The sequence below is a fragment of the Furipterus horrens genome, unplaced genomic scaffold (assembly GCF_987537825.1).
Source record: "Furipterus horrens unplaced genomic scaffold, mFurHor1.1.pri manual_scaffold_7, whole genome shotgun sequence".
NCBI classification, from domain to species: domain Eukaryota; kingdom Metazoa; phylum Chordata; class Mammalia; order Chiroptera; family Furipteridae; genus Furipterus; species Furipterus horrens.
Window position 1 is genome coordinate 141,800,655 of NW_028327177.1, and position 123,207 is coordinate 141,923,861.

Here is a 123,207-nt window from a genome sequence, read left to right on the forward strand (position 1 = left end):
AGGACATGGTTTCTGAGCTGAGTGCTCTATCCAGAGAAGGCGTTCGCTAAATGATATGTTATCACCCTGACACCCCAGATCCTAATGGTTCCTGTGGAAATTCCTCCGCCCCACTGGGAGGCCTCCCAGGAGAGGAGACAGCCAGACCCCCCCAGTTCTCTCCAGCAGGTGATCTGCATCTGGTCTCCTGGAAACGCAAACCGAATTTTGTCCCCACCCACCGTGGGAACCAGACCGCCTCAGTGCGGTGAAGTCTCTTTGCTCCGCAGTCAGAACAGCTAACCAGCCCACGTTTTAGACCACTGAGGCAGGGGTCCACTGGGACACCCCCCCCCCCCGCCTCTCTAGCTGGTCCCTTTCAAGCCCCCTTCCCTAGGTTTAAGATGACAAGGAGGCCCCCACACCCCCCGCCCTCCGTGGGTGGGGAGTGACTTAGCTCATGGACAGCCTTCTGCAAACATGATCTTTTTCTTTAACTTCCCTGCCGGGGCCCTTTCCTACCCTCAGTGGGGTGAGAGCGTCAGCACGTCCAAGTCTCCGCTTTGCAAGTCCTGCCGGTGACCCAGCTGACATGCGTCGTCTATGATTTGGCGCTTCAGCCAAAAGTAGAACAAATTGGTTTCACTGTAACCATTCATCTGATCCTGTCGTCATGAGCCAGACTGAGGCCCTCGGAAGGCAGAGATTGTCTTACTCGGCTTGGCATCCAGCGCCTGGCTCCGGGCTGACACCTGGCAGGAGCATCCGTAAGTGTTTCCCAAACGGTGGAGGGCGGCCAGGCTCCTGTCCGCACTGCCTTCGGGTCCTCCCTCTCTGGCAGCGGGTCAGTGGGTTTTATTAAAACCCCTAAAGCAGCCGTGGATGACTGAATAGAGAGGCAGGGCAGCGGGTGAGGTGGGTGAGCCTCTGCCCGGCTGCGGAAATGACAGCAGGTGGGCCGCTGGTGGCGGCTGCAGGTCCTGAGCTCCAGCTGGTGGCCGCGGGGACGCACTGCATGGGCTGGTCCTCCCGGGGTGGGAACCGCAGTCTGAAGCGCCGTGGGATCGTGCAGGGATGCGCGGGGGGGTTTTCAAGCAGCCAAGTTCAGAGGCGACCTGGAAGCTCCCAGGATGGACGTGTCGGTCCAGAATACCCCTGGTGAGGACCAGGCGGAGGCAGGTGGCCTCCTCTGCCACGGCAGCTGCGTCGTGATTCGGGGCATGCGAAGAAAACCGTCCTGAAGATGCATTCTGGGGCCAAAAATGTCCTACGCAACAGAGGCGCTTGAAGAGACCTTTCCGATTTAAAAAAAAGAGTTCATTATTATTTTACTGGTTGCTAGTGGGAGAAGATAAATGCATCTGGGAAAACAAATACACGCCGCTTGCGGGAACTCACGTCTCTTTGCCTTTTTAGAACTTACAAGTGACAGGGGCTTTTCGCTGATACCAAGGCGTGCGTTGAAGGGGACGCTCAGTGCTGGGTGACCCACTGGTGAGCAGCTTCCACACTCAGCAGATGGTGTAGTGCCAGTGCTTAGCAACAGAGCTGAATAAACCGGGCGGCACGTTTCCACACGCCCTCGGGCGCTCACTTCTGAACGTTACGGACAAGCCACGGCTTTGAGGACCTCTCTTGCCGAGGAGCCCGGGGGCCCAGGCAAGGTGGCGGCCTCTGCAGTCGGGCTGGCCCTCCTGCTGGAAGGCTGTGGTGGACCAGGCCGAAGGGACCCCGGGAGAGACGCAGGTGCACCCTGACACCAGGCCGCAGGCGGCGCCGCGCAGAGACGCCGGGTCTTTGTCATTCCTCACACGGGCATGGCCACATTGAAAGGACCGTGAAGTCTTCACCAAGGTCCCATGGATTCCAGATCAATTCAGTTATGAAACCAAAGAACTTACAGAATAGAAAGAATTTATGGTCATTGAGGTGGGGCAGAAATAACTAACTTAAAAAAAAATCCTCATCCAAGGACATTTTATTGATTTTAAGAGAGAGAGGAGGGAAGGAGAGAGAGAGAGAGAGAGAGAGAGAGACATCAATCAGTTGCCTCCTCTATGTGCCCTGACTGGGGATTGAACCCACAACCTTTTATTGTACGGGGTGATGCTCCAACCCACTGAGCAACCCGGCCAGGGCAGAATAACTTTTTACTGGACGTTTTGCCCTCCTTGGCTCATGGTGCAGAGTTGCTGCTGAGAAGTGGCTGCCTAGGAGGCGATACACCCCCAGCGCCCCTTCCTCTGCGCGAGGCCGCGCGTCTGGTACTGGCCGGGAGGAAGTGAGCAGAAGTGACGTGTGTCACTTGGGGGTCGGGGCGGGTTCAAGGAGGGTGTGCCCTTTCTTCTCCCCCTTCTCCTGGACGCAGAGGTCTCCCAGGCCCTGAGGGCCGGCAGGGCCCCGAGCCGAGACAAACCACCAGGAACACCTGCCTCAGATTGTCACCTGAATGACAAATATGTTTTCACTGCATGAAGCCACTGAAATTGGGGGTTTAATCACTACAGGAGCCAGCATTTCCCTGATCATGCAGAGGCCAGCCAACCTCCATCTCCTTACCTCCATCTAATGCTTGAATTCTCTTTACAGCGCCTCCTAGAGACACTTTGTATAATGGTCAGGGTCACGGTCGTTGGCGTCAGGCAGACTAGAGCGTGAAGCCCATTTCCAAAACTAAGCTGGTGGCGTGCTCTTCGGCTTCTCGGGGCCTGGTTTCCTCGTGTGTAAAACGAGGCTTCTCTTCCTGTTTGGCCCCATCCTAAAACTGATCCTCCAGCCTGGGCTGGCGGTACCACCACAGGGGGCCATCGTTGTCATTACTCGCTTTCCAGAGGCCAGGGGAGCCCTGGGGTACAGATGGCTTTCCCTAACTAGACACAAAACCTTAGAAAGCAGGGTGTGTGTGTGTGTGTGTGTGTGTTGGGGGGCTGGGGGTGCAATTGGAAACAGGTCCTAGCTGATTCAGCATCAGGAACCCAGAGAGGACAAGTATCAGGGTCCCTGGGCACTGACCCACCGATCAGGGCCCAGGCGCCTTTGATGGGGAGGAGATGGGGCCGTTGTCCCTGCACGAACAGGTGAGGCTGGTGGGACGGGAGGGAGGGCTCTCTGCACAGAGCTGCTCTTTGCAGGGTCTTGGGAAACGGGGCCCTCTCCTGCGGTCTCTAAGGAACCCCCAGGGAGCTTCTCAGGTGACACTGAGGAGAAGGAGCATTAGGACCGGGAGAAGGCACGGGAGGAATTCTTCGGAGAGGACAAGGTGACATGGAGAACAAGGGACCCCCATAGAGTCCCTCCCTCTGCTACACCGGCTTGGGCCATGGGGTCTCTCCGTGTGTCCTCAGCAGAAGTCCAGGATCCCCTGCCCACCTGAGACCCCTGTGTCACCAGTGCCTGTCAGGGCGTCCTCGTGTGGCACCAGGAGTCTGCAGGAAGGCTGTCCCCTCCCTTCCTTTGGCCAGATGCTGGCGGTTGGAAAAGCAGAAGCAGATGTTTGGCCCAAAACGGCTTCAAAGAAGGGTGAGGACAGCCTAGTTCCCGCCACCCGGTGCGTGGGCTGCAGTGGGGGGAGATGATGCAGACCGTGTCCCCGCCCTCTTCCAAGACCCCTGCCGCCGGGCGCTCGGAGCAGCCTCCGCAGACCCCGACCCAGCAGCCACGCAGACCCCCGTCTGAAGAGGCAGCAGGGAAGGCGAGAGAGCAGGAGTGGGGGCCAGTTCGGCGCCCCGGGCGGCCACACCACGGACGCTCTGGCCCGGCCGCCTTCTCCAGCTGGTTTTCTTGTTCTCGGGGCGGTGGTTTCTGCTGCTGTAATTTTGAACTATTTGAATTTGGACAGATTAGCTTGGGTGGAGGGCGGGGAAGGCTTTCCGCACTGTGAGGGAGAAGCAGGAAAATTTCAAATACGGTGTATTTTCCAGATTCCTGTCTTTACACCAAAACAACAGATTAACATTCAAGGGGAGAGAGAAGGAGTGGGGCCGGAATGGAGCATCTTCCCTCCTTCGCCGAGGGGTGCTCACGGACCCTCTGTGCCCAGTCTGCCTCCAGAACTCAGCGCTGGCCTCTTTCATCGTCGCCTGTTCTTCCTTCGTGTCCCTAAAGTGGAGCACAGGCTTGAGGGAACGGGACTCGGGAGTGATCCGAAGTCTGAGAGCCAAGTGTCAGCAGCGCTGGTGTCATTGGAGACCTCAGTCCTTAGCTGGCAGGTGCCGGGGATGGGGGTGGGGGGGCACCATGGTTCCTTCGTCACCTCTGTAAGGACCCTGTCTCCAAATAAGACCATGTGCTGAGACCTTGGGGGTTAGGACTTCAACACACAAATTTGGGGTGAATACAGTGAAAACCCACCACAGTGGGGGACACAGAAAGGCTCTGCTGTGGGTTTTTTGTCTGATGCTCTAAGGGGTATTACAGCATTTTTGAGTCCCTACGACCTACGACGCAGAGGCTCGGACGTCTTAAGGATTCATTCAAGGTCACATGCTGGGCAAGTGCAGAAGCTCGAACTTGAACCCAGATCTCCTGACTCTAAGCCAACGCAGCTGTTTCTAGAAAGTGGCTCTTGTTTATCTTCACAGCTTTCTAACCGCATGGCTGAAAACAACAGCCTCCTGCACCAACAAGCTACGATTACTTCAGTTGCCTGGTGCTCCGTGCTGTGCTCCCTAAGTTACCTGCAGCCCTCTCTGGGACAAGGGAACCCCCAGGGAGACGCCAGACACCAGGGGCTGCCTGTGCTCAGGCTGCAGAAGTGCGACCAGACGCTTGTTTTGCCCTCAGCAGGTCGCGGCTCCCGCGATGGTCCCCTCCCTGAACTTCAGCCAGAATCAGAACTGACTCCATTCTCTGCCTCGTTCCCGTGGCAGAGGCCCAGGATACAGTCGGCCAGTGGAAGAGTCTGAGAAAGCTGCAGCCAGTTACCCCGAGAAACCTGCTGAGCCTGAACAGATTTATTCTGTGTGCTCGGTGGGTGGCTGTCCAGGACGGAGGCCAAGATCTGTCATCTGCTTGGCTTTGCCGTGGATTATTCATTGACTGGGACGACTTTCTTCCCATAAGCTCATGCTGTCCCCTGTCCCAGAAACGGGGGACAATACCAACCACTGCATGGACGCATCCATCCCAAACAGAACGTTTTTAAGAGACAGACCTGCAGGAGTAATGAATATCCCCGGTGTTCCCTTTCGAATTCACAGCAGGAGATTAATAAAAAATTTAGTGACGGGTGGAGGCGTGTGGGTGGAAGGCCCTAGGGATTCCATAGCGTGTCTCTCTGAGCTCACGTTGTCACTGTCTGCTACAAGCCAGGCACTGTGCTGGATATTTTCCGCCATTATCTCACTTAGCCTGCATCAAACCACAGTCACCCCCATTGGACAGGTGGTGAAACTGAGTCTTTATAGCTGTTGTCCCAGATGGTTGTCACTGGCCATGAGTGGCTATTCACATTTAAAGTCATTAAAATGTGAAAAGTGGCCCTGGCTGGGAAGCTCAGTTGGTTAGAGTGTCGTCCCCATAGGCCAAGGTTGCGGGTTCGATCCCCGGTCAGGGCACACACAAGAATTAACCAATGAGGCATCAGTACGTGGGAGAACACATCGATGTCTCTCTCCCTCTCTCTCTCAAGTCAATAGATAAAACCTTTAAACAAATGTAAAAAGTCAGTTTCTCAGCCACACCAGCCACATTTCAGGCACTCAGCAGCCACATGTGACTAGTGGCTACCGTGCTCCACAGTCAGAGGACATTTCCACCGTCACAGAAAGTTTTATTGGACCCGCTGCTCTAGAGCCTCCAGGCGGAGGGACTTGCCGTTTGCTTCAGCAAAGGCGAGATTCTTTCTGCTCCAAAGCCGGGTTCCCCCCGCTGCCCCTCCACACCTCCCGGAACCTGGGATCTGGCCTGGCAGCAGCCTTGACTCTGATCGCTGTGGATTCCCACGGGCCGCCTTGGACTCAAAAGCTGCTTTCTGCTCGGCGGGGCGCGTTGGAAAATGCTGAGCAATGGCCAGCAGGGGGCGCGCGCCCCGCGTCGCACGGAACCGCGCCGTCTCTAGAGGCGCTTGCGAAAGCCCAAAGCTGGCTCCGCGCTCACACAGAGCCCAGCGGTGGGACCGGAATTGTGGGCACACGCGCTGTCTCCCCCTCTTCAAGTTCTTTTTACTGTCACCCAGCAACTTTGCAGTAAATGTGTCTACAACCCAGAAAATACAGCTACCTTCCAATGTCTGCTCCCTTGGCTTTAAATAGATGTGGATAACTCTAAAATTTATACCCCCAGCCCTGGCCAGGTGGCTTAATGGGTTAGAGCATCTCCTAATACACCAGGGTTGTGGGTTCGATCCCCAGTCAGGGCACAGACAAGATTCAACCAATGATGCATAAATAAGTGGAATGACAAATTGATGTTTCTCTCTCTCTCTCTCTCCCTTCTTTTCTCTCTCTAAAATCAATACGTTAACTAATAAATAAAAATATTCACCTCCAGACAGACCCATTCCCCAAACTCTAAATGTATTTATCCAATGGCCTACTTGGTATATCACTTGGGTGTCAAAGAAGCATTTCAAAATGAATTTCACCAAAAAAGGAATTCTCATTTTCCTGACCCCTCAGGCTCCTGAATCTATTCTATAAATAGTACCACCATTTGCACAGTTACTCAGGAACAAATCCTAGGCATTGGTCCTTTAGTGGTCCCTTTCTCTCTCTCTCACACATGTGTGTGCATGCACACACACACACACACACGCACACACACACACACATACAAAACTCCACCAGCAAATCCTGGTGGCTGGCTCTACCTTGTACTTCTTCCCATCCCCACAGCCCCGCTCTCATCCAAGCCCTTATCCTCTCTTGCTCTGAAGGCTACAATGGCCCCTAACTGGTCTCCTGCTTTGACTCTCCTCCTTCTAAGTCATTGTCTTAGAGAAGTCATTTAAAACCAAATCACAGAGCTCTTGTTGGCCTACAAGACCCTATAAGGTCTGGTCCCCACCTGCCTCTCTGACCTCACATCCTAGTACTCTCCTGGTTGGTCACTAATCCCTTATGCCTCAGGGGCTTCCTCAAGCTCACCAAGTCCTCTTCTACCTCAGGACCCTTGCATGATCTCTGGTCTCAATTCAGGGGTCACCTCCTCCAAGAAGCCTTCCCGGATGACTCTGTATGGAGTGACCTTCTCCTTCTAGTCTCCAAACCATCACACTTTCCATCCCTTAGAACATCTACCCTGACTGTATATGATGGTGACCCTGTTTCCTTATTGTTCACCTGGTTTCTGCTGGTCTCTTGCACTAGAATTTAAGTGCTAGTTCCCCACTGCATTTCAGAGAGGAGGGAAAATACATTCATAAGAACTCACGTGTCGGTCCTGGCGGGCATGGCTCAGTGGATTGAGCGTTGGCCTGCAAACCGAGGGGTCACCGGTTCGATTCCTGTCAGGGCACCTGCCTGGGTTGTGGGCCAAGTGTGAGAGGCAACCACACATTGATGTTTTTCTCTCTCTTTCTCCCTCCCTTCCCCTCTCTGGAAATAAATAAACAAAACAAAATAAAATAAAAGAATTCACGTATCAGAAAGCATACTTTCCAATGAAGTTGTCCTCTTGTCTCCCTATCTTCAAAACACCTTGGGCATCCTTGCTTCAGAATTTCCTTCTGAGCCGAGTTACTCAAGACATTTGGTCACAATGTAGTTCTAAAGGGGCTGCATAAAGCCTCCATGGGGACATGTTAAGTCTGGAAGGACACTCACTACATTGTCAGCAGTGTTGACTGTGAGGAGAGAACCTTCCAGCCCCCAACTTACTGCTAACAGTTGCCTGTGGGCAGTGGGGCTCCCAAGGGGACAGATAGGCAGGGGCAAGGCTCATTTTCAACAGCGAGGCTGCTCCCATCAGTGTCCACTCTTCCTGGCCTGCGGCCTTTGCCATTCCATCTTTTCAGGGGGTTAACTGCCACCCAGAGGAGGAGGACTCACTCCCAGCCGCTGTACACACTCCTGTGCGACAGAAATTCAGCATGACATGCCCATGCACTGGTTCAGTTCCCTTACCCCAAGCTCACATCGCATGCCTGATAAACTTTGGTTCAGCTCAACCCTCAGCACCTACTGTGTGCTGGGTATCAAGTGCTGGGGGGTGGGGAGGAGACGCAGAGGAGGACAAACAGCCCCCCCCCGCCCCCCCCCCCCCTCACGGCCTGCGGCAGGCGTAGTCTCAGCTTGATCACCTGCCTTAGCCTCGACGGTTTGCTCGGAGAAACTGTTAGTTCTTTTCAAAAATCAAAATCTTCCTTGCGCTGGCCGGGTCGCTCAGTTGGTTAGAGTGCTGTCCCCATGCCCGGGGCCTTGTCCCTCACCAGTTCCTTACCCCGCCCCTGCCCCCTCTGCGTGCTGGCCTCCAGCCACACGGGTCTCGTTTCTTGAAAAACCACTATACCTCCCCACCCACATCCCCACCACCCACTCTGCCTGGCTAACTTCTGCTCACCCTTCAGGTCTCGGCTCAAATATCACTTCCTCACAGCTGTTCCGAACCCAGACCAGGGGACCGGGCCCCCTTCCTCACGCCTGCCCTGGGGGCCTCCCGCCTGGGCGTTCCTAGCCCCATTGAAGGCAGTGTGGGCCGCTGCCGGACCTCTGCTCAGAGGGCAGACACTAGGCGGTGCCCTGCGCCCTGGGTCGTGCGCTGCGGCCCGGTGCCTGGGGCAGGGTCAGCCCTCCCATGACCTCAGTGCAAAGGAAATGGGTGGGAAGGGAGCGGAACCCCGAAATAGAGAGCACGGTGGCTGGGTTTGTCCTGGCACATCGCCAGCCCCGCACACAAACTCAGCTCTCCAGCACGGGGGCCGCCGAACCGTCCCGATTAAAAACGCCTCTGCAGCAGCTCCTCACCCTGCATCAAGGCCCAGCTGGCGGCCCGATTGCCCCGTATCCCCTCCTCTCCAGCGCAGCGGCCGCGGCAGCAAACGCCTTGACTGCTCTCCCCGCTGGCAGGATGCCGTGGGCCACGCCCGGGCACCAGCCCTTCCGCCTGGCCGGTGAGAACATGTGTCCAACCCGAAACCCCGGGCAGGAACGAACGCTGAAAAACAGGTGCTTCCCTCCTCCTCACCGCCCCCCGCCCCTGGTGCTGTGCCCCCCCCACCCCCCCACCCCCCCGCCGCCCCCACGCAAACCCCGCCCAGCTAAAGTCCGCCACGTGGCTCACGGGCCAGAAACCGTACTTCGTGTGCAGAGATGACTTCATTCTTGGTTTGCCTCCTGATCGCCACCCACGGAAACTCAGAGCCTTGGAGGCGCTCCCGGGGTGCAGGCAGGGAGCACGTGGCCCTAGCAGGCCGCTCTTCTGGAAGGTACGGAAACGACAGTCTCCCAACGTTTTGCTCCTAATTTAATGTCCCCTCCCTCCATTCACGGAGCCCTTGCTTCGAGCAACAGCTATGCTATTACGTGCCCTACAGCCAGGATCTTACCTGACCCTCCCAAGGGCTCTATGGAGCAGATACTGTACAGTCTCCATGTCACAGATGAGGAAAACCAAGGCCCAGCAAAGTGGAATCATTTCTCAGAGTCACGCGATCAGCAGTCGGGGATGGTCATAGTGAATGAAATGCAGCCTGGTCTCTTATGCACCATGCTTTGTTGCAAGAATAATTGCTACTTATAGGGCCCTTGGATGGCGACATTATTAATTAGCAGAGTAATTACAGCAACACCAATGAGAATCATCGCAGCCAAGTGTACAATGAATGGTGGCGTCTCTTATTGTCATCGTTATTTTATTATCCCTGACTTAGAAATGTCGTCCTGAAGGGGGAGAGGCCATCCCTCTGAACAGTCTTTTCTGCTCTTTGGCCTCTGCCTAGGGTCTGGTCACAGCGTGTGTGTGACGCAGACATCTGTCACCTGAGGTGCCCTGCAGCCCAAGTGCCCAGTTTCCCTTGGGTCTAGCACGCATGATCACATGGGCCCCCAGCAAGCACCCGAGTGGGATTTAAGCTGAACCCGTGGAGGTGACAAGCCCAGCTTCTATTACGGGTCCCTAGAGCTAAGCTGTCCCCCACGTAGAGTCCTGTTATGATTCATATAAAGTGAGAGCCGAGTGACAAGTTCAGGTCTTTCTTTTTTTAAAGATGCTGACCTGAAGGGACCCCAGGAAAACGGAAGGTGCATTTTCAACAGCAGAAGACTGCTTCAGAAAACCCAGAGCTATTTCAAGGGGGGGGGGGTGTTACTCCTCTGTATCTCAAAACCATCGTGTAATGTCAAACACAACCCTGTTGTGGGTGCATGCATGATGTTTTTTAAAATATGGCAACTCTCTGTTATAAAGAAGTCATTATCCAGGTGCGGGGCAAGCTAGTACTAGGCTCAGCAGCTCAGGAGCTCTGGGTTCAAATCCTGACTCCACCTCTCACTAGCAGTGTGACCTGGGGCACGTTTTTTTTTGTAACTTCCCTGAACCAACATGGGATACTCCCATCCACATCCACCTGGTGGGCTTTTCATAGGGATTTTAAAGAAGACCCACCTGTCTGGTGGGGCGCAGTGGATTGAGCGTCGGCCTGTGAGCTAAGTGTCGCTGGTTCAATTCCCAGTCAGGGCACGTGACTAGGTTGCACGTCAGGTCCCCAGTTGGGGGCGCGAGTGAGAGGCAACTACACAGTGATGTTTCTCTCCCTCTCTTTCTCCTTTCCCCCATCTCTAAAAATAACTAAATAAACAAACAAACAAATAAGTAAATTATTAAAAAAAAAAAAAAAGAAAGAAAACCCAGTTCCTCAGGGGAGGAGAGGAAGGTGGCTATAGCCATTATTAGGGGCACTAACTTTGCCTTCAGACCTGGGATGGCATTCCAGCTGTGACATTGAATGGGTCCCTCGACCTCCTTGAGCTTCTGTGTCCCTGTCTGTGGGAAAGCGCCCTGCTTCTGGGGACAGGTGTAGGGACATGTGTGATGGTGTAAGCTTAACTCAGTGCCTGGCTCTTAGCAGCGCCCCCCCAGCCCCCCCCGCCTGGGAAAGGGTGGTGCCACCTGTTAGGGGTGGCTTCCTTATGACCTGGCCGGGGGTTTGAAGTCAGTGCCCAGCCTGGAGTCGGGCAGCAAGCACCTCAGGGAAGGCAGTGGGTCCCAGGCAGTGGTCAGTGCAGCGGGGAGCTGGGCACTTCTCTGCTCCGCCCACTGAACTCTGAGATGTGGCCTCTGAGGACATTACCAACGCGTGTCTGTCAGCAAAGACTGGGGGAGGGCTGCCTGTTAACTTGAGGCCAGTTTTTCTTACCGAGATGAGCCTGACCAAAGAGTCAGTGGGAAGAAAGTCAAGAGATTTTGCTTCGGCCCTGGGATCAGGGGCAGTTGCTGCAAAGCCAGCATGGCCGCTTCCCTCTCCTCGGTAAGCTTAGTCCTGGCTGCAGCTGCCGATGGACGCGGCGGCTCATCCCCCCACGCCACTGAGTGGGCACTGGCCCCAGCCAGCAAGGGGCCTGGGGCTGAAGTCAGTCAGGGAATTTATTTAGTCACGGAAATCCTGTTTGTGCCGGGGCCGGCGGTTGATTCACCTCTTCCTCCTCTGCTTTCCCCTCGGACTTTTTCAGAAGTTAATTCTGACACCCTGCTCTGTAAGTGTAGTTAACAGCTGAGCAGCCAGGCCGAGTGGAAGGAGCAGGACCGTCACTTCTCAGCAGGGGAACAGGACGGAAACCTGCCCTAGACGTGCAAGGTCAGGGTGTAATGAGACCAGAACGGCCCCCGCTGTTAGCCCACCTGCCCCTCCCCTCCCTGGAGCCGGGGTGGCAGACAGTCTCCTGCCCCACTGGGATGCCACATCCTTCTCTCTTAGAAGCAGGACCCCAGCCTGGCTCCCTGTCCTTTCAGGGACCATGTCCTGTATTTTGGGGGCAGGAGGCCTGGCTCCCGGGGCACTCCCAGGGAATGACTCTGTCTCACTGAAGCCAGCCCCGGCCACCTCAGCCCTCCGGCCAAGCAGGTGGTTTAGACAATAGGACGTGATGCAATTCTGGCCCACGAGATGGGGACATCTGCTGGGGAGCCTCCGGGAGGGGAGGTTCTCATTGTTCTGTAAAAGGGGTACGGGGCACAGACGATTCCTCTTCTGTCTCTGCCTTTGTCGTCTGTGTGCAGGGACTGAGAGAAGGCATCCCCCTGGGCACTGTGACAAGAGACATCCTGAGTGCACTGAGCCAGCAGATGAACCAGGCCGGCCGCTGTGACATTTGGGTCCCTCGTTAGGTAACAGAATAAAGCTCCTCGTTGTCTCCAATGTCCTGCTACCCGCAGCAGAAGTACCGCCATGGTGCTGGGGAGCAGGGATGCGTGCGATGAATTGCCTTCTCTCTCTCTCTGGGCACCTGATAGGGCTGCACTTCCTACCTTCTTTGACGTCAGGTGCAAATATTTGGCCAATGAAATGATGGTGTAACTGCTATGTGTCATTTACAGGCCAAAGGTGTCATTTTCCACACTTTCTTTCCCCACCTGAGCCATCAAAGAAATCCGGAGAGAGCCTCCCTCGACTTGGGGTCCCCAGTGACTATGGCAAACAGAGGCTTCAGCAACATTATACACGTGACAGAAGAAACAAAGTAGGTTGTGTGAAACCAATGGGACAGCGGATGCTTGTTACTGCAGCACGGCCTCACCTTTTCTGACTGACACACATTCAAGCAACAGAATAGAAACTTTCGCAGAGAAGTACCCGGGAGGTATGTGAGTCTTGCCACAGAAGGTTAGCCTTTGTGGTATGAAAAGTCTGGTTACTTTCTAGATAATTCGCTCTAAGGCCAGGCGACTGTACAGAGTTCTTTTCCCTCCCACACTGCCTTCAGATTCAGGGCACGTCCATCAACAGAACTGGACAGAGAAGCAATCCTGCTTCTGGGTATACATCTGAAGAAACCCCAAACACTGATTTGAAAGAATATATCCACCCTTATGTTCATTGCAGCATTATTTACAATTGCCAAGATAAGAGAGCTGCCCAAGTGCCCATCAACAGACAAGTGAATGGTGCCCTGGCTGGTGTGCCTCAGTGGATTGAGCACCAGCCTGCGAACCAAAGAGTCGCCAGTTCTATTCCCAGTCAGGGCACAGGCCTGGGTGCGGGCCAGGTCCCCAGTTGGAGGCAAGTGAGAGGGAACCACACATGGATGCTTCTCTCTCTCTCTCTTTCCCCTCCCTACTGCTCTCTCTGAAAATAAATAAAATCTTTAAAAAAGAAGATGTGGCGCATACAAATACATACGATAAAACGTTACTCAGCCACAGAAAAGAATGAAATCTTACCATGTACAGCAACATGGAGGCACCTTGAGGCTCTAATGCTAAGTGAAGTCAGTCAGAGAATTCACTCTAAGGCCAGAAAGACACATGTCGTCCAATGTCACTTACACATGGAAGCTAAAAAACAGAACAGAACAAAACAAAATTCATGGGTCCAGAGAACAGACTGGTGGCTGCCGGAGGGTGTCAATGGGTACAAACTTCCAGTTAGAAAGTAAGTTAAGTCCTGGGGACGTAAGGCACAGCACAGTGTCGATACTTAGTAACACTCTGCTGCGTATTAGAGAGTTGCCGAGAAGAGTAAATCTTAGAAGCTCTTATCACAAGAAAAAGATAGATTCCGTAGCATTGTATGGAGAGGACGGTAACCGAACTTATTGTCACGACCATTTCCCAGAGTCTGCAAATATCGAACCACGTGGTCCACCTGAAACTAACGTGATGGTAACAACTTTGTTACCTTATAGTTTTGGAAGTCTGACATTAAAAATTAGTCTCACTGGGATAGAGCCAAGGTGTTGGCAGCGCTGTGTTCCCTCTGGGATCTCCAGGGGAGACCCCATCTGTTGCTCCGAGTGGCCACCACATTTCCGGGTTCATGGCCCATTTCCATCTCTAAATCCGGCAACGGCATCGCCCCGAGCTCCTGTCTTGCGCTGTGTGCGATTGCCGTGGGATAATCTGGGATCACCTCCCATCCCGGGTCAGCTGATCAGCAACCATAACTCCGTCGCAGCCTGCAGCCCTCTCTGCCACATGACCTGACCCAGTCACAGGGTCCAGGGGTCACTATTTCGCACACCACACTGCTTCTCAGAATTGTGAAAGGCAAATGACTAGTCTGAGTTAGGGGCCAGGACAGTGCTGGGCAGTGAGTAATGCACAAACCACGCTCTCGGCTTCCCAGGAACTCATCCTGTGAAATTACTCATCGAAAGTCAGCATCCTCTGGGAACGCATGGGCCTGCGCAAACGTGCGTTACTTTGAAATTCAGGCAGAATTTGTTTCGCTGTAGCAATGTCCGAGATGACGGCATCTTCTAGTGAAAAGGGTTGCTGCAAACCATCAGCGCCGGCTCTCCAGTTGCACCAGAGCTAACGGAGGCCTGAGTCGGTCAGAGGCAGAACCCCGAGAGGGTCAGCAACTTGCTGATGACCGCACAGCCGGGGAGGGGCAGAGGCAGGATTTGAATGCAGCAGCTCGGCCCCGGTGTGTGCAGGGGAGACAAGACCAAGGGTCATGCACAGCAGACCTGGGCTCTTTGTGACAGCCAAGCCAAGCCTCCGAAGGCCCCGTGCCTCTGCAACACACTGAAGCCCCTGTCCTGCTCTGAGCCCCCAGTGTCCAGAGCTGAGCCACCTGCGCCGCGGACTCCGGGCCGCAGGCAGCGCTGAATCCTTCCGGCCGCTCGTTGTTCTCACAACAGCCCCCCTCAAGCGGCAGCAAACTGAATACCAGCCGCGTGGAGGAGCCGGGGATGGAAGCATATGTCAGAGCCAGAGAGAGGAGTGAGTGGGAGCCTCCTCCGGGAAGGAGCATGCTTCTCCCAGGCAGGGCTGTGTTTTCCAGTGACCCTCGCTTCCTCAGCCGGGAGTCCTCCTGTCACCAGACCAGATGGCCCAGCTAGCCTTTTCTTTCACAGGCTTCGCATAAAACGCAACACCCTCCGAGATTTAACCAAATGCCACCCACTGACAATTCCCTCTGTACCCAGGTGCTCTTGACATTGCAGAATTTGACAGGTACACAATCTGACATTTCCGATGGGGAGGCAGAGGCCGGAATGCGTGTTCAGACATCCATCGGGACTTTCAACAAATACTTCCTGGGCTCTCACCGGGGACGAAGACAAAATAGGATCATTGCTTTACGAGATGCTTGCTCCAAGGGAGAAGCAAGCATGATTGACGGTGTTTATCAGAGGCAATCAGGGAGGCCTTCACGCAAGAGGTGATGCGTCAAACCTACAATGGGAAGGAATAGTAGGTGCTGCCTCAGAATGAGGGGAGGGGCCAGCTATTACAAACACAGGGTTGGGGGGACAACATTTGCAAAAAAGCCTGAAACCTATAAGACACAGCCAGTGTCCCGAGGGGACCAGAGGTGCCAAGCAGCTACAGAGAGGGGCAGACTGCCGGAGCTCGCTGGCCTTAGTGAGAGGCCTGAGGTCTGGACGTTCTCCTGAGGCTCCGGAGGCGTTTCAGGCAGTGGGATGACAGTCAGATCTGCATTTTTTAAAGTGAAATGTATTGGGGTAACACTGGCTAATAACATATACATTTCAGGTGTGTAACGTTGCAGTCTGGCACCTGTACACCCCACAGCGTGCGCACCACTCAGAGCCACGGCTCCTTCCATCACCATGTATCTGACCCCTTTACCTTCTTTGTCCTCCCAGGACCTTTCTGGCTGACCCATCAGTAGCGGAGACAGCGCCGGGCCCTGGAGTCAGGTCCCCGTCTCCCTGGCGGTGCTCTTTGTCACCAGCCTCAGAAGGTGCGCCCGGGCCTCACCTTTTGTGTTTGGGGAGCCAGTCCCACGTGCACCCATCTCCCTCTGGGCTCGGCGGGGGAATGGTGTGGGCTGGGGCAGTGGGCGCACGGTGGGGGGCAGAGCCTGCCTGGCCCTTTCCTCTCCGGCTGTGGGTCCTGGGGAAGTTAGTGAACATCTTCAGGCCTGGGTTTCTCATCTGTAAATTGATAAACAAACAGCCCACCTCAGATCATTGTTGTGACAATTTTCGAAGGACAAGGCACGTCATGTGTTTAACCTAAAATCAATACTCAGTCACTAGGAATGCTTTTAATTGGAACGCCCCCCTCTGAGGGGCCAAGATTCTTGCTGGGGTTTCTTGTGCGCCCTTTCTAAGGTCTTCCAAGCTGGAAGTGGGCGCTGCTTCTTGTTTTTCCAATGGGCCTCCTTTATTTGGGGGAAGGCTGGTCCCTGCCTGCTGCAGGGAGGAGCGTCTAACCCAGGTCCCCAGGTCTGGCCACTCACAGGGCTCCATCCCCACCGAGGGGCAGGTCAGGGGCTCACAGGGGGCCACCCTTAGTCCTGGCCTGGGGTCCAGCTACAGATACTGCGAGCAGGAGTGGCTGAGTCTGCTGGCTCCCTGGTTCACCGAGAAAAGAGCCGGGGACGAGAAACAGAGAGAGAGCTGCGGGCAGCGCTGAGGCTCCGGTGTGGCCCCGAGGCCCTGGGTGTCAGCTGTTTTTTATCAATTCTGCGAACCACGACCACAGCCCTGCAAGTTTCTCGGGTCACTAACTTCCCGCCTTGATTTAGCCGCGTTGAGGGGAGGGTTGACACTTGACACCGAAAGGATTGTGACAAACTGCACATCTGTCAGGGTCACAGGCAATTCTGAATCATTTACTGAGAGCCCCAAAGCTGAAAGAGGCCTTAAAAGGTCATCCAGGACAGTGGCTTAAAAAAAACCAACGCGTTGGTTTTGAGCAGCCAGATCTTCTTTCCGAATCTTCAGGGACCCAGCTGTGAAAAAACAGAGAGGAGAGGAAGTGCTGGTGTAGAGCTGTGCGAGTGTGGGAGACCCTCGGCCCTGCCCAGCCCCCCAGGTCCTCCCGCCCGCCCTGCGCCTGTGAGCGGAGGGGCTGGCCCGGCCTCTGTGCCAGGAATCACCGGCACCGCAGCGCCTTTGACACCTGCTCAGCACACGCCCACAAGGGGCAGCTGACAAAGCCTCGGGGCTGTCTGCTTCCTTCTGCAGGCTTCTCGGAGGGCCCCGCAGTTCCTCACGGGCCTCCTGCTAACGCTCACCCGGGGGTCCGAGTGCTCCGGGCTGCGACAGAGCTCACCAAGTAGGCCTTTCCCACGGCAGCCCTTCCCGAAGACAGTTCTGTTGTCCCGCTTGGCTCCCGGCTTACGCATCCTCAGTTCGTCGTAGGACCTCTTGTCTGGCGGGTCAGAGGCCTACAGCAGGCAGACCTCTGCACGAGACGTGATTTAAGGAGAGACATCAAGACAGGGCTGAGGGGTAGAGCAAGTGTCTACTTAACACACACGCGCAGGTTTATGGTGGCCCCGTTCCTTCCTGTGTGTGGCATTTCCTTGTGCCGGGCACAACGCTTCTCCTGCCCTTTCAGCTTTCACTGCTCACCGTGGATTTAGGGATTCTTTGTATCCCCGTTTCAAAGATGAGGCGCCGCAGAGTTCACGTAGCTGGCTCAAGTTCAAGAGCTCCTACGGAGTAGAACTGGGACTTGAAGTCGGAGCTCCCCCAGCCCCCCAGCTGAGCTGAGCTGTGCTGTGCTCCTACTGGACGGGGCTCTCTTGGCTGCTGACCCTCCAGCCCTGGAGGAAATGGAGCGCAGCCCCAACACAGGTGACCCTCCGCAGACCTTGTATCCCTGGATCGCGACACAAGCAGACTCCCCCGCCCTTGGCATGTAAGCCTTGGAGAAACTTCTCATCCAATATCCGCTGGTCATGGCGTGTTAGAGGTCATTCCATCTGTTATCTGAGCGAGCAGTCCAGGAAGGTGAGGGTCTCTGGGGCTGGAATGATGTGGCCGACTGTCCACGTGACCAAATTGATTGCAGTTGACCAGCCTCCCCTTTCTTCTGCCTGGAGACCCCGTCCGCGTCTTCCACCCCGGACCCCACTGCTGGGTGCCACTGTGCCCAAGGAAGGGAACTTGCGGAGCAAGGAGGTGAAGGAATCGCTCAGCCTGCCTTGCGGCCTGCGGTACCCCCAGACAGGGACTGGGCCTGTGGCTGGCTTTATGCTTCGGGGTCCCGTCAGGGTTCCATGGCTGCGTCTGACGGTCCCTTAAACGCGCCGGGTGTGCGCCATGGCCCGCACCACAGCAATGACACCCGCGAGGACTTTTGTGGAGCAGTTGCCGGGCAAGGGCGTGCACGTCATCAGAGCACGCCTCCCGAGCAGGCAGTGCGATGTCACTGTCACAGACGTGGTCGTGGGGGTCTGGGCACACTGGGGACATGTTGAAGCTTCTTGCCCACGGTCGTTCCCTGGTAGGTGGCGTGGCTCGCGGCTGAACCCCCGCAGCCCAGGTGGCCTGATACGTTAGGTGAAAAAAGCCGATCTCAGAACCGCATAGTATACGACTCAGCAAGGAAAGGAGCAAACGTACCCGCAATGAGGATGCGGCTCCCACAACTATGCCGAGCGACAGAAGCTGGTGCCAGCGTCCATGCTGGGTCATTTCACTGGCACGATACATTCAGTTGACAAAATTGTAGAAAATGCCAACTGACAGTGACAGAAAGCAGATCGGCGGTGCCCGGTGGCGGCGCGGGGCAGGGGGGCCAGAAAGCTTCAGCCACCTGGGGGCTGGCGGGCTTCACTCTCTTGATGGAGATAGTGGCGTCAGGTGTGTACGAACGTCAACACTCCCCAAACTATACGTACACTTTAAATATGTGTAGTTAAGTTCAATTACATCTCAGTGAAGCTTAAAGAGCAGTATTAGGCAACATTCTGGTTTGATTTGTTTTAAAATTAAAACATATGTGTCCAGATGTGTGCATCTTTGTGTATATAGATATATTTATATGTGACTTTACAAGACTCACAAGCCCGGTGTGACCTGCGCCCGGACGCCTTGCTCACTGGGCCGCAGAGGGTCACGTTCACCGCCCCAACGGCCGCCTGCACTCCCCACCTTCTGGCTCTCCGTTGCCCTTGACCCCCTCTGCTGGGATGGCCTCACCTGCCCAGCGCTCTGCAGGTAACTCCTCTCAACACGTTAAACTAATGATGTCCCCTGACCCTTCAGACCAAAGCCTCCCCTCTGACACCTGGAACTGTAGTAATTTAATACCTTTTCTCTGCTGTTATCTAGTAAGTTCCACGAAGGCACCTGACTGTCTGTCTCTTGTTCATAGAGGATCCCTACTATGTAGCACCAAGCCTGGCACGTAGTAGGTTTTCGCTAGATCTGTGTTTGAATATATGACCAAATGGTATTTAAAAATCCTCATGAATAAGTAACTAACTCATACGAACATGTCATTAAGAAAAAAGTACACATGATTAATATTCTCTAATATGCAGCCAGCATCATGTTAAGAATGATTATTAAAGTAGCATGTCACATAGCAGTTGGTAATATAGCAACTTAGGGTCACTCAGACCTGGTCCCATCAATTGCTGGCTAAGTTTTCTTCTCCACATGGGGGGACAGGGATATTCCATAATTGTTATGACATTTTAATCAGATATGTAGCATTGCCCCTCAGACCAACTGAATATCGTCTGTCAGCCAAGGGGCCGGTCCTGCAAAGGGTCAGCACCCGACAGAGGGTACCTGCTGAGGGGTTGTCTGTGCCTTAGATGCAGAAGTGACTGAAGGCCCCTTCCCGCCACCCCCCCCCAGGTGTGTGTGTCCAGGTTTTTCTGGAGTTCCTGGGGGCCTGTGCTCTCCAAGCCGCCGGCCCAGTCCTGTTCCCACGTCTTACCTCCACTGCATCTCCCCTCAGGCAGCCGATCACGGTGTCTGCTCCGCTCCAAGACCGGTGGAAGGCGCCTCCAGTGCCGGAACCCCACCCCACCCCCTCCACAAACGCCCCCTCCTGACAGAGGTGCCCCTGCATGCACGGCTCCCTTTCTCTCCCTCACGTCTTCTGCTCCTGTTTCCCGAGACTCCGCTGCCACGGAGCTGTGCCTGTCCCGCAGGAATATGGAGCTCTCCTCCTTGGATGAGGCAAAGCGCTTTACCTCCTCTGCCTGGCCCGCCCCGGCCACGCGGGGCTGCCCACTTTGGTGCGCAGCGCCCAGCCAAAGACAGGGCCCCTAACCTGGATCCTGCCTCCTTTACCTCAGAGCTTGGAAGACGTGCTGTGTCTGGCCGAGCCCAAGATACTTGTTTGACTGTGTATTTAATCTTATTTTCTTCCTGACATTTAAAAAAAGGGACACATTTCACAGAAAATCCTGGTTTCAGTCTTCTTTCCAAAAACAATGGGAAGATTTGACAACCAGGGGTCCTCAATCGGACGTGGCAGCAATGAACTGGGTGGCACTGGGGTGGCGCCGGGGTCACGCAGAGGCTGTCCCTCAGCTGGGCAAGGTGGCTCTGCTTCCCCAGCAGCCACCAGGCTCCGGCCAGCGTGACTCATCTGGCCTCTGGAAGCTTCTGACTTTGTAATCCCTTCTCTGGCAGAGGTTTTACGTCAGTCTTTCTTCCCTTCTGTAAGTGGAAAGACCCAGCGCAGACATTCATTTTCCACTGATGTCAATTTCACTTCCACCCCAAATTAGACGGCAGAAGCAGCTACATACAATTGGGTTTCAGGCAGTTTCCACCCCAATGCAAAAATGTTACAGGATGTATTTAGAATTCTTCCCCCTCTCAAAGCAAAGGTTTTTTTCATGACAACTAAAATTCCCATTATTTACCCACCTATAACCCTGTGCTTTGAGATTTGACGATGATTCCAGCTGATCCCAGAGCTGGAGCCGAGGACGTATAATTCTATTTTATAAGTAGCTTTCAGCAATGCAGCCCCTGGCGCATCTGAGTCAATGCTAACTGAATTGCTCTCGACTGTTCCGGGCTCAATGCACATTTGTGGAGGCAGCTCACTCCACGTGCTCCTCAGCCCTGACACCTGCCTTTCCTGCCAGCCTCTCCCAATTGACTGATTAGCTGACCTTCGATTTCTCCCAAGGGGCTTTAGCCTCGAGCAGAGCGGAGCTGGTCTTCACTGTGTCAACTTCCTCCCTGTCTGCCCACACGGACAGCCATCTGGTTTGCTGTCACTGGAGGGGTAGCACCCCGGGAAGGGCTGAGCAAACCCTAGAGCAGCGTTCTCACCTTGTGTCCCCCCTGCACCCCCCCAACTTGGGAACTTGTTACATGGAGATCCTCAGCCCCATCCCCGGAATCCAAATCTGCCTTTTAACAAGATCCCCAGTTGATGGATAGATCAAGAAAACAAGTCCATCTCTTTAGTGAAAAGGACTGTGGAGTAAAAAAGAAACGAGTGATGTCGCCGTGGGGAGGAAGGGCCGTACTTGCCCCACAGCCCTGCTCCCCAGGGTCTGGTCCTTCAGGTCGGTCGGGGGCCCAGTGAGCTTGCTCAGGTGAGTTGTATCGAGCAACCTTTGCCACAGCGCCTTTCAAAACTTGTCAGTTCACTGTGACAATAAACAGCGCGCACGAACCCCTGTTTTATGAAAGGAGGACGTTCTTGCAGGCCTCGTCAACCGCCGCCCGATCCCAGGACCCTGACCCCCCCACCTGCCTCTGCGCTCCGTCTGCGGCCGCCTGCGCCCACGTGGCCTCTGGAAAAGGCCCCTGCGCGCCAGGGAAGTGGCCCAAAGAGCTGATATCCTCCTAGCATTGCTATGGAAACGGTTTTGACTTGGCGTCCCCCCTGCAAGTGGGGGCGTCGGGACCCCAGTGAGAAGGGAGGCAGCCCAGGGACAGGAGTCGCTCACGCTCAGCTGCACGGAGGTCGGTCCTGGAGCGGCCGCGGGGCCGCGGACAGGTCCCTTCCACTCCGGGGGCCGGGGGCTGGTCTGTTTTGGGAGGAGGGCGATCTCTAGGTTTCCAGCCGACACCCCCATCCCGTCCTCCCACCCCCCAATACCGCCCCCGCCCCATACTGCCCCCCCGCCCCATCCAGCCCCCCTCGCCCCATCCAGCCCCCCCTAATTCCAGGGAGGTCCCCGCGGGAACCCGGCGCAGCTCCGCCGTCGCCCAGCAGAGGGCGATGGAGACAAGCCCTGGCCGCCCCCACCCCGGCCCTCGCCTAGGCACACGGGTCCCTCGTGATCGCGGTGGCTCCGTGGCCCCAGCCGGCAGCGTGGGACGCCCGGCGGCCCTTCCCGCGGACCCGGGCGCGGTCAGGCTGGGACGCCCAGACACTCCCCGCAAGTCTGGAGGATCCGCGGGACGTGGGGGGTGGCAGTTGCGCGTGTTTTCCCCGCCGGGCCTTGCGGCGAGGACCCACCCGGGAGCTGCGGAACCGCCCAAGCGCGCGCGCCCGCCCTTCCGCGCGATGTCACCTCCTTCCCAGAAGAATCGCCCCGCGGGGACCTCGCTGCGCGGGGGCGGGGGCTTTTGGTGGCGCAGGCTGACACCTCCGTTGTTGTCATGGAGACGACAGCATCCTGGCAGCCGAGGGGAGGCCAGCCCACGCCCAGAAGTGACCGGGGCTCAGCCCACTCGCCACTGCTGCTGCGGCCCCTGTCTGTCGCGGGTCCTCTCCTGGGGGCGCCCTGCTGGGCCGCCTGCCTGGCAGGACAAGCTCAGCAAGACCTCCGTGGCTGCCACACTCTCAGGGAAGTGGCGTCTGTCTGAGCCACCGGGAAAGCTTATACTGAGCACCTGGAATGTGCCAGGCAAAGGAAGAGGGAGCCCTGGCTGGTGCGGAGCCGTGGATTGAGCCCGGGCCTGTGAACCAAAGGGTCGCGGGTTCGATTCCCAGTCAGGGCACGTGCCTGGGTTGTGGGCCAGGTCCCCAGTTGGGGGCGCACGAGAGGCAACCACACATTGGTGTTTCTCCCCTTCTCTTCCTCCCTTTCCCTCTTTCTAAAATTAAATAAATAAAATCTTAAAAAAAAAAAAGACAGAGGGGTGACGAGAATAGTCCATCCCACTGGCGTTGAGCCCTCACTGCAAGGCTCCCATGGAATCTTCTCTATAAGCTTGGGAGGTAGGTCCCATCCTGTTTGTCAGAGCAGGGCAGCTGGCCAGGAAGCAAAACCAGACCTGGTCCTACATGGCAGTTCCTGCCCTGAGACCACGCATTTAATCTTTAATTATCTGTTAATAATTGAGACGATCAGGGCAAAAATAACCCTAAAGAAGGAAGGAGGAACACACCCTAACACAAAGGCAGCTGGCACGGCCTGAGCGCCCGCCGCGGGCCAGGCACTGTGCTAGACCCTCTACAGCCGTCCCGGTCCTTGATATTCACAACAGCTCTCTGAGGTCGGGTCTATTACTTCGGTCCCACTCCGCCGATAAGGAAACGGAGGCAAAAGAGGGGAGGCCCTTGTCCACGTCCCACTGCTGGTAGACGAATACTTAGTCACGAACGGGAGTGTGTCCTGGTCATCCCAGGCGTCCCGTTCGGTGGCACTCTGCTTTGGAGAGACTGAAGAGAAGGCGGTGTGTACAAACACCCCCGAAAGCCCGTTTATGCAGACCATTTCCATCTAAAAAGTGTTATAATTTGAAAGCAGGCTAGGGAAGGGCTCCTTTGATCTCCCCGGGACACAGTAGAAACAAGGTGAGGACACTGTTATAGGACGTTTTAGAGTTAAAAAGCAGTCCCCTACCTGGGATCTACTGTCATCTTCACAGCACCCTTGACAAGGAGTGGGGACTGATCGTCTTAGTCCAAGGACAGGGGAAGCTTTGCACAGGAGACTTTTTAACTATCAAATGAACCAGATGTCTTTAAGGACCCAAGAGTCAACCACCCACCATAGCCCAGAGGGGAACCCAGCCAATGTCCCCCCCAAGGAAGAACAGATCCAAAATGCAACATGGCCTACATACGCGTGGAAGACGATCAGCCTCAGAAAGGAAGGCCGTTCTGACACCTGCAATGACACGGATGAACCGTGAAGACACCACTAAGTGAGATAAGCCGGTCACGAGAGGACAAACGTTGTCTGATTCCATGTATCCGAGGTACCTAGGGCAGATGCATGTGTGAAGACAAAGCAGAACCGAAGTTTCTAGGGGGTGGGGGAGGAAGGAGAGGGGGAGTGAGTGTTTAATGGAGCCAGAGTTTCTGTTTGGGATGCTGAGCAAGTTCTGGAGGCCACGCTGGTGACGGTCGCACAGTGTTGTGCCTGCATTCCATGCCACCGAACTGTGCCCTTCAGGATGGTTAAAATGATACATTTCAGTGTTTTGTATATTTTGCCCCAGTGAAAAAATGTTGAAAAAATAAAGAGGAAACTGCTTCAGCTCTCTCCCTTCTGATTCCACTTTTCCTGTCGGAGGGGGCTTCTCAGGGGTTCATAAAGGCAGGAGCCACCGTCATGTCAGTCCCGTTTCTCAGTTTTGCAGGGGTTGCTGCCTCTAATTGAAAGCAAGAAAACGTCACTCCTTTAAAAATAGCTCACAATCTTGTTTTCGCTAAATGCAGGAGCCTGGTATTCCCCTCAGGTATTCCAGATGAGCAAGATCTGGCCGGGAGCAGAGAGAAGAGGGAGTGAGTCACTGGCGTGGCAGGTGAGGTCATCATGGGGTGACCGGCTTTGCAGAGGGAGCGCTCCACCACCACACGGCTCGCATCTTCTGTCTCGAGGGCAGCCAGGTCACCATCGGTCAGCTCAGCTGAAAGTCTCACGGCTCTGGTGTGATGTGCAGTGGGAGACATTCCTCTGTATGACTCAGTGACTCAACATCCCCACAGAGTGGCTCACGAAGCCTCCGGCCACCAGAGCAGCTCTGAGGTCGCGACGCTGGGTGGCTAGGCCGTGGTCTAGCAGCCAGGGATGGAAGCCATCCAGCCTTGGGCGAGGAGAGAGCATTTTTTCTGTTGGAATGCTAACTATCTAAGACATGATGGAATGGATCCACTTATCTTGATGATCGAGATTAAGACAACCTAAGAGTGGCACTCAGAAGGGGACAGCAAATATTTGCTGAGTGATTCCTACTCTGGAGGCTGTCAACGGCCAGAGCAATCCCCAGCTCTGCAGAGACAAATGTACGTTCTTGCTTAGGTTTCCCCAGCTCTGGTTTTCTCCAAGGGGCACCGGAAATGGAGCCAGACCTACGTTCATGGAACTGACACAGGTTTCACGCGGTCAGGACAGCTCTGGTTGAGGCAAAGAACCATGATGTGTATGCAGGTAGCTAGGTTATTAATAAGTGGTCATGGGCGGGACTTCCTTGAGCACGTCTGTACACTCATTTAGCAACTATTAACCGAGGTACCGTAGATACAAGATGAAAGAGAGCAAGAAAGAGAAAGTTCTTGATTTGTTTGTTTTGCCTTTCTCCGCTTCAGTGTCTATATACTGTTGAGTCAGGCTGCTTTGGTTTAAGGTCCATGAACCTTAGCAGCAGACAAGCCTGGCCTTCTTAGTCAACCAGGTACTCTTGAGTGCTACGGACAGAAACTGTTTTTAAATCAGCTGGAGGGAGAGAAATTCAGGGGACGGCTTCAGGCATAGCTGTATCCGGCGCCCACATGACGGGTGGTAGGGACCTGTTGTTCTATAGTTCTTAGCTCTGCCTTCATAGGCCCACGAGGGCCAAGAATCTTGCCAGGAGCACTGGGCTTACATTCCAGCAGCATAACCACCTCACTTGAAAGAAATCTTCTTTCTCAGCAAAAAAAAAAAAAAAAAAAAAATCTCCCAGGCTGAGAGAGAAAGAAAGGCTGTTTCCTGAGTCAAAGGGAATGGTTGCTGGGCACGCGAGGACAATCGGTGTCTGCTCCCGGCGCAGAAGAGTGCGCCTGCAGGAGAGGGTCTCCAGTCCAGGAGCCACTGGCCTGGCCTGGCCTGGCGGTGCGTCAGCCTGGCGCGCGGAAATGTGTCTCCGGCCTCAGCAGACCCGAGTCCACCCGCGGGCTCCTTTTGCGCTGCGTGGCCTCCAGCAGTCGCTCCAGAGGAGTCGTGCTGAAAATGCCATGGTCGGAGCAGGAGGCTGTGCCCGGCACGACGCGTATTCTCTCCTGCACTTGACGGCTCACCCTGCCGTCACTGACCCGTCCTATAGGGGAGGCAGCGGAGGGCTGGAGGGGGTTAAGTGGCCTATCGCAGGTCACTAAGCTAGCAAGTGGCACTCCAGCCCAGGGCCCTCTGACAGGCCCCGGGCTTCAGTCACCCTCCTAAACGTGACGGTCTCCCCCAGAGGCACCCCCCGCGTGAACCCCAATGCAGCACTCTAGCTGTGCCCCAGGAACGGGCCGCAGGAGAACGGGATTCCCTTCAGCCCTCCGGTGCCTCCAAGCCCACCTGTCGCCATGACCGTCACCATTCACAGCTTGCACGTGGTGCTGGGGCCTTAACCTGAGCCCCTCTGTGGCACCCTGGTCTCACACAGTTTCGGCCTGGGCCTCTCCTGACCTCTCTGCCAACCCCTCCCGCCTGCCCGGGGTGCTGGCCCAGGGGCCTGATGAAAGGGAAAGGAAGCGAGCCCAGGGGAAGGCTGCCTGGGCGTTTTGAGATAAGCACCTTTAATTTGGACGTGTTGTGACTAGCAAGGAGCTGAGTTCACGTGCAGCCGCTGCGGCGGGGAGGGCTGGGCCTCCCCCGGATCGGGGGCTGGGGGCAGGGCCGGCCCTGGGCAGATGCAGAGTGAGACCTAGAAGGTGGCCTTTCTGAGCAAGGACAGGTGGGGAGGGAGGGGCGGGAGCTTGGAAAAGCTCCTTAATAACCATTGTATGATGTTCTGGCCTTGGGGACAGAAGTCCACCTAGGTGACAGAGCTAAGAGGGCTTTGTCCCTGCCCACCTGCACACACACACTCCCCCGTGACAGCTGCTGAGTGTGAGTGCGTCAGTGGCTGGGCACACACCACCCCCTGTTTGGAGTGAGGGCCTCTGCAGGCACAAGCCGCTCAGGCGCCCCGTGACGCCCCCCCACCCCCACCCCACCAATGGGCCCTGCAGTCAGGTGGGGTCTTCCCTCTCCAGCCGCTTACCTGGCAGCAGAAACTGCGTCCCACACACCCCTCCCCAACCTGGGGGGAGGACGCTCTGCAAGTCCAGGGAGCTGAGCAGAGAGTTAGGTGCCCGGGGGGAGCTTGTACTTAAATTCCCCCCAACCCGGAGAAGGAGCATGAATAATCCCAGTCCGCGCACGGGGAGGCTGGGACTCGGGCTCGCTAACAGGAAGATGCATGTCATTTTACCGACTTCCACCAGTAAATGCCTGCCAGCTGGGCTCCGTGACTTCCCCCCAGCGCGTCTCAGATTAATACCTGGGAAGCTGTTAAACCGTAGCCTGGAAGCAGCAGGTCTGGGAGGGGCCTGAGCCGGCATGGCTGACCATTCCGGGGTGCGGGGCTGTGCCCCGCTGGGACCACACTGAATAGCCAGGCTCCAGTTTCCGGTCGCTCCTGGGGAGCAGGGAGCAGTCCACTGGCGTTCACCGCTGGGGCCTCCGGGACGCGCTGCCGAGTATAAGATGCGCACAGGTTTGGAAGACCTAGTGAAATAAGATGCCGTAAATATCTCTTTAATGACTTCTTGTATTAATTGCATGTGGAAGTGAAAATATTTTAGATATATGGGTTAAATTAAAATATCTTAAAATATATTTAAAAATTTAATACATAAAAAAATTTAAAAAGACAATATATAGTTTATTTTAAAAAATAGTAAAATTTATTTCACCGGCATCTTTTTACTTTTTAACCTGAGTGCTAGAAAATTACACTGTGTGTATGCCCTGCACTGTCTGTTCACTGAATAGCTCTGGCTTAGAGTGATGGGTCTCAACCAGGTGGGGGCAATTTTGCCCCCCAGGGGATATTTGGCAAGGTCTGGAGACATTTCAAGATGTCATTACTAAGCGGGTGGCTGCTGGCATCTAACGGGTGGAGGCCAGAGATGCTGCCACACATCCTGAGATCCAGAGGACCGCCCCTCACCGCCAAGATGACCCAGCCCCCAAATGCCCGATAGCGCCAGGGTTGCAAAATGCTGGTCTAGAATCATGCCCACAGTCTCCGAAATGATCTCATTACTCGTCCATTGTCTTTGCCCCTCTCCGAGAACCTGAGCCTCAGGAGACCAGGGACGTCACCTGCCCGTGGCTCCTAGGGCAGTGGCTGGCATGAGGCAGGCACACTTTCTGTTGTCACCTTGTGTGGCTCTAACATTCTGCACCAGCCAAGTGGTTTGGATTTATCCACGCAGATTAGCACAGGTCCACCCGCCGTGGACGCCAAGTAAGGCAGTGAGACCACTCTGCCCAGAAGACAGGCTGGGACAAGTCAGCCTCTGAATGTCTCGGCTGGTTAACCCCGGTGGCCGCACATGACTCACCACCCAGAGCGCCGGCGTCAACCGGGGGAGCAGTGATGGGAACGGCCTCTGAAGGGCTTGTCTGTCCCTGCGGCTTGCCGGCCCCGCCCGTCCAGACTACTTTGCTTTCCAGTGACTTTAGTTACCACCCGGCGGTGGCTTCCCAGGGCGGAAGCCCTGACCGAGGGTTTCCCAGGAAGCACCATCTCTCAGCCCTCTCCCTTCGCAAGAAGCTTGTGGGTGGGGAAGGCGAGGCCAAAGGGACAAGTTGGGTCCACCCAGGGTGTGCAAGGGAGAGGGATGGGGCAGATTAATGTCTCTTGTTCAGATAGCTCCTTAATCTTCAGGAGAAAGTCTTGAAAGCCGGTGTTCTGGGCCTTCTCCCTTCCCACGGTCACTCCCTGGGGTGCGGCCCGGGAACTCTGCTGTGTGACCTTGGGTAAGGAGGGGAAGTGCTCTGGGCCTCAATTTCCTCTTCTCTGCGATGGGCGAAGGGAAGGGGATCTTTAAGCCTGTGCTTCCCTCTCCTGACAAGAACAGCCCAAGCTCCTTAGCGGGGCCAGGATTTCCCCTTGCCACGTCCCTGCCTCGTGGCCGGCAATCCCGTGTCTTGCCCTGCGTCGGGAGCACATCCCAAGCTCCAGTGGCGATGGGCTGCCTTTGTTTTGCTGGTGTGCCTTGCCCTCGATGACTCTGAAGTCCCTGGATGTGCCATGCTGCAAAGCACATGCGGAGGGTCCCCTCACCTGCGTGGACTGTGTGTCCTTGGGCAAGTTCCTCACCCTCTCTGTGCCTCAGTCTCCTGGACAAGATGATGTCTAGGGTGATTGTGCTGCTGAGATGACATGATGCTGGTAGGGATTCCCAGCAAGGCCCCGCACCTGGAAAGCAACGAGGGAAAAGTCCCTGCTGCTGTGTTATTGTTTCTGGAAACTGTTCCCTCCCATCTCTCAGGAATCAGCTCAGCTGTCACCCTCTTTCAAGAAGCCTTCCCTGATCCCCACCCGCCGGCTGAGGTAGCCGCCCCCCCGCTGGGTTCTGACTCACCCTGGACTCGCTTCAGTTACCACCTTTATCACAGGTGTGGTCACTACCTGTTTGCTTGTCTTGTCACTTCCGCTAGCCAGGAGGTTGGGGACGGGCCTCCAGCTGGCCTACAGGACAGTTGGGGACCACTTTTAATGGGAATGCTGAACTTTGGAAATAGAATGAATCACTGAAAAAAAAAAAAATCATGTCTACGAAAAACTCTAAAAAACAAAGTCCACCGAAACAATAGGATGATTTCACATAAAAGCGGGGATTTCCAGCTCTTTTTGGAAAATCCGAAACTGCCATCACAAGCCGACAGGCCACCTACACCTGCGGAGGTGTTGCCCCTGGGCGGGCACGTGCCGAGCTGAGGCTGGCCCAGCCCGGCCGGGCCGCCAGCTCACACCCTCTGCCGAGCAAAGAGCTGATGGTAGGAGTCTACCGTCCAAATCGGGACACCTAGCGACGCAGCCACCGGACAGCCCTGTGGGTGGCGGGGTCTCGGCCCCTTTAGGGCCCCTGCCACACCCTCCCTCCCACGGGCGTGCCGCAGAGGGAATGATAGCCGCCCTGGCCTGTCCTGAGCTTTGCTTGACGTGTTCACTCCTGCGGACTTCCCAGGAACCCGGCGAGGCAGGACTGTTGCCCTCGTTGGCTGATGAGGACACTGAGGCATGACACCTTAGTGACCTGTCTCACCCACACCGCTGGGAGGAGGGGACCAAGACGGGCTGGGTCTACAAGCCTGGGTGTTGGCCAAATCAGGAATTAAGATCCTTCCTGCCTCTAAAAATCTCCGGTTCTTTCTTTTTCTTTAAAAAAAATTTTTTATTCCTTCTCCGTGTTATTTTCTCTCCTTTCTCTGCCCTGTCTGTCCCTGCTTTGATCCCGTCCTTCCCTGACTGTCACATGTCCTTTGCTCTTCCCCTTGCCCCCTCCCCACCACTGTGTCCTTCTCGTCCCGTGCCGTCTGTCTCTCCCCACTGCGGCTCCGTCCCCAGCGTTCCTCGTCTGCCTTCCTCAGGCCCCCGATGTTCTTCTCTTCCACTCCTGCCTCCTGTCTCCCCGGTGTCTCGTGCCTTCTTACCCACCACGACTAAGCAAACGCTTCTGTGGTGAAGAGAAGGCTTTCAGTAACGCCTGGTGGCCTGGGCTTGCGGAGACCCGCCGGCCGGGCGCTGTGCCTGCCCACACGTGGGTGGGAGGTCTGCAGGCAGAGTCCCCCGCTCCCGCACGCTCCCGCGGGGACAGCCAGCCGGCCTGCCGCTGGGTGCGTCTGGCGGACAGGCCTGCAGAGGGGGAAACTGCGCCCAGGCCTCCCTGGACGGGAAACGGACAGGTGCGCGGGACACACAGAATGTCCTGTTTGGCCAGAGGAAGGTCACCGTTTGTTTTCCGGCAAAGCAATCCCTCAACGCACGTGACTGAAGCACACAAAACCCGTGTGGTGCTCAGGGAGAAGGTGGTGTTGGAATATTACTTTGAAGCTGAAGGAAAAGGCAGCTGTTCCTAACAAAGAAACAAGGAGGGCCCTGGCTGGTGGGGCTCAGTGGATTGAGTGCCGGCCTGCGGACCCAAGTGTCGCAGGTTCGAGTCCCAGTCAGGGAGCATGCATGGGTTGCAGGCCGGGTCCTCAGCTGGGGGTGCACAAGAGGCAACCACACACTGATGTTTCTCTCCCTCTCTGTCTCCCTCTCTTCCCCGCTCTCTAAAAATAAATAAATAAAATCTTAAAAAAAAACAAAAATCCAAGGAGAAATGTTGTGGGGGTGGAGTGGGGTGGGAGGTGGCTCTTCTGCCCGCAAGCACAGCGAGCAAAGAACTCAGGGACAGGAACAGGAGCCCGGGTGGTGGCCCGAGGAAGTGCGGAAGAAAAGGGGCAGGGGGTGCCCGCTTCTTAAACCTACGAAGTGAGACTCCTGGCGCCTCGGGGTGCACAGCCACCTGGTTGGCTGCTCCAGCGAAGGCTTGTTCCTGAGGAAGGAAGGAGGAGGAGACCGGAGAGACCACACAGAGGTAGGTGCCCAGGCTCCTGTCCCAGGCCGGGCTCCACCCTCTTTTCACCTTGGTTTCCAGATGGGTGTTCCCTCCGCCCGAGGGGAAGTGTTCAGACAAAGCTCTGTTGGTGGTGGGCGGTGAGTCAGGGCCCCACCCGGCCCGCCCCACCAAACCCCACGGGGCCTCTCACCCCTTCCTCACAGTGGGCAAGGCCGCGGGGCCTGGAGCTCCCTCCAAAGGACCTGTGGTCACAGGGCCTAGCTCCAGAGCCCGGCTACTAGTCTGGCAAATTCACGGTGACCTGGCTGCCCAGTGTTTGCGACTTCAGTGTCAACAGCACAAAGAAAACAGCCCTGTGGAGTGGGATCAGCCCGCGGGAAAGACCTGTCCCCTGACAGTGTCTTGCCCACCGCCCACCCCCCCACTTATAAGCCGCCAGAGGGCGGGAGACCACCGTGTTCCCAGGGCTTGACATGCAGGCTGGCGGACCATAGGCGCCCAGGGACCCAGGGACCGAATGAACGAATCGGCATGCATTCAGCTCTCTCTGCCACCCTTGACCAGCTGTGTGACCCTGCCCGTGTCCCTGCACCTCTCGGAGCGGCACCCTCATCCTCACGATGGCATAGTGCCAGGAAAGGTGCAGAGTTGGTGTCCCCACCCCTTGGCGAGATAAGATTTCATGGGTACCCAGTCTGCAGTTGTGGCTCAAATAGGGCAGAGGTGTGAGCGGAGGGGACCTGGTCCGCAGCTTCTGTTGCTGGTAGTCCCAGCGGTGTCACAAAGGGGCCACTTTCTGGGAAGTCAGGGTGGCTACGTGGCAGAGAGCTCCAGGTCCTGCCTCCACCCGCGTCGCTCCCTGGGTGGTCATGGTCTTGTTTCCCTATGTGACATTACCATGAGATCAAGTCCATGCTGACCCCCCAGCACACAGTAGGTGCTCAGTTCGTGTTTCCGTGTGAGCCGCATTTGGTCCCCTCGGCCCGACACTGCGCGGCATCCGTCTCTCTCCCCAGGGTACAAAAGAGGAAACTGGAGTGGGCCAGGTGGAGAGACGGGCTGGTGGCAGAACCAGAACTAGACACCTCGGCCTCAGAGCCCACCGCAGCTGCCAGAAAGGAGGTGGCAGCTTAGTGCCACCCCGGCCCCCACCCCTCACCCGGAGAAGTGAAACACAAACCGGGTGCTGTCGGAAAGAAGAGAAGGAACTAGCCGAGCCCAGGGGAGTCGAGTGGCCCCGAATCCTGTCAAAAAGACAGTCTAGGGCAAGGTCAAGTCCGGGGTGGCCAGAGGGTGGAGGCGGTGGGAGGATCGTGTGACAAGAGGGGGCCTGGTGGCTGAGGCGCAGGTCCCGAGAATGAGGAAGGAAGCCGTTTATCGGCCTTCACAAGAACAGAGGGGGAAGTTGTGTGCATCTGGCCAGGTACCTTGGCTTTGACCTTGTCTCTGTGGACAGGGGTCCCTGCGAGATTGATTTGCAAGTCTCTGGGGAGAAGCCACATGGCCCCGATTCTTAGAAGCTGCCTGCCCTCCTCCCAGCGTGTACACCGGCAGCAGGGGTTGGCCTTCTGCCCGGCAGGCCTTCCCCCCCATCCTTGTGGGCATTTGCCAGCCATCAGCCCGTCCGTTTCACGGCACACCGAGGCTGGGAGCCGGCCTCCGGTCCTGGCTCGGCCGTTAGCTGGCTCTGGGATCCCAGTGGCGTCCCTGGCTGGCCTCAGTTTTCCCATCCATCAAGTGGGGGTTACGGGCCACACCTTCCTTTCCCTCCACAGCAAAGGGTGTGGAATTCTGAGGCAGGAGTCACCCCAATCGCATGGTGTGCATTAGTCGATGACCCGGGTCTGAGGTCAGCCTCGGGAAGCAGTTTCAGTCAGCCGGGATCTGAGATTCCAAACCCCCACGGGCAAGCAGAAGTGTTCCCTCCCACATAGGCCGCCTCCCTTCCTGAGCAATCCCGTGGGTGAAGCAGCCGTGCCCATGGCAGAGCTCCAAGGCCAAGCTCGCCGTAGGCCTGGGACCGGGCAGGGTGCTCCACGGGGCCCCCTTCATCCCCCCCAACAGCCCGCGGTCAGACAGTCGCGCTTCCACACCCGTTTCCTTTCCCGGGGGAGCCGGGGCTCAGAGAGGCGCCTTGCTCAGGGCTGTGCACATGCAGGTGACAAAGGGGACTCTCAGGCCCAGCGTGAGGGGCTCCTTTGGATGGAGCCACGCTATTCAAATCAACACCCAGTGATTGGGATGTGGGTGATGTCCTTTCTTTTTACATGAAAAACATGTCCCCCTTGGAATGAACAGGGATGACCTGCACTTTAAAAGGACGTGACCTATCGAAGCCTGTACAGGTGACACGGGGGACTGGCCAGACCTCAATTTCCACGGATTCAGTTTGGGGGGGGGGTATAAATAAAGCAAAATTGTCCATGAATTGATCATTCTTGAAATTGGGTATTAGGTATGAGGGTCTTTATACTGTTCTCTCGTGCTGTGACTATGTTTGAAAATGTCCATGATAATTTTAAAACATGTTTTTAAAAATAACATGTTTATTGGTTATAGAGAGAGAGAGAAAGGGAGAGAGAGAGAGACACTGGTGTGAGAGACATAGATCGGTCGCCTCCTGTATGTGCCCTGACTGGGGACTGAACCCACAAACGAGGTGTGTGCCCCGATTGGGAATCAGACTCCCAACCACTTTGGGGTACTGGACAACGCTCCAACCGAGCCACACCGGCCAGGGCAAAAACGAATTAAAATTTTACATTTAGAAAGTAACTAATTCAGGAGAAAGGCCCCACGATGGGGGTGCGGGAGGGCGTCCCCTGCCCCCCAGTGGAAAGCACCTCACGGCGGCCGGGAGAAGGCGGGGAAGGTGTCCATCCACGTCTCCCCGTCACTCTTCCTGGACCACAGGGCCCTCTCTGCTGCCAAGAGAACAATTTGCCCCCAACTACTGGCCAAGTGGCCACACTGTGGTTTGGTGATGGAACGTGGACCCAGATGTGGTTCATGTTCACCCAGGTGGGAAATCTGGAGAATCTCTTGTGTTATCAGCAAAAGCAAGCACAGTGACTGCCCTTGTCCTGGAACACCCAGGGAACCGGGGCAGATGAGACCTCTGACTTCCACGTGATGGCCAAGGGTCCAGGAGGGGCCCCTCTCTGCAGGCCCCGAGGACTCCGGGCTCACCCAGCGCGTCCCCAGAGCTCCACTGCCCTGCCAGACGCCCCCGAGACCATGGGACCTGCTGTGCACCTCCTTCCCTATCTGCAGCTGCCCCTTCCTCGGACAGAGCAACCACCTCTGGCAGGCCTTCACGGCACTGCGTGACCGTGACTCATGTATTCAGAATTATTTCCTGAGCACCAGCTCTATGCATGAAGCTACAGCATCTAGCAAGCAGATAGACAGGAGACAGATAGGTGGCATCTGGCAGAGGTGACACATAGCAGGACAGACATGGCCTCCATGCTCCAGGAGCTTCACTCTCCCGGGGAGAAAGGCAATAATCAACTATTATCATTGAATTACGATTCTGACAAGTGATTGAGGAGGGCAGGGGCGTGAGGGCGCAGACGAGGGAACGTGGTGAGGTCAGGTGGATGACCCAGCTTCTCGGAGAGAGCGACGTCCGAACCGAGGTCTGCGGAGCTGAGGCATGCGTGGGTCACACGGGACGTGGCATTATTCCAGAGAGGGCACAGCACGTGCAAGGGCCGGGGGGAGCCTGGCTTATTGAAGGCAGTGGAGGAACACGGTGTGGACTGTGTCCTCTGAGGGGTTGGAGGTGGCAGATCACAAAGGGGCTTTAAGGCCAAGTTAAGGTAGTATTGCGTGCATGCGCACACATGTGTATGCATGTGCATGCAATGTACATCGCATGTGCTTTGTATGTGTGCATGTGTGTAAGCGTGCGCTTTTGCACACGCATGTGAGCATGAGCTGATGCTATTCTTTTAAACTGGAAACGACCACTCCGTTTGCTGGGGGTCGGCGTGGGTCAGAGCCGGGCACGGCCGCTGCTGTGGGGCCTGGGTTAGCCCACGAGACACACTGGTGAGAACGAGGGGAAGCCGCAGGCCTGCCGCCCACGAAGCCCGGCCTGCGCTTCGGCCCCACTCGCTGTGAGCCAGCGCCGTGGGTAGGGGGCAGCTTGTGTGACGGGGCCCGTGGCCGCGGGCTCCGGGGATGGGGAGACGGAAGGCCGTGGGACGCTGTTGCTACGTCTGCCTCCTGCACTTCGGCACCTCGAGTCCTGAGCCCCTGAGCTCCAGAGTCACGTCCGAAGCCCAGCGCATGCAGGGGAGGCTGCGAATGTTTGCTGAACACCTCTTCTTGGACCGTTTTCTTCCTTTAGGCTTCATTTTCCTGTTCTTTTCTTCTCAATTCGTAATGGCTTCCTTTAGATGTAAACCTGCTTGGGATTAGGGAGCTCTGGGCCAGACAGTTTGTGTTCTCAGTCCTCCAAATGTCTCCGCCTCTGTCCCTTCCACAGAGGCCAGGCCGCCCCGATCACACAGCTAGAAAGGCAGGCGAATCTGCCCTAGCCGGTCCTGCTGTGTGTGAGTCCATCGAATCCTGGAGGGCCTCCTGGGGGCGGTGGCGCACACCCTCCTGGTAAGGATGCTTGTGCCCGATCTCTAAACTTTGAGTCCTAGAGCGTCAGAGCTGAGAGGGACTGTCTGGGGCCTCATCTTACAGATGGGCACCCGAGGCCCAGAGAAGGCCTGGAAATTGCTCCAAGTCAATGGGTAAGTTAGTCAGAGCAGGACTAGAAACCAGGCGTCTTGGCAGGTGTGGAAGAAGTAGACAGAGATGAGGAGGGGAGATTAGGAGAATGGGGTGGGGCAGGGCCTCTGGGGACAGTGTCTTACAGTGAGGGCGTACGCGAGGCTGCCAGGGGTCAGCGCGGGACACTGACCGTCCTCCGTGACTGTCCGACGGGGGAGAGACAACGGAGGGAACAGGACTTCCTCAAGGGGCGGGTGGGTCCCTACCCTGGGCTGCCTTTGGATCCAGCCTGGCCACAGTTTTTTCCAGACACTAAGTGGAATTTCTCGTTCTGGGCCTGGTCAGTCTGGGGGCCCCCGGCCAGCAGTCGGGACAGCCTGTGCTAACAGCAAGCCACCGCCAGCCAGGGCAGGGGGCGAAGTCCAGTACCCCTCCCTCCCAGGGCCTGTGCGCAGCACGTCCGGGGCCCCAGTCCAGGTCGGGAGGAGCCAGCCTGGGGCTTTCCTGCATCGCTGCTCCTCTGAGGTCACGTCGCCTCTGGTCCCACCAGCGCAGCCCTGAGCTGGAAAATCCCTTAGGGCCCGAGCAGCCGTGACCAGAAAGGCAGGAAACTATGACACCCAGGGCACGCAGGGCAGGGTGTGGGGTTTATTCTTAGAGTGTGGCTGGGAAGGCGGGGCCGATGGGGGTGGGGCCGCATGGGGCCTGCGGGAGAGAAGGGAGGGATCCAGAAAGAAGGACCCTCTGAGTGCCAGGAGAGCTTTCTTTCCCAGGGTGCTGTTTGCTGCAGGTGTCAGGGGGGGGTCTCCTTGCCTTCAGTCGCCCTGGTGCCCTTTGGGGGGGTTTGGCTCCTCCATTCGGGGACCCCGAGCCTATGAGGTTTAGTACTAGCAGTAATGGTAATCCTATAAGTAATAGCTGTCAGGCAGTTTCAAGATGCCAGATTTTTGAATCTAGTACAGTGTCTGGCACATCCGCATTAAGATTCACCTTAAATAGGTATTAATCCCATTTTACAGGTGGGGAAACCGAGGCCTAGAGAGCATACGTTGTTTCTCAGCTCCGGATGTCACACAGCTATTTATTTGTCCACGGAGCCAACAAGTATTAATCAGGTGCCTGCCAGGGTGGCCGCTGTGGTGGCAGTCGGGGGATGGTTCCTGCTCTCAGGCTTGTTTGTGTCTGTCCCAGTGAAGGGCGTCCGACCGTGAACAAATCAGCAAATCAGCAAGGAAGGTCATCGCAGACTGGCCCGCGGGATGAGGGGATAGCGTGGCGGTGTTCTAGAAAGCGCCATGAGGGAAGGCCTGTTTTCGGAGGGGACATCTGAGCTAGGGCTGGACACGTGAGGGGGAGCCCAGGAGAGGCCAGGGGTGGCAGTAAACCTGGTTTCTGGGACATCGGAGGAGCTATTGCAGTGAGCCAGGAGAGGTGTGGGGAGAAGGGGGTACAAAAGTGGGGGAGCCCGAGATACAGCCACCCCCCAGACGCTGGGCAAGGGACGGTTGTCACGGGCTGTCAGCGGCAGAGGCTGAATTGCAATCTGTGAACTCAGGCCTCTGCGCCCGGCCCCGCCCGGCGCCTTTGGCTCAGATCTCCGTCCTGACTCTGGGCTGGGCTTCATCAGGGGTGACTCCCTGGCTGCCCGCTGGCCTCAGCGCCCGCGGCTCTCAGTGTGTCCCAGCACAGGCAGGGCCACGCCTGTGTCCCGGCTCAGAAGCCAGTGGGGCCTGTGGGTTTCCCACCGAGCCCCAGAAACAAGCCCCAGACAATGTGGGCAGGGCAGCCCTAACGGCAGGAGCCGATTTGCAAACCCAGGCCTCCCCTCCTCCCTGGCCCTGCTGTTATTCCCTCCCAGCGGAGTCCGCGTTCCTGCCCTGGGTTCAACTCCTACCCTCCTCACCTGTAGCCGTCGGGACCTGAGTCGTAACCCCTCTCTGCCCCCCCCCCCCCCCACCCTGTGCCGTGGGCTGTCCCCTGCCGCTCCCACGGGGAGTGAACTGCGGGGCGGGAGTGATATCAGCTGACACTGAGCGCCTGCCCTGGCCCAGCACGTGCTGACTGCCTGACGGGCGTGACCTCACTCTTTCCTCATGACCACAGTGGGGACGGGGAGCGTCTCCAGGGCCGGCTCGTGGTGCTGCAGCTTCACGACCCCACACTTGGTTTTAGGCTCAGCCATGGCTGTTCTGAAACACTTAACACTTTTCCGACACCCCTCTCCCCCGTTTTTGTTTTGCCCCGGGCCAGGCGACTTCACAGACCTCATGTCCACTCAGGGTCTCAAGGACGATCTAATGATCCAGGCAGACCGTGAGGCCCTGGGGAGACAGGGGCAAACAGAACAGCTCCCCGTGTCCTGACGTACACTTGGCATCATTTGCCAGATGAGGGAGCTGAGGTTCAGAGCCGGTAAGTGACCTGCGTGAGGCCACACAGTGAATGGACGGGGGTACCCCCTCTCCCACTCAGAGCTCTTCACCCCATAACCGTCCCATCCCCCCTTTAGGGGGAGGCTGGAAAGGACTCAGGCCAAGAAGCCGCGTAAATGTGTTAGCTCGTAATGACAGCAACCTCCTTTGATTTTATTTTTAAAAAAGATTTGATGTATTTACTTTCAGAGAGAGGGGGAGGGAGGGAGAGAGAGAGGGAGAGAAACGTGGCCTGGTGGCTGGAGGACCTGGCCTGCAACCCGGGCACGTGCCGGGACTGGGATGGAACCTGCAACCTTTTGGCTTGGCGCTCTATGCCAGCCAGGGCGACAACAGCCCATTTTAGAGCCCAGGACGTGGCGGCTCAGAGAGGTTAGGTCACTGGCCCGGAGTCACATGCTGCTGGCAGCAGGAGCGCTGCGGTTAGGAACCCAGGTAGCCGGGCTCAGGGCCCTGCCCCTGGCCGCCGGAGCACGGTGCCTTTTGAAGCAATGATTCAGAAAACGGTGACTTTTATACTGATTTGCATCACCATCGTTTTCATTTCAGTCTCGGGAACCCCCGCCCCCACGCATGACCCAGATCACCACATGGGCTGGATAGAAGGGTTAACAAAGGAAGGGCCAGATTCATTCATCCTTCGCCGTGACATCAGCAGCGTCCCGGCCCCGCGACCGCCCCAGATCTGACGTGACTTGTCCCCAGGCCTTGACACCCAGGCTTCTCTGTCTTGCCTGGAGTCAGTGATGAAATCTCTCAGCACTCAGGATGTAGAAAACTGGGTCCTGTCTTCCAGTAAACAGGCCAGGGCTTGAAGGGGGCAGGGCGGGGGGGCAGAGGGGGGCAGCCTGGCTTCGGGGAGAAGCAGTTCACAGCGATGGTTATCGCTGATTAAAAGCTTTCCTTTTCCTCCTGCGTGATGACAGGGCTGCTTCCCCAGAGGCGGTCACGGGGTAGAGGGTCTCCTTGCCCACGTGAGGCCTGGCTTGAGGAGCGTCTGTCCGGCAGACTTCAGCCCGTGTGATCTCTGGGGCTCCAGAAGAGACCCCCCTACCCCTCCCGCCTCTGTCATTCATTTGTTATTCACCAACTAGCTGTCTGGGTGTCAGGCACTGCTCTAAGCCCTGGGGATGCCGCAGAGGAGACACAGACAGAAGCACCCCCCCACCCCCGGGAGCGCTCCTGCTCCAGTCTGAGACACCTCCGCTGGGGAGCCCTTTGACTGGGTGGCAGACATTGGGAATTCCACCTCGTTGGGCACTAGGTATTTCAAATGTCATCCTAAACAGATGAGTGTTCTGCCCTGGCCGGGCCGCTCGGTGGTTAGAGCACTGTCCCGCTGCGCCAGGGTTGTGGGCTCAGGGCCCCCGTCAGAGCACAGACAGGAATCGCCCGGTGACACCATCAACGAGTGGAACAGCAAATCGATGTTTCTCTCTCTCGTTCTCTCAGTCAGTTAAAAAATAGTCGTGAGTTTTGTTAAGGACACAGTCAAGGTGCTTTTTAACAGTTTCAGGGAGGAGAGTAAATCTGGCCTCTGTGGCTGCCCTGTGGCCAGAACCAGGGTTTCTGCTGATGAAGGAGCCTCCGGGCCTGGGAGAGGCAGGCCTGGAAGGGCCCCCGTTGCTTATAAACTGCAAAACCCCCGCTGAGAAGGAGGTTGTAAGGGCCATCGGACCCGCTGTGGTCATGGCAACGGGGAGAGGCCAAGAATGGCAGGACTTAGACACCCCCGCCCATGCTCATGGGGCCTTGCTTCCCGTGAATTTATCAGGACTTTGCAAAGCAGGCCCGTCAAGTGCTTTCTTCCCCTTTCACAGGCGAGGCAAGTGACGCTGGGAAAGCTGAAGTGACCGGCTCGAAGTCACACCGCACGTGACAACCCAGAGCCACTGACCTGCAGCCTATGCTCCTGCTGACACACCTCGGGTCAGGCGTCACTGTCCAGGGAGGGAGGGCGAAGGGCAGCTGCGGTCCCCAGCCCTTGTGCTGGCTTGTCCCGTCCGCCTCGGGCTCGTCTGGGACGCCAGGCTTCCCGGGGCCTCAGCTCAGGTTCCTGGAGCCGGCGCTGCAGGCGCGGAAGGTGACAAGGGCAAGGTGGAGAGCGTGCGACTTCCGCCGGGGCCGAGACCCCTGCGCCCACTTACCCCGGGGTCCCTGCGCCTGGCACCGCGCCTGCCCCTCCCGGGTGTCCAGGGACTGTTCCCTGGACAACAGAACGCGGGGGCGTGGACTCGGGGCTAAACAGGCGACAAGGGGCACCTGCCTCAGGGCTGCCTCTGTAGACAGGAGGCGACCATCTGCCTCCCCAGGCTGTTCGAGTTCATTGGTATCATGGACGCCCCGTGAGGGCAGCACTCACTGACGCCCCACCGTGTCCCCGGCGTCCACACCGGCGCCTGGCCCATAGGCCGAGCCGGAGAAACACTTGTTGGGTGAACAGGTGGGAGCGGAGCATCCAGGCGTCCTGGAAGGCACGTGCCCACGTCGCACGGCTGGGGTCTGAGGTGAGGCCTGCGTGGGACTCCTGCCTCGGCCACTTTTAGGAGCTGCGTGACCTTCAAACAGTCTCTGGGCCTCAGTTCTCCCAGTGCACACACTGGATCAGGCTGTCCTGCGGTGTCCGGCGCGGTCGTGCCTAGACAGCGCTTCACGGGGCTCCAGGGACGAAGAAGATGCTCCAAAGGTGTTAACCTTCTCACGTGTGTCTAACAGTGAGGATGCCTTTTTAAAACTTTTTTATTTAAGGGCCATTTTTTTTCTCCAAAAGGAAAGGCCCAGGAAAGGCCCCAGAGGTTGTTCTCCGGAAAGAGGAGGCTTAATGGAAAATAAACTGCATTAAATCTGTTCTCTGCAACTTAGACACCCCGGCGGCCCGCAGGCCAGCGGCCCGGCGTGCTCGGTGCTGGCTGGGGCCCGCTGCGGCTGGGTCCCCGTGGGGGCGCCAGGCTCGGCCCCACTGCCCCGGTCTTCTTCCCCAGGCCTTTGAAGTCGGGATGTGTCTCTTCATGTCCTGTGGTTGGCCAGGCCTCAAAGCTAACAAGCAGCCTGTTCCCTCCCCAGGGTGAAGTGGGTGCTCCAGAGATGGGAGGTGCAGATAGGAGTGAAATCTAGTCCTCCGGCAAAGGCAGTCAGCAGATAAAGTGACCGCCCCGTGCCATCCCCACGGGGGCCGGGCCACCTGGTGCACCTGGTCCAGCTCTGGGTCTCGGCCAACACACCGCCCGGAGTGCTGGGTCCTTCTGGCCGCGGCGCTTTGGGACGGTGGATGCCATAAGTATATGTCAATTTTTGCCCTCGAAACTGGTCATTATCGAGGCAAGATTCTGTAGCTTTGAAAGGAAGGCCGAGGAGGCTGCCCTTCCTGTGAACTGCAGGCGGGGGTGGGGGTGGGTTAGTGTGGAGGGTGATTTGATCAGCCTCGGACACAGAGAGGGTGGGCCCGTCCCGCAGATGAAGGAGGGGACGCGGGGCGCAGAGAAAGCTCTCAGCGTGTGAAAGCAGTTCCTGTGCTGATTTGACAGTCGGAAGAGTCGAGGCCTGAGTCCACCTCTCTCTTTTGAGCTTCCAAAGTTGTACCCAAGTTCCAGGCTCACTCACAGCCCTCTTCTCTGCAGACTTTTCTGGAGTTTAAGTTTCTCTGGGCCTCGCAACCCCCCGGTTCTCCTCCCCATCTGCTTCCCCCCAGGGCAGGGGCTCCTTAGGCACGTGTGTGTGTGTGTGTGTGTGTGTGTGTGTGTGTGAGTGTAGCTACCCACCATGCCTTCATTCTCTCATTCATCCATTCAAAAGCGGGCCATAGGGGCCAGTGGCTGTGCGTGCACACGAGAGTCAGACAACTGGCGGCCACCCTGGCGCTGCCTGTGCAAGCTCAGTTGCGCTCCCCGTCTCCTCGCCCTGCTTCTGCCCTCGGTCTCTGCAAGGCGCACCGTGGTACCGGCCTCACACACCTGGGTGACAGGCAGCTGAAGGACTATCCACAAAGCATTGAGAACAGGGCCTGGTACAGAGTCAGCGCGCACTAAAGGAGATGCTGTTGACATTCTTGTCCAGCAAACGTTTATTGAGCATCTAATTTATGCCCAACACTGTGGACGTAACTCTTACTGGGCTTTTCGAGACAAAAGACAACGCCTGCCTTCCTGGGCTCACACTTCTGACTCCACACCAACTTTTGGTAATTTCCTTCCCGCCCGCAGGACGATGTTCATGATGAACTCATGTGAAGATGATACTTCCTCCCCTGACCAGAGCTTCAACGGCCCAGGGTGACCGCTGTCTGGTGTGCACCGTCTTAAGGACCCAGGGCCTGTGAAAGGCTTTCCCACTTACACACACTGTTATTGCCCCTCCCCCGAGCCTCAGTTTCCTCAGCAGTAAGATGGGAGGTGGCGGAGGTAACTTCTGCCTTTGAGGGTTTGCAGAGCAAAGCAAAACGAAGCAAGGCTCACAGAGGCAAATGTCTTGCAGAGGACAGAGTGCGGTGGCCTCCCACAGCTCCACGGAGAGGTCCTGAAGTGGGCAGGGGCGGCTCCTTGGTCTCTGCCACTGAGCACACACGAGGGCCAAGGCCAGGGTCCCTGTCGCTTCATCTAGAGACAGTTCACACTGTGGGCACTTGTACGAGTCAGAACTCTCATGACTGCAGGCATCAAGGGGAAATGAGGGCGATGAATCTTGGGGTAACTCCTGCAGGTACAGGGAAGGCGTACTTGCGGCCAGGCCCCAGGGCAGCTAAGAGCCTGCTTGTCCTCTACCTCTGTCTTTCTGTCTCTGCCTGTCTGCTCCATTCCCTCAACCAGCTCCCTCTGCGCGGCCAGAAACATGGCCACCAAGACCATCCTGTTCCCTCAGAGGGAAACGGAATTTTCTTTCTTAGATTCCAGCCAAACAATCCAGGGAAAATTCGGATTGGTCCCGCCTGGGTCATGTGTTTACTCCCCTGCAAAATCAGCGGGTGGGGGCAGCTGGGGTGGAGTTGTGCCCCACAGAGCCTGCCACTAGGGGTCCTACTCAGGTACCAGGACCCCGCCAGGGAGGGTCCCACTGCAGCCCCTGAGAAGGTCCGCCGCGGTCCGCTCACTGCCCTCAGCACTTAGCCTGCTCGAACATCAGGCCTGTCCCCAGGTTCCGTCGGCATGAAAATAGCGTCGAGTGCTGTTTTCATTCTTCTTTCCCCTCTCACCCTGCCCATCACACACCGGATGGCGACATCAGACACACTGGTTCTGTGGTCCCGGACTGTCCCGGAGAAGAGACGGAAGACAGAAAGCAACGTGCCCAAGGTCAGGCAAACCAGCCTCCAGGCCGCGGCCCGGTGATGTCTTATGGTTCCCTCTCGGGGTTAAAGGCTCCAGGCCTCATCTCCACAAGAAAACCCCGAACGGCCCCGCACGGGCCCACTCACTCACCTCTCGGGAGAGGGAAAGGGGTTTCCAACAGCACCCCTGCCCTCTTTGCGTGTGCTGTTCCGTCTGGAATCCTCCGTTCATTTGCTGGGGTTGCTGTAACAAAGGACCACAAACGGGGTGACTTAGAACAGAAATGTATGGTCTCAAGTCTGAGATTCAGGGGTCGGCAGGTGGATTCCTTCTGAGGCTGGGAGGAGGGGCCGCTGCCCCAGATCCCTCCCCCGCCCCCACCCCCATCCCCCGCCAGCTCTGGAGTTTGCTGGTTGTCAGATGTACTTGTCTGATAGCTGTGCCACTCTGACCTCTGCCTCCAAGGTCACGTGACGCTCTCCCTGTGTGCACAGCTCTGCCCAAACATCCCCTTTTCCTGAGGACACCTGTCACAGTAGGTGAGTGCCCACTGCCCTAAGGATCCCATGGTAACAGTGGTTGCTGTAGAGACCCCAATAAGGTCACAGTTGGACGTATTGCGGTGTTAGGACTTCAGTGTGTTTTGGGGGGTGCACCATTCTTGCCCCTTCCCCACCCCCACCAGATAGCTGCTTCTGATCCATCCCATTGGCAGTTGTCCCTGAACACCGCAGACCGCACCCAGCCCTGCTGCCTCCCTCGATGCTCTTTCTTCACATTTGCTGCGGCTCCTACTTGGGTAAAAAGCTTGAGCTAGCGAGTGAATGATGTAGACTCCACTGGTCTCTCTGCTAAGCACAGAGAGGAAGAGGAGTTCTAAGCAGGGGCCATGGAGGCCGAGAGGCAGTGTTTCCTCCTGAGAGAAAGAATGTGCTCCAGGGTCCACCCCGGGTCAGCCTGCCCTCACACACCCTTGCCCGACACCCTTTGACTACTGGTCACCACCTCTGCCTCGTCATGCTGGGAGGATCCGTCTGGGCCCCGCAGGCAGGGGCAGCTGTGCCAACCTCAGGGATGGCGGAGGGGAGTCAGGAGGGACGGTGAGGTGAACGGCTCTGAAATCGGACCCCTGGCACCGAGCTGGGGGGAGGGGGCAGGTTCACTGCAGGTGACAGCGCCCGCCCGGGGGAGCATCGTCTTTCAGGAACGCACTCTAGCTGGTAGGGGGCCAAGTGGGCCCCAAGCTCCAGGCCCCCGGGCGCCAAGCCAGCAGGCCTGCAAAAGAAGACAGGGTGGCCTGCTGGGGACGCCCCTCCTGCAGAGGCCGGTCTGGGCTCACTTGGGGGACGATGCGTGCCGAACCCTTGTGGCCTGTCCTTTCCCTCGGGGGAGGCTGGGGAGTCCAGGGCGACGTGTCAAGGGACCTTTGCCTGGCTCAGCAACTCAACCTGCTCCTCTCACAAGGCCAGGTCCCTGCTTCCCGGGACCCCTCGGGAACTCCTCACAGGCAGCGAGTCTCCAAGGGAGACATGAAGGCCTCCCGACGCTTGGCCCAGGACGGGGGCCAAGCTGGAAAAAGTGACTTGCAGGCCAGTCACTGAGTTTTTCCCCAGTGAAAGGCTGACTCATTGCAACAGGCCTGGGCTGGCTGGGACGTGAGCCGGTGGCTGGGGACATGCCTGGACAGTGAGGGCCTTGTCTGAGAGGCTGGCCCGTGGGAAACCACAGTCAGGGAGGGGGCCCCGCCCTGGGGAACGCCCGCAGGCCGCCGAGGGGGGCCAGAAGGAAGCTGTGGGTGCGCTGGGGTGGGGCTCTGTCCTCCCTCCCGTCCAAGGTTGGGCGCCTGGCCCAGCAGGGGCTGGGGAAGGTCTGCGCAGGCCCAGGGTGGGCGAGAGAGAAGCCTTAATGACCCGAGGCGGGGATGTTCTGGTCTCCCCCCCCTAGGAAATGAGAACAGAAAACAACATTAGAACTGGATGTGGAGAAACCCGATAAGGTCTTGATTTTCTTCATGAGAGCTTAATGCTTTTCTCTGAGCCATCCCAAAGCCACTTTGAGGGGGATGGAAGGGAGTGGGGGGCCCGCTTTCCTAGTGCACCAAGCACAGTGGCCTGCCCACTGGGTGACTCAGCACTGGCCTCAGAGTGTGAGTTTGTCTCCAGGGGACTCCCCCGACCCTCTTCCCTCCTTGTGCCATTGTCTACAGTGACATCCAGGGCTTGCTGTGTGACCTTGGGTAAGTCACTGGGTCTCACTGAATCTCAGCCTCTGTCCATGTAAAATGGAAATTACACAAGATACCATATGCAGAGTGCCGGGCACAGCACTTGGCAGAGCCTGGTAGGCATGCTAGCTGCCTTCCAGCTTCTCCCTTTATCCCCTACAGAGCTTCTTCCAGGGAAGAAGGTATGTCATTCACAGTCTAGTGAGCGCTCCGCAATCATTCACCCAGCACCTGCCGGGCACCTGCCGGGCACCTGCCGTGGGCTCGGGGCTGCACTCCCCGCACCGATGCTTCTCTTCAGACCCCCAGCCGTCTCTGGAAGATCACAAACACCCCATTTGGTGGAGGAGGAACCTGAGATTCGGGAAGGGGAAGGCATGTTGCCAAGGTCACACAAGGAAGCCTAGATTTACCCATTCTTTCAGGAAACACCGACTGAATTTCTACTCTGTCTCGGGATGGGAACGAGGGACCCAGCACAGAGTGAGCTGAAAACCCCTCTGAAGGCTCTCGTGGCCTGCCGCGTGGCCTTGCACCTTCTTGTTACGCGATCTCTCTGCGTGTGGACGTCCCCGCTGAGGCCCGATCCTGTGGGCAGGGAGAGCTCCCCAGACGCTTCCACTTGCCGGCTGCAGGGAGTCGCCCTCCGCCTAGCGGGGAGGACGGGCCCCGCCCAGGGCTGACTTGGCAGCCCTGACGGCCTGCTGCCCTTTCTCCCCACATCCTGTCCTGGGTTCTGCTGAGCCCCACTTCCAAGGCTGCCTCAGAATCCCCTCCTCATCCTGGCTTTGGCCCTTCGTGACAGAGCACCCAGTGCAGGGACCACACACGTTCATTGTAAAATTAAAACAACAGCAACAACAAAGAGCAGGAGGAAAACATGAACAAGCACAAATTCTCAAAAAACAAACAAACAAAAAAACCAACCAGTAACTCAAGTCCTTCTAAGATGCTTAAAACTGTGTTGCATTGTCTGTCTGCCAGAACGCTTTTTTTTTTTATGCAGCAATAATATATATAGTTAACAATGATGATGACGACATGGATTTTCAGCTCATCGGGCGCTTGCTCGGTGCCAGAGACTGGTTGGAGCATCTTGGACATTCTAACTCATCTGATCCTCATGACAGCTCCATGAGCTGATATTACGTTCCCACTTTACAGGTGTGGCAACTGAGGCCGGGGGCACGCTGTTCTTTAGTTTAAAATAGGATCATTCTGAACATCCTGTTTTGTGGCCTAGCCTTTCCCCACTTAACAATAAATACACAATAAATACGCTTTCCGGACATGATTGGCATTATTTGGCGTTCCAGCATTTGCCCAGACCGTAAATTACTCAGAGTCTTTCAGGCCATTTTTTTGATTCTTGTTTTTGGAAAACCAAGGCTGACCTGGAGATGTCTTTGCTAACCTGATTAATAACCCCCTTCGGATGGCTCCTGGCAAGTGGATTTCCGCCCTCTGAAACGCACACGCTCCAAGACCTCCGACACCTCTTGCAAACTGCCCCCCCAGCCAGGCAGTGCTCCTGGATTGCTCAGGGGCTAGGAACCATCCCTGCCCCGGGAACAGCAGCCTGGTGACGGCCCTCGGAATGACCGAGGCTCACGTTGCTGACTCCGCAACCCCACTGCCGGGAGTGTGACTTTTTGTGTTTGGCTTCTTCTACCGAGTGTCAGGTTTTCGGGGTGCGTCCCCGTGGAAGCACGTATCGGCCCTTCGTGTCTCTTTGGCCTGTTGTCTGAGGGAGCATGTTTTGCTTTTCCGTTTGTCTGCGGGTGAACATCCCGGCTGTTTCCATCGGCGACCACAGCGCTGTGAGGCCTGGGAGGCCCTGTTCTCGAGGCTCCTGGACACATACCTTGGAGGGGAACGGCGGGCTTGCGTGGTGACGCTGTGTAACTTTTCGAGGCCCCTCCAAACCGTTTTCCATGGCAGCTGAGCCCCTTTCCAGCCCCACCAGCCATGTCTGAAGAAGGTTCTGGATTCTCCAGAGCCGCCACGACACTTACTTTCCGTTCTGTTTTTCCCCCGTTGCAGCCGTCCAGGTGGGCGTGGAGGGGCACCCACTTCCCTGTGGTTTTGATCTGTGTTTCCCTGATCACTGAGGATGCTGAGCACCATTTCATGCGCCTCCCAGCCAGTGGGGTGTCTTCTTTAGAGAAACGTCTGCTCAGACCTTCAGCCCATTTTTAAATTGGGTTATGTTTCTTTTTGTTGTTTCTGCCTGTCTACTTTGTAGTTTTACATTCTCCATAGTAAAAAAAAGATACAAAAATATCAGGTATTGTGATGAAAATGTTACAAAAGATACATTTTTTGGCGGGGGGAGGGACTAATTTCCCCCCTATTTGAATTCCGCAGAGACCTTTGCATAAATAACTCCTACCCCCATGCACCATCCATAAGCGGCTTCAAAAACCACATTTGTTCTCCCAACAAATAAATGAGCGCAGGTGTCTTGCCTTTCCCCCCTCAGAGGTGGGGGAAAGGTGGGGGAGCAGGCCTGGGACTCAGGTGTAGCAGGGGCTGGCTGTCCCCATCACTGTGGTCACAGCCTCAGGCTGAACCCCCTACCTAGCAGCCCGGCGATTCACCCCCGATGTCCCCACCTCAGCGTCTTTGCTAAGATTCCTTCTGGAAGGGAGGGGCCCGTCTATAGCGGAAGGAACCCCTGGGCCCAAATCCAGCCACATCACAAGACTGGGTGGCCGGCCGAGACAAGTGTGTTGGTGGCTTTCTCAGCCAATGGGAGAGGCTTCGCCGGCTCATGTTCTGCTGCGGTAGTCGGCCAAACAGATGGCTTGGGATAAACAGGGGGTGGGGGTGGCTTTGAGTGGCCTCAGCTTCCCTCTGGGTCCCGGAGACCGAGGCGGGGAAGGGGCCATAGCCCGGTGCCTCCCAAACACGTCTGTGGCGTGCGTTAGCACTGGGGTTCATGTTCAAACAAACCGTGCAGTGCCTAAGGCAGAGGAAAAGGAAGCCGCTCCCGCTGACGGGGGTGACACGCCCAGAGCCCCCCGCCCCCATATCACGTGGCGCCTCAGGGACCTCTGGGTCCCGGGAGAACACGCTGATCCGGTTAACACATAGTATTTATATGAAACCACTTGGGAACGCAACACACTCTGTCTCTGGGAGCCTCGCAGTGGGATCCGGAGGCCCCAGGAGAAAACTGGCCGCTGTTCAAGCTCCAACCTGAGACACTGGCCCTCCTCCACGGAGCCGGGCGGCCTCTTGCTTACCCTTCACCAGCCAGTCCTGGGGACACGGCCAAACTGGGGAGCTGGCCAGGGTGGGGGTGGCCGAAGGGCCTGGGAGGGACAGGCGGTGCAGGGGCTAGCCCGGGGCCCCTTCCACCCCGAAACTCTATCTCATCTCTCCCTCCCCTCCCCGCCCTCCTCCCCCACCTGTCTTCCTCCGCCCGCCCCCCCTACAGAACTGCATGCCCCACCCCCCCTGTAGATGCTGCCCCAGAACCCTCTCCCTGCCCCTCTTCCAACCTTCAGAGAAATGTGAGAAAAGCAGGCCCCCACGCCCACCCCACCCCACACACTCCGATATGGCATTTCCGCCAACCCAGACTGGGCTTCTCAGCCTGTAAACCTGCAGGGCCCTCCTGCCCGGGATGGTCCTGTGGGGTTAGCTCTTCAGCTAGAAGAGGAGCCCACCTTCAACCATGGCGTGGGGTGCGGGCCCTCGGTAAGGAGGCAAATGAAGAGCTGGGCTTCAGCTCCCCCTGCTCTCTGCAGGGCTGGTTTGAGCGTTCATGGAGATAGCCTACCAAGGGCGGGCCCATCCTTCCCACGTGCTTCCCTCTCTGAGCTCCAGCTTTCTCACCTGGAAAACGCTAACACGTGCCCTTCACAGGTGCTACAGGAAGTAGAGGTAATTCACATAAGGTGCTTAACGGTGCCTGGCATAGGGAGAGTGTTCAACATACGGTAGTAACGGTTGCAATTATTCCTACTTTTACCGTGACTGTTATGTAAGGAGCAGGGCGGAGTGGTTTTGTAGTTGAGCATGTAGACTCTGGAGCCAAGTTACCAAGGTTTAAAGTCCAATTCATGGCTGGAGCTGTGTGACCTTATGCAAGTTACTTAACCTCTCTGTGCCTACATTTCGTTAACCACGTAAGGGGAACATTAATTCCATCTACCTCATGCAGTTGCTGTGAAAATTTACTGAGCGTGGAAGTGCTTTGAAGAGTGCCTGGCAAATAGCGATACTGCTGTGTTTGCTGTTAAGAGTGGTGGTTGTATTGGTATTATTATTATTATTATTATTATTAGCCAGACTCAGTGAAAGCCGTCACCTGGATCCTGTTGAGGAGAGCTACAATGCAACGTAGTCACCATCCCACAAATGGGTCAGGGACTCCAAAGCTGTGTGACCTTGGGCAAATTACCTTCCCTCTCTGAGCCTGCTTTTATTCATCTGCAAAATGTGAATTATAATAGTACTCATATGGTACTTCTAGGTTATTAGGCTTCAGTAATGAGCGACGGCCTGTGGGAAGCTTCTAGTTCATTAGGCCCTCATCCCATGCCCTGCCCAAACCCAGCTCCCTACCCCACCTCTGTGGGCAGGCGAGCACTCGGGTTCCCTCCTGCTGGGCGTGAGCAGGCGCTGCCGGGCCCTATTCTGGGGGCCCAGTGATCCCGTGGGCGGCCGTGCCCAGCTTCCCCGGGGGATCAGGTTTCTGCTGACGCGGTGCCAGGCACGTCTGCTTCCAGGAACCGGCAGCCGCATTTAGCCTCGGGCTGCACATGAAAGGGCTGCAGTCGGAAACGTGACGTTGTGTCAACAGGCGAGTCAGGTCAGCGCCGGGTGAGACCATCCCCGGCAGGCCCTCGGGTCACGCCCTGTCTGAATGCCGCCAGGTCCCCGGCCTCCGCTCCCCTGCCTGCTGCCACCTCTCCTGGGCCCTGCACCAGTGCTTCGCCCCCTCATGCTCACACACCCCTTTTGAAACAGAGGTCCTCTTTGTCCCCATCTCCCTCTGAGCCACTTGGAACCTGCTGCGACTCAGCTGGAGGAAGGTCAAGGGCAAACTAGAAGCAGCAAGGAGGGAGAGAGACAGCTGCCTCTTGAGGGGTGTTTGACGGGGCCGCGGCAGCAGGGGACTCTCCGTTGACTATGTGTTGAACCCTCAAAACTTTTTTTAGTGCAGGTCGCTCCAACCACTTCCTTCTGCCCCGCAGCTCGTCCTTGAGTCATGGCCCAGGAGACAGGGGCATGCAAAACGAGCTTGCTCTTGGTTTCCACTCCGAGCTCCATCCCCAGGATGAACTTGGCTTGTTCAGGTTTTGACCTAACACAGGTCGGGCGATTCATGGGTGCCTGTCAGGCAGGAGACCTGGAAGCCGGCCCCAGGGTCCTGGGAGAAAGAGGAACTTACAGGTCTGGCTACGCGCCTGCGGACATGAGAGCGGGCTCAGGATCCTTTCTTTTCCTGGACCCTTTCTTTTCTAGTTAAAAGCAGACATGTCACCACGGGCGGTGACAGACACCAGTCAGCTGATGAGCCCACCAGTTCATCTCCTGCCTCTTCCCTGGTCCAGGGCTCCTTCCAGAACACCGTGCTGCCTGGGGACGATTGTCCCTTCTGGGTCCTGCCCTCTGCACCTCACAGGAGCCGGGCAATTATCCACTGTCGCCTGCTGGCTCGTAGGAAACAGGGAAGGTGACATTTGAAGCCAACGGTCATGAAGGCAGGTGGGGCCTTTGCCTGGCTGATTACTGCCCGGGCAGGTTTCCTGCCTGGGATCCAACAGCAGAGGGTTCCGGAAGCTGGGGACACTGTGGGGTCTGGGGTGTGGCGAGCGGGTGCCAGCCCCCAGGAAACACCGGGACACCTCTGGGAAGGAGACGGTGGAGGCTCCCACATGCGACCTGTCATTTCCCACTCCTTCGCCCACGGAGTTTTTCTTTTTCATAAGCGCGCTTGACAAAGGAACACCGGTACTCGTTCCGCAGAGACCCACCCATGCAGAGGAAGTCCAGGAAGGACGTAGAACGTAATCACGGGATGTGGCCTTCAGCAGCTATAAGGCAGGATACGGCAAATCCGTTAGACTTCGCTGGACTTGAACGATCTGGGCTGCCTGGGCAAAGAGCCGCTGCCACATCGTTGCGTAACAACCCACGAAGCCTTTCCTCTGCGAGCCCGCCCCTCCACCAAGCCCCCGAGACACCAAGGCCCACGGTTCCCTTCTTGGATTTCTCTGTCAGGTTCTGAGAACCAGAACCCAGGCAGACCCGGAGAAAAACGTCCTTTGGGCTTGACTATGGAAGGAGGTACAGGTGATTGCAAGCCTTTAGCAAAGGTTAGTTTAAAAAAAAACCACACACTTAAATATTTACCTCCTAAACTAAGCTTGCTCTGTCCGACCGAAGACGAGGCTGACAAACAAGACACCAAGACTAACTCGTTTCCTTCAGACAGAGGGGAGCGCAGGGAACGGCCACTTCGTGGGGTCGCGCTGACATCTGACAAAATGCAGGAGACCATCTTTCTCTTCCACAGGAAAAGGATTATTTTATTAAGTGCTTTAAACAACTACGTAACATTGAGTCATCGATAAAAATATTTACAATTTCACACCTTCAGGAAGGCTCCAAAATATAAACACTGTACCTCTCCCTAGAGAAAAAAATTCTTCTTCTCTTCAAAAACAGGAATACATTCATTTTTCTCACCTTATAGATCAAGTAATTATACAAATAAACATCTGAAACAGCTTCCTTTTTAATATATTTATATAATATATAGTTATAACAGTTTTACAAATAAAGGCAACGACTTTATACCAAAATAAAAACAGGAAGAGAAAGAGTTAGAACACAATCGGGGACCAGGCATAGTGCATTTTGAAAAGCTGGTGCAGGGCTGGCTGGACAAATCAGAAAACAGGACGTACTTGGAACCAAAAATAAAACTTCTTTGGAGACAGAATCCTTTTCAGCAATAAGGACACTCCATATGCCATCAGGCGAGGGGAATCAGCCTATAGGAGGGATCTCGTTAAAGGGTCGCCGGGCCCTTGAGAAGCCAAGCTTGGTGGCAGGGGCTTTGGGGTAGAGCTGAAAACCGGGTCTAGCTTTGCGTATTGAAAGTAGCAATTTGTTACTCAGCTTGGTGCACTTCGGGGCGCTCAGACCTCCGGCGTCTGCCTCTCTCAGACCCTGGTTTGGTTCCCTGGGCGGCTATTCTGTTTCTAGGTGACACCTGGAAACAGGTGCCCGGGAACTCCTCCCTCACCCCCCGGCAGCTGGGCTTGTCCAGGGGGCCCTCTCCAGTTCCCCGGCAAGCAAGTGACTGCCAAAGCCCGAGGAGGGAACTATGTTCTCTTGGTTCATCGAGGCAGCGGTGGGGAGCAGGCCTGCTGCCGTCTCCCCAAACCACTGCGTGCTAGGCCAGTGCCACTACCTCCCTGCTCTGCAGACAGCTCCGCCTGGCTGCGCTCTCCCTGGGGGTGAGTCACCGCGACAGGACGGGGGAGAAGGGTGGGGTCAGAGGAGCTGGCTGGGAACAGCGCTTTGGAAAGCCCTCTTTTGAAAGTACCTTTTTCTCAAAGCCACAGACCTGGCTCCCAAAGTGAGAACTGACTCACACAACAAGGCTGTGAAGCCTTTGAAAATCCAGCTGATGCACATCACAGGGGGCTGGCTCCTCTCTGGTGGGGAAAAGCCCAGAGGTCTGTCTGCTTCTGTCCCCCTAAAGCTCCTGACGGTGGGCAATCCTTCGCGTCTCCCCTAGGCCAGAAGGAGCTCTCCCGCCCTAAACCAACGCACAGCACACACACCCTGACTGCTGCCTCGGGGCCCCGACTGACCGGCACTCACCCCGGAACCATCTTGCTGCACGCACACACTTTTTTTTTGGGGGGGGGGGTGGAGGGAAGAAAGGAGAGTGGGAAGCGAAGCAGCAGGAGCCCCTAAAGAGTTTAGTCTTTGGTTTCTAAGTTTAGAGGGGGGATCTGCTTCAGGGCTTGGAGCAGGGCTGAGGAGTCGCTAGCCGGGTGGGGTGGCAAGGGAGAAGGGAGTCTCTGGGGCACCAGCAAGGGGCCCGGGATCTTGTCCGGGTTCATGAAGCTGGACAGGGCGGCGGCGGAGGCGTTGAGGCCTGGGTACAGGAGGGGGACGGAGGTGGGGTACCAGCACTTCTCCAGCATGGGCAGGTAGGCCGTCGCGGTGGGTGGGATCAGGTAGAAGGGCAGGCAGAAGGGGGGCTGGTGCGGGTGCGGGCCCAGGAATGGGGGGGAGCCCATGCCCTCGCTGCCAGGGAAGTGGCCTTCGTCATCGGAGAGCTGCATCCTGCTCCTTTTGGTGGGGGGCTCTTCGGATTCTTGTTTGATAGCTCCGAGCCTTTCTCCTGCGGGGAGCCGGCGTCCGCGGTCGCCTTGGAGGTACGGCGGCTCGCCGCGGGGGTCCCCCTTCTCCGACTCGCCCCCGTAGCCGCTGTCGGTGTCCGTGTCGCTGCCGCTCTGCTCCCCGCAGGAGTGAGTGGAAGTCCGCTGGATGACGGGCACGCAGTTCTTCCCAGGGCCTTCGCAGCCCGCGGCCAGGGCGCTGGGCTTCTCCTTGAAGTCTGTGGCCCTGGGAGCCGGCTCCGACGCCTTCCTGGCCGCGCCCCCCTGCAGCAGCTCCGAGACCACCCGGTGCAGGTGGGCAACCAGCTGCGCAGACTTCACGTCCCGGGTGTGCTCCTGCTTGGCCAGGTACTGCAGCACCTCGCGGGCACACGTCTGGAACCCTGAGCAGAACATCTCCTGACCGGCTTCCACGCTTCTCCCCGACAGCTCGCCTGGATGGACACAGAGGCGAACAAAGCGAGGCGTTTCAGGGGGTCCGAGGTGGCCCTGGACCCCGACGTGCCCAGGCCACGAGCTTACTTTTTGTTACTACATTTGCTCATGTGTGTTCCTGACTCCGAAAGTAAAGCTGCCAGAGAAAATGTGGATTGTATGAAAAAGTATAAGAAATAATAAAATATGGTCTCATCACAGAAATAGACCATGATCAACAGAGACAAACTATTTCCCCTCTTGCTGAATTTGTAGGTTTTCATGGTAAGTGACACAGCAATGGATGTCCTGGTTCGTTTATAGATTGGAGAGTCCGTTTGCAGAACGGCAGTCTGCAAGATGCGCAGAGGCCAGATGGCCATAAAATGGGAGGAAGAATGAAGGACGACATCACCTAAGGTAACCTTGTTTTCAGTGACATACACAGGACACTCACGCTGTCATCTGTAAACGGAGAGGCTCTTTCTAAGCCTTTTCTGTGTATTTGATCCACGACCCCCAAGAAATGAGGTGGGATCCTCTCTCTCTCTGTTTTCAGGGAGGAGCCTGGCAGCAGCGTGTGCTAGGGATCTGGGATCCTCATCCCCCCCCCCACCCCCCCAGTCCTGGCAAGGGGGGCAGAGGGGAACGGGATGAGGGAGTGGGCAGGAGAGCTGCTCCCCAGTCTGTACAGAATTATCTGGAAGCAGTGAAACGAGATGGTTTGAAGGTGAGTGTGATTCTCTGGAATGAATGATGAAACTCCAGTGGTTTCGTGAGGTTGTGTAATTCACCAAGATACCTAGTGGCTATTCAGGGAACCACAGGAAATGCGGGAAAAACTCCCCTGCCACCCGGCCCGGATCCTACCACACACCGCGCCACGAGGAAGCAGAGAAACAGGAAGACAGTGGGGGCATACCCGAGCTTCCCTCGCCAATGAAAGAGGGCTGAGAACCCAACTGTAAAACTCCCACGAGGCAAATTATAGGTGTCTTGCCACTTTAAAAGGGAGGGGGCGGAACGCCCAGAACCCAGAAACCTTAAGCCAAGATGCCACAGCAATATTTTATCACCTGACTAATAGGTATTCCTGCCAGGTGGCACACAGCAGCATTCCACAGGAAAAGCCTGACATTTTAGGAACGATAACACGGCATCTCCCCCAACGACTGTGCACACGCTGTTCGGTGCAACAATGTTTCTGGGAGCAGATGTCGGGCCCACGGGCTCTGTTTGTGCTAGAACTCTCCCGAGACGCCAGCCAGACGCAGGCACTCACCGGCTTGCAAGCCGCTCTGCAGGGCCATGATTTTCTGCTGCTGCTGATCAATGAGGGTTGTCAGGGCCTTCACGTGCTTCAAGGTGAGTTCAAGGACCACTGCTTTCTCCAAGTGACCCAAAGTCTGGAATGAAAAGAACCTCCGTCAGCAGTGAGCTCAGACAGGTCCCACCTCTGGGACACTTATTAGCAATGAGAAACGCCTCTAAAAGGGAAAAAAAAAAAAAAAGAGCTGGCTTTTCCTGGTTGGCTACATTTAATCCTCAATTTATAGACTTAAAAAAATACGTATTCCTCATCAAAGCCTACAAAAGGGGGGCCCCCTATGTGTGGAGGGGTTTTGGAAGCCGCTGCCGCCTTAGGAAAAGGCTTTGGCAGGTCACCTCTCCGGCAGCCGAGGCTGACTTGACTCAGGGGAATCCGAGTTAACATTTCTCTGCCTCTGCTGCCCTGTCAACCAGAGGAGGGACCTCGGCCGCGTCTGGCAGCCGGGAGGCTTTCCCTGCTTCTTTCCGGACACCCTTTCGTAACTCCCAGCTCATCCAGGCTTTCAGCTTGCTTCCTCCTCAAATACTACTTTTTTTCCTTTCCCCCACCGAAGGCTGCCAAGCTAGTAAGCTGTTGGCTACTGCCAAGCAAGGGCAGGGCGTGAAAATCACATACCAAAACAAGTCCTTTTAAGAAAAAAAAAAAAAAAAAAAAAAAGGAGAAAAAGGAGGGAGGACAATCTGAGTGCTGGCTTACTCAAGTCAGGAGAACTCAAACACCCTGAAGACCACCAGAAGGGAAAGTCTAAACCCCAGGAAAAGGCAGGCCGGCTGACGTCCGAGCCAACTTGGAGAAGCCCAAGCGGTTCTCACCTTATTTGCATGAGGCTGCCAGAAAATACCAGCACTGGGGAAGGGTGCCCCCAAACAGAGCCACCCTGGCTGGGACCCAGCGCTCTGCTCTGCAGTTCCGCGCGGGACCTGCAGGCGGCTAGTGACCCCCACCCGCCCTCCGGGCAGGGGAGCCGGCTGGGAGCGCCGCCAGCTTCTCACTTACTGTAAGTTTGAGATGTTCGGGGAGGAGATCCTTCAGCTGGGCGATGCACTCGTTAATGCGGTCACGTCTCTTCTTCTCGATGAGCCGGTGCGGCAGTTTGTAGGTCTCCTGCAAGGCGCACGCGGAGGCGGTGGGCGCCGGGGGAAGGGGGAGGGAAGCCCCCTCCTCCCCGCCCCGCGGTGCAAGAAGAGTCCGGGGGGCGCAGCAGAATCACACCCAGAACCACCACCTCCTGTCCCTGCTTCTCCAAGCCACTCGGTAGCGGCGCTGAGCCCGCACCTTGCATAACCCCTCCAGCCTCAGAGCGAGAAAACTTTTCTTGGAAACTCATGGCGTGCTAGGGGCTGGGGTCCCCAGAGGCGCGCGGGGCTCTTACCTTGCTGTCTTCGCTCCGCTTCATTCCCCGCCTCGACTTGTACACTTGGTACATGTGGGCAAAATCCATCCTGCAGGGAGAGGGGCCAGGAAAGGTCGTGAGTTTGCGTGCGCCCCGGCTGCAGAGCCTGGCGGGCAAGAACCCCCGGAGGCTCCCGGAGCTGCTCCAAGTCGAGATCGGTGCGGAACGCAGGGTTGGAGTTGAGGCTTGAGGGGCCAGGGGCGCCCACTTACCCTGGTAGGTCTCCGGGCTCTCGCACTGGCGCCTTGGGCAGGCAGGCGGGGGGCGGCTGCGCGCTGGGGATCCGCTCCATGGCACGGCGAGCCGGGGCCACTGAGCGCTCCTGTCTGCAGAAGAGCGTCGGGTGAGGACTGTCCTGGAGGCGGCCTCGGAGCTCTCTCCGCAGGGCTTCCTCTGGGTCTGAGCTCCCCGAAACCCGCTGGGCTGCCGGGAGCTGCGGCTTCGAGGTGCTGCTGATTCAGTTGGGGGCGTGCATAGTGTCTCGGCGGCCTCTGGCTCCCGCTCTGCGCACAGCCTGGCGGTGTGTGCTCCCTGTGCCTTCTGCGCCGTGCGAGCCAAGTGAATGAGAAGTGGGGCGGGCGGGGAGGCGGGAGGGAGCGCGGGGGGGGCGGCTAGGGCGGGGGCCGGGGGACGAGCGGCGGAGTAATGGAGCGGCTGCGGGCTGGGTTAAATGGGAGCGAGTGGGTGGGTTGGAGCTACGTGTTCTACCCTGTGACTCCAGGCACGTCTGGCCGCTGCCGGGGAGGGAAGGAGCGACCTGCCCGCCCTCCCCCGGCTTCATCACATGAGTCTCACGTGTTGGACAACGCTCTCGCTGCTCCGAGGGGCCCCCACCCTCTCCCCCGGCCCCCAGGTGTTTGCGGTGCGGCTGCCTTTCCCCGAAGAGGGGGTGGCAACGCGGCCAGGGTCCTGCCCAGCCGGGTAGGGGGCGCGGAAGCCGGAGGGGGAGCCAAGGGGTGGGCGGTAACGTGGGCGAACCTGCCCCAGGGAAATGAAGTAAGTTCCCGTCTCCTGGGAGGGGACGGAGGAGGACGGACCCGCCAGCGTCTGACTCAAGCCGGGAGAGGAATATCCCCTTGCTCGCTCCGGCCCAGCCCTCTTCCTCCTCCCCCGCCTGGCCGCTCGCGGGAACCGGCGCGCAGCGGAGGGAGTCGCCGGGCCCCCTGCCTTCCCCAGAGGCTGGGTTTTCTTCCCGTCCCGGCTTCCCTGCCCCCACGCCACTGCCTGGCGTCCAGGAATTGCCCGCCGTGGGAGGGGCCGAGGGGCGGGGCGGATGTCACCCCATGGGAAGCGGGCTGGCGGCCAAGCGCAGGGCAGCCGAGGCCGCCGGCGAGCACGCTGCGCGCACCTGACCGCCGGGGGTGTGCGCGGCGGCCCCCGCTCCCCCGAGCCCGGCTGGCGGGCACATCCTACGGGTCGCGGGCTCCCACGTGCGCACGCCCCTGGGTGCCCCCGCGCCCCCACCCCCACTTCGCTATTCAAGCACGGAGAGACACCGGGCGCGGCGCCCTGCTTTTCGTCCGCCCTCTGCCCCCTCCCGAGCAGGGCGCCCGGGTCGCCTCCCCTCCAGCTGCAGCGTTACACAACCGCGGCGGGGGACGCCTGTCCTGCAGCTGCTGGGGCGGGACGCTTCACGTGGCCGGGGCTCTGGCCGCAGCGCCGCCGGCCCTGTGCACGGCCCTGTGCGCGGCCCCGGGACCGAGAGCCGGGACGCGGTGTGCCCGCCGGGCCGGCCATCTTCGCGCCTGCCAGGACCTTGGCGGCGCTGTGTGCGGTCTGCGCGCAGATCGGGGGAGGGGGCGGAGAGGGACGCGAGAGGTCTGTGTCCGCCACCGTGAATCCTAGCATTCACTCAGCTCACACGGTTTTTGGAGCCCCCTCCTCTGTGCGCGACGCTGTGCCCGTGGCAGAGACGCGGGGACGTCAAGCACAGACTCTGTCCAGAATTTATAGGAACCTCTGGGAGTCGGGCAGATTGGGAAACGAGGGGAAGGCAGCCTGGGAAAATTATATCGGGGCCACTGGCTGGCAGAGGAAAAAAAATACAAGGCTTTTTTTTTTTTTTTTTTTTTGTTGCGGTTTTGTGGTTTTGTTTTTTAATTTTATTTTCTACGAACTGAGATGCCTGGGTAGGGGAGGAGGGGAGAAGCCGTGGGCAGAAAGGCCTCCGCACGCCCTGGGTCTTTGCCACCCCAGCCAGGCCCCTACTTCGCCTCCTCCCCCTCCCCCGGAAAAGTCCGGTCTCGGTGACCTTCTCGCTCAGCCGGGAGCTGGGGGCCGGCGGAAAGGCCGGGGCCGCGGCGCGCGCCCCGCAGCTGCAGCCGGAGGAGGGGCCCGGGGGAAACTCATGACTAAGACGAGGCCTGGCGGGGGTCTCGCTGACCTCTGCGCTGCCCCGCCGCCGCCGGGGAGTTGAGAGATGACTGTCCGCCTTTCCCAGCGCCCGGGTCGGTCACCGCGGCCCCGCGACCTGGCTGGGGGAAGGGCCACAAAAAGGGCTGGGCGCAGACGGACCTCGGGGGCGTGTGCGCGCGCGCGACCGGGTGTGTGTGTCATCTTAAACGGCAGTGACCTTGGCAACCTGGAGACCTGGGTGTTGCGCGCTGAGCGAACTGGGAGTGGACTTCCTCCAGGGCGCTTTGGAGAGCTCCCGCTTCCTGTTTGTGTTTCACGAGCGTCGAGCTCATTAGCAAGGGTGAGAAATGCCTGCTTTTCTAACTGCTGACTGGCAGGCCCTCCCTGGGGGGCTCAGCGGCTCCCCCCTCCCCCCTGGAATGTACTTCTGCCGGCTCGGCGGTCGCAGCCGTCGCTCCGACACTTCCTGCTGGGAGGTGGTGGGCGGCCGAGCGCCGGCCGTGGGGGCGACTGCAGTCCGTCCCGGGTTTCTGCTTCCCATCCGGGGTGACCTGCTTCACTGGGCGACTCCCATAAGGGGTGAAGAGTCGTCATGACTGCGTCAGAACCGCAGTTCGCCCAGGAAGTTAGCACTGTGGGGAGGGAGGAACACGTGTCCCCCAGCGCCCCCCCCCTTCCCAGGAGTGAGCCCAGGCTTCTCCGCTTCCCTGGGTCAGGGCTCATGACAGTATCATTCTTAGAATTGTGGAAGCTATCAATACCTCTTGCCCTCAACTGACCTACGATTGGAAATAACAAAATACACACATTTCCTATTTTTATTTGTTCCAAATGGACTCTCAAGCTTCAAGACTTACACCCATTTTACCAAAGTTCTGTTGTATCCAGACAGTATTATTTTTATGTTTTGCTTCTCTCGATAGTTTATTAAACAAAATAATTCCTTCCCAGCATGCACCTTTCCATCCTGAGGTCCTTAAAACGCTGCATTTGTCACCTCTTGTAGGTAGTTGCTCAGTGCTTACCGTGTGCCTGTGTTTAGACTGTATGTGAAGGCTGCCTGTTCCTTCATGTGCTCCTCATCTTATGAGGCTCCGTTTTACATTTATTTCACACACGCCGATGGAGAGCCACTAGGTGCCAGGCACTGAACTAGGTCCTAGGGCAGCCGAGGCGCAGGGAGGTTAAATAACCCGCCCCGGGCACGCACCCTGGCATAAGACTTAGACACTCACCCAGGTTTGCTGGGCTCCAGAGCTTGTTCTCCGTCACGCGGCGTGGCTGCCCGGCAGGGCTGTGCCGTTGGGTGCTGCTCAGCCCCGGGGGCAGCGGCTCTCCCTGCCCATGACAGACCCCCTCTGGGGCTGTGCACCGGAGCGCGGAGCACTACAGTGTCCCTCCGTGCTGGGCAGTCCCGGCGTTGTACAGCCCTCCCTCTGTTCTGTCTCCTCTAAGCGTGGAGAACATGTTCTGTACAAGGGAAGTGTTATCAGAGAAACCCTGGAGCTTCCTGCAGACGCAGTGAAGAATTACAATCAGCACGCCCATTAGCGAATGGGAGAGCCACAGCGAGGGCGGCCAAAAGGGGTGGCCAGCTCACCACAGGGTGGCCAGAGGCCAGGGTGCAGAGGGCCAGGGCGCCTAGGGAGAGAGTCCTTTGTTTTGAGGACCTAATGTAGTTGGTGGGATGAGGAAAGTGAAGAAGTTACTTATTGATTGACAGGTTAGGGCGGAGCCAGCTTTCCAGGATCGGGCGTGACTACCCATTGTGAATGGGCTTCTTTTCCTTGGCCCCATGGGCCCTTTCCCGCCATCTTTCGGGCCTTGGCTTTCCTTCCCACAGAGTGGAAGGGACACGTAGACTCCCAAGGACCTTCCTCTTCCCCGCGCTAACACAGTGTCCCTGGGACGGTGGAGCTCCTGGGAGTGCAATCAGACCGGGCCCGGGCCTGCTGGGTGAGCGGGTGTAACCTCGTCTGTTTAGTTCATTTTAGGTTGCAATGCCGGGGACCCTGCCTTTACTTCCCCTCTGCTGCTCATTCGACTGTAACGGAAGGACTGGGGCTTCTTTTCTTCCCTAGCGGGCTCAGAATTTTGCTGGGCTGGCACGGGGTGTGGGGAAGAGTCTCTCCTGTTGATGTTACAGCCCCCCTGCACATACCCACACCTCTCTTGCCCAGAGATCATTTTTTGCCTGTTCATGCAACCTGCAAACTTTGTTTAACCCCTTAATTTCCTAACGGACTCAGAGAGAGTTCATCCTGTATGACCCCACCTAACATTGCCATGGTAATTCTTGTCACTATTTCACTCCTCTTTAGAGTTGGCTGACATGGCTTTAACTGGTGAAATTAGCAAGTGCTAATGAAGATTTATTGTGTAGAGGATTTATTGATTATAAAACAAGTTTCTTTAGAGGAGTTTAAAGCACTGCAGAATAGTTTGGATTTTAAGCTATTGCCAATAGTACTCTGATGAACTTAAAAAAACAAAAAAACAAAAAAACCCCCTGTGTATCCTAATGCACTTATCCCAGCTGTTAGAATTCATGGGGATGCTTTCTATGTATGGTCCCCAAATACATTTTATTTACTTATTTATTTCTGAAAAAGGCTTTATTTTTTATTTATTTTTAGAAAGAGGGGAATGGAATAAGGAAGAGCGGGAGAGAAACATCAGTGTGTGGCTGCCTCTCACACGCCCCCAACCGGGGACCCGGCCCGCAACCCAGGCACGTGCCCGGACTGGGAATTGAACCAGCGCCCCCCTGGTTCGCAGGCCGGCACTCAGTCCACTGAGCCACACCAGCCAGGGCCCAAAATATTTTATTTTGATGCAACTTTAGAGAATTTGGTTTCAAAGTCAAGATTAGGCAAATCATTTCCCTTTAAAATATGTCTCCAGAAAAGACACATAAATCAACATAATTTTAATATTGTTAAATGTATTATGAAGCCCTCTGAAATCCAAAAAACTTTTACATTTGTTGGCTGCATATCCATCCCTAGTAAAATGAGAGAGAGCCTCAAATATTGTTTATTCCGGCTCACAGTCAGAAATACATGTTATTTCATGACTATACACACACACACACACACACACACATGCAAAGTCTGGGCCATAGCAATGAGCAACCTCTACCCTCTCATTCATGCTCCCGAGTAATCACTGACCACTTGCATTCCAGAAAAAAAATTCCGCGAAACGATACTTCTCCTTGATATGTGCATTCTGATATTTTCTAGTTGTGCTCTTTCTGAAACTGACCAATGAGGTGCCAGGGCAGCTCCCCATTGCAACGTGTGAGAGACCTCCCAGCCTTTGGAATTGTCGCTACTTTTTATTTTAACTGTCCCAAGAGGTGTGTTCTGTGAGGTATCTTTTTATCATTGAGTCTTAATTTATTCCTCTTGGGTCAGAATATGTACTCCGTAGGTTTTAACTTTTTGACACTTATTAAGACATCTTTCCTTGCCCAGAATATAGCCTGTCTTGACGAGTGTTCCATGTAGGTGTGAAAGAATGTGTGTTCTGCAATGTTGAATGAGGTTGATTGTGCTAAGCTGGTGGAGAATGCTATTCAAATGTATCTCTTTGCTGACTTTTTGGTCGCAATGGCCGATTACTGCTAACACAGGAGTGTTTATTAAATCTGTCCCACCAGGAGGGCAGATTTTGTCCATTTCTGTCAGTTTTTGCCTTATGCATTTTGGACTCTATTCTTAGTTTATACACACTTAGGATCAATCATAATCTAAAGTCTACTTTGATAACCACGTTTGCTTTTTTTAAACTTAGGGTTTGCGCACTATAGTTAACTTTTCTGCTCCTGGGCTTCCAACCTGTGTCTTCGTATTTGAATTGTGTATTTGTAAAAAGCATATTGTTGGATCTTGCTTTTATGTCAACCTGACAATCTCTGCTTTTTCATTGGAGGGTTTAATATATTTATAGTCGAGGTAATTATTAATATGGTGGGGTTTAAATCTCCCATCTTGGTATTTACTTTCTACTTATTTCATTTATTCTTCGATTCTGCACCCACTTTCCTGCCTTCTTTTGGGTGTATTGCAATTTCATTTTTTTTTGTTATTTATTTTTTATTACATTTTATTGATTATACTATTACAATTGTCCTGATTTTCCCCCCTTTTCCTCCCTCCACTCAGCACCCCCACTCCCTCAGGCAGTCCCCCCACCATTGCTCATGTCCATGGGTCATGTGTAGAAGTTCTCTGGTTGCTCCCTTCCCTGTGCAGTCCTTAACGTCCCCGCGGCTACTCTGTGACTGCCTGTTTGTGCTTCTCAGTCCCCTCACCTCTTCGCCCATCCCCCACCCCCACCCCCCAGCTGGCAGCCATCAAAACGCTCTTTGTATCCACGATTCTGTCTCTATTCTTCTTGTTTGCTTAGTTTGTTTTTTTAGATTCGATTGTTAATAGATTTGTATTTTTTTGCCATTTTATTGTTCATAGTTTTGACCTTTTTCTTAAATGAGTTCCTTTAACATTTCATATAATAATGGTTTGGTGATGGTGAACCCCTTAAGTTTTTTTCTTGTCTGGGAAGCTCTTTATCTGCCCTTCTATTCTAAATGTTAGCTTTGCTGGGTAGAGCAATCCTGGCTGTAGGTCCCTGCTTTTCATGACTTTGAATATTTCCTGCCAATCCCTTCTAGCCTGCAAAGTTTCTGACAGTCTGATGGGACCTGCCCTGTAACTTCTTTTCTCTTGCTACTTTTAACATTCTTTATCTTTGACCTTTGGCATTTGAATTATGATGTGTCTTGGAGTGGGCCTCTTTGCATCCATCTTGTTTGGGACTCTCTGTGCTTCCTGGACTTGCATGTTTATCTCCTTCACCAAATCAGGGAAGTTTTCTTTCATTATTTTTTCAAATAGAGTTCTAAGTTCTTCCTCTTTCTCTTCTCCTTCTGGGACCCCTATGATGCGAATGTTGGACCTTCTGAAGTTGTCCCAGAGGCTACTTACACTATCCTTATTTTTTTGGATTCTTTTTTCTTTTAAAATTCTGATTGGTTGTTTTTTGCTTCCTTGTGTTCCAGTCATTGATTTGATTCTTGGCTTCACCCACTCTACTGTTGTTTCCTGTAAATTGTTCTTTATTTCAATTAGTGTATCCTTTGTTCTTAACTGCATCTTTTTATGCTGCTGAGGTCCTCACTAAGTTCCTTGAGCATATTTATAATCAGTGTTTTGAACTCTGCAGCTGATAGATTGCTTATCTCCATTTTATTAGCTGTTTTTCTGGAGTTTGGATCTGTTCTTTCATTTGGGCCATGTTTCTTTGTCTCCTTGTTTTGGCAGCCTCCCTGTGTTTGTTTCTGTGTATTAGGTAGAGCTGCTTTGATTCTGTGTCTTGGTAGAGTGGCCTCATGTAGTAGGTGTCCTGTAGGGTCCAGTGGCACAGCACACCCATCACCCAAACTGGGTAATTGAAGTGCATCCTTTGTGTGGGCCGAGTATACCCTCCTCTTGTAGCTGAGCCTTGGTTGCTATTAGCAGATCAATGGGAGGCATTTACCCAGGACAGTCAGCTGCAAGGACTGGCCGTGACCACTGACCACCACCCTCCGCCCTCCGTGGAGGACCAGCTGAGCAGGGACAGGGCGCTGGTGCTCTGACGTGGTCTGTAGCTGTCCACTGGGTGCTCTGGCCCTGGGGTTTCCTGGGTGGTGCAGGCCAAGGTCAGCCCCCACCTGTGTTTTGCCCCGGGCACCTGCCTGAGGTCTAAAGTAATCTGAGCTGGCTTCTATGTGGAGATTCCCAGAAAAAGCCAAGCTGTGAATCTAGGCTGGCTGCTGCTAGTGCCGGGCCTGGGGCTCACTGAGGCCGGCTGTTGCTTGTTTGAGAGGATTTAGGAAGTTGTGAAGCAGGAGCCAAGACCAGCCATACACATGGAGAAGCAACTTGGGTGGGCCTGTAAGTTGGGTGGGGCAGAGTCTCTGGGGATCTCCAGGGTGGGTCAGAGTGTTAGCCAGGTTGATGGAGTCTCAGATATGGCACCCGTTTGCCAGCTTTGTGGGGGGAGAGTTCATAAAAGGGACAATGGCCTCTGCTCGCCTTGATGCCAGACACTTCAGTTCCTCCCTGTGCACCGCTGGGGCCTTTCAAGCTGCTACCCCAGTGCTGGGGCTCAGAGGGAGTGAGTCTGAGCAGGTGAGTCCGTGTGTGGGTTCTTTAAGGGGAACTGCTTGGGGCTCTAGAAGCTTCTTCCACTAACTCAATCCCTGCTGGTTTTTGTGGCCAGAAGTTGTGGGGACTTATCTTCCTGGCCCTGGAACCCTGGGCTGGGGGACCTGGTGTGGGGCTGGGACTCCTCACTCCCGAGATGTCCCTCCCGAATATTTACCCACCACACGTGGGTGAGGGACCAGCCTGGCTCCGCATCTGCGCCCCTCCTACCAGTCTGGATGGATGCGGTTGGATTCTGCGGCTGTCAGACTTCCATTCAGCTTGATTTCTGACAGCTCTGAGTGATGGTGGTTCTGGATTAGAGTTGTAATTTTGATGTGGTTGTGCAGAGGTGAGCCAGGCTTCCCTACGCTGCCATCTTGACTGGAAGTATCACAACTTTTCATCATTGCATTTTAGCTGCTGTTTTTAGGTCTCCTTCTCTGTGGTACATGCAGGTTTTGGTTCTAGGGCAGTGGTTCTTAGACTTAACGTGCAGTAGGAACTGCTGGAGGTTGTGTTCCAATGGATTTCTGGGCCCTTCCTCCAGAGTGCGGCCAGTTCTGCAGGCTGGTGATAGAGGTCAAGAGTTGTCATCTCTGATGTGGCAGCTGCTGTGTCTGGGGACCATACTTTGGGAACCCTGGCTCTGTACGTTATGCCGCGCATCTTTCTGTCATCCTAGTCTACCTGCAAACAGTCGGTCGAAAATACTATTATACAACTTTATGGATGTGCCGGGGCCTCCAGCAATATAATTCTCCTTCGCCCCTCCCCCCTTTAGCGCTTATCTTACATTTTATTTCTCCACGTAGATGATGTGGTGGTTCTTTAGACAGTCAATAGTCTTTTAAAATATTATCCACAGAGAGACCGTTACAGATGTGGATACATCACTTTTAAAAGGTCTTTAACGTTGGCCCACTTGGTCACTGTTGCTGGTCTTTTTCACGTCCCCCGCAGAGCAGGGTTTCCTTCTGGGGTCCTCTCTGCTCAGTCGCAACGATTTTTGTTCACTTTCCTTGTCATGTTGGTCCCCTGGAAGCGATGTCCTCCAACTTCTGTCTGCCTGAAAATGCCTCTATTTCCTCCTCATTTTGGAAGCAGATTTCTCAGCGGGGATGGAATTATGGTTGGCCTGGGCTTTTCTCTTATCCCTCGGAAGATCTGTTGTCTTCTGGCCTCCACAGAGGCCAATGAAAAGTCACCTGTTCCTTGTACCATCAGTCCCTTGTATGTGTGTCTTTCCCGCGCCGGATGGCTTCTCAGATTTAGCAGCCAGCAAAGCTTCTCAGCGGTTCGGCTGTGAGTTGTTAGGTGTGGTTTCTCTGTATTTGTTCTGCGCGGGGTCTGTGAGTTTCTGGGTTCTGGGAGCTGATATTTTCCATCTTCCTTGGTACGTCCTAGCCAATAAAGCTGCCACGTTGTCCCTCTTCTCTTATTTCTGGGACACTATTTACATGTATGTTGGGGGGGTGGTTTGAAATGAGCCCAAACCCTGTCAGATGCTCAGTTTCCTCTGCTGTTGAGTCATCTAAGGAATTTATTCTCAATACTGTGTTTTTTCATTTCTAGCATTTCCAAATGGTTCTTTTTTTCTGGTTTCAACTACTTTGTTGAAATCCCCCTTCTCTTCATTGCCTCTTGCGTTGCTTTCCATGAGCTCTTTTAACGCTTTTATATCACAGGTATTTCGTATCCCACTTTGGCAATTTCAGCTTCTAAGCTGTGCCTGGATCTGCTTCTACAGCCTCTTTTCTGTATCGACCACAAGGCATGTTTTCTGGCTTGTCCACAGATCTTGAATCCTTTCATGGCATGCCGAATATTATATCGGAACTACAGTAGGATACAAATAATATTTAATAATATTTAAAATATTTCTCTCCAGGAAGAGCCAGCCCCTTCCTCCATGACAGACGGAGACAATCAGATCTGAAAAGGGACCTGCAACTGGGCCCTGTGGTAGCTTTAGTTTCTGATTCAGAAAGAGGGAGGGATGCAGGCTTTGGGCACCCAGCAAATGATATTGATCCTCAGAGAAAGGACAGTGCACCAAACCGCGCTGTTTCCTTTGGACAGCGTCCCTTCTGTCACCTGTCTGTGTCCCTTGGGCCACCGGCTCTCACGTTTTGCTGTGTGCAGATCCCCTGGCCATCTTGTTAACATTCGGATGCTCTCTTAGCAGTCTGGGGTTGGGACTGAGATTCTGCGTTTCTGATGAGCCCCCCGACCACGTGGGGGTGGTCCATGCCCACCAAGGCCTTAAGAGTCCGCAGACCTTCAGCTTTAGGGGGGTCGTAGCAATGGAGTGTAGTCATTTGTGCTAAGGTGAGTGAAAGGAGACAGGAAAAATGTAAACTGAATTAACTAAAACCAACAATCCCAGACAGCTAAGAAGTAGCAGCCCGTGGTTTACGGTCACCCCAGGTGTAGAGAGAAAGGACATTTTTGGGTGGAGGAAATTAGGGGAGAGGCAGGCCAGTAATTCTTCAAACTGGCTTCGTTGGCGGGGGTTTAAGTGTCTCCTGAAGTGGGCAGCTGCCATTCTGGGGGCTGGGGTCAGGGCCCCTGCGCAGCCAGAAGGGACCAGGCTGAGGCCCTGGAGCACTGGCTGGGCAGGCAGCAGCGGCAGGGAAGGATGTGGGGGAGGGGCGGGCGGCGTCAGGGAGCTTGGCTGTCCAGGAGGAGTGGCGGGGACCCTGGCAGGAGCGGAGAGGGCTCACTGAGGGGTTACGCATGGACACCCGAACCCCATCACGCCCCGTCCCTTCCGGTGATCAGGTGGGTTAGTCTGTTTTCATTAAAGGAGACTTACTGATTGAAATTTTATTTCTTTTATTTTTAAAAAGGATTTTGTTTATTTTTAAAGAGGGGGGAAGAGAAAGGGAGAGAGAAACATCCCTGTGAGAGAGAAACATCAATTGGTTGTGCCCTGACCGGGGATCGAACCAGTGGCCTTTCACTTTGCGGGAGGACCCCCAACCCACTGAGCCACACCAGTCAGGGCACTGATTAGCATTTTATAGGCCTGAGGTATGCTATTCTGTGTGGTTTACAGAACTAATTCATGCACCAGGAGGAGAGAGAATACAGGTTCCTTCGTTTTCTGTGCTTAGCAATGTGACATGAATCTTAGACAAAGGGACCAACCGGCCTTGTTAGGAAGAAAGTGTGGAGGAATCTGGAAAATGATGATAAACCAGCTGAGGGTAAAGATGCAATTTAACAAGACGTTGCCAAAGACGCGCAGAGGGAGGTCAAGTTTGGGTGGCACCCAGTTAAAGGCCATTTAAGGAAGTGCAGCATTGATTTGATGAGAGAGAGAGTTCCTGAGGGTTTCTATGTCCCAGACTCACGCCGTGTGAACAAAGTTTTCCTGTCGGTCCTCCCAAGGCGCTTACAGCCCGGGGGGAGGGGGGTGGCTTTATTACTGGGAAGCATGTGGGTGACTTGAACTGGGCTGGTTATTGCATGTTATCCCTTAGGGTGACTGTTTAATGAGTTAAGAATTACTCAAAATCATCATTTTTTGGGCATACAGACAAGGGCATTTTAACTGGACACTTATTTGTTCTATTAAGTACTTAAACCAAGTGTCTTCAGACATGGTCCACCTTCTTCATTTTCTAGAGCAGTGCCCCTTTCTTTCTTTTCTTAACGATTTTATTTATTTTTAGAGAGAGGGGAAGGGAAGGAGAAAGAGGGAGAGAAACATCAACGTGTGGTTGCCTCTCACTGGGAATCGAACCAGCAACCCTTTGGTTCTCAGGCAGGCGCTCAGTCCACTGAGCCACACCAGCCAGGGCTCCCTTTCTTTTTTTTTTTTAATGGCAAGGATGAACTTGAGGTGGACCGCTAGTCAATGACCACAGTTTTCTTGAAAGAGGCATGAAGATTAATTGGGGATTGATGTTAGGTTACGCGGTCCCAGAAAGTTGGGTGATATTATTAGGGGTTCGAACCCGTGTTTCAGTGCAGTGAGACACTGTGAGTGCCCGTGTGGGTCACTACAAGCCTCGGTGTGCTCCTCTGTAAAACAGGGGGTGAGAGTAGCTACCTCATGGGGTATCGAGAGGATCGAACTATGTAATGTGTTTAAAATACTTATCACTGGGCCTGGCACATAGTAATGACTCAAGTAATGTTTGTTAGTAGTGTTTATTTTTATGGGTAGAATGTCACGAATTGCTTAGCCTGTCTGAGCATTCACTCACATCTGAGCATTCAGTCACATAGATAAAATTTGGACATGAGGAATAAAACCAGAATTTTCTTTGCAAAATGTCGCGAGGGTGACCTGTGTTCTAAGCCTGACTGCTTTGTATACAAAGTATTGATTGCTCTTAGAGACCAGCAACCAAGGGAACAATTTCAGAGTCCTGAAACTGTCTGCCCAGAAAAAGGGAACATTGTACTTATTTGTCTGTTTCCAACCCAGTGAAGTTGTCTAATAACCTAATAGGCTTTTTTATTTATTTATTTTTTTTGGTGAAAATAAATGAGGAAAATCTTAAGTTCTAGATTTTAAGTATATAAAAAGATAAACAGATGCCCCTGAGGACTATGAATTAATGTTCATAAGAACTGTGATGACTGAGAAAAAATTAGACCCATTTGTTTAAAGTCACTTCTCTTAAAACCTAAGAAACATGGAAATGATCAGAATTAACCTGTATTTATTCATTTCACAAGAATTATGCAGCGTCACGTCCCATGGCGGTGTGAAGAGCTCTCTGGTTTGGTCTACAGGGTGCTGAAACTTTTGAACAATTCAAACAATTGGCTGGTACTTTTTAAAAAAACTAAGTAACAACTGTCTGACTGATAAGCTTGGGTAGTTAAGGCGTCTGAACTGATGGCCCGCTGGGCACATGGACTTTGCCTGGTTGTGTCTTTCAATCCAGTTCAGCGATAGTAGGGATTGTGATCATGGAAACACAGGAAAACGGACAAGTTGTGCCTCACAAAGCTCCGTGCCCCGTGGCCGACACACACAGTGTGAAGCCCTGGCCACCTGACCGTGAAAAACCGCCCGGGGCATTCAGGTTATACAGCGCAGGTACCTCTTGGCTGTATCAGGGATTATGTGTCTGGCCATTCAACAAAGATGTACTGAATGTTGCATCAGGCTGCTTGGTTGCCTTAAAGAAGAGAAATGTGTGTTCTCACCGTGTCGGGGGTCGGCTCCCCAAGATCAGGAGCAAGTGTGCTTGCAGACAGCTGCCTTTTCCCCATGTCCTCATGTGGCAGGAAGAGAGGGAGGGAGGGAGGAAGGGGGAAGAAAGAAAGAAAGAAAGAAAGAAGTGAGCGAGCTTGCTCTCCAGTGTCTGGTCTTCTTAGGGCACTAATGCCATTGTGAGGGCCGCACCCTCATGACCTCATCTAACGCTAATTACCTTCCAAAGACCCCACCTCAAAACATCATCACATTTGGGGACACCAGTTAGTCCATAGCAAGCACCTTTCTGTGTTTGGCCCTGGGAATATAGACATTATTTCTAGCCTCCTGGAGGTGGGGAAACAGTGAATGAGCAAACGCGTAAAGTCAACCTCTGAACCGGAGAGGGAGTGACCCAAGCACCAAGAGAGGAGGGCCACTGCCCCTTCTGAGGACGGAGCCTTTAGGACGAGACGCAGGGAACAACAGGGCGCCGGCCACCGAAGATGAGCCAGGGCCCCGGTGGTGGGCAGAGGGGACCACAGGGGCAAGGCCTGAGGTGGGAAGGGGCCCGGCACGTTCTGGGACCAGGCCGGAGACCATTGTGGTTTGAGGGTCGCGACCGAAGGGTGAGGGACTCGGAAGAGGCTGCAGCGTGGCCCAGATAATACTGCTTCGCCCGCAGTTTAGTTAACGGTGACAGCTGGGTGTCTGCATGATTCGGCGTCGTCAATGCACTCTGCTGACAGGGAGGCCCTTTGAAACCAGGACCCCTAACCGCCGGGGCGACTCGGGAAGACTCAGGGGCGCCAGGCCGTCACCAGCTGGGTCGGGGGAAGCCGGGTCGCTTGCCCGAGGCAGGCTCTCATTAGTGTGTCCACGCACAGCTCTTGGGGCCCCCGGGGCCGCGCCACACAGGTGGGGAGAGGCAGCGCATACAGGGCCGTGGCCGTTACCCGAGCTGGGACGTGAAGAAGCCCCCCGGGCGACGAAAGCCACGCTGTCGGCCTCCTGCTACAACCGGGGCACCCGACCCCAGCGGGCACACTTCCCTTGGCATCCGTCGGGCACAAAAGACCTTTTGTCCCAGCAGGAGAGCGGAGCAGACCTTGTCCAGGCCCCGAAGGGATGCCGGTGACGTCTTTGTGGGGGGACAACATACGCTTCGTGGGGCTCTTGATAAGTTCCGTGCTTTCCCCAACTTGACCGAGGGCTCGGGACCGGAACCCGGCGACCTCCTCCCCCCGAGACCTGCCACCTCGCTGTCGGCCTGCACATGTCGCAGAAAACTGCACACAGAGGAGACGCCCGGGCAGCGTGGCCCGTGGGCGACTTTGGCTCTCCAGGGTCCGCACGTCAGGGGGCAGGTTTAGTGACGCAAGGACCGGGCTCGCCGTGGGTCCCCATCGGCCCAGGCACGGGATTACAGAAAGGATTCAATGCGTGACTAACATCTGAAGCGCTGGTTGAAATGTTTAGTCATCAGGGGAAAAAGGTCTGATCGAATAAAATGCAAATACTCAAGACAGACAGCAGGATGAACCGGCCTCTCACGCGGGAGAAGCGGGAAGTTGGCCCGGGTTTCTCACGGGGCCTCAGGAAGGCCGGGTGAGTGCCCGGAAGTACAGAGGCATCAGGTTCAACTCCACGCACACGCCGCTCTGCGTTCCAACCCTCGAGAGCTGGACGAGGATGTAGAATCGTTTAATATCAGCAGTTGCTTCTAGGAGGGTCTCATTAGATGAATAACCGAACGAAGCTTCGTTTGTTACTGAGTATTTCAGCGCACCATCGGGATGGGCACGGGTACCATGCCAGGGGGGTATTTCAAAGCCATGTATTTTGCTACATGTATCTGGATTGGGTTTGCCTGGGAATTTTTTTACTTAAGGACAAAAAAAGGCGTAAGAGTCAGAGTGGCACCGTCTCCCGGCACGTTAAGGGTGCCTGGGTTTGTGCCACGGTGACCCTCCCAGGCCACCGCTGCCCTGGGCTGACAGAAGCCGGGAGGAAGACGGCGGGAGCGGAGCGAGTTTGCAGATGCTCTGGCTTCCTTGAACAAACAGTTTGTTCCCAGGCTGGCTGCCCCACCCAGACTTAGTCATTAGCTCTAAGATCAAACAGGACTTGGCTTGGGAGGGACATTAATGAGGAACTGGTGCAAAGGGAACACAGCCAAGGTCTGTGCAGAGCACCCAGCTCAGGAGGGAGACTGAGAGGAGTTGGGGCCTCCGTCTGACTCACCTGGGAATTCTCATTCTTTCCCAGCTCCTCTTCCATTCATTCATTCACTCACTCACTCATTCACTCAGTCACTACCTCACTCACTCAGTCACTCCCTCACTCACTCCCTCACTCACTCATTCACTCTCATTCACTCATTCACTCACTCATTCACTCAGTCACTCCCTCACTCATTCACTCATTCATTCACTCATTCACTCATTCATTCACTCACTCATTCACTCACTCACCCATTCATTCACCCCTTCACTCATTCATTCATTCACTCACTCATTTATTCACCCCTTCACTCATTCATTCACTCACTCATTAACTCACTCACTCACTCATTCACTCACTTACTCATTCACTCACTCATTCACTCATTCATTCTTTCATTCACTTATTCACTCTTTCATTCAGTCACTCCCTCACTCATTCACTCATTCATTCATTCACTCACTCACTCATTCACCCCTTCACTCATTCACCCCTTCACTCATTCATTCATTCACCCACTCACTCATTCACTCATTCATTCACTCACTCACTCATTCACTCACTCCCTCATTCACTCACTCCCTCATTCACTCACTCAATCATTAGCTCATTCATTCACCCACTAATTCATTCACCCACTAATTCATTCACCCCTTCACTCATTCATTCATTCACTCATTCACCCCTTCACTCACTCACTCACCCCTTCACTCACTCACTCATTCAATCACTCATTCATTCACTCACTCATTCACTCACTCGTTCACTCAGTCATTCATTCATTCACTCATTCACTCACTCACTCATTCATTCACTCACTCATTCACTCACTAATTCACTCACTCACTCACTCATTCACTCATTCACTCATTCATTCACTCACTCATTCACTCACTCACTCATTCACTCACTCACTCATTCATTCACTCACTCACTCATTCGTCCACTCTATTCAGGGCCAGACATGGTCCTAGTCGTAAGGAAATCCTTCCTTAGTTTCTTGTTTTCAAGGCTGAAGGAAAGGTGTGACCAGCTTCACATGTGGGACGGATGCATCCCTTTGGACTCCTTTCCCTGGAGCAGTGCCCAGGGGCACCTGGCCCTGCCTGACCTTGGCCAAACCTCCCAGAAGGCCCTGCCTCCAGGGCCTAAGCCCAGGCAGAATCGCTCTAAAAGGAGGCAAAGATGTTGGAAAATGTTCATTGTCATGACCACAGCAATGACCCCGACTAGATACTGCCCATGGGGAGTGGCCACCAAAGAGTTCCTCGTTGTGGTCCTGGAGGCTTTGCTTCAGGGGAGGTGCTGGGTACTCCTTCTGGTCTGGGGCTGGTGCGAGGCAGGCCAGGCGCCCCGGATGCTCACCTGAAGGAGACGCTCTCACACTCAGGGCTGTGCAAGCCATTTCCGGCAGGTAGGTGCTTCCTTCAGTGGGGGCCCTGGTGGCATGGCCTCCCCCTGGGTCCTGCCCTGCAGTTAGTTCCTTCTTCCCCCCCTGCACTGCGCCCCGAGAAGCCCACCATCAGAGACGGCTGGGAAACATCCCTCCCCGCGCACGGGGCAGGCTTCCATTGCACAGCTGCGTCCCCTGCCTTGTACCTGTGCACGGTAGGCCGTCTACCCGGGCTCGGAGAACTCTCGCAGTCAGTAAATCCACAGTCCTGCCTTCCCCGATTCCCAATAGGACATGACTGTGGGATTCTTGTTTTAAAGAAAAACTTATGAAGGCCCCCTGGGCCACTCAGAGAAGCTGGTTAAGAACTAACTCAGAATGGCTGCGAATGGAACCTGCCCCTCGGAAACCTTTCTTTGCTGAGTAACACCCTCCCGCGTCCGACAAAGGCAGGGTGAGAAGGTTTATCCTACCTCCTGGCTCCCAGATGGTCAGTTCCTGGGGTCAGCCGACACTGATTAGGCACCTGCTCTGTGCTGGGAATACAGAGGTGAGTGAGGTGGAGTTCCTAACCCCCAAGGGCTAAGAAGGAGTGAGAAGCCGCAAAGAGGGCCCAAATACAGATCGGTAATGGCCATGAAAGAGGGACGGAACCGCAAGGGGCTCACAAAACTATCCTTTCCTGATTACACCTCCAGAGCGAACCCGCTGCTCCGCAGGGGGAGCAGCTATATGCGTATGTTCAGACCCTCCTGTGGCCCCTAGCAGGACCTGTGCACAGAAGTGCTTGATAAACATCCGTCAAATAGATGAGAGGTGAAAAGTCTTACACCTCAACTGATGTACATTAGGGTATAAAATCTATTAAGGATCCCTGGCAGACACGCTAAAAGTAAACTCAAACAAAAGATGGGAAGAACTCCCCTAACTGTCCATTACCCATCTGTAAGTAAGGATATTAGTTCTAATTGAAAGGGGTTCTTGGGAGGGTTGAGTGAGAATGTGGGGAAAGCAGCTATTCTGTCCCCGGCACGGAGCAGGTGGCCGGTGAACTGCAGCTCTGATGACCACTGTCCACGCTTTTTATCCCGAGTGTTACCACAAACGGCACACTCCGATCTGACAAGGTCACTGAGAGCTTTATATGCTTCTGACAACACTCTCCTCACTGAGAACATAGTTTTGAAAGGTTGGGGCGAACACATGCAGGCCAAGAGTGCGTAAGACTTCTCACACACAACACACAACACGCAACACACTCATTACACACAGCACACACTGCATAGCATGCCCACATACTACAACATACCCACTACACACAACACACACTACAACACACCTCCCACACACATACACAGACATCCTCCCTCCGCTCCCTCCTACCCCCGTGAACGGCGGCAGCAGCACCCCCTAAATGACCTGGCTCCCCCAGTCTCCACTGTGAAGGCGCAGTTTTGAGACGCAAAGCAGGTGTGCTAACTGGGAGAGGACGCCCACGGGCACCCATGGGTGACGTGCGCCCACCAGGACGGGGTTCGGTCAGGGTGAGGTCCCTCAGCCGAGCCTCCCTTGGGCGTGAGCTCCGCTGCGTTGGGGGGTGAGCCAGAGGGCCCCGTCGTCCCCACTGACCCGAGGGCTCCCCGAGAAGGAGCTGGAGTCACAGTCCCCTTCCAGCCCCCGTGCCCCGCCATGTCTCCTAAGCTAGAGTAGGCATTCCCATCACTGGGTGACCTGTTAAATAGACGGGTTATTTTCAAACCCCCCCTAGGAACGGGCGGCGGCCAGCTGTGTCCACAAGCCCCCCAGGGGACGTCAGGCAGGCAGCCGGCGTGACGCTCAGACCCACGACCCGGCAGTGCTGTGTTCCGGGCCCCGCTCACGGCTGGCCCGCGTGTTGACTGAGAGGGTGAGAGGCCTACGGGCAGGCATTCTGCAGAGGAGTGTGTGCCCACGCGCCCACGCGCCAGGTGGTCTGCAAAACAGCTCGGTCTGTGACAGGACGGTGCCAGGACCGGGTGACCCAGCAGCCAGAAGATTGCCGGAGGAAACGGGCCCCACAGCGCCGCCGTGAATGGAGGCCCCGGAAGCGAGCGCCCCTTTCTGTCCGGCCCCAGCCCACCGTGTGGCACGGCACGGCACAGCCACGGCCCTGCGCGGGGCTCCCGGCTGCCGGCTGCGGGCAGCCCCAGGCTTACAGCCCCCGTCCAAGGAGCTGGAGCAAAGGCACAGCGTCCCCCTCCCAGCACCTGCTAATGGAGGGCAGGACGGGGGCCCGACTGGCCCTGCTCAGGTCACAGTCCCGGCCCTGAGCTCACCGGTGGCTGTGAAGCTCGGGAACCCTGTTGGCCAGTCCTGTGTTATTTCTTCAGCCTCTGCCCAGGGGACAGGATCCCACAATGGGCAAGCCCAACAGAAGCACGGGAAGCTAGGCCACCAGGAGGGAAGGGACGGCTGCGGAGGCGTCCACAGTGCACTCCGGCCGTGACCTTGACCTGTCTGAGGAACGAAGGCAGCCAGCGCCACCGGGATGCATCCCGAAGTCTTCTTGGCCGCGGCTCCCTTAGCCATTCGGAGTCGGAGCGCCATTCGCTTGTTTTCCTCCTGTTTTCACGACTGTAAGTGCTGAAGGCCGAGCCCCCCCGCGATCCTGCTGACGTTCCCCGACATCCTCAGACACAGCGCTGTCACTGTTACTAGTGTTTGGAAATCCTGCTCCTGTGGTTTTTACTTCCACCTTCACCGAAGTGTTGTTGAGTAGAGATGGTTTTCATTTTCACCTGTAAAGGCCTTTAAAATGTTCTGCACTTTTATTGCTCTGTGATAAGTTATCCGCCCCTCCCCCACCCCTCCCCCGGCCAGGCTCCTTAAACCTCCCTCTTCTAGGACCTTTTGCCTTGAAGACAGTGAGTTTTTATTTTCTGGGGTCAGAGTTCAAAGCAGGCCTAGTCAGCTGGTCAGTCTGAACGTTCTTGGAAGCCTCCTGTTTCCAATGAAAGGCACTTGGTGAATTTTGCTGTGTGCCATCCAGGTTTGTGGACGTGCGCGCTGTGATGTTTGCACACCTACGAAATCACCTAACGGCAGGTGCGCCCTGCGGCCACGTGGCTCACGGCTGGGTGTGCACACGCACACGTGCCACATGCAGCCACAGCTCCTGCTGTATCTGTCTGTACCCGTGGGCACTAAAAACCATGAACACTTTAGATCTCTACCTTTCTAAAAATAGCTATATTTACACCAGCCTCACTTCTGAGTACTCATCCCGAATGTCGAATCTAATGCTAAATTTCCAAATATACTCGGGCCTATTTCTGGACTTCCTCTTTTTTTTCCTGCTTGTCTGTTTACACTCCAGCACCATACGGTTTTTATTACAGAGACTTTATAGTATGTTTTAAGGTCTGTTAGCGTGGGTCCTTTCTTCTTGCCTTTTTTAGTTTTTCTAGATATTCTTGTGTGATTTTTAAAAATACACATGAAGTTTAAAATCCACGTGTGTAGCTCCAGAAGCAGAAATGTTTTGGTACTTTTATTGGAATTGTATTTCATTTATAGTTTAGGAAGGGGGAGATCTTTATGATCGGCCACACCTTTCCAAAGAGATGGCTGTCTTTCCATGAAGAATACTTTTATATATTTGGGAAATGTTCGTATGAATTTTCCTATTTTTTTGTACATTTCTTGTTAATACCAAAGTATTTTATCCTTGTTGCTGCTACTGTGAATGGGATTCTTGCTCCCATTATCCCTTCGAACTATTGATTTCTGTAAGGTAACTTTATCTCCTGCTATATTATTGAGTTATTTTATAGTTTGAGTTAGTTTTATTATTAACCACTTGGGTTTTGCAGGTATACTGTCGTATTATCCGCAAATATAGTTTTACTTCTGTTTTTCCAATTCTTGTGACAAACTGCTTCCTTCGAATTTACTGGCTGTCTCCACCACGGTGTTAAGTAGTAGATGCCTGATTTTAGTGGGAATCTCTAGTGTCTTCTAATTAAACAGAAAGCTGGTGTTTGGAGTTAGGTATTTTTTATGGTGTTAAGGAAATAGTCACCTTCCTCTCTTATCGAATATTGGAGTGAATGTTGAATGGTTTTAAAAGCCTTTTCAGCATTTATTGAAACAATTATATAACTGTTCGCCCATTAATTAATATAGTGAATTATATTAGTGGGTTTCCTAATATGAAACCACTTAGTATTCCTGATACGAATTTAATTTGATCATGAAATTGTATTCTGTTTGCTCATGTTTTATTTAGATATTTAAAAAATCCATATTCATAAGTGATCTTTAGGTTTCTGCATGTGTGCTATATTTATTAGCTTTAAGTATGATGTTAATCTTGCTTTATACAAAATTTAAAAGTTTATCTCTTTTTTCTACGCTCTGGAAAAATTCACTAGTATTGAGATTATTCAAATCTTGAACGTTTGGTAGAATTTCCTGTGAAACTATCTGAGCGCGATGATTTTTTAGGGGGTAGTTCTTTGAAATGTTCTTTAATACTTGCATGGAAATTTCTCTCCTTAAGCTTTTTCTCTTTATTGTGGTCAGTTTTGCAACATTGTATTTCTAGAAAATTATCCATTTCATCTAAGTTTCAAATTTATTTGTGTAGGATTGTGCAATGTGGTCTCTCATGATTTTTAAAATGTCTTTCATATTAAAACTGATTTCTCACTTTTCTTTTTTGTGTAATTTATGCTTCTTTCTTTGCCTTTTTGATTAGGTTAGCTGGTGTTCCCTCTACCCCAAGGACCTCCATTTTGATTATTAACTGGTTCTCTTACTTTTCTGCCTGGCCCCCCACCCCCCCAATTTCTGATTTAATATGTATGACTCCTTTTTTCCTGAGGCCTTCCCGGCTGACGTGGCCGCGGCTCCCTTAGCCTTTCAGAGTCGGAGCGCCGTTCGCTTGTTTTCCTCCTGCTTTCACGACTGTAAGTGTGGAAGGCCAAGTCCCCCCCGATCCTGCTGGCGTTCCCCGACGTCCTCAGACACTGCGCTGTCACTGTTCCTAGTGTTTGGAAACCCTGCTCCTGTGGTTTTTATTTCCACCTTCACTGAATAGAGATGGTTTTCATTTTTGCCTGTAAAGGCCTTTAAAATATTTTGTAGTTTTATTGTACTGTGATTAAGTTATATTTTAAAGTACTTATCAATTAAAAAAAATTTATTTTTTTCCCCTCACAAAATACTAAAGTAAAATTGGCTTGGGAAGATGTCTGTGCTCATCCGGTAGTGTCTTGTCACCCTGGGCATACGACGGCCACGTGTCCTCGAAAGCACGTTTCACACTTTTTGCTCATACTTTCTAAAGGGTAATATCAGTTCTTCTCATAAATGTTCTAGTACTTCCTTCCCATCACTATAATGATAGCACTGGATTACAGTGGTCTGGATACATCCAACCCTAGTGCTTCACTAGAACATCAACCACAGTATTTACATACACTCAGTTTTCTTGTGGTTCCGTAATTTTATGGGAACTAAATCTCTTTCCTTCAGCCCCCCGAATACATCTGTCTGCCCTCACGAGGTCTGTGTGCTACTGTCTGCTCCAGGTCACCCGAGCGGTTCTAGTCCCACGGGAAGAAAAAGCTGAGAGCTGTACCCACCACGACCTAGTACAGGGCCCAGCAGTTGCTAAGGGGTCAGTGACTACTTACTAGGTCGGTGGGGAATGAACAAACCTACTCCATAAAGATGATCATTCACTCACTTTTGCAAAATAGCATCACCCGCTACATCTGCCAGTCGTTGTGTGGGTGCTTGACCCTCAGGGCCGGCACCCCCTTTCTGTACACTCATTACATGGGTTCAACCACGTCGTGCCCTGGAGCCTCGGTGCGGCTCTCTGGGAACGGCATTTTCAAGGGCGGGCATCAGAAGCCCGAGAGTGTTCTCAGGCTACTGGGAAGGAACTAATTTCTCAGGCTGTCTTAAAACAATAAATCCCCCACTCTTTCAAGTGATGATACAAAGAGGATTTTCCAAAGGAGCGGTGCTGGAGGGCCTGGGTGGCCTCACGAGCCACGGAAGCGCGTCCTTTGGCGGGCATCTCTAGGCAGAACGTGGAAGGGGACCCCGTTTTAAGAAGCCAACCTCTGAGAGTTGTGTGGTGGTCTGTCACACTTGGTGGCTTCCAGGGACCCCCACCTCCTGGCGTTTCCCTCGTGAACAGCCGCCTCCCTTGAATCTGGGCAGGCCCTGGGACTCGCCCGTCCCGACCCCATAGGGAAGGCAACGTAAAGCCAACTCTGGGCCTAAACCGCTCACAGCCCCGTCAGCTTCTGCTCTACCCACTGGGGACCAGCCACCGTGCCGTAGGCAGACCAGGCACATCACGTGCTGGAGCCCCACGGAGGACAAAGGCACCCCAGCAGTGAGCCATCTTGGAAATGCCACCCTGGGGCAGCCCCTCTGTGGGGGGTGAACAGGCTGGGGCTCTCAGCCAGAGGTGGCCCCCACCCGGCCCGTGAGCGCCCCTCCCCAGCAGGCAGGCTGCCACACCCACGCGCTCCGGTGTCACCTCCGCGGCTCCTCGCCCGCCCCAGGGGCGCAGTCCCACGGTCCCGGCCGAAATGGGCCGCCCCACGAAGCCTCGGTGTCCACTGTCCGGGCCTCACGGGCCAACTTGCTGACTCCTGTCCGAGGCCACTGGGGCCCCCAGTGACACCGGTGGAACGGGCTGGCCCGGCTGACCCCACCCACCCACAGGACTGTGGGCAATAATCAGATGGCTGCCGTCTTCAGTCGCGACGTCCGGGGACGTTTGGGTGACCAGCGAGAAACGGTAACATCTGGCAACCGTGTTTCGTAAGCTCGATGATTTCATGGGTAAAGTTCCCGTCTCCTTTTCCCCTCGTAGGCAGCTCTACTGAAACGTCTCTGATCGGCCACGGCCACGGGTGGCTGAGACTCTGTAACCAAGGCCAGCGGGCTCTGTGCTAAGCGCCCTGGGGGTCTGTCTGTCCCCATGTCATCGGCCCCTGGTCACCCCTGGCCACTGCTTTGCTCCTGAAAAGTCTCCCTTTTGTTTGCTCAAACCACCACCCTATACCTTCCTCTGGTGCCTTACAGGAAATTGCCTGTGAACTTCTTTTTGGGGGGGTCTCCTCCTGCCTAATGACATTCGGGTCCCTCAGGCCTCAGTCTTGGTTTCCCTTGACCCTCAATGGCTGCTCTTTGTGCGTCCTATGTACCCGGCACCATTCTAGGCTCGTGGGATACACTCGTGAGCAAAGCCCCCCCCAACCCCTGCTCTCGGAGGACGTGGTAAATCTACGCCAGACAAAGTAGATGGTTACAAAAGCTAGGAGCTCCTGGGTGCTTTAGAAAAGAAAATAGACAGAATGGAGGGCAGGGAGGATAACGTAGGGGAGGCGGGGATGCGAAGAGGGAAGGATTTAAGGACTTGATCCGCACGGGCCCGTTTGAGATGCTGCTGTTCCTGCTCAGCCCTCAGCGGCGGCAGAGCTGAGGATGGCTCTCCGGAAGGGCACGGGGACGGCGGGGCTGGCCGTGCAAGTGCCCCGAGGCCAGGAGCACCCTGGGTGTGGGTCTGGGAGCAGGAAGAAGCCCCTGGAGCAGGAACGGACTGAACCGCAGGAGAGGAGGGTGGGGAAATGGGTTCCGGTCCCGCAGGGCCCTGGAAGCCACGGTCGGCACTTCGTCTTTTCTCTGTGAGATGGTCGGGGCGGGGGGGGCGGTCTTTGGAGAGGTTTGAGAAGCATTGTCACCCAAAAAGGAGCACTGGAGCAGCTGAGCTAAGAAGTGGATGGAGGGGGCAGGCAGGTAGACAGACCAAGGCGGTGCCGGGGGAACCGAGAGGAGAGACTGTCCCTTCTTGCCCGACCCACTTCTCCTGGGCCACCCAAGGTCCTTGGGCTGCCAGCAGCTGCTTTTTCCAGTCGGCTCTCCGTCCTGAGTCTCGGGCTCATGGTACACAGACCTGCTGGTCACCTGCCCCCCTTTCAGGGCTCCACGGGCCCCGCTGGCCCTGTCTCCTCTTCCCTCTAGGGCAGCGGTTCTCAACCTGGGGGTCATGACCCCTTTGGGGGTCGAACGGGCCTTTCACAGGGGTCGCCTAAGACCATTGGAAAACATATATAGTTACATATTGTTTTTATGGTTCATTACCATGCTTTAGTTATGTTCAATGTGTAACAATGAAAATACATCCTGCCTATCAGATATTTACATTACGATTCATAACAGTAGCAAAATTACAGTTATGAAGTAGCAACGAAAGTAATTTTATGGTTGGGGGTCACCACAACATGAGGAGCTGTATTAAAGGGTCGCGGCCTTAGGGGGGTTGAGAACCCCTGCTCTGGAGCCTCTGTGTGCTCCCTGCTCCTCCGTGTCTCCACGGAGCCACGCGGCCCCTCCTCCTTATGAAGGCGTTCTCGCTAAGAGACCGCTGCTGCCACGTGAGGCGAGGGGCAGCCAGCGCTGGCCCATCCACGCGCGGGGGCTCACGAGCACACCGCTCAGCTTGGTCTGTCCCAGGTCCTGCCTGTGGCGTGGCCGGGAGGCTGTGCACCCGGTGGGAGACCTGACGTGACAGCGTGACTCGCGGTGCCGCAGAGGCGGTGCCAGGCAGGCGCCTGCCGGGGGGGACCCTACGTGCCTCCGGGACAGAGCATGGGGACTTCAGGGTGGAGCGCTGACCGTCTGCAGTTTTCGCATTGGATAACATGGAGACACGTAATTCCGAAATTGTCACTTCTGTTACAAACAGTAAATGTATCATATAGTCAGCATGTCAGACTTAAGTCTCCATGTAAGCACAGAATTTTAACATGTGAATTCAGTTTCCTCCTGTCGCTCTAAGTTTTCTGTCCACTCCCCAGTACAATTTTAGAATTTAGCATTCATCCTTTTGACTTTTAGCAGAGGAACCAGTTTTACTCTGGAAAATATTTAGTCAGAAGGGTGTGTGATTCCTTTTTCCATGATCTTTGTTTTGATGATCTGTGTGTAAAGGAGCTGAAGAAGTGTCTTAATCTTTTGTGCCTAACTCTTCTAAGTGGTTTTTAAAAATGATAATTGATACAAGGGAAACAAGTCTCTGTGATATGGGATTATATTTTTCCCATATCATAGTTATAGGTGGGAAAGAGTCTTGTAAAAATTATTAATGTGAAACTAACCAGGCCAATGAGAGCTATTATTTTTTATTAGAAAACCAACTTCAAAACGAATGTTTAAATGCAAGCTTAACACAGTTAAGAGGACAATTAAGTCTCATTCCTTGACACTTGAAAGCCCTTTTTATTTATTTATCGTATTTAATAATCGTTAATCAAAGGCTTGCTCAGGGCCAGGCAGCATGCGTGCGCTGGGCGGAGAATGCAGACAGACAAGCGCTCGCCACTGGAGCGACAGCAGGCACGGCACATCGCGACGGTCACTGCTCGCAGGACGGCGAGGAAGGGCGCAGACCGTGGGCAGAGGGAGACCTGGGGTGGCTACCTGAGGTGGGGGTCTCTGCCAAGCTGAGTTTGAGACCCGAAGGGAGCGCTGGGAACTGCCCTCTGGACAGAGGGCCCAGCCGGAGCAAAGGCTCAATGTTCCAGAAGCAGGGTGGCCAGAGCGGCGCTGTGAGGTGACCAAGAATGACGTAGGCACAGACAGGCGGGAGGAGGGCGGGAGCCGGTCACGCGGGACCTTCTGGGCGCTGGTGAGGAATTTGGGTTCCACTCTGAGCGGCGTGGGAAGGAGAGGGAATGCAAAGGAAGGGTGTGAGCAGATGCTGTTCTCTGCTTTAAAAAAAAACTGTGGAAGCCCCGGTCGGTGTGGCTCAGTAGGTTGGCAGGTTGTCCTGTAAACTGAAAGGCTTTGGGTTCGATTCCTGGTCAGGGCACGTGCCCAGTTGTGGGTTCAGTTCTTGGTTGGGGTGTGTATGAGACAACTGATGGAAGTTTCCCTCTCCCCCTCGCTTCCTCCCTTTCTAAAATCAATAAACACGTCCTCAGGTGAGGATTAAAAAATTGTGGTAAAATACACATAAAATCCACCACTTCAACCGTTTTTAAATGTCCAGTTCAGTGGCATTCAGTACAGTCGATATATCCTGCAACCATCACCACCCCCCATTCCCACGACTCTTCGTCATCCCAAACAGAGGCTCGGGCCCCATTCACCAGTTACTGCAGGCAGCCTTATTTGGGGATCTTTTTCTGTCCCTTGAAACCTTGGTACCATTATGACTTTTATTAAAAGTCCCTGGGAGAGCTACGGTGGGGACCCCAGCAGCCCCGTCCCGAACGCTCCCCCTTACACCGGTGGCCAGGCCGCACAGGTGGGGCTGCGCAGGGAGGAGGCTGCTTCCCAGCCAATGCGCGTCTTCACCCCAAACATCAGCCGCATCCCTTTGCAAAGTGTTCTGGCAATTTCTCGCACAGGGACCCATGAAGCTACCAGAGGACCCGCCATTCTGCTGCCAGGGGTGCCTGCCCAAGGGAAACGAGACGGTGCCCACACACAGACTGGCGCCCACACGTTTGCAGAGGCTTCATTCATAAAAGCCCCCAGCCGGCAGCAACGCAAATGTCCACCGGCTGATAAACGAACAGACACCATGTGGCCCGCCGCGCAGCGCGATTTCAGCGCCCGGAGGAGACCGACGCCTGACTCACACTACAGGGTGGCCGGGGCCCAGGTCCATGGCACTGAGCTAAAGGAGCCACGCGCCGCGAGCGCAGAGGCCATTCTCGTGAAATAACCAGAAAGGCAAATGCAGAAACAGACACCGGATTCCGTGGTCGCCCGAGGTTCGGGCTGGGAACAGCGACCAGCCTTACATGGGCAGGAGGGGTCTTCCTCGGGGAGGCGGAACGAGGATGGGTGCTCCACTGGATACAGTTACTAAAAGCCACTGAGTCGCACGCTGGACCCGGGGGACGGTATGCATGTGACATGGGCCTCATGTGCAGCGTGGGTCACATGCCCTGCGTAGGGCTCCCGGGAAGATAAAAGGCATCACGCTGGGCCAGTGTGGAAACCCTTCACCTGAGCAGAATGCGAGGGAAAAGCTGTCCCAGTATCACCGACGGGCCTTGCTTTCTCTGTGGCAGTTATAGTTTTGAGAGACTCTCAGCTGCTCTATTTTAAGGCAATGAAAGTGCCAGAAGCCATTTAAAAGCCCCTTAATTCCCCGATATCTGTGCAATTCTTATTTCGCTGTTTTTTCCAAGTAGGATTTAGGCTCTGGAGTTATTTCTGTTTCCGGTTAGGTCTGTCCCCAAGTAAATGAGTGTGACCACAGAGGAGAGAGAAGGTTTCATTTTTTGGCAGTTTAAAGAATTTGAGGAATTTGTTTCTTAAACTTTCAGAGAAGCGCTTGTTCCTCAAATGGCTACCAGGTTCTGACAGATATGACGGGAGAGGGCAGGACTTCGCCAAACACCTTGACCAGGGTTAGCTGAAGTCCTGTGCTTGGCCATTTCTGAAACCTACCCGCAAGTGGATTTCACTTTTCCAGGGCATGGTTAGGACATTTCCCAAGGTCTTTTAAGACAACCTACCAAAGGCCCTGGATGGTGACCCCCAACTGGGCAGCTCTCCGTAATGGTCTCCATTCCTGTGGAAAACCCCTCTTGGTCACAGTGTGTATAGGGCTGACTTCTTTGGATTTCTCCCCCTTTACACAGGCCTTCCTTTTCAAGGAGCAGAATGGAAACCATTGTATACCTTGGTTTTCGAAAGAACAGAGATGTCCTCGCCATCTGCATTATCATCATCAACAGCAGGGACTTATACATACGGGACCGTGTCGCGTTCAGAGGCCTGAGCTGAGCCAGTCCACCCGGGTTTGGATGCTGGCTCCACCACTACTAGCTCCGGGGACCCTAGCAGAACACGTGGCTTCGCTGAGCCTTGTTTTCAGTGATGCGCTGGGGCCTGTCATGGCCCCTTGGTCACAGGACAAGGATTAAGTGACAGAATGTGTAGAAAGCACCATACAGTGTAAAAACGATGCCAGAATGATGGCTGTTGCTCTGTACAGACCTTTACGCTTCACGTCAGAAACCACCCCCAGGCCTGACCAGCGGGCAGTCTGCGCCTTGATTCTCCAATTTATGGGGTTCAATCCAGTTTGGGATTGATCGAAGCTCCAGCTTTCTCCCCAGCAAGTGGGAGCCTGGGTTGTGGCTTTAATGAGAGGCCGCGCCTGACCCCTCGCGTGGCCGCCTGTGCCGTGGGCAGGCCAAGGAAAAGGCCTGACATGGGCAACGTTTTCCTGCACGTGTGTGAGCCTCCTCTTAGCGACCGCCTCTCCCCCTCACTCCCCAGCGTCGGAGCCTCTCCTCTGGGTGTGGGGAGAGCCCAGACCCGGCCGCTGTCCCGGCCAAGGCCAGCCCCGCTGCCCCCGCCGGCCACAGTCATACCAGGGAGCTCAGGGGAGACCAGCGGGGCCCACAGAGCCGAGAACACACACAGACCAAGTTTTAGGGTCTCCTTAAGGAGTCCCCCCGCAAGCACGCTCACACTGCAGTTCAGACTGAGGCGTTCTTAACCGAGGCTGCTTCGTGATTTACGCTGCTTTCACCCCAAACCACAGCTCCTCCACAGAGCCAACGAACGGAAGCCCCAGGGCCGGCAGTGTCCTGGGAAGGAGCCCTCTTCAATCGCTGACCCCTTGAAAGAAGGTGGAAGCTTCGGGTAAAAGGAAACACGGGAGGTGCCGCTCACCCAGCAGTGATTGAAAAAAATACCCTTCGGTGGGTGCTGCCCACAGGGAGGCTCAGAGGCTGCCTCCGTGGGCCTGCGTGTGGTCTGGTTATGGAAAACAGCCTACGCTCATCCAGCCCCTTAGTGATTCTGAAAACCACGCACACGCAGACGGGGTGTCCATGGGGGCGGCCTGCGGCTCCCACGGCACGGCCACGCAGCCAAGGGGAGTGGGGTTAACCGCCTGACACTTGACTGTCTTTTGTCACTGACGGGAGGGGAGGGGATTGTACCTTCCCATGAAAGGAAGCCTGTGGTGTCTTTACCGGGGTCTGGCCTCTCAGAAGGGCTGCCCATCTAGAATCTAGGGCGGCAGGGGGCTTTGAGGGATGGTCTGACCCACTGGCGGGCATTCTTGTCCCCCTAGACAGACCCCATTTTTAAAGCCTTCCAAGTAGGCAATTTTAAAATCAGGTCAAATCATCCATTAATTCCCAGTCAGGATTAAAGCCCAGCAATTTATTTTTAATCTCTAAATATTCTTTGTTTTACAAATTCACGTGGTACAAAACTGAAAAGGGACAAGCGTGTTTATAGTGACTTACTGCCCCCAACACCCCCCAGTCCCATATTCCTGTCCCCCAGCCACCCAGAACTCTCCACTGAAAAGGCACATCGTCCCCTTCCAAGCGCTGAAGTAGCCACTCCGTTAACCATGAGCCAACGTCCAGGACTCGGATCTGGGGGAGGGGGGTCCCCAACCCGTTTGCTTGTCTTCTTCCTTGTGTATCTCAGCTTCCGCGAGTGGCCCCGACAACTGGAAGTACAAACAGGTGTTTAGAAGCAAGCGTGCGGTGGTCAGGCGGCGTTCTGTAACTTGGGGAAGTAAGGCACGGTCAGCCTCTTACTCCGGGGTCAGCGGCAAGAAGTCACTGCATTAGAAATCAAAATCAGGGGTCCGAGTTTCCAGCCTGCCACGAACGGGCCACGGGGACCTTAACTCATGCTGTGGGCCCCGGTCTCTTCATCCATGACCAGAGAAGGTCCTTAGAGCTTCCTGCAGCTCTGACGGTTCATGGTTCTGTGGTTTCCCTTCATCTCACTTGGGGGACAGTATTAGGTCACACTTACGAGAGGCGGTGTGGGAGCCCGCCTTTCTCTCAAAAGTCAGACACTCGGGAATTTCTGTTAATCCCACGATTAGGGACTGCTGGCTCCGTGTGGGTGCCCAGTAAGGAAGTGTTCCTGGAACCCAGATGCGTGTCTTGATGAGCGACTTTTATTTTGTTTTTATTATATTTTATTTTATTTGTGTTGTTTCCTTTTATTTTCCATCAGCCAAGAAAATCGCTGGGTACCCAGGTTCCCTTTCCTCAGTCCTGTGGGTTGAATTGGGTTCCCTCCACACAAAATTCTCACAGTCCAGTCCTAACCACCAGGACCTCGGAATGTGACCTCATTTGGAACTAGGGTCATTGCAGATGTAATTAATTAAGCTAAGATGAGGTCATTCGGGTGGGTCTGAATCCATTATGACTGGTGTCCTCATACAAAGGGGAAATTTAGACACAGGGCCACTCCCGTGGAGCCCGCCGCGTGGAGATGAGGGCAAGGTGGGAGCGGTGCCTCCGTACGCCAAGGAGCCACCAGTAGCCGGGAGGGGGACAGAGATCAATCCTCCTCCGGGCCTCGGAGGGACCAGCCCTGCAGACGCCTTGGCCTCGGAGCCCTGGCCTCCAGGACTGGGAGACAGTATGGGCCTGCGGTACTGGGGTCCCGCAGCCCTAGCAGCTCCCTCACCAGATGTTCCTTGGCCGGCCATCAGCTCCCGGAGGGACCGTCGCAGAAGCTGCGGGCTTTCTCTTGCGTAGATGTCAGAACACGGACCAGGTCACAAAGGTCTGCTTGACCCTTTCATTGCAAATTCTGTCCCAGGCCAGACGTGTTTCTTGGAACCATTCATGCAGTGTTTGGCTGCTGTGTGTCTCCGGGAGGTTTGTGCACATGGGCCGTGCACATGTGTGCTCGGGCACATGTGTGAGATCGCTAACCTCACCCTGTCGACAGATTTGACCAGATTCTGCGGAGACAAATGAGTGTTTGCTGTTCTCTCACTGGATTTAAATATCTTAGTTGTTGCAGCTTTCACAGGATCATGTCTACAACACAATTATAACCAGGCTTCTGTGAAAAAAACCTCCATAATTACTCACAGTTCCTCTGTGGATACACAGCAAGGAATCTGTCGCCCACAGAGGGGCAGAGAGGGGCCAATTCAGGAGCAAAGACCTCTGCCAGGCGTTTCCATTCATTTCTGAGCTCTGCCATAATCTTAGCACGTGGGACTCTCAACACACGGTCCACGTCCATACGCCGTTTGAAAGGCACGCAGGTGCAAAAACGCTCGTTTGGTTCAGACGAGTGGCTTCAGAACACGACAGGGGCCTGCCGGTCCTGAGAGCGGGGGCTCCACGCATCCTGAGTGACAGTACAGACGGCTGTGCCCTGCAGCGGTGTCCTCACGGGGGCCTGATGATCGCGGCGGCTCCCTCCGTGGGCGAAACACTGTCAGTCTAACGCGAACAATGGCCGAAGCGGATGGTGCCAGCCTGCGTTTGCTCGCACGGGGCTTTGCCACTCTGACACATGCCTTCCTCTGTGACTTTTATGGGCACAACCATCTCGCAAACCTAACGAACAAGGCTGGCTGCTGCTACAAAAGTTCAGCCGTCCACGTCTCGGTCTGTATCATGTGGTGAGAACGGAGCCCGTCTGCAGAGGTGGGCGAGGGCAGGGCAGGTCGCGAATGGAGCTTTCACGCCTACTGAGCGGAAGTTCGCCTCTGTCTGCGCATCTACAATCTACGGCTTCTGCAAAGGTGAGCAAAATTCACTCATCTGCTTGCCAGGGAGCCCATCTTGCAAAAATAAAGATTGGAAACAATTCTGTCTGGCAAAAGGTAAAATGTGTTCATCATGAGGGCAGCAACGGAACTCTGACACTTGGGGTTGAGATTGGGGGTGGGGGTGTCGCTCAGGCACCCAGTTTGCGTGAAAAAACGTCCCCCAGACATTCCACACGTGACTCCTATGGTGGAGACCAGCTCTAAAGACAAGCAAACGACACCCCTCCAAGCCCAGAGGGCAAGACTAGGGCACCAGCAGCCTCTGTCCCCTGGTTGTGTGGGAGTTCTGATCAACACTGGAGGCGGCCCCGTCTGGGGGTAGAATTTATGCCCCAACCACCGCGTTTTCTCCAAGGATGCTTCTGGAACTCTCAGCGCGTACCTCACAAACGGTTCTGAAGATGACTTCGCGGTCCATAACTTTGCTCAAGTGCGCAGCCTCTGAGCCCGACCCCAGTGGGTTTTAAAACCCAGAGGGAGACAAGCAGGACTGTGACTCCCGTCCCAAGCATGATGACCCGGTGATCCAACCGAATCCGGTTCCCGCATCTCCAGTAATGATGCGGCGTGACAGCCACTGGCTTCAAAACATAGATGAGTAACACGTCTTTAAAATGCCAGTGTTTTTATGCTCTCATTTTATATCTGTCCAGGCACCCACCAGTGTTCACTGAACACAGGTCCACCTGTTGGCTTTGGCTTAGATCCAGTGGCTTCTATTAAAACCTGCGTGGAGTAGGCTTCTTGAATTATGATAGCGAGTTTCTCAAAGTTCACGTATCTGGCAAACAAAGTGAGTTTGATTATGACCAACCCATCTCTTCTCTTACTTCCTAGGTAGTTTGGGCTGCCAGACAAAAGCTCGGTGGGACCGTAGGAAGGATTTAGTTTCTCACAGGGGACCGTCCCTGTCCCACTCACAGTGGCAGTCTGTCTTAAGACATTCCAAGACATGTTCTGAGTTTAGACTCTCCTTCCCCTACACTCCCCGTGTTGGCACATGCGCCAGACTCGGGATGACAATTGTTGATAAAGTAGCAGCTAGTACCCCAAAGACCCAGGGTTTGTATACATCCGCAGCCCATAACCACATCCTTGTTCCTGCCCAGAGGCTGGAGGAGGCAAGGATGGGAGTGATCCTTTCCCAGCTCCTCTCCCTCCCTCCTTCCCTCCTTCCTTCCTTTCCTTTCTGTCACTTCCTCCCTCACTCCCTCCCTCCTTTCTTCCCCTTTCTTTTCCCTCCCTCTCCTTTCCTTCCCTCCCTCCCTCCTTTCCTTCCTTCCCTTCCTTCCTTCCTTCCTTCCTTCCTTCCTTCCTTCCTTCCTTCCTTCCTTGCTTCCTCCCATCTCAGGTCAAATGTCCCCTCCTCTGGGAAGCCCTCCTCAAATAGCTCCAGACAGGCATGGGTCAGGGAGGCTGTGGGGCACACCCCTTCTGCCGACGTCACCCCGCTGGATGGCAGTGCCGGTGCCCTTGCCCACCTCCGCTCCTCAAGGGCAGGCAGGGGCTATATCCTGAAAGGCTGAACCTGACCGAGGCAAGTGATCAGGAAGGCCTCACAGAGCTGCTGAAGCTGGCGGCTCTGCGTCCTGCCCGGTCAGCTGGCTGCCGTGGTCTGGTGCTGGAAGATGTGGCTGCTAAACCCACGAAGGGGGCTTCCTAGTCCGTGTCACTCTCCTGTTACAGGGTCACCTCCTGGCACGGCCCGGTGCCCTGCGCTCCTGCTGTGAGGAGGGGCTGCCGAGGGCCTGGAGTGGGAGAGGGGGCTGAATAAGCCCAGGTGCTCCAGGCTTGCTTAGCGACAGCGTTAGAAAAAAAAGGCAGGTCCACCCCTCCTACAACCCTTTCTCCTTTCTGAGGTGGACCCCTCGGTCCAAAATTCAGTCTGCAGCAGCAGAGGATGATATAGTCAGGAAGGTCTGATTTATTTACTGATTTAATATTTCATAAGTTTTAAGTCCATAGAGAAGTATCAAAATCATTGAAATCAGAACTAAGTCGGTTCTGCTTTGCGGAAAACAAATCCTTCTGCTGCCGTACATTTTTCCATTAAAAAAGAAAAGAAAGGAAACACTGATTTTCAGAGTCCTGCCAACAACACTCTAAAGCTAAGCGCTAGATTTGCAAATAGGCTTATATTCTTATTTAGAGAATATGCATATTCAGAGACTTATTATTCAGGAAATATTTGGTTATCATCAGACTAAGACTGTGGCTAAAAATAAGAGGGGGTAAAATAGAAATAGTGGGGAAAGTTAGGGATCCGCGTGGGAGTCGGTTCAGCCGCCGGAGCGCGCAGAGGGTCGGAGCAGGCCACCCCGGCCCCCCCCCTCCTGCCTCACGTGGGTCCCTGGGGGGCACTTCAGGGTCTGGACTTCGGTCCCAGGGTGGGGCTCTGATTGGTCTCCACCTGTCACGGTAGCCCCGCCCCTCACCCACGATGGGCCCAGACACCTCGGTCTAAGCAGCGTTGGTTCGGGAATGACTGTGTGACCCAGTTTAGGCCAATGGGACACAGGAGAGTTTTCGGAGGGCCGGGGGCCGCGCCCTGGCAGGGGAGCAGGGTGGGCTATTCTTCCCGGAGGCCCAGCAGCACGGCGGGCTCCTGCCTGTGTCTGCCGTTAAAAGTTGCGAACAACCTTGGGTGGCTTCCACGAAATCACCGAGAAACGGGAGGGCGGGGGCCGGGAAGCGTGGCTGGGACTTGCACTGTCACTTCGCCCGTTAGAGGAGCTGGCAGATCTCTGTCCCTGTGGAAGGCCGTCCGAGCTGGTTTCTCCCTTTCGAACGGACGCAGGCGCCCTTGTTAAACCGGGCGCCGTTAGGTGCAGTTTGCGCGCAGAACCCAGCAGAGGCCGCGAGGGACAGGCTCCCGCGGCTGGTTATCATAAAGTAAGTGCAAGGACGCCTCTGTCACCCATCGGAAGGGAGGCTGGCTTACAGGAATGAGTAATCGCCCGGCAGAACAGATAGCTAACCTTAATTAAGCAAGAGAAACCCAGGTTGGAAATGAATCATAGAATTCGAGAGTTAGAAGAGGTCACAAAGCTTGGATAGGAAAACCCCTAGATTTCCTGGGCAGGAGGCGGCCTGGGAGGGTGAGTGACAGGCTCACAGGCACAGAACTGAGTGTTCTCGAATTCCAAACGGGGTTCTTTCTGTTGGGTGACATTGTCTCCTCTCAAAATGGTATTTTGAAATGTCGGCATAGGAAGAAGAGTGAGGAAAATACTGCGTTTTCATTTAACGGGGATTTAGGAAGCTCATAATAGAAATTTTGGATATTTTGTTTTTAAATAAGACCGTGGCCTTTACTAAAAGGCTGAGCATATGCTACAGCATAGAGCCACCTGGGCAGCACTGTTGCTAAGCAACCCCCCTCCCCCAAGCAAAGTAGTGCTGCTTCGACCCAGTCTCACCAACACCTTGACCCCCGAGACCCGTCCGTCAGCTGCACTTGGATGGTACATTTTCCACAGGATCAGAAATCCGCCCGGGAGGGGTCAGGCCAAGGGTTGGTTCAGCCTGGTGTCTGCCCCCATGTTCGCACTAAGGGGTGCTCTTCTCTTTATTCTCCCACATATTCTGGGAGGCGGGAGGTTCCCGTAGACACGCATTCTGCTTAGATTGCAATCAAACGGATCTGTGGAGCTGGGACGCTGTTCTGGTCTCCGGTGCTCGATGTCTGTGGCTCTAAGGTCTTAAACAGATTCACTCTCTGAGCCTCCGCTTCCTCGCCTGTCCGACACCTGCCCCGCGTGCCTTCCGGAGCGCTGTGAGGGGCGGCAGAACTCCTGGTTGTGAGAAGGGCGAATTAATTCTACAGCCCCACCAATCGCTGCGAGCTCCTTCATGTCCCTGGGTTTCAGGATCAGGGGCCAGGAGCAGCTGAGCGAGTTCTGCAGGTGTGTGAGGGGCGGGTGAGCCGGCAGCCCCACCCTTCTAATAGGGAGATGCAGAATTGCGTTAAAAACAGCCACAAAATCAGCTAGATTCATTCTACAGCTGCCTAATAAAGCTGTTAGTGAACACTGCATCCGACCATCTCTCCTAGGACGACGCCCCAAATGTGATAAAACGTTATAGAAAATGCCAAGAGCGAGCGGTACGAACAATCTAGCCAAATGAAGCTCACTTATAAAAGTTTTCCTTTTTAGCTAAAGAAAAGAAAAATGCTCAGAGAATGGCTACGAAGTTCAATGAAGGAAACGGAAATCATGCCCCGTGGACTTGCATGCATATGCCAGCTGCCCCCTTAACCCCCCTATCGTTCAGACCTGTCTGGAATTCTCCTTTGCCCTGAGTCTGTGAGCCGGCAACTGGAATACTTGGGCTATGTCCTCACACCGAACTAGAGTCTCCAGGGTTAACAACCTGAGTGACATCTGTCTCTGCTTAGCCAAGAGGCCTCTGACATCTTGCGATCTTCTACATTAACATTCTTTCTGTACTTTTTGTTTGTCTGTTTGCCGTGTTTCATAGAGGGATCTGGAGCAGTTTACACAGATAGAAGCTCTGTCCGAGAATAAAAGTGGAGTGAGTCTGGGGAAAGAAAAAAATATATATGGGTAACATATATGTCCGATAGCCATACTTAGTTGCCAAAAGTGAGGAAAAAAGAAAAGGAAAAACAAAGACTCTAAGCCTCCCAGAAGCCCGAGCAAAGTCCCTCTTTGCTGCCTGGTGATTGGCATGTGGCTTCCAGGCAGCAGCCCACGCCGGCTGGAGGGGAGGGCAGCAGGCTCGCTTGGCGTCTGTGCAGCCCACGCCCCGAGCTCCCACGGAGCCGTTCGGGTGAAAGTATTGAAGTGCACCCCGAACTCTGAATGGTCACTTTCCGAACACCCATCTGGCATCGGCCCGCTGGGCCCGTGGCGTGGATCAACTTCTACCCCAGGAGAAGTGCAAATACCAAACTCAGGGTCCGCGCCTGCTCCCACGGAAGCCCCCGGCGCGCCTGCTGTTCTCCGTGCTTCGTCCTAGGCAACCGCTCGGCCCCTCTCTGCTCTTTTCCCTCCCGGAGTCCCTGTTTCGACTTATTTGTACGAGTTAATGCTTCTCAGATACCCAGGAGCCTATTCCCAGGGCACACTCAATACAGTCTGTTTTCTCAGGAATCAATTATATTCTCTTGTAAACTAGCTGATCGGAAGAAAAGGGAGTTAGGTTCATTTGGAAAAAAAACAAGTGTGTAAATCTTTGCCACGGAATGTTTTCATGAAAAGTGCTTCTCGGAATCAGAGTTGAGTTGTACATGGGAGTGAGGCAGGGGGTCATGGAATTTCAGGAAGCGGTCTTGACTTTGGGGTCCGTCCCTCAGTGGTTGTTCTCTCTTCGGGTGTTCCTCTTCTGACAGCTGTGCTGTCTCAGCAACCTGGTCCCCTGGTGATGGGAAGAAGGTGAAACAGGAGGACAGTAGGTGCGCTTGCGAGTGTGTGGGCCGGTGGGCAGCACCTGCCGGGCAGCTTGAGTTGGGCGGGCCTGTCTCTGAACATTCCTTTGTGACCACTTTGAAAGGCATCATCTGCCTTGATTACGTTTTTAAAAGCAGGGCCCCAATGCAACCTCTACAGATTGTTTTAAACTATTTGGTCTGTCTTACAGCTGGTGAGAAATTACCAGAACCTTTCAAAGAGAATTCTTTAATTCACTGACACAGACTGGAACGTTGAAATTCCATGAGCAGATCATCGCTTTTATTTTAGTCGCAGTTTTCGCCTCTTGTTTTGATCTGCTGTTTGACTTTGTGCTTTGCCAACCCAGACTCAACTGTCTTCAAAGCTGTCTTAACGATCCCTTTAAAAATCAGCTCTCTTTTCTTCGGATAATGCTGCAGCCTGGAGAGCGCAGACAGATTGTCTAGGGTGCTGTTGGCACGGGGGAGCCCCTCAGAAAAGCCAGTCACTTTCCTGTGGCTGATTCGGGTCCTCAGCAAGGTTTCCACGAACCAGGTACGCGCCCTGGAGAGCACAGTGATTCTGTTTGTTTTCCTTTCCTGGTCTCTGTGGTACAGAATGTGGAAGATGTGCAGGGGCAGCAGTGACTACGATTCTATATGCCTTTAAAGTGGATCTCATATTCAAAATAGTTGTGATTTTTGTTGAATAATACGGTTTAGGGAAAGAAACATCAAGTCTATAAAATGGATCCGTCAGAGCGTTTTCTATGATTCTGCCTTCCCGTCTGTCTGTTGTCACAAGCTTACGAGGACAAAGCAGCAAGCCCTTTGGCTCCCTGGGCAGCCCTGCGGCAGCCGGCGAGAACCGGCGCCTTACGGAAGGCGGTGGAAAGGAGCCAAAAAGCAAGGTCTGACCTATTTTCTAGGAAAGGACAGTATGATGGGAAAGCCCCAGCTAGGTTCAATATAAGAAATATTGGAAAAACCCTAGTCAGGTGAATTCAAGGAACCCAGATTGCATCTGATGGCCTCAAGGGTCGTGTTTTTGAAGTGAGCCTCGCCCATCTGCAGAACGATGAAGTTACATTTGAAAATTCCAGCCAATGACTGACGACATTCAGGGCAAAAACGGCCTGAGTCCTTTCCACGGCCCGGATCTTACCCGTGACAAAACGTGCTCCCTGGTCAAATGGCAGACCCGGATGGAAGCTCATGTTGATGTCAAGACTACTGATGGTTATTTGCTTCACCTAGTCTGTGTTGGTTTTACTAAATAATGCAAGATTCGAATCCAGGAGACCTCTGAGGCTCAGCAAGGACAGGTCTGCCGAATCCTGAAGGTGATGGAAATCACGACCTGAGAGGTGCAGACAGGTGACTGGAAAGAAGGAGTCGATAAAGTGACTCCAGGTAGCATTGGACGACATAGAAAAGGCTGGCCAATCTATCTGTCTGCTCCGTGCTGCCTTCGTTAGAAAAGTCAGATGCTAAAGAAGCCCAGGGAACACCCACGGAGCGTCCTGGGGAGGATACACGTCCTAGAAAAGCTACTGGGGACAGGACAGATGCTGAAATCGAACGGGCCGATGGACACGAGTCCAAGAATCTGTTTAAAATTCAGATTTTTAATGGTGACAAATAAAAAATCTCATTTGTGATTTAAAAAGAAAGAAAGAAAGAAATAGCCATGACCATGCAAGCAGAATAACCAGAGTCATTCACTTCAGTTCTGGAATAGAAGCCATTATGTTCTATTCCTCTGCCCCTCAGGACGGCAACTATCAGAGGAAATCTTAATGTCTCTGTGAGGTGGGTCGTTTTATGTTATTTTACAGACAAGGATGATGTCAGACTTGAGAGGTTAAGTCCTCAGGTCTTCCTGCCAGGCCCCAAAGTAAGATTTTCCAGTTCAAATTCAAGATCAGCAGTGACTGCTACCAATCCACATCGGTAGATATTTCCAGATTTTCACACCAAGGCCATGTTTGCGTGGTGTGAGGATAGGCAGGTTGACTGACTCAGATTTTTGTCTGTCTCTCTGGTCCTCCCTCCACTTAATCAGATACAGTGTAGGCTCCAAAACAAGTTTTGATTGTCCTGCTCTCCCCAAAATGTCATCTGTAAGACGAGGATTATAATATGAGTACTTGCCTCACAGAGTAGTTCTGAGGAGGAAGGGAGAAAGGTAAGGAACTTACTACAGACACAGACACTTAGTGGGTATTCAAGAAATGTTAATTACTATTATGATTATGATCTGCTCAGAAAGGGGAAAAATGGGGAACTTCAAAACCCCTGACTTGGGGTAGGTGGAGAGAATGCTTGTAATAGACTGTTTACTTTGGAAAAGAGAGTTTATATTATTTTCCCCCCAAAATCGCAAGGAATAAAAATACTCTTCTGTAGACACACAACGCGGGAGCCAGAAATTCTATCGCGTATTGTTACATATTACTTATTCTTATTAGCTATCTGCTATCATTTATATATCTACAAGCTACCATTATCTATTTCTACCTGTTATATAATATCTATTATTCTATTATGCAAGAACACAGTTTTCCTATAACCGTCCCATTAACCCATAGCCAACTGGCGAGGATCCAAGTCAGTAACAAAGAAAAAATAGCGAGGTGGTAGCCAGCAACCACATATATAAAATTGCCAAATATGTGATGATTTGTGACCTAAAAAAGAGACAGCTTCATATGACTGCACCTGACAGACCCTGAGCCCAGACACATCCAGCCTAAGAATGAAAAACCAAAACGGATAATATATTTTCTGCCGTTTCCTCTCCCCTACTTCCAAAACCATATGAAACATACTATGTTTGTTCAAACATGGTTTGAACACCAGGGTTGGTCAAAGTTTAGAAAGGGCAATCAATTCAGTACAGTGCCAGGCTGTGGCATTTTCCACCTTCAAAGCCAATGCAGATAAAAGACAGGGCATTTTCTAAATATGAAATATAAGTAAACTTCAAATGATAATTTTTAAAAAAATTGTGGCTATTTCTAGCATTAAAACCCACTTTTTTTCCCTCTCAGAACCAGTTTTTATTTTTATTTTTTAAAGCCCAGTCTTTTAATGAAACAAAGATATTTTAAGTTTAGTGTAGATCAGATTTACTTGTACAGGGCAAGGTTATTTTTAATAAAATACTCTACTCTCTTAGGCTATATATATATTTTTCAATTTACTAACTTCTTTTCTCTTGCTGCTGTTAAGATTCTCTCTTTATCTTTAACGTTTGACATTTTAATTATGGTGAGTCTTGGTGAGGTCCTCTTTGCATTCATCTTGTTTGGGACTCTCTGTGCTTCCTGGACTTGCATGTCTATTTCCTTTACCAAATCAGAGAAGTTTTCTTTCATTTTCTTTTTTTTTTTTCAAGTAGATTTCCAATTTCTTGCTCTTTCTCTTCTCCTTCTGGCACCCCTATGGTGTGAATGTCGGACCTCCTGAAGTTGTCCCAGAGGCTGCTAAGGCTATCCTCATTTTTTTGGATTCTTTTATCTTCTTGTTGTTCTGATTGTTTTTTGCTTTGTTATGTTTGATTCTCGGCTTCATCCACTCTCCTGTTGTTTCTCTATAAATCGTAATTTATCTCAATTAGTGTATCCTTCATTTCTAACTGCATCTTTTTTATGCTAAGTTCCTTGAGCATCCTTATAACCAGCGTTTTGAACTCTGCAGCTGATAGATTGCTTATCTCCATTTTGTTTAGCTCTTTTTCTGGAGTTTTGATCTGTTCTTTCATTTGCGCCATGTTTCTTTGTCTCCTCATTTTGGCAGCCTCCCTGTGTTTGTTTCTGTGTATTAGGTAGAGCTGCTTTGACTCTGTGTCTTTGTCATGTGGCCTCATGTAGTAGGTGCCCTGTAGGGTCCAGTGGCACAGCACTCCCATCACCCAAGCTGGGTATTCAGGGTGTGCCCTTCATGTGGGCTGAGTACACCCTCCTCTTGTAGCTGAGCCTTGGTTGCTGCTGGCAGATCAATGGGAGGGACTTACCCAGGCCAGTCAGCTGCAAGGACTGGCTGTGACCACTGACCACCACCCTCCGCCCTCCATGGAGGACCAGCTGTGCAGGGGCAGGGCGCTGGTGCTCTGACGTGGTCTGTAGCTGTCCACTGGGTGCGCTGACCCTGGGGTTTCCTGGGTGATGCAGGCCAAGGCCAGCCCCCACCTGTGCTCTGCCTGGGGCACCTGCCTGAGCTATAAAGCCATCTGAGATGGCTGCTACCTGTGCTGGGCTTCAAGATTCCCAGGCGAAGTCAAGCTGTGAATCTAGGCTGGCTGCTGCTAGTGCCGGGCCTGGGGCTCACTGAGGCCGGCTGTTGCTTGTTTGAGAGGATTTAGGAAGTTGTGAAGCAGGAGCCAAGACCAGCCATTCACATAGTGAAGCAACTTGGGTGGGCCTGTCAGTTGGGTGGGGCAGAGTCTCTGGGGATCTCCAGGGTGGGTCAAAGAGTGTTAGCCAGGTTGATGGAGTCTCAGATATGGCACCCGTTTGCCAGCTTTGTCGGGGGAGGGTTCATAAAAGGGACAATGGCCTAGCTTGCCTTGATGCCAGACACTTCAGTTCCTCCCTGTGCACCTCTGGGGCCTTTCAAGCTGCTACCCCAGTGCTGGAGTTCAGAGGGAGTGAGTCTGAGCAGGTGAGTCCGTGTGTGGGTTCTTAAGAGGAACGCTTGGGGTTCCAGCAATTTCTTCCACCAACTCAATCCCTGCTGGTTTTTGCAGCCAGAAGTTGTGGGGACTTATCTTCCTGGCCCTGGAACCCTGGGCTTGGGGACCTGGTGTGGGGCTGGGACTCCTCACTCCCGAGATGTCCCTCCCGAATATTTACCCACCACACGTGGGTGAGGGACCAGCCCGTCTCCGCATCTGCGCCTCTCCTACCAGTCTGGATGGATGCGGTTGACTTCTGCAGCTCTCAGACTTCTATTCAACTCGATTTCTGACAGCTCTGAGTGATGGTGGTTCTGGATTAGAGTTGTAATTTTGATGTGGTTATGCAGAGGTGAGCCAGGTCTGCCTACAGCGCCATCGTGACCTGTACCGGCTATATTTTCTTATCATGTGTTAAGGAGCTCAAATTTTGAAGAGTATTTTTGCAAGAAAATTTTATGACTTCCTTCCTGCTGTTTTCTGCTTCCTTAAATGGTCACCTAGCTAACAGAACTTTCTATTTGAAACACTATGGCTTCCCTGCCCAATGGGAGAATGGACGTGCTGGAATTAATGCTGTCTGAGGCTGGGTGACTACACCCTGTCCACTTTTATTTCTTTCCTTTTAAAAAAATAATATTTTATTTATTTTCAAAGAGAGGGGAAGGGAGTGACAAAGAGAGGGAGAGAAACATGGATGTGCAAGAGAAATATCAGTTGGTTGCCTCTCACACGCCCCCAACCAGGGACCTGGCCCGCAACCCAGGCCTGTGCCCTGAGAGGGAATTGAACTGGCGGCCTTTTGGTCACAGGCCGGCGCTCAACCCACTGAGCCACAGCAGCCAGGGCACCCTGTCCACCTTTCTGTCCACTGCAGAACACGTGCTCCCCCACGTCCAACGAGCCCCCAGCACGCCAACAAGCCCGTGATGTGCCTTGCAACGCGCCATCCAGTTCCACGGAGGTTGAGGAGTTTTCAGAGATGGCATCTTCAAGGCCATTTCCTCTGCACAGGTTTCTGAAACCGCACGCTGGCGAGTTCTTGCCGCTCAGCTGGGTTGCCTCTCGAAAACAGACGGACATTTCAGCACGGGGTTCTCTGCGCAGTCCCCGAGGCCCCTTTGCTGAGAACATAGGAAACCAAACAGCTGCTGATACGGACACTGACGCTCTGAACTGTAACTTGGTTAGATATGGGGGTTGGGAGGAGTGGGGGTGGGGGGGCGGCGATGGCTGACCACTGTGACTCAGGACATCACTAAACAGTTAATGCTTGTTGCTCTGGAGTGTCCCCGGGGCCAGGGAGGTGGAGAGCCTTGTGTGGGCCCTGCACGGTGACCCAGGTCAGCGAGACCTGAATGGGATCCTGTCTTTGTCCTTCTTCCTTGAGTTTCAGGCATTATAAATATTAACTTGTCCAAGATCCTGCTTCAGAGCAATCATTGACGGAACAAACGAAAGATTTTGCAACACCTTAAAAAAACAATCTTATCGGCGTTGCAGGGCTGGCTTTATTATCCCACTTCCTAAAAACGTGGCGCATGTGGCAGAATGCTCGTCAAGGTGATGGAATTTGGCCCTTGATGACGCAGAGGGACGCTGCTGGGGTTTCGCAATTCCCGCTCGGGTAGGCAGGGCGCTGGTGTCACCCGTGGGTCTTGGGTTGGGTTTTTTAAAACAAAATCAGGAGAATGTGATTTCTCTTCAAAGTACAAAACGTGAAGAGTAGAAGAATGCATTTGGCTATGTGCCCAAACTGACCCTTTGCAGTATTGGAAGGCATTCTCTGGGTATTTTTCAACCAGTACGAAAGTGATCAGTTATGCCAAAATTTCTGCCAGTACGAAAGAAGTAATTTCCAACATAATTCAAGACCACGGGGGACAATCCAAGAACTATCTCCTGAGCCGGAGGTCAGGCCACCTAGGGCAGAGGACCGAATCGCGCCCTGAGCGGGCCGGGCAGCTAAGGATGCTTTGTGTACGTTTGAAGGGTCGAACCGAAGGGGCTGCGTGGCTCGCAGAGCCCAGGACGCGTCCTAAGCCGGCCTTTGCAGAAGCCGCTTGCCCACGCCTGCAGTTGCAACAGGATCAGAGGCCATGACCAAAACCTGGCCTGCCTGTCCTTAGGTGATCACCTACACTCAGCCACAGAAAAGAGGCAGATAGTGACAGATAATGCTTCAAAGGGAGAGACCCAGGGGGGTGGGGCCGCGGGGAGGGGCTCATCCGGGGTGATTCTTGATGTGCCTGGAAGATGATAAGCGATTCTGAGGGACCGAGGTGGGTGGAGTGACGAGGGGGTGGGAGCGGGTGCAGGGTGATCCCCTTGCAGCAGCCTCTGGGGGGCCGGGGGCGGCCTCCCAGGGGGGGTGAGGTGAGGGCTGGGCTGTGGAGGCCGAGACAGGGAGTGTGTGCTGCGGGGACAGTCTTTCTCTCCCAGGCCAGACGACAAGTCACGCTCTGACTTTGGAGTCTGCTGTGACTGTCCTCTCCCAGCCGTACAGGGAAGTGTTTTCTTATAATCAGTGGAAAATTAAGGAAATAGTTCCTGTTAGGCTGAGGGCCTCGTAAACGAATGGCTTTTGGCTGTAAGTCAATGAATAACACCAGCATGTGTAGTCACCAGGCCACCTTTAACCCATAAAGCGCGGCAGGGCCTCCAACCACTCGTCAGAAGTCTTGACTGTCCTACTTTTATGGCAGTTCAAAGAGGGGCAAGGCCCTCGCCTCTGCCCTGCCCCCGAGTCAGGGCATGCCCTTCAGCAGAGCGCTCCACACACTCAGTTTCCTCAGCAATAAAATGGGGGTGACAGACGTTAGCCACCTCTTGGAGGGTGACGAAGAGTAACTGTCTGCAAAAAGCTTTCAAGATAAGTGCTCCTGGAAATGGGCAGGCGGGGGGGCGTTCTCCTTCAAAAGTTTAGGAGAAGAAAAGAAAGCACGAGATTTTTCAGAATTAAAAGAGGACACTGTTTACAGCTTCTGAGAGCCAAGAGCTTTGCAAAACAGAAGTGATCATCAATGATGCGACCCTACAGGAGGCTGAAGGCACTCCCGCCCCCCGCCCCCAGGAGGGTTTGCCCTGCTGCCATTCTCTAAATGAACACGGGGACGTGCGTTACTTTGGTTTAACGGTGGGAGGGCGACGGACCGCAGACGGCACCGGCCTGGACAATGGTCACCCGTGGCTGCTGTGGCTGCACTTCCAAGACCCAGAGGCCCTTGCCGGTCTCCAGTGGGCCCTCAGGTTGCAAGGGTGCAGGGGAAGGGGCCCTCTCTGCACCCTCCTTTGTCTCCTGGCTTTCTCACTCTGTCCTAGAGCAGGCTGTGGCAGTGCCAAGAGTGGCCGGGCACTAGCCGGCTGTCACTGGCCCTGGGCAGCTGAGGGAGGCACTGACGTTGCTAAGGAAAGTCAAGAACCAACCCTGGGGCATGGCCACGCGGTCCCTGGAGCCGACAGGGCATGGGGAGACAGGGGGCAGGACCTGCTCTGCTCCGGGAAGTCTGGGGGTGGGGGCGGGCGGGGGAAATATTTCTTAGGATCCTTCTGAGAACACTTGCCCTCTTTATCCTGTCTCTCCCCATCCCCCTGTCCCTCCTCCTTTCCCTTCCCCCCTCTTCCTTTTTCTCTCTCTCTAGCTTCCTTTCTTTCTTAAATCTTTACCTTATAATTGGCCCAACAGGAGAGACAGACCAACACAGTTGAATCTGCAATTTGCTAATTGCTGGGAGTGTAGCAGCCCCAGACCACAAAGCCCCAAGTGTGACCCTGGCCCCTGTGGCTGCTGACTCATCGCGATCACAGTCAGTGACTCTCCTCTGCCAGCCTGATAACAACTGATGGGTGGGAAAGGCGCTCAGTGGGATGTGAGGCCTGATGCTCCATCTGGGCCCTCGCTGCCCTGCAGACCCCTCCTGCGTCCTCTGCGTTTCCCGGGACTGTGGAAGGTGACCTGCTGTCCCAGCCCTCCTGTGGCTGGGGGAGCAGGGACCAGCCGCATTCAGGTGGATGTGCCCGCCAGAGGGGCCTGAACAGGAGAAAGCGCCCTTGAGGGAGACCTTGGCTTTCTGTGACTTCCTTATAATGGGATTGCTGAGTAGGGAAGTCGCTGGAACTCGGCGACAGCCACGTGGCCTTATTTTCGGGCGCTCTCTCCGTCCACCTAGGCGCCCGCCACCCCCTCCGTCTATTGCTTTTTATCACTTTTTTTCTCAGGATAAGGAACGTGTCCCTGAAAACGCGCCCCTGTGACTTCGCACGGCACCACGGCCACCTGCCCCGCCCCGCGGTCCAAAGGAAGCGCTGGCTGGAATTCGGCTGCTTAAATCATTAGCCTCCAGGCAGCCGGCGGTGCGGGAGGGGAAATCCGCTTGTTGCTAATTGTAATTTTTCAGTGAATTAGTTATTCAACGGGTTGTGTGTGGTCTTTGCAGGCCGATCCTCTCCTCAGTTCATTTCGATGCTGAGGTGGAACGGGACAAGGACCAAACCTCCTCAGTGCCGCTATTATGTACTTCCGGCCATGGCGTCACTTCCAGCTCCAGAGCAAAAATCATGCACGTGTGGCCCGTCGTCCTGCTCCAGCAGTGGAGAGAAGGTAGGCCCAGATACATAGAAAACACGTATGTATGTAAGTTACATATACGTGCGCCCCAAATTATCTTATCCACAGCATCACTATTCCTAACAATCAAACCCCGGGTACACCGCCAGGGTTCATCAGCTGCAGAACGGACGCACAGACGTGACTCCCTCGCACCGCCGTGAGCGGACGGGCCCCCGCGACACACAGCGCAGGCGGGCTTCACAGCCGGGCCGCGGGGCCAGAGAGGCCAGACACCCAGGAGCATACTCAGGAATCTTTTATATGAAGTTCATAAACTGCCCAAATGAGTCAACGGCCAACTGTTCTGATAGAAACCTTAACAGTGGGTGTCTCTGGGGCTGGGGACGTAGTGACTCATGTGACAAGGAACATCTGGGTTTGGTGAAAGTCACACGAGTCTATTTACTTTGTGAGAACTCACTGCGCTGCGCAGTAGGGTTTGCAACTTGGTGACACGTACAGGTACTTCAGCAAGGGCTCACCTAAGAACATGCGTGGCTGTCATTATTAGTTTCAGTTCAGGGTTATCTCACTTCTCACCAGAATGAAAGAGGTCAAAATTGTGTGCATGCTTATAAGCTGCACGGAACGGGGAGACCCATCCCCAAATGGTTGGAACCAAGGGGCGGCTGGCTTTTCCTACACAGGGACAGACAGGAAAGGCTTCAGGTCTCTCAGGCCGTGCGGCCACTTCTCACGACAACTCGGTTCTGGGTTGCAGAACGAAAGCAGCCACAGATGATAGTGAGCAAAGGAGCCTGGCCGTGTCCCAGGACAACGTACATGAACTCGGGGGCCCTCCCAGAGTCCTGCCTGCCGCCAGCTCTCCCCTGGAGACGTACACCAGCTGACAGCTCACAGGAAAATGGCCCATTCAGCAGAACCAGGCTTTCTGTGGCATTCTCCTGACTTGGAGAGTTTATCTTTACAACCCAAAGCCACAGACACACAGAAGACATGGAAGGCCGAGAGATCTTTAGCGATTTGCTGTAGCAGGATTTTCAAAATACCATGAAAGATGCTGTTTATAGGAAAGCAATCCAAGTGGCAAAGGTTTTTATTTATTTCCAAACGTATTCATTTATTTCTGGATTAAGTAACATACTCATGGGGTCACGTTTCTGGAGAAAAAAGGCTGTGAAAATCTCTTCCCCAATTGCCGCTTTTCTGGAGATAATGAGCAGGACCGCAGCTTCTTGTTTAACTTTTCCTTTGTGATGGGTCATGGAAATCATTTCACAGTGGTACGTGCAGAGCCTCTCCATCCTTTTTAACAGCTGCATGATATTCCACCACACAGCCGCAGCATAATTTAACAACTTTCCTATGGACGAGCATCTAGTGGGCCATTATAGGAGACGGCGGTAAATAACTTAGTGCCCTCGGATGTCACACGCCCTCGAGCCCACGTGCGGGGAAACCCTGCAAGTGGAACCGAAGCAGCAAACTTACGTCTGTGTAGAAGCCTGGTGTGTGTCGCCCCACGGCGCGCCAGGTGAGGTGCCCATTTACACCTGCGGCGGTGAGACTGGAGCCCCTGTCTGACCCTGCGCTTTCCAGCTGTGAATTTTACTTGCTCCTCCCCGATCTGACCAGGGAAAATGGCATCTTCTTATGAGAGAACTGGTGCTTTTTTCTATTTCTTTCTTTTCCTGCAAAAAATCATCTCTCAACTTTGTCCATTTTTTTTGTTGCTATTATCGTTTTCCCATACAAACATATTTGATTTCTATGTATAAATCAATCTTTTATGGATTCTGGCTTTTATTGTATACTTCCAAGGGCCAACCATACTCCAAGATTACATAAAAGTTATCCAACGATTTATTCTGTCATGCTCAGGATGGTCAGTGAAAGTCTATTCTTTCTCTAAGTTTTTTTTTTTTTTTAAGATTTTATTTATTTTTGGAGAGAGGAGAAGGGAGGGAGCAAGAGAAACATCAATCAGTTGCCTCTCACATGCCCCCAACTGGGGACTGAACCCGCAACCCAGGCACGTGCCCTGACGGGGAATCGAACCTGCGATCTTCCAGTTCACGGGCGGGCAGGCAGACGCTCAATGCGCTGAGCCACGCCAGCCAGGGCCACTTTCTCTAATTCTACAAATGTCAGTCCACCTGGAGTTCATCATGGTGAAAGGTGAAAGGTGAAGGGTTTGGCTCCAACTTTGATTCCCCAACAGCTTGAGCGCCGTTTACCGACGAGGCGTCCCCGCGCGGAGGAGCGACCCCACGTCCCCTCCCGCTGACTCGCCCGCCTGCGTCCTTCTCTGGCGCCCGGCGCTGCCCGTCCACTCGCGCGCACTTTCATCATCGCAGCTTTGCCCTTGAACTTCTAACGCCGCCCCGCAACCCTGTTTCCTGTTTCCATGATTTTCTTGTACATCCTGGTTGTTTTTCTGTATTAGTGTCATAATCACCATAAGGCATTACCATTTTTTAATTGAGATTTGTTTACATTTAGAGATGGTTGTTTTCTTTTTAACTACAAACACGGACATCCTCTCACTAGTTCGAGTCTTCTTTCTGACCCTCAGGAGCTTGAACCCGATTCTCCGTAAGCTCTTCACGTAAGCGTGTCCCTAGGAATGTACTGTTTTCGTTGCTGATACAAATCGGGTCCTTTCTTCCATTGCATTTTCTAACTTACTGTTGCCTCAAGAACTTAAAAGCCAAAGGAAAAAAATTATTCTGATCTCAGTAAGTGGAATTTTCTAAACCATAATCAGTAACCATAGCACTTATAATTTAATTCTGTTCACAAGAGTTCAAAAGAAAAAAAAATCCCCAAGTTCATAGAAGAAAAAGGATATTAGAAATAAATTTAAAAATGTTTTAAAAATCGGTCCCCGATTCGCATTTCAATGTTACGACAGACACCGTGCCGCCACCTCACCCCTCCCCAGCCCCTCACGCTCACAGGCCCCAGCAGGGAGCACGGTTTGTTTGTCTCAGGGCTCCTCGGGGTGCCCCGCTAATTGCCTCCCTCTCCCCAGGGTGGGCTGGCCGCTCAGCTGTCACCTAGATCTTCAGAGACCAACGCTGTTGAGGCCCTGCCCCCCCGCGCCTGCCTGCCAGCCCCCTCCACGTAGTCTGGGAAAGGAACGTGTGCCCAGAAAATCACAGCTATACCAGAACCGAATGGGCCAAGGTCATGTCCAAGGTCTGGAAGGAAGAAGGAGGGAAGTGCTTTCAGAGGCTTCCGGATTTGTAGCCTGACAGGCTGCAGGATGGGGGAGCAGGCTGCTCCGGGCGGGCACCCTGGAGCCAACCTGGGGGTGGGTGGGTGGCTGAGGGGGCTGTCCTTGAGCGAGTCTGGGCCTCAGGCTTGGAGCCGAGTGGGCTGGCTCCCTGGCATTGGGAGAGCCACTGCCGGGGCCAGGAGAGGGGAGGGGGGACCCCCACCTCTCCTTCCAGGTAGGGAAGGGGCCGGAGGCCACCATCTCCTCCTCCTGACACCTGAACAGCCTTCTCATGGCAGAACCCCACAGGCCACGTGACGTGGGGTCACCGGGGGCCTCGAGCCCTCTGAGCGGCAGTCACGAGGCTGTGTGCACCGTGACAATGTTGGGGACGGGGAGGCTGCCCTGCGTCTCCTCCACCCAGATCCCTCGTTTTCACCCTTACAACAGCCCCGTCCGTGCTCAGCAGGACTGTCGTTTCCAATTCACGGGGGAGGAAGGTCAGACTGCAGAAAATTAAACAGCACAAGACGAGTCTGGGACTGAAATCAAGTGTCTGACTTCGGCAATCGTGCCCTTGACCCCCACACCTGGTTTTCACAAAAATGAATGGCAAACCTCAGTATTTTGAAATAAGAGTGAGCAGAAGAGGTTAAAGCTGCCGCTACGTGTTCAACCCCCTCCCTGTCACTTTGCATGTTGACCTATTCATCCTACAAAAGGGGGTTTTGCTTATTGCGACCGGGCTCATGTCTCTGAGGGACGCGGTGGAGTCCCTTCCCGGGCACATTTTCCCCTTTAAGTGACAGATACGCTCACGTAGATGTCAGAACAGATCATGGATCGCCCAGCATGTCTGTTCTGCCACGTTCCGAGGACGGTGCCCCTGGTGACGGTAATTCTGTCCTCAAAGTTTATAGCATTCTCGCCGAGATGCCAGGTGCGTGCATGCGTGCCAGTGCCCCTGTTTGTGAATAATGTGATTTTCCTGTGGGCGTGAATTCCACCCTCTGTGATTCCTGTGCCCCAACCACGTTGCTAGGCAACACCAAGCAACACGCAGCCCACACTCTCCTAATTCCGTTTGATGTTTCGCAGAAGGACCCTGGCTTCTACAAGCAGGCAGATGACACCCGCGGGTTTAGGGTTCGGGCTTCGTCAGTGGTCACGTAGCCACGCAGATCCAAGCCAAATGACCGCACACTGTCGGGAAGGGGCTGGCACCAGCCAGACGCACATATGTCTTTGTTTTAAGACTTTGGCTGATAATTCGTTAGTGAAATGCAAGGGGATTCCTGCCCTCCTGACCTGGCAGGTGACATCGAGGAGGGAGAGGGTGCTGGCTTCCTTCCAGAGCCGTCCCAGGACTTGGAGGTGCTTTGTATGTGGAATACTCTCTCTGATACCAGCGAGGCCACACGTACACAACTTGCCAGGAGAAAACTGGGTGCGGATGGCCTGTCAGCATGGAAACTGGTCTTTTCAGGTTGGGTTAGCGGGGCACAAGGAGCGGGCCCCGTGTCACGAACTGGAGTCACACACGGTCCGTCCCCAGGGAGCGGTCAGAGAGAGGCGTCAGCAGCGGGAGAAGGCCCGAGTCACCTCAGGGGCTGACACACAGCACTTTGTCACTGCAGAGAGGACCCTGTGGTGTCCCATCCGCTCGAGCTGAACTCGGAGGACCCCGAGGAGCAAGCCTTGCGGGTCCTGGCGGGCGGACTGGCATTGGTTAGGAGGTGGCCCTGCCCAGGTCCTTTGTTGGCACTCAACGCCCCTCCCCCGTGACAGCAAACACGCCACCCGCATCCATCGGCTGCAGGCTTGGGGGAACAGCCCTACGGCATTTTTGCCCATGGGGAGATAAGAATGTAATGGTAAGAACTACCCTTCGGGGAAAATACACTGGAATTCATTATGCAAGGCTGTGTAACGAGTTCTCCCAAAACACAGCAGTTTCAAGTAATAATGAACATCGGTTACTTAACACGGTCTCGGCGGGCTAGGGGCTGAGCGGCCTAGCTCGTCAGCTGTCCCGTGACCCGGCAGGAGTTTGCAGCTGAGGTGGCGGCTGAGCCTGTGGTCATCTGACGGCCCAGCTGGGGCTGGAAGTCCACTTTCAAGACGGCTCATTCACATGCCTGTGAGGCCAGTGGCGGCGGTCAGCAGGGGATTCAGTTACCACGTGGCTTCCTGCGTGTCCTCCCACACGCTTCCCCTGAAGGGGGCTGTCCGGGCGAGAGCAAGACAGAGGCCACAGCCTTCCCCCTCTGGTGGTGGCGGTCCCAGCCACGCTGCCACCACAGCCTGCTTGCACAGGGCGTCCTGCTCAGTGTGTGTGTGTGTGTGTGGGGGGGGGCGACAGAGGGTGGGAATCCCTGCGGAGTCTTGGAGGCTGGCCGCCACGGTGACAGAGACATGCCGGTGCCCAGAAGACAGACAGGACGGTCACCTGTTGATCACACGGGGTCAGGGGTTCGAGGCCGGCTGCCTGCATAAGCAGCACCTGTGGCCCTAAGCTGTGCTGGGACCCGGCCCTCCCCTGGGCATTCTGATCCCATCAGGGATGCTGCCTAGGTTTGGGGACTCCTGGATTCCGTGACCTCTAAGGCCAAGTCTAACCGTAACCCTGATCCCCAAACTGCCCTGATCACAGGTGAGCCGGCTTTCCAGACCCCAGCTCCAGCTTCATGAATCAGAGACTCCAGGGAGGGGGCCTAAAAATCTGTGTTTCTGCTTAAGTTTTCAAAACTTGACCGGGTCATACATTCAGCATGATTAGAAACTCCGAACGGTGTAAAAGGGGGTCATTAGAAAGCCTCTTTCCCAGCCTTTCCTCCTGGTGTCCCAAGTCACCTTCCGGGAAGAGGTGGCCAATGTGCCTGGTTTTTTCTGTGTAGCATTTATTCAGGAACATACAAAACATACAAGGCAAGTGAGTTTATTTTATCTCTATGTATGTGCGCATATATATATATTTTCAGGCAAACCAAAAACCCAGTGAGCATACAGAGAAAAGCGAGTTCACCCCTGGTCCTTGTCACCAGTTCTCTTCAAGTTCAAACTCTGCCTGTGTCTTGGGTCTTTTTCTCAATTGCAGCCGACACCCAGGATTATCTTAGTTTCAGGGGTACAGTGTAGTGATGAGGCATGAATACAGCTTACAAAGCTATCTCCCTATAAGTCTAGCACCCATCTGACATCTGTGTGTCACATTCGGACACAGGACTGTGTCCACAGCCAGCACCTTGGGGCTCCCCGCATCTATAAGAACACGCTGAAACGCCTAGAGAACGTCACTTGGTTGTGCCCAAGTTGTATGAAATGCACTTGCTTGGGGTCTACCCTGGACATTATACTTAGTCATTCATTCGGGCATTTACAGAGCCCTACTATGTGCCGGCTCGGACGGCAGCAGACGATGACCCTGCCTCGTCGGAGGAAACCTCCCGGCTCAGCCCAGGTGCCGTGGCTATAAATGGTTATCTGACGGCTCCACGTGCCCTAGGACCGTGGACAGGACAGACTACGTGGTTTTACTTGACCTTATTCTGGGTACCGCTGATTTCCCTCACGCACCGCCCCGGCCCCCAGCTGCACTGCGGATGTATGTGAAGTCGGTGAGCCTGAAGCCGGAGCGTTCCTTGCCTTCTGGAGTTATTCATCCCTTTTGCTGGAATTACTAGAGTTAGCACATCAGAGACTTAAACACACTCCTCTCGGCTCTGTGCTGTGAACAGCCGGCCCGCGGGGTTTGAACCGTGAGGTCCTTGCTCTTGTGCAGGGAGACCTGCAGAATTCCGTCCCTTCCCCAGTTCTTCCTAAATGGCTCATCGTGCCGTCTGTGCGGTACGGGCCCAGGACAGATTTCCCCCCGAGCCTCGCGGCACGGGGGGAAGAGTCATCTGGCCTTGCTTCCCCTGCAGTCGGTGCCAGTCCCCTCGCACGGCGTGTTCACAGGAGAGCTGACAAGTGTTGAGAGGTTATTTGATATGCACTTTTTAAGTAGAAAAAAAAAATCCGTAAAAATAGGTACTCGTTAGTTTTCCTAGTTAAGTCCTCAGATCGTAACCAATTCTGTTTATTAAAGAGTCCCACTTCGAGGAGACTATGTAAGCCGTGTGGGCCGTGTTTAATACTCGTGATGGCACCGGACACGACACGGACAGGTTTTAACGATCTAAATGTAAAATCACTTTAATTTTCTGTGTAACTTCTAAAAGCCGTTCCTTCTAAAATGGGGCTGCTTATGCTAATTTGTTATAGTTAGTGAGTTGCAGGCAGCTCTGTGAATTTACTTTTCTTGGCAGTTCCAGAATCTCCTGCCATAACACATACTGCGAACTGTTTGATGGGTTATGAAAATCTGGATGTACTAAAGGTACATCTTGTGCAAACCATAATATAAATACATGGTTACATTAAAAATCTGTTATCAGGTTAAGAAAACTGTCTTCCTAACAACCCAAGGAAAATTAAGCCACTTTGAACGGGAAAAATACTTCCCGTTTGTACACACCGGAATAGCACTACCCAACCCTGGCTCAGTTTTGCTGGTCTTTCTGAAAACAGAGTCTGCAGGAGGTCAACTGGATTCCACCTAGAACCCGCCTTGGAAATGGCGCTCTAGTTGGTATTTTTAGTAAAGTGTAAGGAATATTAGTTGTCAGGATGATTGGTGCAAAGCATGGTTTTCACAGCTTGTTATTATTTTTGAATGAAGCCGACTCAGGTTTGTTACTGCGAGGATGCGGAATTCCTGGCTCCGTTACGCTGGAGTTGCCCCGGGTATGCGCTTCCTTAGGGATAAGGGACACCATCTGGTTCTGTGCTGTTTGCTTTCCCTGACCAGCCCCTCTGAAACAGCCCCTGACCCCCAGGAGTGTGCATTTCTCTCAGATGAAAAGAAGTTGGGAAGAAACGAAGGCAGCTCATCTGTTCATTTGTCCAACAAAATATGAGGTCTGTCCAGATGGTACCCAGCCATATAATATGAAGGATAGAGATATTTATTGAAGATACAAAAAACATTGTGCATAGGACAATGACGCCTCTGTCCCCTTCCAAGTAGGCACCTGGGGACCTCACACAGCTCTCCCAGTCGCCATCAGCTGCCCTGTCGTATTTTCCTGAATCTCACTGATGGTCTGAAGTCCCTTCCCTTTCAAAGGTGATTTTAGTTTTGGGAAAAGCCAGAAGTCGCAGGGCACCAAATCTGGGCTGTAGTGGGGCTGGGTAACCTGGGTGATTTGTTGTTTCGCCAAAACACTGCACGACATGTGATGTGTGAGCGGGCGTGTTGTTGTGACGAAGCTGCCAGTCACCAGGTGCCCACAGCTGCGGCCTCTGAGTCATCCGGACAGTTTCTGCGGAGGGATGTTCAAGCTTCCTGTAAAATTTGGTGCAGATTTTCACTCAGTATTTTGAATGTGACGGCCACACAGTACACACACTCACTCAACAGTGTCTACCGCCCCCACTGACTAGTACAGTGAAGTCACCATTGTTCACACATGCGCATGCCAGTCCCCTCTCCTTGGCGGCCAGGTGACATTGATGTTGCCCAAACCGTTCTCATTGTATCAATAATGGCTGGACTTTTCCGGACAGACCGTGTACATTGAAAATCTATGCACGGGCACCTGGTTACCGTGTCATGGGGCCTAGGGAACGGGAGAGGTTTGGTTCATGTTCCTGCATTCTATCAGGGGGACAAACATGAAACAATAAACTATACAAGTAATTCATAATTAAGGGAAATGCTTCCAAGAAACCGACAGGGTGGACTGGGGGGATAAAATGTGTGGGGGAGCAAGCTTTTCTTTAGGGGCTCTTGAAGTTTAAGTTGGGTCTAGAATGGACTGGGATAAAATCTTAATTGTGTCAAGTTTAAAAAAAAAAGAAGAGTTCTTGCATTTATGGGTAAGAGCCAAAAGCTCTCTAAGAGAAACACGGTGTGGTTTGGCGAGAGTCTCACCGAGGCAGGAACGTAGCCCTGCGTGTTCTGAAGACAATATCTAAGCACATGAGGGAATGCTTTTCTACCTCAGGGTGTCCGATTCCATGTTAGGAGGAGGAAGAGTGGATACGGAAGGCAGCTGGCTAGTTAACTTCTTTAGTCGACCTCCCTGCGCGTTACAGAAATGGAGAGGTTAACATAAAAATACTTTAAATGCTTATAAAAGCTTCAAGCTGACCACAAGTTTTCAGTGATAAGGTTAGACTCCTTGATCAGGAGCGTTCTGATGCATTTGTAGGTGGAATGGAATGATTACACTGGAGGCCGAAGCGTAAAGACAGAGTTGTACAAAGAAAATCTAAACTGTAAGAAAAGTCAAGTATATAGTTAAAATAATTTTTGCAATTTACTCTTTCAATAATGAATTTCAACCAAACCTGATTTTAAATTTCTAGTACAAAATGCAGTTTTAGAAAATGGGTCATTAAAGGGATATATAATCAGAAAGAAAGTAAATGTAACCAGGTACTCCACTTAGGTACAAATATTAATTTAAATTTAATTTTTGAATAGGTAATACGTACACTTGCAAGAAAGAATCAAGGAATCCCAAAACCAAAAGGCATCTTTCCCCACCCTGTCCTAGCCATCTAGCTCCCAGCCATCCGGGACCACACACACAAGACACCTGCACAGCAGAAGTTACTGTTACCTGTGAACACACGGGACACTGGCACATACCAGCAGCTGTTGATACAGGCTTGCCTCTTTCTACCCCAAAAGGTAGCATGCTGCAGGCACTGTGTGCCTTCCCCTAACACTATTTCTAGGAGCTCTTTCAGTATCAGTACACGAGCCCTTCCCCTTCCTTTTCTGCAGCTGTATAGTATTCCACTGTATGGATGTACCATCATTTACCTAACGAGTCTCTGAGTGATAGACGTTTGGGTGGCTTCCAGTAAACAATTCTGCAGCGACCAACCCTGTACCGTCCATGTTCACTTCACAGGTATATCCACAGAAGTAGACCTGCCAGTCAAAGGGTTTAGTCGTTAGGATTTTAGTACCTGGTGCCAAAACGTCCCAGATAAAAGTTGTACTGATTTCCACTTCCACCAGCAAGAGAGCAGAATGTTTATTTTCTGCTTGGTGTTACCCATCTTTTAGAATTTCTTTTCTTTAGCGTGGAAAGTGCCATCTTACTTCTGTCACTGTTTGTCTCTTTTAAGAGTTTCTGTTGGACTGTGAGTCTTTTCCCCCCTCAACTGGCAAAAGCTTTTATATCGGAAAAGGTAAGATCTTCATTAGTAATGTGAGTTGCCAACATTTTTATTGCACCTGATCATTTGTTTTTGACTTGTTTATGGGGCCTTTTGCGACAGAAGTTTTATTTTTATGTAGTTGAATTTATAAACATTTTCTTTGATGGTTTTTGGATTTGACTCCTCTAGTTGGAAAGGATGGCTATACTCCAGGGTCATTAAGAGGGTCCTGTTTTCCTTCTAGGGCTGCTGTAGTTTTCACTGTCTTTAAACTGTTCTTATCCATTGGGAGTTTGTCCTGGGGTAAGGTATGCATTTCCCCCCTAAAATGCTATCCACTAATGTCGGTATCAAGTATTGAATCGTCCATACTTCCATACTGTTTTGTATTATCAGTTTTATCCCCTATTTGGATCAATTTTGGAACTTTTAAAAAATATATTTTCATGATTTCAATTCTTAAAAACACTGCCACATTGTTTCTGTGTTTAGGCTCCTTTTAGGTGACTGCAGGGTTAAACTTTTTATTTTCAATACACTACTCTTCCTGTTAACAAAGCTTGCATTAGCTGCCTCCTGGAGCAATATCTTTAGAAAGTTCCACAGAACAAGAAATGTGTTTGCGATTATGTGAGAATATTGTTCACATCTGAGCTAATTCTGCAAAAGCGGAAATCTTGTGAAAAAGAGAAATCGGTTTCAAGTGAAATCCCCCGTGCTCAGACCAGGAACATCGTTTGATTATCTGCAATGTATTTTCCAGAGAAAGATGGATCAATCGTGCAGAGTCGGGAGGAGGAGGTTGGGATCCACTTCGGAATCCTTCAGTGAGGTTACATAGACCTTAAATCACAGTTATTACAGGCTGGTTTTGTCACTTTAAAAAAGATTTAAAAATAAGAAATAGTAACAGTGTCTGGTTATGTGCTCGTAACTGTGGGATTTCAGAGGCCATCAGGCTGGCAGGTGTCAGATGGTCACACGCACAGTCATGTGTGGGGACAGGAAAGGGGGGGCAGGTACACCTGTTGGTGGACCCGCGGTGGGGGGTACACAGGTGATTCCAGGAGCAATTTAACCTGGAAGAAGATGCAGCTGAGAAGGGATCACGCCGATGCTCCAGGCCCCAGACTCCCGAGAGCCATCGGTAAGCGGGAGGAACACAGGTCGCTCCGACCCTCCCTGACCAAACAGCCTGTTTGAAAAGCTGGAAATTAGCATTCGTACGAACAAGGAGATGATTTCTGCAAATGAAATCAACAGAACAGGGACCTGCAGTTCTTCTTTTTGTTGATTAGTTTGCAAGTTTGTCATCCTCTACGGCCCACTCCTGAGTCAGCTCTCTGGGGGGGACGTCAACATGGGCATTTTATGGGGTTTACTGGGTTAGTTTCAAATCATATGTTGGATTTAAAGACATGGCTGTTTATAAGAATGCAGTGCGTATTTGGCATGGGTAAGAGTCATAGTGTGCTCGAACGAAGAAAATGTTACGCCGGGGCAGAGCTGCGTTAGCCGGGCTTACGGACGGAAGGGAAATAAAAAAAGAAATCCCAGCTCCTTTCTAAGTTTGTATCAGAATACCTTTCTCCTTCACAGCATTAACCCTGAATTTTACATGAACACATCAAAAACCCAGGTCCAGTCTCCTCATTGTTTCCAATACGATCACTTGAGAAAAGTCTCACTCACCAGCCCCTGGATAGTTTTTGCCCCCAAATAACCACATGGATAAACATAAAAACACGGAGTCAAAATTAATTTTACACTTGCTTAGTGCGTGTAGAGTCCTCTAGTTTCCGTCATCTACGTGGAGGGGAAAGGCAGGCATCGCGGAGAAAACACCTCCATTTCTTTCAGAAAGCGGATCGCATAGGAGCCCTGAACGCCCTCCTTGCGGCACAGCTGACCGACGGGAGGGTCTTTCTCCGAGACCGAGGGAAGGGGCGAGTCCGGCCCGGGCCGAGGAAGTCCGATGATTCAGACGCTGTCTAACGGATGGTTTATTCTGCTCTCAGCACTTGGCCGGGCTCCGCGGCAGCGAACCCACCTGCGGGCGGCAGCGGGCGGTCCCTACACGGGACCCACACGGCGGATGGGAACCCGATGCCCCGTGGCCATGGAGCGGTGAAGAAGTTACCGGGAGAAGAGGGGGCGCCGGTGAACGGGCTGGAAGGCCGCTGTTGGGGGGCAAGGGGCGAACGGAGCAGCGCAGGACGCGAGCATTTCTGGCGAAGCCGGGGCGCGGACAGCAGCCCCCAGCTCTCCTTCTAGCCGGCGGGGTGGGGGCGGCTCCCGGGGTCCGTAGGCCTGAGTCCTTTTCAGCGGCCCTGCAGTAAGAGCACGCGTGAGCAGTGAATGTGGGGACGAGGAAGAGGAGGCTGGCATGAGGCCGAGTGCCCCTCTGATCGGAGCAGAACGGGACCCAAGTACACTGATTTAAAGCTTCCTTTTCTGAAGTGTCAGATATCCCAGTGTGTGTGTGTTTTTTCTTAATAAATGGATTACTGAGTACAGTCTCCCTGAAGGGGTAAGCCTTGGTCCCCACCCTTTCAGCACATTACTTCCTCTGTGACAAGTGACACTCCCTTATCTGTACTCGTGAAGTCGGTCTTAGGCGTCTCAGAGGACTCGGGTCACAGAATTTCGGGAAGAGGGAGGTTTTCCTGAAGGAGGGAACGTCCGCTCCTTTCTCTGCTTCCACACGCTGCCTGTCCCTGGCCAGGAACCAGGGTCTCGCTTAGACAAGAAGGGTCTGGCTTGGAGTCGGAGGCGGGCATGGGTGAGGCTCTGCAAGCTCTGGACCGTCCTCACAGGCCCCCTGGAAGCCTTCCCAGCCCCCTGGGACCTTCTAGTTTCTGCCCGATTTCTCCTCCCAGCAGTTCCCCGAGAGCTCAGTACCAGACACCCTGGAGGCTCCTTCCCAGGAGTGACCTCTCCCTCCGGAACAGGGCCAGTCACGTCCAGGGTCCTGCCTGCTGCTCGGTACTCACACTCCTGCCTCAGAGGGGCCTCTCACGTCCAGGGTGCAGCTCCGAATGCCAGGGGTCCTCCGGCCCTTTGCTTGGGGCCCAGACGAACGTCTGCCCGAATCGTTGCAGGTCGGCCCGTTCTGAACCGCCCCGTGCACGCTGCTGGGCTGCCGGGCTTCCTTCTGGGTCTGGATGTTCTAGAAACGAAGGCTTCTTTAGGGAGAGTAGCCAGCGTCTCAGGGCACCTGCCAGTCCCGCCTCTGTGCGCATTGTGCTGCCCAGTCAGCCACTTTTAAATTCCTTTTCTGTAATCATAGCTGAAGAGTCAGGACACCCGGCTGCGGTCGGTAGGTCACGCTGACCCTCTGTGAACCAAAGCAGAGTTCTGGCTCTGCACTGGGGTTGAAATGCTGCCGCCTTCTCCAGAAAGTGCTTGGGGCGTGGGGGGGTGGGGTGGGGGGGTTACTGCGTCTCCAGCTCGCTTCTGTTCTTCAGTGGCCCTCACATGGGTTTTCTAGTTTTGACTTTACTGTATTATCAAGATTTTCTACCCTGATCATATATCACTGCCCTTGAAAAGATCTGAATAGAAACATCACGCCCCCTAAGCCGACACACACGGACGCTTTAAAAAGTGATCCATGGAGATTCACACACCACACACATACACACAAAGTGCGACTTTACACAAGAGGTTTGTAGGGAGCGAGTGTTAACAATGGTGACATCGGACCGGTCCCTGACCACGCGGCGTACGGCGGAGGCGGACTAGCGCAGCAGGGCGCAGGCAGACAGGCCAGGTCTTCCTCGCCAGGGCCCGGCGGGCGCGGGCCTCCCTGAGCCTCCGCCTGACCTCTGGGCCTGTCATTGTGACGAGCCCACGGAAGGACGCCCAGGACGCGCCAGGGGAGCCTGACCGTGGGAAACGTTCAGTTCACACCGCTTGCCTTCTGACGCACCCCGCCAGCACGCTTGTGAAAAGGCCGAGCGTGTGGGATTATCTTCACTTTACCCGCGAGGAACACCGTGCTCAGAGAGATTAGGGGACCTGACAGGTGAGTCCTCAGTTTCAATCGCAGCCCTACTGCCAGGACTGCAAAGGGCCCCACGTGAGTTCATGGGGACGTCTCTCTAGGGCGGAGCAGACACACAGGGAACCCGAAACACCTGCTGCGGGGCGGGGCCTCTGCTGGGACTGAGAAGCACCTGGAGACCTCTTCTTGGCAGTGATGTCCCTTTAACTCCATTAAAGTGACCTCCCCCACAGCACTGTCCCAGTCCTGGCACGTAACCAGATTTTCTTTTCCCTAATGAGACGCTTGTTAAGACAAATTCACCCCTCTTAAAATGAACTGGGGCGGTAGGACGTTGGGGCCGGAACAATCTCCTACCTCAGGAGGCTGGGCTTCTTGCAAAGATATTCTCGGACTGCTGGGCTTTAACCTCGGGAATGAGGAGTTCCCCGTGCGGGTGAGGGTGCCCGCTGCGAGAGCACATTTTGTCCCCTGATGGGCTCCATGAGTGAGCTGCCTGATTTCCAGGCAGGACGAGTTAGGAGTCCGGGGACCAGCAAAATCTCCGCAACCACCTTGCTGAGAAGACAGTTTAAAATGCAAACATTTGACACATGGCAAGGGCTTTGGTGGGGCTTAGAGGGTGGGTAAGCTTGAAAGCGGAATCCATAAAGATGGTCTGGAAAACCGACGTTAAATATTTAGAAAATCATACCTTCCGATTATACTAAAAACGCAGTTTAGGAAAAAAAGCTGCGAAAGCTAGGTTCAGAAGTCAGACCACAGCCAGAGAAGGACTTAACGTCGGTACAGATATCTGCAAGGGCTACACGGCCAGCTTTTACTGGGTTTTTATTTTTACTTGCAGCAGTTTCAAAACAACTACAAAATGCTACAGATGTATCGCAGCTCTTCCCTAATTGGTACGGGTGGTGGTGGGGTTCGTGTTTGCAATGAGAGAAACATTACTTTTGCTGTTCACACAAAACTTCAATTTGGCTAATTAGTCTTAGGCACAATACACTCCTATCAGCATGACAGTGAGATTCTGCACGTCCCTTCCCGGCCTGAGTGTTGTTGCCAGGCAACAGTTAAAAAGCCACCACATACCTCTGGTATGGCGTGCCAGGTTAAAAAAACACACCAATGACAGCAGGTAAGCTGGAAACCCCTTGAGAATAAAGGACCCTGCAGGAGTGTGCTGGGTCACGTGCGCGGTGGGGCACGCGTGCATGTGCGTGCAGACATGTAAATTATTATTCACCCAAAACTTGCTTCGGAGCACACAGAACGAGCTTCCTTTAGAATACGTGGTTGCCAGAGCCAGAGGAAATTCAAAATGTCTCAACCTTGCTATGAATACCCTACTTGTTTCAACCCTAAGCTGTGAATCTATTTTTTTAAAGGGGGGAGGTTTACAAAACAGCAATAACAGTGGACTATTCATATTCCCCTCCCTCAGGTCATACCCAAATCCCTGGGGGACAGGAATAAATGATCGCCCCCAAACCAAGTCGTGTGTAAGGAAAATGAATGAACTTTTGTAGGTGCTTCACTTAGTAATTCTTTTTTTTAAACGTCAAAGCTCCTGGAATTAGTTTTTCAAGATTTTATACCTAGCATAAAATTCAGATGCAGAGTTGGGACGCTGGGTGAGGCGGGATCGTGTTTTCTAGATATGGCGGCACCAACCTAGACCCCCACCCCTGCCACAGTCCGCTAACTGGCACCGGGGGGCCGATGGCAGGGCAGAAGGGGTGCTGTCTCCCTTCCGTAGCTGTCATCAGCTTCTGCTGGGATCCCTTTCTGGGGACTGTGTTTGCGCGTCCTTGGGCCGACAGGCAAGCATGCCAGCCGGCCCGAGCTGCCGTGCTGGGCAGCTAGCAAAGCTGGAGCCCGGCGGTCCTCCCGCCACCGGCTTGCAGGCCTGAGGGGCTACCTGCAGGCCAGCCCTGGCTGATGCTGAGTGGAGCAGAGACCACCGTCCCCTCGGAGCCCTGCCCGAGCTGCAAAGGAGGGAGCGACGTCTGTCGTGGTGTCTTGTGCCTCGGAGTTTCCTGGTGGTCTGACACGCCGCATTACATAACCAGAGCATTAGGATCTGGAGAAAATTTTGTCCAGTTCAGTGCTAAGTATAAACTCATCGACACGTAGCAGGGTTGGTTGATCAGCAAATCAATGAACTGTGATTAACGTTAGTTTTAGTGTTTGAGTTAATTTAAAGCAGAAGACCACCATGTCTTGGTAAGAGCTGTTGCCATACATGGAAATGTTGGTTCTTAAGGTCCCTCAACAAGACTTTGGAAACCTACCCATAGCTTTAGGTCCTGATTCCTTAATCATGATAGTTGGGTTAACAGTAATAGAGGCAGAGGAGGGAGCAGGCCTTCCACTGTCTGCTTCCCATGATACTCTGGGTCAGGAGGTGGGGCAGAGGTCAGCTGGGTGGCTCTGCCCCACCGGATTTGGGGGTCACTCACCCAGCTGCGTTCAGCTGGGCTGCCTGGAAGGTCCAGAAGGGCGCCCCTCACACGCCTACTTTGTTAAAGGTGGGGGCTGGCTTCCCAGGGGGGCACGTGGAGGCAGCCAGGCCTCTGAAGGCCTGAGCTCAGAGTTCCAGAATGCACGTCACTGCATCCCCATGGTCAAATGAAGTCCCAAACCAAGTCCAGGGGAGGGGAAAGAGACTCCACCTCTCGGTGGATGGCGCGTCCTGCGCGCACCGAGGGGCAAGAAACTGGCGGCCACTCTGGAGACACACGAGGAGAGCCGTGGGCTCTGGAGAGGGAGAAAGTGGTTCTAATCCCGGCTCTGTCACTACGGAGCCGCGTCATGTCGGCCAAGGCACCTGTTACCTAAGGTATTGGCGTCTGCTCAGGTGCCAGGTGAGCAGAGCAGCCCTGAGCCCGAGTTCCTGTCTGGTTCCCCCAATCTGCCTCCCATCAGGGCAGGACCTTCCTGAGCCCAGCAGCTTGGGGGGCGGAGAATGTCAACAGAAACACAGTGACGGAATTCCCCATTTGTCCTCTTCCGGGCGGGGACAGAGGAGTTTAGGCTCCGCTGGGGCTGGCTAACTGCCTCCCACGGGAGCTCGGCTCCGGAGGCCTGTTCTGCCTTCAGGACGCTGGTCCGGCCCCCGTTCTCCTACACCAGGTCCTTGCCTTTCTGATTTGGGGGTGGGGGGGCAGGCGTCCTGAAAAACGTGCCCTGAGCCCGACTGGGCCCCGGTGAACTTCCCGCACAGAACTACCACCCCCGCCTGCGTCCTTCCTGCTTTACGGCCAGAATCCCCACCTCTCGAGGGCAGAAACGGCGTGTTTCCCGGCCACAGTGAGCGATATGTTGATACAAATCCCCGGGCCCATGGCGGGGCCTTAGTTGAGCGTAAGCACCCCCCCCACCCCGCTCCATTCTCGGCTCTCTCGCTGTTCCCTCCCCGGCCGCATCTCCTCCCTCCCGTCCGGAACCCCGTCGCCGGCCCCCGCCCCCCCTTTCCAGTGCTTCCATTCTGACAAGACTCCCCTGCAGAGCACACGAATCCAAGTGCACGAACAACATTCTTTCAAAAGGGATGAAGAAAGATGGGAATAAAGTCACGGAGTTCTGTCGTCTTCGGGGGCGGCACCCAGGAGCCCGACCCCGAAGGTCTCGGGGCGGGACAGGCGCGCCTCGTTTTAGGGGCCCCTGGCTTCAGGGCGCTTCCCACATGTACTCGCTTTCACAGACTGAAGGCAAGGCCCCCCGCCAGCGAAAAGGTGACCCCTCGCTTCCCTGCTGTGTTCTGGGGCCGGGCCAGCAATGGC

General features: G+C 54.1%; 1 protein-coding gene and 3 long non-coding RNA genes across 4 annotated transcripts; 1 reads left to right on the forward strand and 3 right to left on the reverse strand.

Moving 5' to 3' along the window:
* Nucleotides 1-20,206: 20,206 nt before the first annotated feature.
* LOC150005533 (uncharacterized) lies at nt 20,207-21,253 on the reverse strand. The gene is made up of 2 exons (XR_016512328.1): nt 20,927-21,253; nt 20,207-20,462 (listed from the first exon to the last, which is right to left on the reverse strand). It is a non-coding gene; the product is annotated as an uncharacterized LOC150005533 (long non-coding RNA).
* Nucleotides 21,254-21,262: 9 nt separating this feature from the next.
* Nucleotides 21,263-23,573, reverse strand: LOC150005534 (uncharacterized). Its single transcript, XR_016512327.1, has 3 exons — nt 23,200-23,573; nt 21,716-21,796; nt 21,263-21,441 (listed from the first exon to the last, which is right to left on the reverse strand). It is a non-coding gene; the product is annotated as an uncharacterized LOC150005534 (long non-coding RNA).
* Nucleotides 23,574-53,794: 30,221 nt separating this feature from the next.
* BHLHE40 (basic helix-loop-helix family member e40) lies at nt 53,795-57,990 on the reverse strand. Its single transcript, XM_090284860.1, has 5 exons — nt 57,630-57,990; nt 57,397-57,466; nt 57,021-57,128; nt 55,977-56,100; nt 53,795-54,714 (listed from the first exon to the last, which is right to left on the reverse strand). Exons 1-5 carry the CDS (start codon nt 57,707-57,709, stop codon nt 53,855-53,857), a joined length of 1,242 nt encoding a protein of 413 aa, XP_090140986.1. The 5' UTR covers nt 57,710-57,990; the 3' UTR covers nt 53,795-53,854.
* LOC150005536 (uncharacterized) lies at nt 56,666-117,820 on the forward strand. Its single transcript, XR_016512457.1, has 3 exons — nt 56,666-57,021; nt 104,848-105,011; nt 117,438-117,820. It is a non-coding gene; the product is annotated as an uncharacterized LOC150005536 (long non-coding RNA).
* The last annotated feature ends 5,387 nt before the right edge of the window (nt 117,821-123,207 follow it).

Bases quoted from the DNA above. Each gene is read 5' to 3' on its own strand.
- BHLHE40 (XM_090284860.1), bottom strand. From the start codon at position 57,709: ATGGAGCGGATCCCCAGCGCGCAGCCGCCCCCCGCCTGCCTGCCCAAG. The intron at 56,101-57,020 runs GTAAGTGAGAAG...TTTTCATTCCAG, and splicing joins CCGAACATCTCAAACTTACA to ACTTTGGGTCACTTGGAGAA. The intron at 54,715-55,976 runs GTGAGTGCCTGC...GTGTCCATCCAG, and splicing joins GCAGAGCGGCTTGCAAGCCG to GCGAGCTGTCGGGGAGAAGC.